At 44.5% G+C, this 107,770-nt stretch overlaps 2 protein-coding genes across 3 annotated transcripts; both read left to right on the top strand.

Annotated features, from left to right (window-relative positions):
* Nucleotides 1-5,975: 5,975 nt before the first annotated feature.
* CHFR (checkpoint with forkhead and ring finger domains) lies at nt 5,976-49,450 on the top strand. The gene is made up of 17 exons (XM_036760103.1): nt 5,976-6,354; nt 10,047-10,146; nt 14,834-14,943; nt 18,417-18,476; nt 18,622-18,834; nt 21,864-22,031; nt 26,545-26,704; nt 27,141-27,295; nt 27,418-27,580; nt 33,080-33,222; nt 38,441-38,563; nt 38,870-38,953; nt 39,997-40,067; nt 40,857-40,944; nt 44,481-44,588; nt 45,444-45,516; nt 46,715-49,450. Exons 1-17 carry the CDS (start codon nt 6,255-6,257, stop codon nt 46,755-46,757), a joined length of 1,962 nt encoding a protein of 653 aa, XP_036615998.1. The 5' UTR covers nt 5,976-6,254; the 3' UTR covers nt 46,758-49,450.
* A 5,340-nt stretch (nt 49,451-54,790) lies between these two features.
* GOLGA3 (golgin A3) lies at nt 54,791-98,056 on the top strand. Of its 2 annotated transcripts, none has more exons than XM_036753569.1 (24): nt 54,791-54,884; nt 59,012-59,323; nt 62,108-62,389; nt 64,332-64,444; nt 65,931-66,613; nt 68,931-69,042; nt 70,060-70,366; nt 70,893-71,095; nt 73,740-73,877; nt 76,116-76,277; nt 76,787-77,155; nt 79,959-80,036; nt 80,330-80,593; nt 81,000-81,094; nt 83,495-83,711; nt 84,443-84,586; nt 84,961-85,158; nt 86,060-86,176; nt 86,466-86,605; nt 87,451-87,583; nt 87,828-87,950; nt 88,926-89,090; nt 89,965-90,125; nt 94,046-98,056. In XM_036753569.1, exons 2-24 carry the CDS (start codon nt 59,194-59,196, stop codon nt 94,251-94,253), a joined length of 4,542 nt encoding a protein of 1,513 aa, XP_036609464.1. In that variant the 5' UTR covers nt 54,791-54,884; nt 59,012-59,193; the 3' UTR covers nt 94,254-98,056. The 2 variants fall into 2 exon arrangements, with proteins under 2 accessions (XP_036609464.1, XP_036609471.1); XM_036753576.1 differs by having other exon boundaries at nt 54,810-54,884; nt 62,108-62,266.
* The last annotated feature ends 9,714 nt before the right edge of the window (nt 98,057-107,770 follow it).

The raw sequence follows: 107,770 nt of genomic DNA on the forward strand, positions 1-107,770 counted from the left end.
GGCTCTCATGCCTTTGTGCATGTGAGCTCTACCCGATCAGGTGCCAAGTAGAACTCTGTGTGTATGTGTGTGTGTATAAATATATATTTATGTATATATGTATGTATATGTATGTATACGTATACATGTATACACATACATATATGTATATATACATATATACACAGAGGGGGGAGAGAGAGAGGGAGACAGAGGAGAGAGAGAGGGAAAAAGAGAGAGGGCGAGAGAGAGGGAGACAGAGGAGAGAGAGAGAGAGAGAGAGAGAGAGAGAGAGAGAGAGAGAGAGAGGGCAAGTGAGAAGAAAAACAAGCATGAAGAAGAAAAATGAGCGTGAAAAGAAAGTGAGTGTGAAGAAGAAAATGAGCATGAAGCATTGAGAGAACTAGAAGCAGCAGTAGCAGTAGGAACTCGATAAGCAGTGAGAACTTGTTTAGAGAAGAGGAGACCTCTGATAGCAGAGAAGAGATCTCTGATAGTGGGGAAGGAGAACTCTCATAGATGAAGAGTGAACCTGTGCTAGCAGCCTTCCTGTCAGCAGGATCTGCACAGAGCAAAAGAAAGTATGTGAGACTAGGATCGTTGTTTGTTGTTTCTCAAACATTGTGTTATTTTTGGTAGCTAAAGCTCCTATAGAGATAACAAAGGAACCAGGGGAGTAGTTTCTTTTGAACTCAGAGCCAAGGCCAGAGGCAGAGCTCAAGTTGTGTAGTTCCCCACCCTCACCTCTGAGGTGAGACATGGAGCAAGCAGGAACCAGGCAGGAGCCGGGAGTGGTCGACCTGCAGACTTGCAGCCAACTTTGCCGCCCAGCTGCCCCTCAGGATTTGGAAGCTGGGGCTGGAGCAGTGTTGGGACTTGGACTCTTTGGCTCATTCAAGCATGCATGCACCTGAGAATGTCAGGTGGGAACCTGCAACTGCAGTGTGGAAGAGAGGACACACCCCCAAGAGTTCTTTACTTGGACACTTTGTTTTTAATTGAGGGGATTGAGACTTAGCGTTGGAATATGTTGTGTTTTCTGCTACCCTTGAGGATGTGCTGTGTTAAGGGAAGACCCTGGCCTAGGATCCCCTGATTGTATAAACAATTATTTTGGGACAGTATGTTATATATTGAATGATATGTTTTGTTTAAGGCCATGTGGCCAAGCTGTTATGTTGTTAGGAATAGGGAATGCTTTAGTTTCTTGAATAAGGTTTAGTTTTGAGTAAATAGAGTGATGATTATACTGTGCGATTTGACCCTAAATAAATATATGTTCATAGCAGCAGCTCTCAATTGTGCTATGTTGAGTGGCCTTACAACAGGCAGCCCAGGCCATAGGGTTATCTTCTCACTGGAAACAGCAGCAGGGATTCAGCAACCCCATGAGTGTCTGAGCAGCCTTTTAAGGATCGCGCTGCTCACATCCTGGTGTGAGCAAGGAGCTGGAAAAAGTGCGGTAAAAATTATCTGCTTACCCAACTCTGGCCCACTCTGTAGTTGAAACAAAAAAGATGTGCAAAAACCTCTATAAAGATGATTCCATTCACCATCGGTACATGGAATGTGTGCACACTTATAGACAACACAAAATCCAGTACACCTGAAAGATGAATAGCTCCAATTGTGAGAGAACTCAGCAGATACCACATCCAAATAGTAACCCTTAGTGAAACAAGGCTGGCAAATGAAAGCCAGTTTACTGAAATCAGAGCTGGATACACATTTTTCTAGATTGGCCAGGTTTTGCAATCAAAACTAACCTAGTCAATAAGCTTGTATGTCCACCAAAAGGAGTGAATGACAGACTCATGACAAAGGAATTGCTGTTTGCAGGAAAACACCATGCCACCATCATCAGCGCCTATGCTCCCACCATGATGAGGTCAAAGAAAAATTTTATGAAAACTTGGAGACTCTTATCATCAATGTGCCAAAATAGGATAAGCTTATAATTCTGGGTGACTTTAATGCTAAAGTAGGCTCAGACTACTAGACATGGCAGGGAGTCCTTGGGAGGAATAGAGTTGGAAACAGCAATAGCAACGGTCACTTATGACTGAAGATCTGTGCATCTCATGACCTTCTCATCACCAACAGTGTCTTCCATTTACCTAAACACAATAAAACTTCATGGATGCACCCTCAAAGCAAACATTGGCATTTAATACATTATGTGATTGTAAGGAGAAGAGACAGACAGGATGTGAGAGTAACAAAGGCAATGTATGGCCAGAGTGCTGGACTGATCATAGACTTATCCTCTCCAAGCTAAATATTTGCATTCAACAAAAGCAGTGGCCCCAAAGCAAAATGACTACCAGAAGAATCAATGTCAACGGATTAGAGTGCTTCTCTGAGCTGGAACAGTTTATTGTTAACTTGGAGGTAAAGTTGAGCCAACACACAGCTGGCAACAGTGGAGCAGAAAAGGAGTGGCAGCTTTCAGAGATTTGGTGTGCAGCACTACATTTGTTCACCCGGGTCAGAACATTCACAAACATCAAGACTGGTTTAACAAAAATGATGGGAAATTCAGAAGCTGCTAAATGAAAAACAAGAACTCCACAGGGTTTACCAGCAGGATAGTTTATCCATCTCTAAGAAGGCAGCATTTAATTCCAACAAAAGTAAAGTACAAGTGAAGCTTAAAGACATGCAGGATTCTTGGCTCAGTAAGAAGGCAAATGAAATTCAGTTTTATGCTGATAGTAACAATCCAAAGTGCTTTTATGATGCCCTGAGGCTATTTATAGACCAAAGACCTATGGTGCATCTCAACTACTCAGTGCTGATGGAGCCACATTGATTATTGGAACATGATCCTAGAGAGATGAGCCGAATATTTCCATAGTGTTCTCTACAGACCATCATCAATCAGTGCTGAAGCCATAGATCATTTACCTCAGATTGAAGTCGATCCCTCCCTAGCTGAAGTTCCAACTGAAGAAGAGCCATTAGGCTCCTTTCACGTGGCAAAGCACCTCGTGCTGATTCTATTCCAGCTGAGATTTACAAGGTAGGAGGTCCATGCTCATATAAAAGCTAACTGAAATTTTTCAGGCTATATGGCAAGAGGACATTATCCCTCAGGAGTTCAAGGATGCCTCCATTGTCCACCTCTATAAAGGTAAAGGAAATATTGTCCTGTGACAGTCACAGGGGGAGTCTCTCTCTTAGTCACTGCTGGCAAGATTCTTGCTAGAGTCCTTCTTAATAGTCTGATCCTTCACCTGGAAGATGGCCATCTACCTGAGAACCAGTGTGGCTTCAGAAAGGGCTGAGGAACAGTCGATATGGTGTTTTCTGCCTTACAACTCCAGGAGAAATGCCAGGAGTGGAACAGAGATCCACACACAACATTTGTAGATCTGACCAAGGCCTTTGACTCTGTCACTTGCGAGGACTTATAGAAAGTTATGTTAAAAATTGGTTTCCCAGAGAAGTTCATCAGTATCATATATCAATTTCATTATGGCTTGCCCAGGTTCTTTCCCAGTCGCCAATGCAGTGAAACAAGGCTGTGTGCTTGCTCCCATGGCATGATGTTTTCAGTCATGTTGTCAAATGCTTTCAATAAGGATGAACACAACATTGGGGTCAGCTACTGCACTGATGGTAAATTCTTCAACTTGAAAAGGCTACAAGCTAAGACTAAAGTGGAGGGAGAGTTGGTGGGTGATTTTTTGTTTTCAGATGATTGTGCACTCAATGCAGCCTCTGAAGCTCAGATGCAACAAAGTATGGATCAAGTCTCTGCTGCTTGTGCTAATTTTGGCCTAACAATTAACACCAAGAAAACATAGGGGTGCTCCATCAGCCAGCACCACACCATCCATATGTGCAAGTATCAGTTACAGCAAATGGAGAAGTTTTGAATGCTGTGGATAAGTTCACTTACCTTGGCATTATACTTTCTAAGGATGTACACATTGATAATGAAGTTGACACACTCATTGCCAGAGCTAGCTCGGTGTTTGGGAGGTTCTGAAGGAAAGTGTGGGAGAGAAGACATTATTAGACCAATTACCAAACTGAAGGTCTACAGACCTGTGGTGCTGACCTCATTGCTGCATGCCTATGAAACCTGGACAGTATGCCAATGCCATGCCAGGAAACTGAATTGCTTCCATTTGAATTGTCTTAGGAAGATTCTGAAGATCACCTGCCAAGAAAAGATACCAGATGCTGAGGTCCTTCCTCCAACTAAACTGCCAAGCATTCAAACTCTATTGCAGAGAGCGCAGCTCCAAAGGGCTGGCCACAGTGTTCAAGTGTCGAATGCAAGCTTGCCAAAAAGACTATTTTATGGGGAACTCCTGCAAGGAAGGCGTTCACACGGTGGTCAGAAGAAGCAATACAAGGATACTCTTAACATCTCTCTTAGGAACTTTGGAATTAATTATGTAACATGGGAGACACTGGCACTGTACACGCCCAGCCATGCTGTGCCCTCATCAGAGAAGGTGCTGTGCTCTATGAGCAAAGCAGAATTGAAGTAGCTCAAAAAAAATGCAAGATGCACAGATTTAGAGAATCCACACCAAATGTTCACATGGACTATTTGTGCCCGACCTATGGTAGAGCATTCAGAGATCCTATTGGTCTGATCAGCCACAGTTGGATGCACTGTAACTTGACTCTAACATAAGTGATGTCATTTAGTCGTGTTTCAAGAATGAAGGACAACAACCAACCAAACAATCGGTTATTATTTATTATATGTAATTGTGCATGGATAATTATATATTTTGACATTTATCTTGATATTATTCATTATATAATTAATAATAGCACTATATTTATCATGTAGAATATAGTATTTTAGTTTTAATCATGCATTGTTTAGTATGTATAATCTGATCCATAATTACATATCTACACTTATATATAATTTGATATAATTATATATTATTATATTGATATATTTTATGAGATAATTATATATTATTATATTGATATATTATATATTGAGATAATTGTATATTATTATATTGACTTATATATTGATATAATTATATGTTATTATATTGCTGTATTATATATTGATGTAATTATATATTATTTACTGGTATAATTATATGTTGCTATTCCACATATAATTTATTATCATATGTAATTCTATTACCATAATAAGCTTGGAAAAGGAGGCTCCTGGACTTGTCTGGAGCTAGACTGTAGTGAGCTTTTCCTGTTAAACAGAGCCGTTTGTGGTTTGCTTCTGGGGCCTGGACTTGTGTACATTTGTCTCTTCGGACCCTCTGGAGGAGGGAGTGGCTAGAGGTAGGGCTGGAGAACCCTGAGGCTAGGGCCTGCGCCAGGGCGGTGATTATGGGAATGGAGAGACGAAGGGGACAGAGGTAAGAGATGTTCTGAAGGCGCTGGATTTGGAGGAGGAAGTTCTAGGTCTCAAATTCGGGTTCTGTTGCTCATTAGCTGTGTGACCTCAGGTCTCGCCATCTGTAAAATGAGAGGGTTGGCCTAGATCTCTGAGGTTCATCTCAGTCCTACGCTGTGTGATGATAGGATTCCTGCTCAGCTACTGCTTCGTGGGGTCCCACGTCCTTAAGATTCTCTGAGATTCTTCTCAAACTCCCTCTAGTCCCTGTTCTCTTCCCTCTGCCCCAATCCAAAATGGCCACCGTCACGGCTTCAGTGCAATGGACCAGAATGAACAAAGCAAGAAAGGCTCATGCCCAAAACAAAGATGGCTGCCCATGCTCTTCCTTCCGCCCCTACCCGACGCCGGCTTGGAGGGCTTTCTAGCATCCTCGCCGCTCATCTCTATGCCCATTTCCGAGCCCTTCTAGCCGCCGCTCTCGCTTCCGGCCTCCGGACGGCGGGGGCCCAATCGCAAGCGGTGTTTTCAGGATGGGCCCCGCCCCGGATAGGATCAGCTGATGGCTTGGCGATGTCTGTTGACAGCGGAGGTGGGCAGAGCCCAGGGCAGCCACAGAACAGGCACCGCAGCCCAGGCCCGAGCTGGAGCACAGCCTCGGGGGCCCGGGCTCGAGCCAGGGGCGCAGGCGCGGTGCCCAGCGCAGGCGCAGACACAGACACAGCCACCGACCCGACGCAGCCTCGCTGGACCGAGGCCGGGCCGGGCCGTGGGCGAGCGTCTGACCCCGAGCGGGAAAGGCCCCGGGGCTGGCGGAGCAGAGGCTGAGACGGGCCCGGGCCCGGAGCTGAGGCAGGGAGCCGGGGCGGGCCCCGGAGCGGCGTCTCTGAGGTGCCTCCCTCTTCTGGGCCGGGCGGGGCCGATGTGAGTCCGGATGGAGCAGCCGTGGGGGAGGCTGATCCGCCTGGGCGCCGCCGAGGGCGAGCCCCCGGTGCTGCTGCGGAGGAAGGAGTGCACCATCGGGCGCAGGAAAGGTGAGGAGGCCCCAGCCTGGGCCTCGACCCCTCCTCCCTCTCTGGCCCCTCAGCGAGTATTTATTCAGCGCCTAATGCGTACGGCGGGCCCGGGGCCTACAGGCAGAAGCAGAAAGGGCCCCTGCCCTCTCAGAGCTTCCATTCCAAAGAGGAAAGTGCACCCCTAAGGGGGAGCCGAGAAGCCGGGCGGGGGGAGGGGCTGTCCTCCTAGTCCACTGTTAAGACTGTAAGCGCCCTGGTTGGGGGCTCAGCAGATCAGAGAGCATCTATTAAGCGCTTACTGTGTGCCCCAGGACCTGGGCTAAGTCCTGAGGATACAAACAGAAAGATAGGCTCTGCCTTCCGGGAGTCTGCATTCTAAAAGAGAATGACCACCCATAAAGGGGACCTGAAAAGCAGGGGTGGGGGTGAAGGGACCCGCAGACTTGTAGGCACCTGCGCTCCTCCTGTTACACCCATTACACTGTAAGCTCCCTGAGATCAAGGACTCACTTTGTGAACCCAGAGCCTCACAGAGCGCCTTTTACATAGTGGGAGCTGTTGACTTACACTTAGCTAACTTCGCGTGTAATCATGAGCCAGTGACTTTTATTTCCTTTAGTCTCAAGTTTTCTCATCTACAGAATGAGGATTAATCGATTAATCCACAGACCCTTATCAAGCGTCTACTACTCTACAGGGTGTGTTCCAAAAGTCTTAGCCCAGTTTTAAGCTGTTAAAGCTTCTTGGCGACTGAAAAATATCATAGGGGTGTTATAATGGATGGATGGAAGGTCTGAATTCCACGCCTCTTAATTCCGGTGTCTTCCCTCTGTTAATTATTTCCCATTCTGTATGGAGCTTGCTTTGTCTATATTTGTTTGCATGTTGTCTCTCCTGTTAGATTGTAGCTCCTTGAGGTCGGGGACCGCCCTTTGCCTCTTTGTGTCTCCAGGCTTAGTACAGTGCCTGGCACATAGTAGGTGCTTGATAAGTGTTAATTGATCAATGCAAGTCCTACCTCTGAAATATGCTGCCCCAAATTATGCTGCCTCTCGGTGCTTGAGGCCCGTCCTCCCAGGGACCCTAAGTTTCAGAGAAGGTGCTAAATTGAATTGGTGGAGGGAGTTTCCTCACTGAAGTTACCTCTACCAGTGAAACTACCTACCCTGTCCCTAGTGGCTCTCTATGTGTTAAGAGTTGGTGATACCAGTATAAAGAATGAAATCATCCCTACCCTTCAGGAGTTTACATTCTAACAAGTACATATATAACTATGTAAAGAATGGATACAAGTTAATTTGTGCTTATCGAGTACTTCCAGACTATCAGAACCGGGAAGATTAGTGCACTGAGTCATGTGCCTCTTTTGAGTCCCTGTGTGTACATCAATAGGATGACTTTATTTTAGGAATAAGAGTCAACTTCTTACTTGTATGTGTTGTGGACTTTTTGTGTGTAAATGGGGCTGAAAAGAAAAAGGCATTTGACTGCAATCCATGCCTCCATGCCTCACACAACACATGGAAAACCTGTTTCATTGTTACAGTTGATATCTGTAGAAACTCTCACTCAGCTTTGGCTTCTAGAACTTGTGGTTGGCCTGAAGCCTTTGCTTAGATTTCCCCCTTCCTCTCTTCCTCATTATTAGTTAATTGTCAGGTCACAATGTGGCATGATTGTGGACCACCATCTTTTACTTGCCTTAAGAATTATAAGGCTCAGAAGAGGCGTATACCGGGGGAGAGGTGTAAAGGAGGAAGTTTTTCCTCTTAAACAGTCAGCCTAGTCAGCTAGTTTTTTGAAATCCAGTGCTTTGGATATCTTAATCAATAAAGCATAGGCCAGCTACAGGAGAATCATCATTCACCCAATCAAATATTTATTATGAAACAATCCCTACTTGCAAGAAACTTACATTCTAGCAGGGGAAACAAGTACACATAAGAACATGTATGGAGTAAACATAAAGTTAATAAAAACAAAATTAAATATAAAGTAATTAGGGAGAGCACTAGCAGTTGAGAGGATCAAGAAAGACCTCAAGCAGAACATGATGCTTGAGCTGCATCTTCAAAGAAGAGGGGGAGGCCTAGATAATAAGGATACCCAGGGCCAAAGTACATCAGTCAGAGATGGAGGATTGTGTGCTAGGAACAGAGAGACCAATATATCTGGATCTCAAGAGAACAGGAAGGGGAGGGATACCCAGGGAGACAGGAAAGATAGGTTGGGGCCAGGTTTGTATAGGCAGACAGTGTCAAACTCTCCCCCTGGGCCAACAGAACCAGATTAAAATGTACTTGGGAAAATGTTTAACAGAATAAATGAAAACACACTACAACATAGATAACGTGTATTCATGGTTTTCTAAGTCGATACTGTTTCTATTTGAGTTTGACACCACTGTTTTAGGGCTTCAGAAGTTCAGTGGAGGAGTTTATCCTAGAGGCAATAGGCCATTGCAGGTGATTGAGTAGGGGAGTAATGTGGTCACATCTGTGCTTAAGCAAAGTTTACTTTGGCACCTGAGTGGGGGGATAAACTGAAATAGGGAGAGATGATAGGTAGGGTGAGCAATTAGAAGCTTGGTGTAATAAGCTGGGTGACAGGTGAGAAGTCCTAAAGGCAGGTGGTGGTTGGATACTTGGAGAAAAGGAGTCTGATGAAAGAAACAGCAGCATTGGCCATCCATTAGATACATGCATAGGGTGAAAGAGAGTGAGGAGTCTGGGCTGAAGCCGAGCTTAGATAGGGAAGGATTTGGATGAGGGTTGGGTTTAATGGGAACAATGATTCACTTTCAACCACGTTGAATTTAAGGTGACTCATGGTTAATTGTTGTTAAAGTGCTACAGCCAATTACTAGATCTCAGCAGACCATACCAGAGATAGCTGGTTTATGATAAGGTCCTAAGTAACTTCTGAATACTTGTAGTCCTTTAGAGGTAATGAGCCACATTTCTTTTAAAGCTTCAGTGTGTCAAAAAACTGAAACCCAAAGGACCAGTGGAAGGGACAAGTTTTGAACTCCCAAGCCCAGTGCTCTTCCCACTATAGAACAAGCTGTCTAAAGATAGAGGAGGAGAAGGGTAGGAAGGTAGAGGTAGGAAGTAATTTGGACTTTGAGGATTCCATGATAGGTTCTCTTCATGAGATGATGTTTGTGGGCTGACTTAGGAAGGTGACTGATACAGTTTTGAGTTGTGTGGAACCATGTTTCAAACACTAAATTATTTCCAAATCAGTTTCACATTTTCTTTGATACTTGTCTTTTAGAAATAATCTAACTTTGCCTTAATATTTTAAAGGGGAAAAAATTGTTGAGTATTGATTAGCCCCAGGAAAGGTGAATTTTTATCATGGCTCTTAATTTTTTATTCATTAGCTTAATCTAGCTTGAATTTTGTATGATCATTTTGTTACAGCTGGATTTAATGGTGAGTTTTGATGTTTAGGATCTTAAATCAGAAGTAAAAAATTCAAGGCTAACTTAAAAAACTAAATAACACACTAAACCTTTTTACTTTTTTGTGACTATGAACTGTTTGGTGCTCTAATGTACTTGAATAAAAATGTTTTCCTACATACATTAAAGTAGGAGCTTGCCTTAGAATCACATACCTTGACTAAGAAATAGACATTTTATAATATAATTAATAGCAAATACTAATGACAGCTTTCCCTTGACCCCCTAAAAATTCTTATTTCAGGTTGTGACCTTTCATTCCCTGGCAACAAATTGGTGTCTGGAGATCACTGTAAAATAGTGGTGGATGAAAAATCTGGTCAGGTTTCTCTGGAGGATACCAGGTGAGCCTTTTTTTTTCTCCCCAGAACTCTTATCCTATCCTACTTGTGTAAGTTCTGGAGTGTAGTTTAAAATGGACATTAAGTGGACATTAAGAAAGGAAGGAGAATTCTGTATTTTCTCATTTTTAGGAATTTTTATTTATTTTTCTGGGAGATGAAATTTTTTGTCTTATCATATAATGTATATTTCGTGTCGTTTGCCAGGGTAATGGAGTGGATTTTCAGTGTGAGGGCAGCCAGTGAGGCTTTGAAGACTGGCAAGTGCTCTCTTATGTGCTTATGAATTAAAACAGAATTCTATCAGAAATATTGGTTGCAAGGGGTTGGTTTTTTGGATTCCAGTGGAGCTTTTTAAGGTCTGGCTATGTCACTGCTGCTCACGCCTTCAGAGATTCTCTTTTGCATAGAGGATAAAATACAAACTTCTTAACTTGGAATTTTAGTTCCTTCACAATTTGACTCCAACCCACCTTTCCTAACCTAATTTCGCATTATTCTCTTTACACACACCGTAGTGTTTGACTATATAGTCAGTCAAACCGAACCACGATCAGTTTCCAAAGCATGATGTTATATCTCTCTCAGTTCTCTTTACACAGCTGCCCACTGTGTCTCCACAAGTCTCTCCATGTCTCTGCCTCTCAAAGTCCTTATCTTTCTTTAAGGCTTAGCCCAGGTGCTATCTCCTCCATAAAGTGTTCCCTCCCCCAACCCCCCAGCCTAAAAGTGCCCTTTTCCTTCATATTTTCCCAGAGTACTTTGGAGCTCGCCTTTCTCCTGCCTCATTTTATTTTGTGTTATAATGTTCTATAACATGCAAACATCCTCCAGTAAGAGTGTAAGCTCCTTGCAGGCAGGAATTGTGTTTGCATTTTTCTATCTCCTGCACCCAGTGCAGTGCTTTCTATGTAGTAAACACTTAGTAACTGATTGTTCAATTGAATTTAATTGAGTTCTCTGGGCTTTGAGGCCTTCTAGGAAGGTCAGGTGCTGACAAGGAAGGAAGGAAACTAGCATTTATTAAGCATCAGGCACTGTGCTAATCCTTTACAAATATCCTCACAACGACTCTGAGCGATAGGTGCTGTTATTATCCCCATTTTAAGGTTGAAGAAACCAAAGCAGACAGGTTAAGGGATGTGTCTCGGGTCACACAGCTAGTAAGTGTCTGCGGCTAGATTTTTTTTAAATTTAATTTAATTTTCAGTTTCAAATTCTCTTTCTTCCCCTTTCCTGAACCCCTTGAGAAGGCAAGAAAAACAAAGCCCATTACAAATATGTATAGTGATGAAAAACAAATGCCCTCATTAGCCATGTTCACACACACGCGCGCGCACACACACACACACACACAAAATAAAAGAAAGAAAGAGAACAAAATATGCTTCAATCCGCACTCTGAGTGCATCACTTCTCTGTCATGAGGTGGTTAGCATGTTTCATCATAAGTTCTTTAGAATTGGGGTGGGGGGGTGTCATTATGTTGATCACTGAGTTACCAAGTGTTTCAAGTTATTTGTCTCTATAATATTGTTTTATACGTTGTTCTTCTGGCTCTGCTCTCCTCATTTTGCATCAGTTCATACAAGTTTTCCCAAGTTTTTCTGAAGCCATCTGCTTCATCATTTCTTACAGCACAATAGTGTGCCATCACATTCATACACCATAACTTGTTCAGCCTTTCCCCAATTGATGGGCATCCTCTTGGTTTCCAATTCTTTGTCACCACAAAAAGATGTACTCTAAATATTTTTGTATACACAAATTCTTTTTCTCTTTTTTTGATTTCTTTAGGGTATAGACCTAGTAGTGATATTACTGGGTCAAAGGGTATGCACAGTTTAATGGCTTTTTAGACACAGGTCCACATTGATTGGATCAGTTCACAGCTCCATCAACAGTGCAATAAATTACCTGTTTTCCCTCCAACATTTGTCATTTTCCGTTTTTTCATCTTAGCCAGTCTGATGGTGAGAGATGGTACCTCAGAGTGGTCTTAATTTGTATTTCTCTAATTATTAGTGATTTAGAGAATTTTTTCATATGGCTATTGGTTTGGTTTGGATTTCTTCTGAAAACAGCCTATTCATATCCTCTGACCATCTGTCAATTGGAGAATTGCCCATATCCTCGTAAATTTGACTCAGTTCCTAATATATCTTAAAAATGAGAGCTTTGTCAGAGAAACTTACTGCAAAGACCTTTTCCCAACTTCCTGCTTTTCTTCTAATTTTAACATTCATTATTTTTATTTTGAGTTTGAAATTTTCTCCCTCCAGTTCTTCCCACACCCATTGAGAAAATAATTCATTATACAAACCATTTTACATGTGAAGTCATGCAAAACGTATTTCTATATTAGCTCTTTTCTTCTAATTTTAGCGGAATTGGTTTTGTGAGAAAGCTTTTAAATTTTATGAAAATTTTCTATTTTACCTCCTGTGAACCTCTTTATCTCTTGTTTGGTCATTCATTTCCCCCCCTTCATAGAACTTGACAGGTAATTTCTTCCTTGCTCCATTAATTTGCTTTGTGATATCCCTCTTTATGTCTAAATCATGTACCTTTTTTAAGCATACTTTTTGAGCTTATGTGGTATGAGATATTGGTCCATACCTAGTTTCTGCCAGACTATTTCCAGTTTTCCCAGCAGTTTTTGTTGAATAGTGAGTTCTTGCCCCCAGTCTCTGGGATCTTTGGGTTTATCAAACACTAGGTTACTGTGTTCATTTGCTTCTGTATAATGTGTACTTAATCTGTTCTACTGACCAACCTCTCTTGTTTCTTATCTCATACCAGATTATTCTGATGATTATAGCTTTGTATATAACAATAGCTAACATTTATATAGCACCTGTCATGTTTTAGTCATTGTGCTAAGCAGTTTACAAATATTATCTTATTTGATCATCACAACAAACCTGTGAGGAAGGTGCTGTTGTTTGCCCCCATTTTATAGATGAGGAAACTGAGGTAAACAGAGGCTGTAAGTGATCTGCCCAGGGTCATACATCATACAAGTGCCTGAGCCTGGATTTGAACTTGTCTCCTTGACTTCAGGCCTAGCACTACCTGCTGTGCCTCCTGGTTGCCCCCCGTGTAATTTGAAATCTAGTTATGCTGTTCATGCCTCCCAGTCTTTTCTTTGATTCCCTTGATCTTCTTGACCTTTTGTTCCTCTAGGTGAATTTTATTACTATTTTTTCTAGCTTTATAAAGTAATCCTTTGATAGTTTTATTAGGGCACTGAATAAGTAATTAACTTAGGGAGTATTGTGAGTTTTATTCTATTGACTTAGCTCTGAAACTGGCTTTGAATTTAAGGTCTTCCCGACTTCAGGTCCGGTGCTCTATCCACTGCACCACCCATCTCCTGAGTTTGCCTCATGAGGAGCAGCATTTCACGTAAAGGGTGGTGGGCTGGAAGCACAGCCTAAGAAGAAAGGGAAAACTTAGTTTTCCTAATGAGTGGGAAAAGATTGCTGTCTCAGCTATTTGGTGACAGGATATCAGGCATCACTTTCTGCCCTCTGGCAGGGTAGGAATTGTGTGTGTGCCTGTTCCTCAGAGAAGCAGTGAGACACCACTCCTGATCGGTAGCTGACTGGCGCAGGAGAGTCAGGACCCAGCTCAGAGCAGGATACTGGCCTCTTCTCCTCACCAATCAGAGCACATGGATATGCCCTCAGCTTGGCTTTAGATGTTTACAGCGTCCTTGGAGAGAGCCCGAGGTCTGGTCCTCTGGAGAGCATCCCTATTTATGCTGTCCCCATTGTTCTCATCTAGACACTCTTTCTCCCCTGCATCCAGTTAGTGGTCAAGGCCTCGATTTTATCCACATGGCCTCTCTTGGCTGTTGAATCCCTTCTACTTCTGCAGCTCCCCCTCACCCAGGCCCATTTTATCTCAGCTGGATTTTTATTATCACTTCCTAAGTGGTCTCCCTGCTTCAAACCAGCCTGTCCCTGCTGCCAGGTCAGTCTTCCTACAGAAGACCATGGAGTGCAAAGAACGCTGAAGATGGCTGGCCGAGCCTGGCCACTGGTCCTACTCTGTGACCTGAGCAGGCAACATGAGCCCTCTGTACTTCAGCTTCCTCAGTGGATTTCTACACATCTATTCTTTATATAGAGCTTGTATGACTCTATATGTCCAGATTGTCTCTCCCATTAAAGTGTGAGCTCCTTGAGGGCAGGGACCCCAGCATTGATAATCTATCTCAAGGTTAGCTACCTCCGTTCAGAGGGACTTCTATGCTGAGCCTGCGGGAAGGAGGAGGAGGAGGATGGTTTTGCAAGGAGGGCCAAGTTCAAAAGGGGAAAAGGGCAAGCTGTTGATGGAAATTTCATCCCCAATGTCTCGTTATCAGCTATACAGGAAGAAAGATAGGGAAGGGCAGGAGTTTTGAGGAAGTAGAAATTTTGAATTGATGGGTTGATTATGGCTACAGGGAGTCAATAAGAGAGGAGTAGTAAAGTTATTTTTGCAAAAGAATAGTTAGGAAATACTTCATCTGGGGGTTTCTCTGGGTATTGATTTGTAACCTGTAAAACATTAATGTTGGTTTAATTTTCTAGTGTAACTAGGAATGCCAGTTAACAGCCTGTGCCACAAAATTTAGCACCCAGATGTATCCCTCATATTGGTTTTCGGTGATTCTCTAATTGTATTTTTGTTCTCTTGACAGCACTAATGGAACAGTAATTAATAAAGTGAGGGTCGTGAAGAAGCAGTCATATGCTTTACAGACTGGGGACGTCATCTACGTGGTTTACAGGAAGAGTGAGCCAGAGAACAGTAAGGGTATTGGGCTTCAGGGAAGCCTCAGAGCCGACGGGAAGGGGGAGTGGGGAGGCCCTGACCCTAAAGGGACTTGAAGGCAGCTGTGGTGCTGATCGCATTCCTTGCTATCAAACTGTGGCAGTGGCCAGGCATCCATAGTGTTTCTTAACCATGGCAGAGCTACTGAATTGCTTTGGCACCAGGGACCCCAGGATCGAGTCCTATCTCTGCTTTGGTGACCTTGGGCAACCTCTCTGGGCCTTGGTGTCTCCATCTGTAAAACTGGAGTAGCAGGCCTCTGAAAGGAGGGCAAGGAAAGGAACAAGCATTGATTAAGGGCCTTCTGTGTGCAGGGTACTGAGCAAGCACTTTACACACGTGTTCTTCTTTTGCTTGTGAAATCCCTTTGTAACTGTTAATGACTCTTGATAGAGCCCCTCCTTCCAGACGTCTTTCCCTTTTCCCAATGATGCCTTTCCTCTGTTGCTGATGTTGCTCATCTCTGCTTGTGCTGCTCCCATTTATCATAATTATCACTTCATTCTAACTAGTCCACCCTATTAGCATTTTCCGAACTAAAGAAAGAAAGACGTTATTAACACTTCATTCCTAGCAGCATGAGAGTTTCCAAAAGGCTTTTATGAGCAATTTCATGATAATGACATTGAAACCTTCCCTAATCATTCTAGCTGGAAGTGCCTTCTCCCATCAGGGGGCTTCATCCCACAGAGCCTGTCCTTTTATATACTGCGTGTATTCAGAAAGGGGCATTGCACTGATCTGGGCACATTTGATCAGCTGGCTCAAGGGGACAGGATTGAGTCCTCATTTGTCTTTGTCTCTAACCTTTGCAGATGAGACATTTTGTGATTCTGCCTCATCTCTCTGAAGTTAGGAAAGGTGATCTTGACTGGCCCATTAAAGGGGACATGGCAGGCTTGAGGTCTGGACCAAAAGGGAATTAACAGCAATTTGACTTTAATCTGGCAGGCCTATTAGGCGGTGTGCCCCACGACCAGTCCCATTGTAGTCACTATCGTGACTATCGCATTGGCTCCCTGGAGAACCCGATGGTCAGCTCGGTGAATTATACTGCATGATAACTAGCATTGATGGTACTCTCCAAAATAAGTCTAAAATATTAAAGTGACTTATTGGTTTGGGTAAATGGTTCCCCACAGTGGGCACAAGCACAAGATGTTACAACACCACCACATATTAAATGTGAAAGGACTAGATAGGCATGAGTCCAAAAGAAGATGATTGCAGGGATCCTAGTGGACCGCAAGCTGAATATGGTTAATAGTATTGAAATCCAAATGGTTCAGAGGCTCATTAAAGGGAACATGACCTACAAGGACCAAGAAATAACCCTTCCATTCTACCTCACTCAGATGTGGTGAAGTAGAAAGAGCTTTGGGTTTAGAGACAGAAGACCTTGGTTCAGACCCTTGCTCTGTCCCCAAATGACCTGAGGAGCTCATTTCTCTGTGCCCCATCTTCTCATGGCTCTGCCTGCCACAAGTCTCTCTACTCTGGTCAGTTCTGTCCTCCACTGCCAGCATGATCCTCCTAAAGCGCAGATCTGACTATTTCGCGCACACACACGTACACACACACACTCAGTAAACTCTAGTGACTCCCTCTCATCTCCAGGATCAAATAAAAAATCCTCTGTCATTCAATACCCTGATAACCTTTGTTGCCCCCTCTCCCCCTCACTGTAGAGACAGACACACACACACACACACACACACACACACACACACATATCTTTCTAGTCTTACTGTAAAGATCTTAACTTAGAAAGGCCATGCAGGGCCATCTCCAGCCATCCTGATTTTTATTGTGTCACTGGACCCAGACGGCTCCAGAGGAGAGAGTGAGGCTGGTGACTCTGGACACACTTGCCTCACTTAAATCCAATTCACTTGCATGTTATGGCCCCACCTTCCTGATGTCATGGCATTCTTCAAGAACAAAGGACGAACCACAGACAACACCCCCTCTTCCCTGCATACCCTGTGATCCTGTAATCTGGCCTCCTGGCTCTTCTACCACCTCTCAGCTCCAGGCATTTTCTCTGGCTGTCCCCCTCTCTCCCTCCTCATCTCCATCACATGGCTTCCTTCAAGTCTCAGCTAAAGACTCACCTTCAGCAAGCAGCCTTTCTCATCCTCCTTAACCTTAGTGCCTTCCTTCAGAGGTGATCTCCATTTTGTCCTATCTGTCTCTTGTTTGTCCATACGTGCCATCTCCCCCATTATACCGGGAGCTGCTTGAGGGTAGGGACTTCTTCTGCCTTTCTTTGTATACCAAGTGCTTAGCACAGTGCCTGGCACATAGTAGACCCCTAATAAATGTCCGTTGACTGACTAGCACTTACCATGTGCTAATAAGCACTGGGGATACAAATAAAAAATCAAACTCAAAAGAGCTCATATTCTAATTAGGGGAGAGAATGCACATGGGAGGTTTCAGCTTCAGGGTAGATGGGAAGGTTTAGCGAACCATAGGGTACAAAAGCAGGGCTGGTGGTGAGCTCAGGGCTCCTTAGGTGCACTCTTGGGAAGGCCATAGCCTGGTGGGATCTGGATAAGCAGGGTTCGGTAGGGGGGTGTGGGGGGTGATGTCCAGGGAACCCCTCGGGAAACAAATTGTAGTCAAGACATGGGAAAGTTTGCTAACCGCTGGCAGAGGAAACACGGAAATTGTTCCACAGCCCCTTTATTGTTCAGAAACTCTCCTTTTGCCACCAAGGCTTGCCATTGTGCAGCACTTTGGGTAGACTGGTAGCCGTGGGTGTTTTTAGTCTTGCCACTGCCCATCTTCTCCTATTCCAGTTCCAAACATACTGACCCCCTGGCTCATTCTTTGGGCTTGATATACCCTGAGGTGAATTGATATGTTTTGAGATGCTTGCTTCAAATCTTTTGAACTTTGTCAGAGGCAGAAAACTGGTTTGGAGTTAGTCTCTGAAAGTCTTTTTTTTTTGCAGGGGGGAAGGCAGGGCAATTGGGGTTAAGCGACTTGCCCAAGGTCACACAGCTAGTAAGTGTGTCAAGTGTCTGAGGCGAGATTTGAACTCAGGTCCTCCTGATTCCAGGGCCGGTGCTGTACTCACTGTGCCACCTAGCTGCCCCCTCAATTTTTTTTTGGAGGGGGAAGGCAAGGCAATTGGGGTTAAGCGACTTGCCCAAGGTCACACAACTAGTAAGTGTGTCAAGTGACTGAAGCCAGATTTGAACTCAGGTCCTCCTGACTCCAGGGCCAGTGCTGTATTCACTGCATCATCTACCTGCCCTGAAAGTTTTATTTCCTGGAAATTGAAGATTTTGCAATAAATATAGCGATTTACAACAACTCCTAGATAGATAGGAGATTTGGAACAGGTACAAAGCAGAGAGGAAGATGATTGCTTTTTCCCTCTAAAAAATTGTTTTTCCAGACTTTTGCCAATACTTTCTGATTGTTTCTTCTCCTTTTAGATGTTGCATATCTCTATGAATCTTTGAAAACAAAGCCAGGCATATACCCAGAACTCATTGGTAAGTAAAACTTGAAACAGAAGACTGGACAAAAAGCTAGGAACCCTCATCTTAGTAGAATTCTTTCAAATCTTCATTTCTCTGAAGTAGCGGCCTTTTCTGCCTCACCCCTGCACACATGCTTCTTCTGGTTCTTTGGTTGCAGAGGCTACTGGAGAAAATGTGTGCAACGTGACCAAAGATACCTCAGGTTTAGAAGGAAGCGATGATACCCAGGTCATGCCATCCTTGCCCAATGATCAGTCTTGCTTTGAGGAACCACAGCCATCTACATCTACATCAGACCTCTTTAATACGTCCTCTACCTCTCTCCTGGAGTCTGCTACTGCTGAGCGGGAGCATCCTTCTAGACCTGGTGGTGAGCTCTTGGTTTGGGGGGGGTGGATGATGCTCACGAGAGTGATAGAATTGGGGTCTCCTAACATCTCTGATGTCATGAAGACAGAGGAAGGGTTTTTCTGAGCGTTTGAAGGTATTGTTAAACATAATCCCATCCTCCCTCTTTTAAGATGTGTATTTTTTTTCTATCGGCAGTGAAATCCTGGAATTTAATTCAGGGACTCTGTCTATATACAGAATGTCCCAAAAAAGTTTTAATAGCTTACAGCTGCACCAAGACTATTGGGGTGCCCTTTATTTGTCAGAACCCTAGCTCCCAGAATAGTTATGCTGGCAATGGTAAGAATAGGCCCATTCTTCCTTTTAGGTGAGAGTTCAGGAGGGGAGACTGTGCATTGTTGTGTCTCCCAGATATTTCAGGTGAAAATAGACTGTCCTTGTCTGAAGAGCCCTGGCTGGCGCTCAGCACAGCCTCTCGGGTTTGTAACAGCCGGATCCCAGTTTCTCCTCTCAGCACCGAGGGACTCGTCACTTTGCACATTGCTAATGATTTTATGCTTTGCCTTTGATTTTAAGATTCTAGAAGGCAAGGAACATGTTTCTCTTGCGAGAGATGGTTATTTCTCTCCTATTTTAATAGCCAGTGATTGAATTAGTACTAAGGTTTTTCCCCTTCGTTTTCCTCATTTAGAAATCAACCTCTGCAGGCCATTCAGACAGCCTTTGAAGTGCAGGGCTGATAATGAGATGAAATAGTGGGCAAGGTGCACCCAACTGAGAAAGTTTAGATCTGATCAAAAGGTAAAGAAATTTTAGTTTAGGTGAATCGATGGATTCCAGCGCCTTGTATTTTTTTTTAAGTTTTTTTTTTTTGTATTTTTGGCAGGGCAATTGGGGTTAAGTGACTTGCCCAAGGTCACACAGCTAGTAATGTGCCAAGTGTCTGAGGCCAGATTCGAACTCAGGTCCTCCTGGCTTCAGGGCTGGTGCTTTACTCTATGTACCACCTAGCTGCCCCAAGCCCCTTGTATTTAAGTCAGATAAGTCTAGGTTACTCTGTGGTGATAGGGGTATATAGAAGCCTCTTTAACCAAAATTGGGTGAGCAGAGTCACATCCCCTCATTAGAATAAGCCCATCTCTCATTACAGCATTCATTCTCTCATTACTTACTAACCAGTCAGAGTTGATTCCACCCTCAGGCGCACTCCCTTTTCCAAAGACTAATTCATAAGTGTTAAAGATTCCACAGGTTAAGTCTCTGATCACTGAGAGGAGCAGATGAGCCCTTTTTGTTTGCTACTTGCTAGCTGTAGTCAATAGCATTCACTATAATTTACTCAGAAACTCTGTCTCACTTGCCACATCTTCTTTTATGTCCCAGCTCCATAGATCTTTTTGTGGTGTTGAACACATGGTACTTACTGGATGAATGACCCAAAAAGCCATTCTGTTAAATCCAGAATTGCTCAAAGAGAGCTTTTTGTTCCTTCTGATGTCTGTTGGCTTTTGACATTTGCTTGATCCATAATAGTAATAATAATAATAACTTTAAAAACATATAATGCTTCAAAGAGAGCATCACACATCTCTATAATTATAGATAGGAAGTGCTAATGTTAGCTGCATTGTAGATGGATGATACTGAGTTTGAACAATGCGCCCGTGATTAAGTGACAATCATTGTCTGAGATGAAATGGGACCCCAAGTTCTCTGACTCCAAGCCTGGGTGGCAGATTTCTGTAGCTGACTTGCTTTGATCCAGTGCAGTCTTGTGCTGAAGTAGAAAGGTAATGATTGCTTGTGCTCATATGGTACTTGGAGAGCCAAGGAACATTTTCCTCCTAACAGACCCCTGAGGTGGATAGTTCTGTTATTTCCATTTTACAGATAAAGAACTAGAAGTTAAGAGGAGTTAATTGTCTTGCTCAGGGTCACACGGTGAAAAAGAGCAGGGATTTTAACCCAGTCTTCTACCTTAGAGTTGAGTGCCCATAAGACACTATGCCAGCCACTTCATTGAGTTCAGTTTTGCAAATCATTCTGGTCTGTTAAAGCCAACAGTTATTGATAAGGTGTGACTATTTGAAAAATGTCACTGACCAAAACCTGAATTCACAGAATAAGATATGTAGCTAGCATCTAGTGGTGATTCCCCTGCCCACAGCACGCTCTCTCTCTCTCTCTCTCTCTCTCTCTCTCTCTCTCTCTCTCTCTCTCTCTCTCTCTCTCTCTCTTTCTCTCTTTCTCTCTCATACTCACATGTGTACACACGCACACAGCAGTCTACAATTTAGCAGACATTTAAGCGTTCATTATAGAGCACTGTGCTGGACACTGGAGGAGGGAAAAAAATAATTTGTCCAATAAGGTATGGTCTGTGGACTCATAGTTTACATCATAGCACTTGACATTGACCTTTGGTTTTGCATTGGGCTAATTTATGAGAATTGCTAGTACCTGTAGAAGCATATAGGATGTGATTTTGATAAAATAGATTTGGGGGCTTTTTTCTACCCTCTAGTCAGGTCTGTTAATGCATTGAAATCACTAAATCCAACATTTCCTCTATAATATGTGTAATAAATGAACCTATTAAGAAATTATTTTATCCAGCTGTTCTGGCTCTCTTTTAAATTTGAATAGAAAATAGAGATCCCACATTTCTCACTTGCTTTTAGATGGCTCTGGCAGAAGGTAGATGGCTTTCAGCTAAGGAGCATCCCATGTTTGTGTGTGTATGTGTGTGCTTGTGTGGACTACATTTGGTATTAATAACTACATATGGCATGCTACATATGTCAGCATAGCTTGTTTCCTTACCCTAGATTGGGCTAGACGATCCCTAAGGCTTTTTCCCAATCTCTGATCAGAGCGCCAGAAATAGCTGACTGCTGGCAGAGAAGGCTCCTTGTGGCCAGATTAGAACAGTCACATTTGGGCGCTTGGTCTGGAAGTGGGACTTGAGCTTAAAGAGGGGTGGAATAGTTCATATAAAACGATCCTTCCTGATGTCTTTTCTTTTGCTCTATTCTTCCTCTCTCACAGAAGCCAGGTATGTAAGCACATCACTTGAAGATCAGTATCAGTTTGCCCCACGTGATGACACCTCCAGCTTCTCATCAACTCCTCTGGACAAAGAGGGCACATCAGCTTTCCTGTCCAAACCTCAGGACTGGGAAGACTTGGGGCCTGCTAAAAAAAAAATGAAAGGAGGTTAGGCAATCACATTTCTTTTTTACGTTATTACAGACCCACTAATCAACAAACACATCCAGATGTGTGAACAAAGATAAAAAAATTGGACACGAAACTAAATGTTCATTAGTTCTTCATCTGCTTAAGCAGTTATTATGTTAAACAAGGTGGAAAAAAATCATGCTCCCTTATATGACTCCTTCTGAAATTTTTTTCTTTTATTTATTTTTTCTGGGTTTTGTTGTTAATATTTAATATTATCATCATTATTGTTTATAGAGCTGCAGTCTTTGTGTATAATATTGTTTTGGTTCTGTTTTCATTATTCTTAGTCACTTGACAGCAGTCTTCCCATATTTCCTTATATTCAATTCAGCAAGTACCTACTAAGGGCCAGGTACTGCAGTTCTTCTATTTTTCATATTAATCATTTCTTCTGGCATGATTACATCATTTCATATGTTTGTCTGTTCCCTAATCATTGCATACTTGGACTGTTTTCAGTTTTTTCTTGCTAGTGATAAAGGATTATTTTTATACAGAGAGGTCTTATTTTTCTTGTCAACATGATTGTTTTTTCATCTTTAATTCAGTTTTATTTATTTTCAGATCAGCATTCTTTTCCTCCAACCTCCCCCTTCACAGTGCTCCCCATTGAAAAAGCAAGAAAGATGCAACCTATTACAAACGTGCAGGCAAGCAAAACAAATTCCCATATTCACCATGTAAAAAACAAAATGAAATGTCTCTCTCTATTCTGAGGGCGCCCCCCCGCCCCCGCCCCAAGTCAGGTAGCATGCTTCATCCTGAATCCTCTAAAATTGTGGTTGTTCACTGTGCTGATCAGAATTCCTACATCTTTTGAAGTTATTTGTCTTTATTGTTATTGAAGAAATTGTTCTCCTAGGTCTGCTTATCATCCTGCAACAGTTCATGCAAATCTTCTCAGGTTTCTCGGGCACTATGCCCTTCATTATTTCTTACAGCCCAGTAGTATTCCATCACATCCATAACACATAACTTGTTCAGCCTTTCCCCAATCAATGGGCATCTCCTCAATTTCCAGTTCTTTGCCACCACAAAATGAACTGTTGTAAATATTTTCGTGTATGGAGGTCCTTTTCTTCCTTGTTTTATCTCTTTGGAATATACACCTAGTATTTCTAGGGCACAGTTTGGTGCATTTTGGAACATAGTTCCAAATTATTTTCCATAATGGCTGGACCAGTTCACAGTTCTACCAACAGTGCAACACATCGCTTCCCTTCCCTCTCCCCAGCATTTTCATTTTCTTTTCTTTTTTTTTTTGTCATCTTAGCTAATATGATGGGTGTGAGATGGTACCTCAGAGTTGTTGTAATGTGACTATTGATAGCTTGAATTTCTTCCTCTAAAAACTGCCTATTCATATCCTTTGACCATTTATTAATTGGAGAATAGTTCTTACTGTAAATTTGACTCAGTTCCCTAAATATCTTAAAAATGAGACTTTTTTCAGAGAAACTTGCCACAAAGCTTTTTCCCAGTTTCCTTCTTTTCTTCTAATTTTAGAGAAATTGGTTTTGCTTGTACACAAATGTTCTAATTTTATGTAATCAAAGTTGCCTATTTGTTCTCTTTTAAACTTCTCTATATCTTGTTTGGTCATGAACTCTTCCCTGTCCATGTATCTGACCAATGTTTTCTTCTATGCTCTTCTAATTTGTTTGTGATGTTATCCTTTATGTCTAAATCAGGTACTTAAAAATTTTGAGTTTGTCTTGGTATAAAGTATGAGATATTGGCATATGCCTAATTTCTGCCGGACTCATTTCCAGTTTTTCAGCAGTTTTTGTCAAATAGTGAGTTCTTGCCCTAATGGTTGGAATTTTTGAGTGTATCAAGTCTGGGGCTACCGTGTTCATTTGCTTCTTAAAACTGTGTACCTCATCTGGTCCACTGATCAACTTCTCTATGTCTTACCCAATGCCAAATTGTTTCAGTCATTATAGCTTTTTAGTTTAGTTTGAGATCTGGTATTGCGGGGCCCCTTTGCTTCTCTTTTTTTTTTTCATTGATTCTCTTGCTATTCTCGACCTTTTGTTCATCCAGATGAATTTTGTTATTTTTTCTAGCTCTATAAAGTAATCCTTTGGTAGTTTTATTGATATGTCACTGAATAAGCAAATTAATTTAGGTAGTATTGTAATTTTTATTTCACTGACTTAGCCTACCCCTGAGCAAATAATATTTCTCCAATTAATCAGTTAGTAAACATTTATTATGTACCAGGCACTGTGCTAAGTGCTGGGGAGACAAACATGAAAAAAGGCCGTCTCTGCCCTCAAGGACCTTACAGTCTAACGGGGGAGACAACATGCAAAAGGCGGCTGGAAGCTGTGGTGGTGGGGAGAGGGATCTATCTACCGGCGTGTGATGGGCAAGTCAGTCGGAGCAGTTCCACCAGAGGAGAAATGAAGAGAGGTCTGAGCTGAGTTCTCTCCTTAAATGGAGGATTGGAGGCCATGGCTCCAGTCTCTAACCAGAGCGGGAGAGGGGAATCATGAGTCCCAAAGCTGGTGAGGTTATTCTTTGGATGTCTTTATTTGTGGAAAGAGTTTTTTGTGTTGTGTACATATAGTCCTGCGTGTGTCTTACCAGTTCATATCTCATGTAATTATTTTATTTTTTTAAAGTTTCCATTGATATTTTCTGTTTCTTACATTCCCATATTATCCCATGTATCCTTCTCCCCATCCCAGAGAACCATCCTATATGATAAGGGGGGAAAATTCAACCCAACTGATCAATGTATGAGAAGGTCCCCAAGCACATTCATTGTGTGACCCTGTGCATGGCCCACTTCTACAAAGGGCTGGGTGGGGGACTCTCCTCATGTCTCTTCATTCTAGTCCTACTTAGTCTTTAACAGTTTTATTACATTTACTTTTTTCTGTCTGGATGTGTCCTTATTCTTTCCATTTCCATTGTATTTACTGTGTGCATAGTTTTCTTGGCTCTTCTTCCTTCTGCATCACTTCACACGTTGCACACATCGTTTCTTACAGCGCAGTAATGTTCCATTATATTCGTGTACCACAGTTTGTTTAGCCATTTCCCAATCAGTGGACATGTGTCTAAATATTTGGCATAAATGGGGCCGTTTTTACTCATCGGTGGCTTCCAGTAGTAGAGTCTCTTGTTCAAAGAGTAGAGACATTTTACTCACTTTATTTGCACAATTCCAAATTGCTTTCCAAAATGATTGTTTCATCTTATTTTGCAGTTCCACCAGCAATGTATTAGTGTACCTGTCTTCCCACAACCCCTCCAACACTGACTATATTGTCATTTTTTGACATTTTTGCCAATTTGCAGGATCTGAGGTGAAACCTTAGAGTTGTTTTGATGTGCAATCTCTTAGTCATTTGGAGCATTTTTTCATGTGTTTGTGAATCTTCATATTTCTTTTTTTGAGAACTTTTTATTCATTTCCTTTGACCATTTATGTCTTGGAGAATGGATGTTGATCTTGCAAATATTTACTAATTGTTTTTATATCTTAGGTACCAAGCCCTTATCAAAGAAATTTGATAAAAAGATATTTTCTCATTTCACCACTTCCCTCCTTATTCAAGTTGCATTAATATTATCTATGCTGAAGCTTTGCAGTTTCGAGTTCCCTCTTTTCCTATCAACAGCATATTAAGCTTCTTCAGTTACTTTACTTTCATCTTTTTTCAGAGGTGGCCCTGTTGCCACTGGATCTCTTTTCCTTATTTGTTACACCTTTCCCTTTAGGGTTTTCTTTATTAATTCCTTTTTCTCCCCTGCTTTTATCTGGTTGTACATTTATTCCCACTCTTTTTTTCCTCTCAGTCAGACAGATTCCCCTTGCCTCTCCTCTCCTTCAGCTCGTCCCATTCATTAGTTTTTACGGTTTTGTTTTTTTTTTTTTTTGCATCCCTTTCCCAAAAGGATTTCTCTCAGTCTCTTCATTCTCCATCTTCTTGTTCTGTTTCCACTAGATGCTCATTCTCCGATTCATGACCCCCATAACTATCTGGTCTCTCTCTTTTCTTCATGCTGTCATAGCTTCCCAGGTATCCACTGTAGGCTGTCTCTTCTAGGTCCTTTCTGCCACTGCCTTGTAGGGCTCACCCCATGGATTCCCCTTTTCCATTCTGCCTCACTCCCAGAATAGTGCCAGTTATTGTAGGGGTCAAAGGGGACACCACTCCATGGTAGAGCCATTCCCCCACCATGTCCTTAATTATGCAGCCCACCACTGATGTAGTTCCTTTCTTGTGCATCTTTTTTTTTTTAAACATTTTTCTTGAAACCTCCTCCCTGTGTCCATGCTCTCCCACTTCCCCGGGTACCAGTTCTCCCACCCTCAGGGCCCTGCCCTCAAACAGCTTATGTTCTCTGGACTTCTTAGATACCTGTGAGTTCATGATCAGGGCCCTTGGCTCCCTGTCCCCTTCATCAGGATTCATGCATCACCAGAAGAGACCAGGCATGTCCTCTCACTGCCCTTTTTCTTTTTCAGATGGGGACACTAATCTGAATCTTCAGCTGTTTGTCACAGACCAGTGTAAAAATAGCAGGGCCATTCCTGAGGAAGTGAAAGCAGGAAACATGAAACCAGACAAAATGGAAGAAACTCTCACTTGCATCATTTGTCAGGAGTTACTGCATGATTGTGTGAGGTGTGTTGTTGCTGTGGTGGCGGGATGGGAGTGGCCCCAGGCAGCTGGGACAAGATTGCAGTCATGGGGGGTTTTCTGAGGCATTTCTAATCCTTCCTTAACTGTAATACGAGTGTGCGTGTACTGGTGCCCACTTCTGTTGTGCTGTCTGGTTAGGTGCCCTTCCTTCCAGTGCTCTGAGAGACAGGAGGCTCCCAGGCTCAGAGCTGGGGAGCTCTTGCAGATAGGACAGTGCAGCCACCTTGTCTTATGGACTAGGGCATTGAAGCCACTGAGGTGAAAAGACTTGTCCAGTCACACATCTGGTATATAGGAGAACTGAGATTGAACTTGGGTCCCCACTGAAGCCAGTGCATGTGAGCAGCAGGTCCCAGCAGGCCCCCTTCCCGGGTGGCCAGCCCGCATGATGAATGAGCTCTGTTGTGTTTATGTTCAGTCTGCAGCCCTGCATGCACACCTTCTGTGCCGCTTGCTATTCAGGTTGGATGGAACGGTCCTCTCTGTGCCCCACGTGCCGCTGTCCAGTCGAACGGATATGCAAAAACCACATCCTGAACAACCTTGTCGAGGCCTACCTTATCCAGCACCCAGGCAAGTGCAAGGCAGGCCATCCTTAGGACCCAATAAAGTGCCTGAGTGGCTGGGGTCCTCAGCCTCTGGCCTGTTGGTTTGGGCCTCCTTCTGCTCTGAGGTGGTTTTCTCTTGACTCCTAGATAAGTGCCGTAATGAAGAGGATATGCGCAGCATGGATGCCAGGAATAAAATCACCCAGGACATGCTGCAGCCAAAAGTCAGAAGGTCCTTTTCAGATGAAGAGGGAAGTTCCGAGGACCTGTTGGAACTTTCTGATGTGGACAGTGAATCTTCAGATATCAGGTGACTCCCCAGCAGGGACATGGTAGGAGCTCAGCTCCTTGGCTCTCTCTGCGGACTTTGGGATCCTGCTTGGTGCTGGCCTGCAGTCATTGGCGGTTGTGGCTTTGTTTGACATACTGTTATTTTTTACAAAAAAATTCTTATTCCCTTTTTAGATTATTCACAAAATAATAGAATCAGAGTTGGAAGGAACCTTTGAGATTAGCTCTCCAGACCAACCTCCCACCTGTTGCAGGCACCCCTTCTCAGCAGCAGTCCCTGGCAGCTAGTCATCCTGTCTCTGTTAGAAACCTCCAGTGACAAAAAACCACTTTCCAAAGCAGAACATAAAACTGAAGCAAACAGTGGTAAAGTGACTTGTCCAGGGTCATATAACTAGTATGTGTCTGAGGCCAGATTTGAACTCAGATCATCCTCCCTCGAAGCTGGGCACTCTATCCGGTTCTTTCTTTTGTTTAGCCAAAATCTGCTCCTTGTAACTTCCATACACTGGTCTTTTTGGTCCTAGTTCTGTCCTCTCAAGCCAGCCCTTCAAGAAGCCCGTCAGAAGGCTGTTATTGTGTCTCATCTAAATTTTCTGCCCCTAGTTCTTTTAACTGTTTGTCACATCTGACTTTTTCACCTCCTAGTCCCCCCCTTTCATTTTGTCAGCATTACTCTTAAGGTACAGTATCCAGAACTAAACCTCGTCTGCAGACATTGGCAGATCCGTGTGGCATATGCGTCTGGTTTGGAACATTATGCTTTTTTGCCAATCCAGCCTAAGATTGTATTAACTTTTTAAAGAAGTCACATTACACACCTGACTCACTGAGCTTACAGAAAACTAAAACCTATTATTATTTTTCCTGTGAATTGCTATTAAATCCAATTCACCCCCATCTTGTACTTGGGCAGCTTACTTTTGGAACCTCAAAACTTTGCATTTATTTCAAGGTTATTGGGTTTTGTTGGTGCAGTACTTGGCCCAACTGGTGTAGATCTCAAGCCTTCTTCATTTCAGGAGTCTTTGAGAGTTGCTTTGGCTAAAAAAAAGCATTATTTGGAGTCTGACCTGGTGATGATCCATCCTGAATCTTGTTAGGCCACACCTTGTATAATAGGCCATACCATCACCATGATAGTGTACATTTATCCTTATTATATTTAAGCTTATTAGTTTGGGCTCCACTTTCTAGCCTGTTGACATCTTGTTGAGTCCTGATTCATTTATATAAAATACTACTTATTCCTTCCAGTTTTATATCGTCTACATATTTGTTAAGTGTATCATTTATGGTTTAATCTAGATCACTGATAAAAACATGTACTAGACTAACCCAGAATGCAGTTCTGTAGTGCTTCACGAGAGGACTCTCTCCATGTGGACATCGTTCAGCTCCCTGGGTGTTCTTGTTCATCCGCTCCAGAGCTTTCTAACAGTGCTGTTTATTATTGAGCCCACATTTCTCCATAGGAGATTTTGTCATGCCTTGCTGAAGTTAACAAGCAATAGAGTTGAGCATTTCTCTGATTTGCCAGCCTAGTAACCTAATTTTTAAAAGAAAATTGGGTCAGTTTGACTTAACTTCTTTGGGAATTTGTGCCAGTTACTATTGTATTGGATAATCATTTTGAGTATCTTAGCCCTAATTTGTTAAAGGAACTACATGTTGGAGATGAGGCAAGACAGTCTTACATTCTGTCGTATCCCTCCTGAGAATACAGTCTTCTTGAAGTAGAATACATTGATAACTTGGCACTTTCCTGAGTTGGTGGATGTGAGGAGTCCTCATTGCCCAGTATAGTATTCTGAGGTAGCCTGACCCAGATGTCTAGCGCCTAAATTCCATACGTGTTGGGCATCATCTGTATTGGCCATAAACCTTGTGAGCTCGATATTAATGAAATCTAAATCACTTCATGCCACCTTGCTGTGTTCTGTGGTGTGTCCGTGAGTGTGTATACGCACTGTGAATACAACTCTCAATTGGTACAGTTTGCCACCCACTCCCCACACATACCCTGGTGCTCACCCTGTGCACTTCCTGTCTATGTCTTCCCATGAATCTTTCCTAAAGGATTTGCCAACGTTCTAGAGAGGTCTTCCTAGTCTAGGTCTGTTGTCTCTGGGCTGGAATTTGGTTAGTTCATTTGGCTATTAACTGAAAGTTTGGTGGTTCTAGCCTGCCATCATGGGCGCTCTGCTTGTCCTCTGCTACCAGATGTGATTAGGAAGGAAAAAATTCTATAGAAAGCTTATACTGGTGCCCGTGAGAACCTTACAGTGAAACAGTGGAGGCAAAACAGATACAGTCCAGTAGCCTGCTCTGCTTAAGTCCTACTATAATGCCCCATTATGGCGGAGATGTGACCCTTACTTCTTCAAGCCCAAGCTGGTAGAAAACAACCTGGCAGCTCCCACCAGTCTGGAAAGGACTGGTGTTGGGCTTGTATGTCTCTTACTCCGGGACCAACCCAGTTAAATTCAGGGAGGCTCATTACCAGAATGGCTACAGGGGGTGATGAATTTTTCAGCCACAGCACTTCTGTCAAGCTAATAGAAGGGGTTGCAGTCGGTATTGGTAGAGGGAATGTGACCCACACCAAAGTAGCCATGGACTTTGGGGGCATTAAAGTTAGAGCCATACATGTGAGGAAAACAAGATACAAGAGTACAAAGAAAGAGAAGTGTGTTAGGAAGGTGCTTAGGGGCTAGGAGGTTCCTCAGGTGTGCACGGAATTGTGGAGGAGAGTGGAAAACTGTGGACTAGTGGGTGGTTTTGAAGGTCATGATCAGAAGTTAACTCAATGCAGCTGTGGTAGAGTGTCATTGGAGAAGCATGAGAGAGAGTGATTGGATGGAGATTAAATGCTGAGAGGTCGCAGGAAGGCATTTACAGCAAAATAGGCCTGCCGTGGAGTGACAACAAGGATAGGAACCAGGGTCTTAGACTTGGCGACAGCAAGGAGAGGGCAAATCGAACCAAAGTTGCAGAGGAGGAAGCAGGCAGGATTTTCAAGTTATCTCTCTGTAGGGGCAAAAGATGGGGAAGTGGTGTAGAAGTTGTTGTAAGCACCGGCCCTGGAGTCAGGAGGACCTGAGTTCAAATCCGGCCTCAGACACTTCACACATGTACTAGCTTTGTGACCTTGGGCAAGTCACTTAACCCCAATTGCCCTGCCAAAAAGCAAAAAAAAAAAAAAAAGAAGAAGAAGAAGTTGTTACAAGCTTTCTGTCATTCCAGCACTGAATTTCAAAGTACAGAAAATAATTTTTTTTTTGGTTACATTTTGAGTTCCGAGTGGTCTCTCTCTCCCTCCCTCCCTCCCAATTCCCCACTACAGAAGCCCAGCATTTGATATAGATATCTGTGTGGAACCGTACAATACCTCCTTCCATGCAGCAGTTCTTTCTGTGGAGGTGGAGAGCATCTTCCTTCATGGGTCCTTTGTACCTGATGTTAATTTTCCTTCAACTCCGAGTAGCTTAGTCTTGACAGCTTCTCTTCTCACAATATTGCTCTTACTGTATACAGCGTTCTCTTGGTTTTGCTCATTTCACTCTACATTATGTCATGCAAGGCTTTTACATGTTTTTCTAAAACCAACATGCTCATCATGGTAGTATTCCGTCATGATCATTGACCCTGACTTGTTCTGCCATTCCCCAGCTGATAGGCCAGAAAAGAAATCTTAACTTACGTTTATCCAGCTGAGGGTTCTGTTGATCACACACAGGCTAGGCTGTGTAAGATCCATGAAACCCTGACTGCCTCACTGTTATTCAAAGCCTCAGTATTGGTTGTCTTTTGAAGATAAAATATAGGATCAGACAACCACTCTTCTCAGAGCTTTTCAGGTTGGGTTTGTGTGGCCTGCATAGGTTTGGATCTGTAGAATTCTATACAAAGGTAGACAGTTGGATCATAGGACCATAGATGTAGAACTGGAAGGGTCCTCAGAAGCACCTACCATGTGCCAGGCATTCTGCAAAGTGCTGGAAACCCAAGGAAAAGCAAAAACAAGTTACTGCTCTGAAGGAATTCACAGTTTAATGAGGAGACAACATGAAAACAATTATGTAGAAACAAGATATAGACAGCATACACTGAAGATAATCTCACTAGGCAGGCACTAAGATTAAGAAGGGTTAGAAAAAGCTTCCTACAAAAGGTGAGACCTTAGCTGAGACCTGAAGGAAGCCAAGAAACAGAGATGAGGAGGGAGAGAATTCCTGGCATGAGAATGAGACAGCCAGTAAAATTCCCAGAGAAGGGGTGGGGTGGTGAGCGGAGCAGGTAGCGTGACTTGTTTAAGGGACAGCAAGGAGGCCCTTGTCACTGGATCATCAAGTATATCGAGGGGCAGTAGAAATGAGGGGTAAGGACACCAGAAAGGTAAGAAGGGACCAGTTAGGAAGGGATTTGGATGCCACACCTGATCATATCACAGGGAATCACTGGGGTTCATTTCGTAAGAGAGCGACATGGTCAGACCTGCATTTTAGGAAGATCACCTCGGCAGCCAAGTAGAGGATGGACTGGAGTGAGGAGAGACTCGAGGCAAGGAGACCAGCCCTTAGGCCATTGTCCAGGCAGGGGCTGATGAGGGTACCGGAGGAGAGAAAGGAGCATCTATGAGATGCCACAGAGGGAGAAGTGACAACACTAAGTAACTGATTGGATATTGAAGGTAAAGAAGAGCCAGTAGTTGAGGGCAACACCTAGCTGGTGATCCTGGATGACAGGGGTGATGGTGATGCCCTTAACAGTAATAGGGAAGTTAGGAAGAGGGTAGGAATTTTGTAGCAGAAAAATGATGAATTCAGTTGTTTAAGTTGTCTGTGGTGGGGCTTCTTAAACTTTCTCCGCTCGTGACCCCTTTAGTATTTCCTTAAACTGTGGGCCATGACTCAGAGTTTAAGAAGCTCTGGTCTATGGGACATCCACTTCTCGATGTCTTAACAGGTAAATTAGAGTTCAGGAGATAGGTTAGAACTGGACAGGTAGATCTGAAAATCCTCAGGCTAGAGATGGTCAATCCATCCATGGGAGCGGCTGAGGTCACCCAGTAAAGGAGTACAGAATGAGAAGAGAAGAGGGCCCAGCACAGAGCCTTGGGCAGGGATGGGGGGTTCACCCATGGTTAGTACATGTGACATGGATGAAGATCCAGCAAAGGAGACTGAGAATGAACAGTAGGAGAGGAGAAGCAGGAGAGAGCAGAGGCATCTAGTTCAGCCCCATTTTAGAGATGAGGAGGCTGAGGCCCATGGAGGTGAAGGAGATTTAGCCAAAGTCACAAAGGTGAAATTTGAACCTGTCTTCTGACTCTCAAGCCAGTGCTTCTCCACCATCCCACAGGAGCCCTTCACAAATGCTCCATCCTCAGTATAGCAGACCCATAAATGTTGATCATTGTAGGCATTTTTAACTATATATCTCCGCCCTTGTCATTGATTGTATACACTCTCCAATTAGGGAGCTCACGGTAGACTGAATGCTGTTTGTCTTTCAGCCAGCCATATGTTGTATGTCGACAGTGTCCTGGTTATAGAAGGCAGGGCGTGCAGTCTGTCCCCTGCCTGCTGCCTGGGAGTGAGGGAGGTGCCTTCGAGGCCCCTGGAGATGCCCCCTCCACATCTGCCAGCTTTCCTGCAGGTGAGTGGCATCAGAGTGGTCCCCTGAGGCTCAGGATGTGCTGCCACTGGTCTAGAGGCAGGAACACCCCATTTATGTGGTATCATGGAGAGGCGAGAAGAGGGCTGGAGTTGGAGTCACAGCACTTGGTTTGAGTCCCCCCTCGGTCATTTGTCAGCTGTGGGACCGTGGCCAAGTCATTTTGTCCTTTTGAGTTTCATTTTACTCATTGTAAAATGGGGATAATTATACTGGCACTGACGACCTTAGCGTTGTACAGAGAGCACTGTTGGGGTCAGGGAGTAAGGTGTTCCAAAGAAGTGAATTGTCAGATAAATGACGCTTTTCTTTTGAAGTTCTAATGCTTTTAGTATAACAGTTTTAACGGAAATTCTTCTAAAATATATTTTTTACTTCTTTGCCTTCATAAAGAAGGTATCCTAGCTCTAAATCCTATGATCTAATTCAACCAGCTCTTGATGACCTAGCCCAATTCTGTGGCTGCTCTTTCATGTTTCTGTTTCCTTCTGGTCATCAGCTGTCACCCCTCACTACCATCGTGTGGTGCCTCCCCATCCCTTCCATTTTTCCGTTTCTGATCTGCTTGGGCTTATAAATAAAAAAGCCAAGGCATCAAGAAGATGCTCACTGGCAACCACATCCAAGACCTGTGGTACTTTGTTTAATCTGTAAGCATCTCTTTGGGTAACTATGAGAGCAGTGAGGGATGACTGCCACCTGACCCATTGGGGCCCTTCTGGGACTCAAAAGAGTTATAGATCCTTCAGACGCAGTAAGAAGGAACACCCTCTTATTCCCTTCATTAGAGTCCCCTAAAAAAAGTGGGGTGATGGTAGCTTGTTCAGGGAAGGAGTACTCTGGTCATAAGGATAAATAGGGCTTATATGAATAGTTAATGAAACACACAAAGGAGTTTCTGAATAGCTCTCTTCAATTCTGAACTAATTTCTTTTACTTTTGGTAAAAGTCTGAGTTCCCTTTGAACCATTTATTGTCCAGTCTCTGCTCCTCTAACATGTGTCCTTTGGAAAGTGTAGAGGTGGAGGTGGAAGGAGGCCAAGAACACAAATCAGAATTCCATAAGTCAGCAAACACGTTAGTACCTCCTGTGTGCAGGGCACTGGGCACCAGGGGAGGGAGAGCATTAGACAAAATGTGGTTCCTGCCGGTACACTCTAACGGGGCATGTGACACCCCAGTAACTCTGTGGGACAAGCGTCTAGTGGAGGTGTGCAGAAAGGTAAGGAGAGGGGGGGCGCAGGGAGGAGAGGGAGTTCTGGGCGGCATTCCAGGCCGAGGAATCCATTTGACCAAAGGCACAGTGGTAGGAAAAGCCCAGGGCATGGATTAGTAATAACACCGATAACTAGCATTTATTACAGTAGTTTAAGGTTAACAGTTAACACGTTATCTCGTTTGATCCTCATGAGAGTCCTGTGAGGCAGCTACTACAGGTATTATTATCCCCATTTTACAGATGAGGAAACTGAGGCTCAGAGAGGTTAAATGACTTGCCCACAGTCATACAGCTAGTAAATATCAGAGGCGGGATTCGAGTCCAGGTCTCTGCTGACTCCAAGTCCAGCACTCTTCCCACTGTGCCGTTCTGTGCAGGGGCTGGTAAGTAGTCCAGTCTGGGCAGAGCTGAGATTGTGTCTAAGGGGAATCCCAGGAGATGAGATGAGTATGTGGAGGCCAACCTGATGCCACAGGTCCCAGGGAGCTGTCCGAGCTGGGGCAGAGGAGGAACAGGTGCATTAAGAACAGGAACCTGGCAGCTGGGGAGAAGTCCAGGGCAGCATGTACGTTGTGAGGCGGGTGGGAAGGACGGTGCGAAAGGAGGAGGTGGCTGGTGCTGGTGAAACTGAGGGCCTGAGTGTGGGCAGGGAGGAGTCAGGAAGAGGAAGAGAGAACACCAAGGTTTCGAAAATTAGGAAAACTGAGTCAATGTGATGCTAGTGATAAAAAACCCTGAAGAGGTGCCCTTTGGGGAGGTGGGCTGGGAGGATGGGGGGCGCCAAGATAATAAATCCATCTTTGGACAAGACAGCAGATCTGGCCTCGCTAGACAGGGTGGTTTTCTTGCTCCCTGGAGTCTTTCTCTACAGGTCAGGAAACCAAGTAGCCAGACTTGTGAAGAAATGTTTGTTACATAAGTGGGATCTGTGTCTAGCTGAAAGTCTAAGGACTTTTCCTGTGAGGCAACGTGTATTGTATTAATACTGTGGTTCTGTGATCGCTCTTAGCAGCTCTTTTGCCCCCTTGCCTTTCCTTGTCTAGATAGGTGTTCCATCTGAATTCTGGAATTTTGCAAGAAATCAGTCAGGATTTGTGTACCTCTTCTGATCTCCATGATCTTCACTGACAGTGGCCCAGCAATCATGCCTGCCTGTTCTTTCCATATACAGGGATACGTCGGCTCTAGAGTCACTTGGTGACTTGAACTCACCAAGGACATCAAGGCCTCACTTAGAATCTCCCTACTGATCTTGGGTATCATCCCCCTATTAGTCATCTCCTTTCTCTAAAGCAAAATACAGGTTAGGCAGTTTTCGCTTCCCTTCCTCTTCTGCATCCAGCCCTTCTTTGATGGTCTTTTCGCCCAGTGAAGTTTAAAAAAAATTCTTGCTATGGTTAGCTTTCCTCACCAGCCTTAGCTCATATGGAGCTCTAGGACATTCTTCCAGGATCTGTCTCACTCATATTCATCCTCTGTTACCTGCACTTACTACCATCTTTTACAAATGCATTTTTAAAATCGAAATCAGTTGATGGTTCCTTTTTTTCATGCATATAGGTCTCTTTAGACAACTCCCCTTCTCTTCCTCATGGAACTCTTTGTCTTTTCAAATTTTCAGAATTTCACTCTTTAGAGTTTTCCCATCCCTCCCAGGCCGACTTCCCCTTCAGAATTTTAGTCCACATTTTCTTCAGACCTTTTGAAATCTGCTTTACAAAAATCTAGGCTGTATGTCAGACTATGCTCAGTTTTTCTCAGCTTTTCTACTACAAATCCTCAGATAGAGTGGACATTATCTCCTTCCAAAAGTTCCCATCATTTCCATTTCAGCAATCATTTCTTGCTTCTTGTTGACAGTCAGATTAAGACTAAAACTTCTCACTGGTTCCTTCACATTTTTACCAGCCCTCATAAGGTGTGCTCCAGCCCTGGCCAAAGGCCTGTCATTTCTGCCCCTTAAGCTGTGGTCAGGTCAGTCATTTATCTGCTAAACCAACTGCTCCCTTCCCAAATGTGCTTGTCCTCTACTGGCAGCAGTCATGAAGACTCCACTTAGACACTTCAGGTCTTCCATTTCTCAGCCAAGACACATGGCCATCATTGGAGCCTTCCAGGGTCCTTCTGGCAGGACGGTCTTGTGATTGATGGACTCCCGCTGTTCTTTTTTTCTAAATCTTCCTGGGTGACTCCTCCCCTGAAGTAGCCCTTGTGATGAAGAAGTGAGGCAGCTCCCCCTCTCCATAGCATGTATTCTCAGCTGTGTATGTTCAGTTTGTAGTCCTCAGTCCTTTTCACTTCCCATATGTCTTCCACCCTCCATCTCCTGAGGCAGGTCAGGATGCCCTTCCCCCACCTCTTCAGATACTTTTTCCCTTGTTTTCACATTGAGGCCCTCTTTTGGGGGGGGACATAAAAGGAACACTTCCTTCTGCCTGTTAACTAGAGAGTGGATATGAGAAATAATCATGTTACCAAGAATTCCACTAACCTTTAACCCCTTGTGGAAAAGATTCCCCTAGTAGGCACAGGCACACTTCAAAACAATTACAAAGCCCTTTTATAACCCATCCTGATTCAAATTTCCCACATTGCATCCCCTTTGATCAGCAATTCAGGGTTCACAGCCTATCTGAAAACACCTAAACCCCATGCCCACGTGGGTCTACACCCCTGCTTACATCTCTTATTTCCACATTTCACTTCCCCCCTCCTGTTTTCATCCTCATTTAATAAATGCTTTTAGTCTCCTCCCAGTCTGTCTGCATCAGATGTTATGATTTCTGTAGCATGAGAAAGGAATTTTCTCAATTGCTAAGAGAATTGACAAAAGCTGTGAGTTGAAGATTGGGCCCAGGATATCCATGAGAAAGAGTCCTGTTATCTAAGATCTGGGTTAGTGGACCTCATCCTTGGTGAACCACACCTGGTCCAACAGTTTGTGATACACAGGAAAAAGGCCTTCTCAGAACAAAAGAAGAGGCGTCTGCTTTTAGATATGCTGATTAACAGGTGGCCAAAATCCCCCACTATTACAATTAGTTTTATCTCTTACATTATCCATCAGTATGACTTCAAAACATGTTTCATATTATTTCTAAGGAAACGAAATTCAGTCGCCCCTTACATGGTGAGGCATCCTTTGAGCCCCATTACCTTCTCCCCCAGGAGGGAGATTTGCCTGCACTTTGAGCACAGGTAAAAAATAATCTGGCCGTGGCAGAAGGACAAATATTTATGGAGGTCATTGAATGTTCTCAGTGTTCTATTGTCTGCTTTTGCATGCATAGCAGTGCCCCTAAGAATCTTTTAAGTGTAGCCACTAAGAAAGGGCTATGGGGTGTATAATCTGTGCCCAGATACTTGTAGAATGAGGTCAAGTTCTTTGATCCATTTGAAGGGGAAAAGTCTCTTGTACCTTGGCAGGAATAACCATACATGATTTGTTTTCTTAATTTGTAACTTAATTTTTGAGCTCATTTTTTTTTTATGTAGACCAGGAGAATAACTCCTATTATTTTGGTGATGAGAATCAGATTTCTGGACCCTCAGTTAAGTGAGCATTTGCCAATCAGCATTTGTGTAGAAGGGATGGTGGTAAGTGCTAGGGACAGACGAATAGGACATGGTTACCACTCTCCAGAAGCTTACAATCTGTGAGGAAAGTAAGCCAGCCATCAGTGTCTATAATGCAGTGTGCTGTGTGCTAAGTCCACAGGAGAAGTACGAGGTGTTACGAAAATTGTGGGGAAGGGAGAGAGCACTTCTGGTTGTGGAGGACATCAAGAAGCCCTGGCAATCACTGGTGCCTTGGAGGAGGAGAGGGATGTCCACAGTTGCACTCTGGGGGATTCAGGAGGAAGCTGATTGAGGGCAGAGTCAGGGAGGTGGGAAAAGGCAGGCAGAGGACAAGGACAGCACTGTATTGGGGGCTTCTGCAGTCTTACTTTGTACTCACCCTGACTCTGGTCTGTGATCCAGCTGCCCAGGACTATGTGTGTCCCTCCCAAGGAAGTCACGCCATATGCACTTGCTGTTTCCAGCCCATGCCAGACCGACGAGCCGAGCGGGAGCAGAACCCACATGTCGTTGCCCCACAGCAGTGTAAGTGAGGCTGCTTGCAGCCCCTCTCCAGACAGACTGTTGCTCTAGGGGAAGGGGCTTGGGAGGACGGACCTGAGCTTCTCCACAGCCTTTACCCAAAGTCCTGTGTACCATAAACTGCCTAGAGCCCAGTATGTCTTGGTTGGCCCAGCCTTCGGCCATCATGTGAACACTGTCTGGGGCCTCTGTGGGTGGGTTCAGTTTCTCTGGGCTGCTCAGGCCCAGGCCTGTCACTGGCTGCAGGGCCTGCACTGGACAGTGCTGACCTCATGGGCATCTGACACATCTTTCCTTTGTGTCCCACAGGTGCCGTGTGCTCACAGCCCTTCTGCCACCTGTACTGGGGCTGTACTCGGACAGGCTGCTCGGGCTGCCTGGCACCATTCTGCGGTAATGACAGCTGAGGAGTCCCTCCGTCGCCCAGGAATGGGCTTTTCCTTTATGTATTTTCTCTGTAAGCTTGAGGGTATCGTCAGTCAGTCCACACACATTTATTAAGCCCCAGCATATGTGCCAGGAAACTGGACTGAGTGCTGGGGCTATGAAGAAAGGTAAAAGACAGTCCCTGCCCTCAAGGAGCTCACAGTCTAACAGGAAGACTACATGCAGGATAAATCAGAGAGAATCAACAGAGGGAAAGCACTAGAATTGAGAGGGATAGGAAAGGCCTCCTCTAGATGGGGGATTGAAATGGACTGAAGCCAGGAGGGGACGAGGAGGGGGAGGGTTCCATGATGGCATCATAGAGGTCCAAGAAAAGAGGAAGTCTGCATTTATTGCCTGTCACCTATCATGCTGTCCCTACTAATGTCTTGCTTTGAAACCTCATTGTAGTGTGGTGATGAGCCTGGATTCTTGAAGGCCACATATCTGTCAAGCACAAGTGTGGGCAGATCCTTCCAAGGTGGAAAGCCTTCCTGAACCATCCCAGTGACAAGGGGCCCATCTATAGCTAGGTTCAGAGAGACCCATTGCCAGGTTTGAGGAATTTTGGGGTCACGGCAATTCTCCAAGATCATCTGCCGAGACCCCACTGACAAACTCAAAAACCCTGTCAGTACTGAAGTCATCTATTAGAATGACATTTGTCGGAAGTCAGGGCAGGGTCTATAATTTGGGAAGCCACCAAGTTCCTATTAAAATGGGGTTCCATTTGTTGCTAGAAAGACAGCACTAGAAGGGAACATAGATAGGTTATAATTTTCAGACCCTACACAGCCACAAAGGAGAATGTGAGAGAGGCCTCAGAGGGCTCACACTTTGGAGGGAGAGTGTCAGGGAAGCTGGGTTTGGGTTTTTTTTCATTACCCACTTGGCTCTGGTTTTATCCTGTGACCATTCTGTCCACAGTGGTTGGGAAATTGCTTGTCTTCTATCTTTGGTGAGCAGTAATTTTAAGATATTTTGTAATGTATCTTCTCCCTTCTCAACAGAGATAAATCTTGGTGAGAAATGTTTAGACGGCGTGCTGAACAACAACAACTACGAATCAGACATTCTGAAGGTATTGCTTTATTTTAAACGTAAAAGTGGCATGATACGGAAAGTAAAAGGTAGTGATTGCCGCCGGAGAAAAGCACAGAAAGCTGCTTTACGCCAACGAAGCTATATGTAGACCTGTCACTTCTTTGGCATCTACGGCCCTTCTCCACTTTGGTCGGCCAGAAGATTTTTAAATCACTGCCAGCCTGAAAATGTCTTTGCTAAATTTCTGACAACTTGTATTTACTAGTCAGTAAATAACATCAGTATCCAGACTTAATTTTGTGCCCCTTGGTCTTAAGAACAGTGGTACATTAGAATGTGTAGGTAGTTTCCCAGAAGGCCAATTCAGAGCTTTCATTCCCAGCTGAAATGTTGAATTTTAATATGACAATCTCAACTTCTAAAGAGTCATCATTATATTCTATAGGGGTCAAAAGCCCGCTTATCCTGCCAGACTCCTGTTAAAGGCAAAGAGCTTTCAGTCACTACTCAATAATATGACTTCGGGTTTTCCAAAGGAAGCATATTACTTGGAATGTTAATGGTAGATCTGATTGCTTTCTAATAAAGGATGTCACATAGCAGTTGAGTGTCTGAAGCAGGATTTACACCCAGGACTTCCTGACTTCAGGTCCGGCACTAATCACATGGGCTAGTGTAGAGAACTATTTGGCCCCTTTTTAACATGAGTGGTTCATTTGGCTAAACAAGAATACAAAATCTTCATCTGGGGCTGGGCTCCAGTGTCTATCCTGGGTTTTTTCTTTCTCTGTGTGCTGTATAACAGGCTTTTCCCATCTCCCCACAGAATTACCTATCATCCCGGAACTTGACATGGAAGAATGTGTTAAATGAAAGTCTGCTGGCTCTTCAGAGGGGACTGTTTCTCCTGTCAGGTGAGCTTCCTGTTCTTGTATCATCTCAGACACTTGATTTCCCATATTAGGAAGGATGGTGAGTATTCAGGGAATCCTGTGACTTCTGTGCTCATTCCCTTGTAAGAGGCAGTGGTAGCATTGTTAGGCATGCTGCTTCTCATGCTTTCTAAATTTTCAAAAATATCACCTTTACAGAGCAGGGTGAATTTTCATTGGGTAAGACTATCTCTAGGAATGTTTAAAAATCTTAAGTAAATTATTTTTCCAGCCCACATCAGAAACCTTCCTCACTGGCAGGGAAACACCTTGGGACATCAGAATGCAGACCAGAGTTACAGTGAGAGACAGTGAGAAGTGCAAGAAGAATTTTACCCCAGGACACTCTGCCCTTGAGGAAAAGAGGTTGCAGGAGAGGACGAGGGGCCAGCTTAGCTCTGTGAGGGCTCTGGCCATAAGGGCTGCATGCACAGAGCACATGCCAGAAGAGTCTGACCCTTGTTCCGCTGGGTCCCCAAGCGGGGCTGATGAAGCTAGCCACCAGTGTAGGTAACAAGGGTTGGCTACATGCACCATTACCCCTGATCAGTCAACATTTGGTTATTAAGTGCCCACTAGTGAGAGGCAGCCAGGTCAGACCTAATTCAAATCCAGCCTCAGGCTGTGTGCCCCTGGGCAAGTCACTCATCTCCTGTCTCCCTCAGTTCTCTCTTCGGTAAAATGGGGTTTAGTAGCTCCTCCCTCCCAGAGTTGTGGTGAGGATCAAACGAGATAATTGTAAAGCACAGCAGCACATCAGTGTTAGCTGTTACCACTATTATTACGTGCCAGCCATCGTGCCTGAAACGGTCCTGCCCTGAAGGAGCAACTCCTCTGTAGGAGGAGACTCATGTACACACCGAGGTATGCACACAAGGTGTACAAACCTGCTAACTGGGGGAGAGAGTGCTGACAGCTGGAGGCCTCCAGTGGGCTCCTACAGCAGGCAGGGCTTTGGTCAGAGAGCCTCCCAGGTGTGGAAGGCTGAGCAGGTGGAGCAGCATGCGTGCAGGCCAGTGAGGTAGAGGATGGAAGAGGCGGCTGGGGGGCTCTCAATGCCATACAGGAGTTTATGTTTGCTCTTAGAGCCGGGGACAGGGGGACCCGCTGAGGTTAGTAAGGAGCAGGTCAAATATGGCCACACCTGCTTGGAGATTGCAGAAGGGAGAGGCCAGAGGCAGGGAGGTCATTGAGGAAGCCACTGGTGAGAAGTGATGGGGCTGTGGAGAGTAGGATATGGGTGCAAAAAGGGATGTGGAGGTAGAGGTCAAGACGTGGCAGCTGACGCTCTGTGGAGTGATGAGGGCTTGAAGGTAATACTAAGACTGCAAGCCCCCGGGACAGGAAGAATGGTGGTGCCCTCCACAGTGATGGAGAAATTATAAGAAGGGAGCCTCAGGAGAGAAAAGTGAGTTGTGTTCAACACGATCTGTTTGCAATGACGTCCATTCTGCTGTGTCTAATAGGGAGATCATGATGCCTGCCCATCTCCTAACTCACCCCCACCCTCTTAACACTCTAGTCTCAGGCTTCCTTTTGTCCTCAGGCTTGTCAACCACCATCCCTTGCAACCCTTGGTCTCCTCTCTCCCCATTTCTGGGCTGCTATCAGTCTGTCTTAACCTCAGTCAACTAGGCCAGGAATGAAAGGAGATATCACCTTGGTTCCTCACTGCTCATTCCAGGCCAACCAGCCTTCTCCTGCCATTACTCCCTACTGACCCTTTGTCTTTGGAGGACCATGTAGTTGGTGGATACAAAGCTCCCACGTTCTCATCAGCTGCCATCTCCTGATCTCCTGACATCATTCTCCCAACTTTCTTAGTCATTTTAGTGTCTGGTCCATCATCTTCCTCTCAACTCAATCCCGTGCCAGCAGCATGTTGATGACCCCAACATGAGTCTGACCTCTCAATCCCTTAACCTCCTTAAACCACACTGGTCTCTTCCACCTCACCTGAGCACAGACCTCCATCAGACCTGCCCATCTCACTCAGCAGCCTGTCTTAAATGCCCACTGTGTGCAAGGCTCTCGGCTAGATTCAGTGGAGACAAACACTCTAAAGCGTCCCCCTATCTTTGTGACATCAAGGCTAGCTTGTAGTCCATGCTCCAGGCTGCTTCTCAAAGCTTATGTATCAAAATCAGCTCTGATAACTTGTACAAGAACTTTCTGGGTGGAGGGAGCGGAATAGGACTCTTCTCAGTGACAGTGTCTCAGCTAGGCTGCCCTCACCCTGGAGGAGGGCATGACCTCCAACACTCACAGCCCCCCACTCTAGTTCTCCTGTTCTTTATCACATTCTAAACCGATTCCTTGTCCTCATCATGACCTCCAACCAGCTGATCCATCTCCCCCAGGCCCTCCCAGCTGCTCAGATGGCCCTTTGTTCTCTGCCCTAAATGCTCCTTTTCTGCCACGCGCCTCCAGCCTAGGGTTCCCCTTATCGGCTCTCTCAATAAGGAGACCAGGAAGGTTACTTGAGCTCATCTTATGCAGTCTACCTTCTCGCTCCTTAAGGCTCAGCAAGCAGCGCCACCTCCTCCCTCCATCCATACGCATCACCAAAGCGAACCCTCTACCTACACCCTGGAGCCCATCTTCCCTGCCACCTCCTCCAGCACATCACTGTGGCCGCTCCTTTGGCTCCTTCCCATCTCCCTACAAACACGCTCAGGCCTCCTGTCTTAACCCCTCCATTGTTTAACTTTTACAAAGTGTGTCTCTTCCCTCTCTGTGTGGTCACCCTCCACTCTCTTCTCAGCCCCTTGTGTTGGTTTCTGCCTTTACTAAGTCCATTGAGATGGGTGGCACAGTGGATAGAGCACTGGGCCCGAGTCAGGAAGATGCGAGTTCAAATGTGGCCTCAAACGCTTGCTAGCTGTGTGACCCTGGACAAGTCATGTAACCTCTGCCTTAGTGTCCTCATATGTAGAGTAGGGAGAATAATAGCACCTACCCTCCTCCCAGGATTGTTGTGAGGACCAGATGAGATAATTGTAAAGCATTTAGCACTGTGCCTGGCGCACAGTAAGGACGATACAAATGTTAGCTATCCTTGTTATTATCATCATCACTAAAAACTGGTTTTTTTTTCCAAATAATAAAAACTGGGATTTATATAGAGCTTTAAAGTTTGCAAGGGCTTTACAAATATTGTCTCATTTGATCCTTACAAGAACCCTGGAGGGTAAATGCTACTATTGTCCCCATTTTAGAGATGGAGAAACAGGCCAGGGGGAGGTAAAGTCACTTGCTAGGGTCCTACAGCCAATCAGTACCTGAGGCTGGATTTGAACTTGGGTCTCCTGACTCCAAGCCTAGCGGTCACTGTAATGCCTGGCTGCATGGTAGTCTTGAGGCACAAGCTACCTTATAGTTTGGCTTTAGTGTATCACTGACCTTTTACTGTTGAATAAATACTGTTTGTGATTTGTCACTTAGCAAGATGGTTGGTGCTTTGTGAAACATCACATTATGTGAGGATTGTGTGACATGTATAAGGATTTCTTTTCTAGATTACAGAATTACTGGAAACACTGTGCTGTGTTATTGCTGTGGCCTACGTAACTTTAGAGAGCTGACATACCAGTACAGACAAAATATCCCTGCTTCAGAATTACCAGGTGAGGAAAATTGCCTCCATGCAGTAAAACTGGCTTGTTTGCTTTTTTAAGGGTTTCTCAGCCAAGTCTTCCATGAACTGATGCAAAGTGAAATGAGCAGAGCCAAGAATACATTGTATACAGTAACAGCAATATTGTACATTATTAACTGTACATAACTTAGCTATTCTCAGCAATATGAGGATCCAAGACAAGGATTTATGATGAAAAAGCTCCCCATCTTCAGAGAAAGAACTGATGGATTCTCAGTGCAGACTGAAACATACTTTTTATTGGGGGGGGGGGGGTGGGATTTGTCTGTGTTTTCTTTCACAACATTACTTACATGGAAATGTGTGTGACTGCACATGTATAACCTATATCAAATTGTTTACCTTTTCTCAATGAGGGGAGGGAGAGAATTTAGAACTCAAATTTTTTTTAAATGTTAAATGTTACATGTAATTGGGAGAATAAAATAAAATATTATTTTTAAAAGAATTCCTCAGCTACAGTTCCTGCTTTCTGGGCTGCAGTGAGGCTAGGACCAAGCCTGTTATAAGGAAAGGCTTGCAGCTCTGGGGATGGAGAATTGCCCTCCTGCTTTAATGGCAGCTCCATCCAAGAAGCATGTAAAATTATACAGACTTTCTCTGTATAATTACCAGTAAAAATGGTGTTTTTCAATAAAGACCCTGTTGGGAATGAGACAATTTCACTTCTTTTTTTGGTGCTTGGTGAAATGTTTTCCCAGCCATTTGGTAAAATTCCCTTGGAAGCCAGGACCCAAGTTGTCACTGATGCTAATGTTCTCCAGGAATTCCTACTCTGCTTTGTTTACAACTGCCATTAAGCAGAAACTTTGGCCTCTTTCAGGGACTGTAACATCTCGTCCTGATTGCTACTGGGGGCGCAACTGCCGGACTCAGGTTAAAGCACACCATGCCATGTGAGTGACAGAGTCCCTGGAATGTGGGTTCTAATGGAATGGGGGGGGGCATTTATTCTAAGGGCACAGGGTGCTGATGTTCAGAGACTGGTCAAGTTTTGTTTTCTAAAATAGAGTATTTGTGACCAAATCAATGGGATGTACCATTTATTAGAAAGAAAAACTGGGATGAAGAAAAACTTGAGTAAAAATAAGTGAAGAACAGTAGAAAAAGTATCTCATCCCTCCCTATCTAGAATTGCACTTACCTTTCCACATAGTTTCTGAAGAGGAAATATTTTTGGCAACAAACTTTCATATGTGACCATCTAATATTGAGGAATATGCTTCCCATTTGAAAGAAGCTGTCTAGACTGCTTACAGAAATTCACTATGATTGCCTACCTGCCTACCTTTGTCCCGTCTTAGTTTTAAAGTGGAGCTGAGCTCTCTTCATCTTTGACTGGCACCAAGCACAGGGTGGGAAGAGTAGGAACTTGCTGAAATGGATGACTGCCTTGGACTTTCATCTTGAAGCCAGCTGGGAGTGGCTTAGACACAGTGCTTCTTAAACTATAGTTGAAGGAGTCTCAAGTGGAAAAAGTTTAAGAAGCACTGGCCTGGAGGATCTCCTATTTTCTCAGCATTAAGTGGAAAGGGCAGGAATTAACTATTAGATTGCTGAAATTGTAGTAAAGGTCAATGGAACAAATATAATTTGCTTCTCAGATTTTATAATGGATATACAACAGTTTTAATGAATACATCTGTTTTACATTAATAGGGACATCTCTGTGCTGCTCAGGTTTTAAGTAGAGGTGAGCCACAGTTTTGAGTTGTCAGGTTGGTGATTTGAACGGAGAACAGGCCCCCATCCCTCCCACTGCACCCATCCCATCTGTATCATTACTGTCCTTTGTGTCTTCCTGGAAGGCAATGACAGAATTAGTTTGTCTTAATTCTTTAAGGGGCAAAAGCCAGAGGAGTGATTGCTGGAGAAGTCTGGTATAGTTACTGCCGCTCTCTGTCCACAGACACCACTAGAAGGCTTCTGGAGACTTGAACCTTCAGGTCCTCAGCTCTAGAAACCATAGGAAGAGAGGGTATGGTCAGACTTTACCCAGCCAGCTGTAGTTTGTGACATCTGTGGGCATTCAGAGTTCATCAGTTTTAATGGGTCTTGTCTTTTTGTGTAACTTTAAGATGTTTCTTTTTGCAGGAAATTCAATCATATTTGTGAACAAACACGCTTCAAGAACTAAGCCTTGAAGTACTGAAAATCTTGGATATTTGTATGTAAAACAAAAAAATTTTTAAAGACCTCAGATATGGAACATAAATGTTTTCAGGGCATTTTTTAAGTTCCCTCTTGGAGGGGAGTTGGATATCTCTGCATCAGGTACTGGTGTGATTTTTTTTTTTATTTTGTAGAGCTTTACACTTGAGTAAGACCTTTTTTACGTAACCTGAGGAGCACTTCATGGTGCCCATCAGGCATGCCATCCCTGCGGCAGCAGACCGGAAGAGGCACTCAGGACGGGCAGGAATGGCACCAAAGGTCATGAGATGTCCTGAGGCCGAGTGTTTGCTGTGCATGGGGCTGGGTGAAAACCATTATTGTCAAAGGAAAAAATTCGCCACCAGTCCCCCCCAATCTGTTTAGAGGAGAGCCTCGTTTTGTTTTTTCTACCTTCACCAAAATGGTTGTTAGATCAGGAATCCCTTTTTACCAAGAATTTCATATGGCAAAAAAAGGATAAAAAATTATCGAATACACTGTTTCCTTGTTGCTTAAGAAAAAGAAGCAAATGTTTACAGCCCGTAGGGCATGCCTAGTGCTTTGCTGTAGGAAAAAATTTGATTCATATACATGTGTGTGCGAGTGCGTTTGTTTTAGGTTAGTCAGTCTGGTGCTTTTCATTCCTTATTAGAATTAAATCTCACAAGCAGCACAAATAATATAATGTATCATTTATAAGCCAGTTAGAAGTTGGGAGACTGTCCTGCATATAGGGAATGTTCTGTGTGTGTCTGTAGACCTTCAAAAACATGAAGACCAAACAGTGTCACTGGCACAGATTCCCCTCATTAGCACACTATGACTCTCATACATGCCTCTTAGTGTTGCCACCTGAGGGAGGGACCACTTGGCAGTACATAGCTGCTTTATTACAAGAAACAAACGTTTGCCACAAGAGAGACGGCCTTCCACATTGTTTAGGCTTGTTTGACAGCCAAAAACAAGCTTCCTAATCTTTTCAGAAACATTTCTTTTCATTGGAGACAGGTGTTTCCCCAGCTGCATCATTCTCTCTGGAATTGACTTCAACAAATAGTTATTAAGTAGTGCCTATCTATTATGCCAGGCATTGGGCCCCATCCTGGGGGCACAAAGACAAAAATCAGAAACATCTCCCGCTGTTGAAGAGCTACAGGTGGCATCTGAACTTAGCTCCCTGGAGAGAAAGCGGAGAAGGGTATCAATTCCAGACCCCTCCTCAGCAATCCCAAATCATAGGATTTCACAGTGCCAGCTGGATAGCCTGACTCTGCTTGGACTCACTAGGAAATCAGCCAAACCAAGTTACCTCTCGAGTTCCTGTATTTAATTATGCTTCACGTTTTTAGCCAAATTAATACTTTAGTGAAAAGGGACACGGGACACACTACTCCAAGTCAGAGTTTAGAGAATGAAGGGGAGGGACAGAGAGGGTTCACATTCTATCCTGCTGCTTTTTAGCCATCCTCAAAGCATCCTGAATTGGGTGCTCCCTTATTCCCTTTAAAGCACTGACTACTGTAGAGTGCAATCCCAGCCCCAGAGGTCTGGGTTTTCCTGCTGGACTGTGTCCAAGTCATCGTCTCCCTATTCAAAAATCCCAGACAGTATCTCGTGCAAGTGTGCCCATTTACAGCTTCCTCCATACCAGTAGACAGCAGTCTTAGAGCAGCCTTTGTTTTCTACTTGCCCTGGTATCTTTTCTCCTGCATTAGAATTAAAATTTTATCTGGAATAATACTTGAACTATTGTTTTATGTAAAGCATATTTGTTTTCACTGCTTTGTTTTACATAACCAACTCCTGTTTTATCAGTAATCCTTCGCCTGAAAACCTGCAAGTTATTGTCTCTTCTCAGGAATATCATTTCCCGTTGTCTTTCTGGTGTAGCCTATGTCGATGGGAGGTAAATCCTTTCTGTTTTACTGCAGAAATGTACTTATTGTTTCCTTCTGTCTCCCTTTTATACCAATATGGTTTTGCAAAGAAACTTGTTGCTATACTGGGGATTTTGTGTGACCAGTTTGCTGAAGCTTCCACCACTGAAGACTGAATGTTGGCGTGCCACCTGAAGCCACTTTTGTCTCTGCTTCATTTTGTGTGGGGCTTTGCCTAGAAGTTGATCTTGGGTGCTGGGTCACTATCAACATGCCACCTGGTTCTCAGAGCTTCCTTAGGTCACACTCTCCCCACTTCTTCTTAGAAAATATAACTCTGCTTTTCTATGCATAAGGCTGAAGTGAGTACAGTGGGACAAAAGTTTTCCCGGTTGTGCTGGATCTGGAAACGCCAAGACAAAGGAGAACCCAGGACTTGAATTGTGACAATTTTTCTCTTAAGTGACTAAGAATACAGGGTGGGCAGTATGTGTTCTTGCCAAGACTCCTTCCTACGTGACTGTCCAGCAGTTGTCACTGAATGCGATTGTTTCAGTACAGCAGAAATACAACCTGTTTTCATCTGTCAAGTACAGTCAACTTTAGAACAGTACTGGGAACCTCGGATCCTGGCTAGGGCAAGTGTGCCCCACAAAAATCCAGCTCGTGGCTATGGATTTGATACGTGAGGGCTTTGCTCTATCAAGATGATGGTCTAATTCTTCCAACATGTTTGTGATCTCCCCTCAGGCTACAAGCCCTCCTTCCACCGAGGGGAAGAAAACTAACCTACCTTAAATATCATTGTGTCTGTGTCTTTGTTTCATGGGGTCTTTTTTCCCTTGCACTGATGGCTGGTGGAACATGATTGTACAGGAGCTGTTAGTGTTTCAGGCTTTGACGTCAACCTTATTCTGCAGGCCTTGCCAAACACCTGCTAAGCTCTCTCAGCTATTTGTTGGTCACTTGGGAAGCCAGTGTCTCACCAGCCACTTGTCAAGAGGATTTAGATCTGGAAAAGGACTTTAAAGATCAGGTAGCAAAACCCCCTCATTTTACAGACAAAAGTCCAGGAAGGGAGAGCTAGGGTCACACAGATAACACAGCTGGGGGTCACACACAGGTCCATGGTCTCTGAAACCATTGTTCTCTTCCTCACAATGAAATGACTTCCCCCAGTAAGACTATTAGAAATAGTGTCTCCTTAGCTGCATCACTTTCTCTGGAATTGACTTCAACAAATAGTTATGAAGTGGTGCCTACTGTCATGCCAGCCATTGGGCCTCATCCTGGGGGCACAGAGACAAAAATCTGCTGTTGAAGAGCTACAGGTGGCACCTGAACTTAGTTCCCTGCAGAGAAAGGTGAGACATCTGTTCTTCCAGGCACTTTCTCAACAAGCCATTATCTAGAGATGCTACCATTAGCATTGGATGGCATCTAGTCCAGGGCTTCTTAAACTTTTTCCACTGTGCTTTTCAGCAATGTTTGTTGGCCTTGCGTGGCATGAGGGCATGCTCAGGGCAAAGTATGCATGCTTTGTGCTCAGAACCAAGGCTGTAGGGAAGTTGAGGGCAAATGTTCCTGGGAACACCTCAGATTCATTACAAGTTTGATTTTGGATTAATTTTTGGTTGTTGCACATTCAGAAAACTTGCCAATTTTTCGCAACCCCACATGGGGTTGAGACCCACAGTTAAGAAGCACTGGTCTAGACCACCCCCTTTATTTTACAAGTGAGGAAACTGGCCCAAAGAGGGGAGTAACAGATTTATTTGATGATTTGAAGGTTTGCAAAGCACTTTCCTCACAACAACCTTGTGAGGTAGGCAGCAACAGCAAACATTATCTCCACTGTACAAGGGAAAGAACCAAGACTCTAAGATTTAAGGGCTATGTGGCATGTTAATTCCCTCTCAGGTTCCAGTTCTCTCAGATGTCAATTCAGTCTGCCCCTCTGGACCTACACTTTAGCCTAGGCTTCAGATTCATATTCTCTCTCTCTTTCACACTCAATCTGGGGCAGCCAGGTGGCGCAGTGATTAGAGCACCAGCCCTGAAGTCAGGAGGGCCTGAGTTCAAATCTGGCCTCAGATACTTGACATACTTCCCAGCTGTGTGACCTTGGGCAAGTCACTTAACCCCAATTGCCCTGCCGTCCCCCCCTAAAAAATTAAAAAAAAAGGAACTCAATTTAACAGGCCTTGATTGAACACTTACTATGTGCCAGGTTCTGGGGATACCAAGACAAAATGGAAAAAAATGGCCCCTTCCCAGGAGGACCTTTAACATGTCCACAATAAAACTACTACTTCCTCTCCTCCAAATTTCCCCATTTCTGCTGAGGGCAGGAGCATTGTCCCAGCTATTTGTGACTCTTCATTTTCCCTCATTCCCATATCCAATCAGTCACCAAGTTTCACTCATTCTATCTACACTCACAACCACCACAACCTGAGGCCTTTATCACCTCTTTGACTGTTGTGAAAACTTAACTGGCTTCCCTACACCATTCTCTCCCCATACAATTCATTTTTCACAAAGCTGCCAAGGTATTACTAAAGCACAAGAGTTCAATGGCTTCCTATTATAGCCTCTAAGATAAACTGTAGCTTTTTTAGCGTGGCATTTAGAGCCTTTTCCACAATCTGCCTCTGACATTTCCTAATACTCCTCTCCATTCACTCTCAGTTCCAACCTAATTAGCCTACTGTTCCCCAAACTCAGTATCCATCTACCTGTGTGTTTGCATGCCTGAAATACCCTTCTCACTCTACCTCCCCTTCAAGGTTCAACTTAAGTATTTTTTTTTCCCCTCTGGGAAACCTTCCAGATTCTCTTGGTTGTTAACCTTATAAACTCCTCAATTATCTCTGATTATCTACTATTGACTTCTCTATATGTGGTATTTCTCAAGCCACATTTCCTGTTTTTGTCTGTGTCTACAGCCTCTTGCACATGGTTAAGTACTTAATGCTTACCAAATTTAACCGAAGCTTAAACTCTCCACTTCTAGGGTCATCATCTCCCAGTTCCCTGATAGCAGTTTTCACTCTAGTTCCCCCTTCCCAATGGGACCTGTATCCCAAATTAATCCTACCTCATGCCCAAGATATGTGGCAGTCCTGCATGTTTATTCCTGGAATGTTTCCTGCTCTCAGAATCTTCCCCTAAAACCTGACACTTGAGAGCACAACTCTCTAATCAAGAATGTTATGACTAAAAAGTTCACAGCAGACTTTGCACAGACAGGAGTGAGCAGATGGGGCCAGGTTATCCACCTGTAGTCTACATCACAAGCAGGGCTTGTCAATCATCTGCCATGGGGCTGACAAGGCAGAGGGTCTGCTTCTATCCAGACTCTCTGGAATATCTAGTTCAAGGACACCTGAACACTGCAGAGGTTCTGAATCTCTAATAAAGTCAAGGCTTCAGCAGCAAGCAGGAGCTGCCAAAGGTACCTTAGCAGACATCAATAAGGGTAGAGCCTTGGAGTCGTGGGGAAGCTTTTAGAAAGGTCTGTATTAAAAGGTGTCTGTGGAGTCGGCTGTGAACTTTTTAATCAGAACATTCCTGATAAACATTCTTATTTCAGCCTCCTAAGGACCCTATGAGGCAGAAACCACAAGGATAACTCCATTTCACTGTTAAAATGAGGCCAAGAGAAGTGAAATCTCATGGATACCAATCATTAGATAAGCCCATCTTTCTGACTGCCAATGAGTGTGCCCACTGTTTACAAAGCAACCAAATAGATGCTGGGGATACAGACATAAAGCAAACAGCCCTGTCTTCCAGTAGCTTAAATTCCACTGGAGGAAAACATATGGCTGGGCCTGGAGTCAGAAAGACTGGAGTTCAAATTTGACCTCAGATACTTCCTACCTGTGTGACACTGAGCAAGTGACTTCACCTGTGTGCCTCAGTTTCCTCATCGTTAAAATGGGAATAATAATATCACCTCCCTCCCAGGGTTGCTGTGAGATGTGGAATATTTATAAAGAGCTTAGCAAGCGCCTGGCACATAGTAGCTACATAAATGTTTATTACTTGTTCATTCAGTTGTGTGACTGACCCCAACAGGTTTGGTTTTGTTTTTTTGCAAAGATACTGGAGTGGTTTGCCATTTCCTTCTGTAGCTCATTTTACAGATGACAGAACTGAGGCAAACAGGGTGAACTGACTTGCCCAGGTTCACCCAGCTATTGAGTGTCTGAAGCCACATTTGAACTCCAGTCTTCCTGACTCCAGGCCAGGTGCTCCACCCACTGTGCCCCATATGATGTAAATGTTGGCTATGACCATATACTCAAATGGGTAATTCCCTTCAATCCCAGTCAAAACCCGGACCGTCTTGTTTTTTGTAGAAAAGGGCTCAAGGTAACACAGGAATACCGGGCAGGACTTGACAATCTGTGTTCACCTCTCTCTACACTGTATCATGGTGTCTTCTAAGTCCATAATGAGGGATCCATGTGTGAGTTCTCCATAAAATCATCTTTTTGGTAAGTGTATGTTTTGCATTCTGCAGAAAGACTTTTATGGAGAACTCACACAGGGCAAGCTTTCATACGGTGGTCAGAAGAAGCAGTACAAGGGCACTCTCAAGGTCTCTCTTAAGAACTTTGGAATTAATTGTGTGACATAGGAGACACTGGTATAGGCCTGCTCAGCACACTGTGCCCACATCAGAGAAGGTGCTGTGCTCTATGAGCAAAGTAGAATTGAAACAGCTCAAAGGAAACGCAGGACGCGCAAATTTAGAGAATCCACCCCAAATGTTCATATGGCTGGACCTGTGGTAGAGCATTCTCAGCTTGTACTAATCTGATCAGCCAAGTCCAAGGCATTGAAACTTGACTCTAGCGCAGTGATGTCATTTTGGTCCTCTTCCAGAACAAAGGACAGCAACCAACCAACCAACCACAAGGGATCCACTCACTATGCTGGAAGTTTCTTATTTTTCCTGCTATCACATTCCATCCTTTGCTCTTTGTCAGCTAACCTGTCATCTTTCCTGCTCAGGTATTTCCCTGGTGACTTTCCCCCGCCACCCTCCTCTCCCATGACTTAGTATATTTTGTGTTTTAGGCAGACCACGGATCAAACACCAAAAGTACATCTAAAGGAATCTGGTGGGGAGAGGATCAGCACTGATACCTGCCACGGGAGGTTTCACTCCAATACGGATTCCCAAAGGCAGAGGCGAGAGAGCACTGCGGAGCTGGGTGCGGGCACCGAAGTCAGGGTCAGGGAGTGGGCCTGCCGGAGAGGTGCAGGGTAGGGCACTGAGCTCCGCTGGATCGGCTGAAGCCCGCCTGAGAAAGGCTTTAACTGCCTCTCCCCACCCCCCACCCAGCAAGCCAATCAACCAGCATTTATTAGGCACCGAGGATGCAGACAAAAGGTCCTGCTTCTCAGGGAAGGACCCACGACGTGCCTTCAGCACAGATACAGACTCAATGAAAATTAGTGAGGGGGAGGGGCATCAGCGCGGAGGGGCTGAGCAAGGGCGCCCTGAGGCGCTTGGGCCCGAGTCCTAAAAGGAGAGACTGGGAGGGGAGACTCACTCTACTCTCACTCCCCCCCCAACTCCCACCCCCCGCCACGGGAAGTCAACCTCCGGGAGCTATGACTTGGCCGGGGAAGCCTGGTCAGAGGTAGCCGGGGCCAGGCGAGGAGCCCCGAGGGGGAATGGAAGGGCCTTCACCACTCACAGCGCTGCCCCGGCCAGGGATCTGCCGGGGAAGCAGGACCCAGGGCAGTAAGTCAGCCTCGAATGGACCGGCCCGGAAGCTCGCTTCCAGCTCTTCCTGCTTCTGCCGGAAGTAGGACTGGCCAGCTTCTTCCTGTTTGGATTCCGGGGAGGGCGGATGCTCGGCTCTCAATTTGCCTCTAGAAGAGAGCGGAAGTCGTGCTCTTCCCTAGAGTTTCCCCCCAGGAAACACGCGCCGCTGCTCTCAGTGCCGCTGGTTCCCGGCCGTTACAGAGCCTCCGACTCCGGTACCTTTCACTCCCAGGGGAGGCGGGGATTGAAGCGGCTTCGGGGAGTGGCCGCAGCCTTTCCCTGAGGAAGCGCTTGCCCTGGAACTCCACAGCGGAGGAATGCTTCCGGGGGGACGCAGAAACTTGTTGCACCGGCCCGCCCCTCTCGCCCCGCCCGCGACAGAGCCACGTCTCGGCCAGAGGAGCCGCAGGAGCCGCAGGAGCCGCAGCTGCCGCCACTGCCAGGGGTGAGGAGAGCGCCGAGGCCCACTGACCCGCCGTGCGCCGCCCCCGTGGAGGGAGGAGAGCCCCTCGGCCCCCCGGGCCCGGCTCCTGCCGCTGCGGCCTCTGGCTCTGGGGCAGCCCCGGGGTTAGAGCTGAGGGACTGGGGGCCTCAGGCCACAGAGGGGGAAACTGAGGCCGGAGGGCCTGGCCGCGATAGCCGAGCCGAGGACTTGAACTCGGCGCCTCTAGGCTTCCGGCCCGCTTTCCGTCCCCGGGACTCTGTTTCCTTGCCTTGGGGGTGGGAACAACACCAATAGCTAGCCCTTACATAGCGCTTTAAGGTTTGCAAAGCGCTTTACAGAAGGATCTCGTTGGATCCTCACAACACCCTTGGAGGGGGAGGCTATGATGATCTCCATTTTGCAAACGAGGAAACTGAGGCAGGCAAAAGTCAAGTGACTTGCCCAAGGTCACACAGCCACCACTTTCCAGAGGCCGGATTTGAACTCTACTCCCCGCGCCACTAGACGCCGGGAGAAGAGAAACGACTCGGCCGGAGTGGCACAGATAGGCAGCGCCTGTGGCTGAATTTGAACTCGGGTCTTGCGCATTTGCTCCGGCTGCTGGGGCTGGGGGTGTCCTGGCCCGGCCCCCCCCCTTCCACCGACAGCGTTGTCAGTATCCCTTCCCCCTTTCCACGTAGTGTTTGTTTACACTGCTAGGAGAGTGTGACTAATGGTGCCCTTCCAGGCACAGGATTTCCTGCTCGTGAGTAGTCATGGAGCCTGGAAGCTGGTCCAGGAGCTTCATTCCCAGGACATCGGGGTCCTTCCCCGCCAGCCGCGCTCAGCAGCGATGGAAGGAGGGGGAGGCCTCTGAAGAGCTAGTTTTCTGCTAAGATCCTTCGTGCCAGCCTCGAAGGGTGGGGCAGTGATTTTATTTTTTTTAAATACTGTCATTTGTGGCCCTAGACTCAAGATTTCCCAAGGCTTAGGTTTCCATCCCATGTTGGCATTTTCCAGAAAGAGCCAGCTGGGCGTTTGAGTCACTGGGTTCCGAAAGTGAGAAAACTTCTTCCTCCTGTCTTGGAAAGAAGCCCCGCCCACCCCAGTCCCAGAATCATTGATGGAGTGTCTGCCCTGGGCCGGGCACCGTGCTGGAGGCTGGGGACCCTTGACCCCAAGGAGTGCCGCGTTCTTCTAGGGGTGACAGCTTCCAGCTAGGTGCGGTCTCGGTTATTGCTTTGTATTGGATCGCCATCAGATTTCTGGCTTTTGCCCGTTGCTCTTAAGAAGAGAGCCGTAAGATAAATCATATCCGTGTCCAAATCTTATCCATAGATAAATCATAATTTGTGCTTCCTACTGTTGGGCGGCCGCAGGTTAAGTAATCATGAAGGTGGTAGTGGTGTTTTTCAGCTTCGCCGCAGAGTAATGTTTATGCCTAATGAATGGACCTGCTTCACCAAACATTGGACTTTCTCAGGTTCGCCTTGTTCTTTCCATCTTGTGCAGATTGCCAACCGGAACTTGGCCGAGTAATGAATTAAATTTAAGTCAACGTTACCTGGAGCTCTGAACACAGAGACCGAATTTACATTGCGATTCTTCCAGACAAATAGATGAGGAAAAAATTTCCGGTTGCACTTGGCGCTTCTGCCTTTGAAAATGGTTCATTCCACCCCCACTGCCACTGTCACCAAGTATTTTCTGATGCAGGTGACAACTCTAAATTTGGTTTGTCCAAAGGTGGGGGGATAGGGTTAGAATGTAAGGCCAGTCAAGTGTGAACCCCTTATGGACCAGTCAGGTTTGCAGGGGAAAAAAAAGGTGTATTCTATTTTAATCTTGGCCATCCGTTTCTCAAATTATTAAAGTATATCAGAATATTAAAAGATAATGCTGTTACCTTTGCTGGAAAAGATCATTCAAAGTACTTGACCACTGTGGGAGCAATAAGATAATTGGGAAAGCACTTTGTAGCTTTAAAAAGCTGCATAAATTCAGTCTAACAACTTGATAAACATTTTAAAATGCACCTACTGTGTATTTGCTGTATTTCGGGGGATAGATTTTAGAAAAGACAAGTCCCTGTGCTTGCTGTGAAGCAAATAAATAAATAATACAAACAAAGAAACAGTCAATGCACGAGAAGCCCAAAGGATAAATACAGATGTCCTTACCGAGGGTTGATGGGGGGCTGGGGGAGATGCCCCAGAGGAGACTGACTGGAAGAAATGACGTTCGAATCAAAGGAGGAATTTCACAGGCTACATGTCAGTGTTGGGGGAAAGCTACGGGAGTCCAGTCCAGGCAAAGGGAGGCCGATAAGCCTGAAAGTGCAGGCCGTACGCAAGGGCCACTGAACAAGTCTGTTTGGCTAGAACAGAGTAGTAGTCTGAGACAAGACTGGGGAAGGGGGCCTGGAATATCAGGCAGGCCCTCCAGCAATAGGACGCCGTTGGGTGTATGAGGAAGGGAATGGTGCCTGGCAGTGAAAGCAGGAATGTTTTGGATTTGGGAAGACTTGCTAGGAAGCTGTTGCGGTAGTTTCCAGTCAGTGGTGATGCACATTTTTGCTGCACTTAGTCCTAGTGGGATAGAGAAGACGGTATGGATGCAAGAGATTTTACATCTTTAGAACTTGGTAACTAGATACTACCCCGGACAACTAGATAGCTCAGTGGATGAGCGCTGGGCCTGGAGTCAGGAAGACCTGAGTTCAAATTCGGCCTTAGACATTTACTAGCTGTGTGACCCTGGACAGGTCACTCAACCTCTTGCTTGTCTTAATCCACTGGAGAAAGAAATGGCAAATCACACCAGAATCTTTCCCCGGAAAACCCCACGGACAGTATGGTCCACAGGGTCAAGAAGAGTCAGACACAACTGAACAACAACTAGCCAGGAGAGATTGAGGAAGAGAGAGAAGGGTCAAAGAGACACCAAGATTTCGAATACAGAAAACTGAATGAATTATGGTGCCACTGGCATGTAATGTTTAAGTCAGGAGTAACAGGAGTTTGAGGAAAATAATCAGCTCGTTTTTAAATGTAGCCTCTTATTATCATTAATATAAAGGGTGTTGCTTATGGGCAAGTTAATAATTCCTATTTTCTGTTTCTATGTTCTTTGTGAAGTGGAAATGAAACTTATTTACAGGCTTAATATTAATGTTTTGTAGTAGGAAAAATAGTAAATGTAACATCCTTTTAATCTTTTGTCCTTTGCGAAGGAAGAAGGAAATTAATTAGAAAAGTTTAGTAATGTTCTGGCTGTCCCACTTCAAAAATAAAAATGCCGAGAAGCTTCTCTGTGTAGCTGAAGTTTGGCTCATCTCTGAGATGTAAAAAAATAAGAGACTTGAATTTCCAAGAAAGCTGCTCCTGCCCCCTTCTTTGGGGTCACGTGCATCTGTTTTCCACAGAAAAGTAGACCGAGGAGCCCCAAGTTATAGTGTGGAAAGTGTAATGCTCACCAGCCCTTTTGTTTACCTTAAGGGGCCCGGGCTTCAGGCCCTTCATCCCTGTTCCCACCGCACCCCTCTTCTTTCTCCTACATCCCTACACTGTCTCTCTCCACTTCTTCCACCCCATGGGCCCAGGTGAGGCAACTGATGCTCTCCTGTGACCTCATCTCTCTGCTGCCTAAAAATCTGCCGTGGCTCCCTTGTGTCTGCCCCAGCTTGAACTTCTCCCTGGTATTCAAGGCCCTGCCACACAGGACCTTGCCCAGCCTTAGCTCGTGGTCTTTCTCTGAACTCATTCTGTGTTCTCATTGGACTAGATTTGTCTCCATCCCCGCATTGTCTTTGTGACCTTGTGCAGGTCGCTTCAACTCAGAGCTTCAGTTTCCTCATCTGTAAGATGGGAATGTCTGTCCTAACTCCCTCCGAGGGCCAGCGGCCAGCGGGGGAGGATGGTAAAGTGCTTCATTACCTTGGGTTATATTATTTGTGTTTATGGTCTATCCCTTAGCCACTCTTAAGCCCCCCAAGGGCAGAAACTGTTTGCGTTTTTCATTTTTTGCCCAGCAGTGCCTCACACATACAAAAGGGCTTAGGTGTGTTCCTTGCATCACCAACATAGCTTGGAAATGCTAAATGTTTTCCCGAGAGTGAAGCAGTGCGATAACAGCATGTTTGGTTGCAGGCTGCCTCTGTCACTTCCTGGGCTCCCAGCTTCTGACCGACACCAGCTAGCAAATGGAAACCTTAGCACTGCGTCTCTGAGTGGGTTTTGACTATCGCTGATGGAGGGGGAAAAGCAGGACTGGCTAGTGGCTCACTTATAAGCTCCTGTCAGCATCACCACCAGCTGGGGTCAAAGCTGCCATGGACTCGTCCCTCGCTGAGCAAGGTGGCCTGCTGGAGAGCAGATCTAGCAATGGCATCCCCGACCACTCTGGGACCCTCGTGGATCACAAGGGCAAACTGAATCGGACCGATAGTGGGGAAATTCACTGTAAGTCCTTGGTGGCAAAGTGCCATCTGTATCAGCTAATGTTATCACCAAACTGTTTGGGTAATTGTTACATGCAGAGTTGTTTCTGGGGACAATAATATAGGCCTGTTGTTTTACATTAAGGCTTATCTCTGAAGAGGATGGAATTTTATTATTTATTGTAATGTTTTACTGTTATGAAAGCAAAAATTGAAATTCACATGAGTAAACATTCTGAGAATTATTTGGTTCTTTAAGTGGCGAAATCAGACGGTCACATTACTCTTGGTTGTTTATTTTAAAACTCCTCACTCAGGAGGTCTTAGGGGAGGAGTCCCTCTCACGTTAAAATTTCACAGTGTTTTCAGGAATCCTATCAGCCATCTTTCTTATTTGGTGCTGTATTTAAATATGTTATAATGCATATCAAGCAGAATATGAATCACCCAGAATTGGTAGCTCCTGGAGTACGAGTTCCAATTGCCATCCTGCAGGGTCGATGCCCCGGCCCTGTGGATGTGTATCTAGGAAAAGTAGAAATGCTGGGTGACCACATCGCAGCCGCAAAATTTTGATTTGTATCAGGCTAAAATTAGTTGGAAGTACTTTTGTTCATTAATTTGCCCTTGTGATTTTGTTAACTTGGCTACCAAATTCTTAATACCTTGGGACCACAGAAGAAAGATTAATCCTCTATTTTCAAATGACAAAATTTAATTGACCTGCCATTCTTTGTAGGATTTATCACAGAGGAGTATAACATTAATCCAGCTGAGGCATCCTCCATCCTTTTAGTCTATCTTTGGAGAATTGAAGTGTACTAACGTACCAAATGTAATAAAACAATGAACTAAGCTTCCTACCTCGGCCACTTAATCAGCTCTATGACCTCATCTGTAAAATGGGATAATAGTTAGACTAGTTGTGAAGAAAGGACTTTGCAAACCTGAAAGCTCAGTGTGAGTGTGAGTTCTTATTATCCCATCTTACCAAAACACACGTGCCTTTTCTGATTCTTTCAAGAAGGCATTTAAGCACTTTTAACTGTTTGGATAATTGTTTAAATGTAAAGCTGTTCTTGAAGACGATACATTGCTCTGAATGAAGGCTTTTCTTTAGAGATAACGAAGTGCTCTTGTTTATTGTATTGTTCTGCTAGATCACGAAAGCTCAGATTTTGAGTTATTTGGTTCCGTAAGAGATGAACTTCTCAAATTCTCTTCCCACAGAGGGTGAGATTTAACTCCCTTTTAGAACTCTGAGGCAAACACATCCTGGGGACCTGCTTCTCTAAAGATCAGCAAGACTAAAAGTGCAAAAAGAATAATGAACACTGTAAATTACTTAACTCGATTCTTTATACTTGCTTGACTTCTTAAAAAGATGGCTTTGGTCTCTGCAGAGGTTGATTTCTAAAACGAAGTGAAATTCACTTCACAGAAACTCAGGTATGGGCTCTCGTCCTCTCTTTCTAGTCTTTACACCACAGACTCATCTGTACATACAGGCACAGGCATGCTTGCCAGTGTCCATTTTTTGAAAGACATTTTTGCCATCCGACTTGGCTAAGACTTTCTCATGAATGATTAAATTTTTAAAAATTTCTCTTGTACTTTGCACCTGTTTCTGTATTTAAAGCAACATAAATTTTTATTTCAAAATCAAAACAGACCATTTAAGAAGTAGTACTTTAACATATTCTTGGCCACCCTAGTTGCTAGGTACAAAAATAGTAGTCTATAAGGTTGTTGTTTTGACTTAGGGTATGTGTTTTGGGAAAATTGTTTGACTTAGTGGTTCATCAGCTTGAGCCAGTGGACAGAAAACCCCCAGCTTTGCCCTGTGTCTGTCTGTGTCTGTCTGTGTGAGTGAGAGACAGAGATGTTGGGCAAATTATTTGACCCCTCACAGCTTCTGTTACCTCATCTATTAGCTGAGCACACCAACCTGCCAAGGTGTCTTCCAGCCCCAAATTTATGATTCTCAGGTCATTAGGAGCTAAGCCTCTGGTAGTCGCTCAGTATATATGGATTGATGGATTGATTCAGGGTATGTGTCAATATCTGTAAATCAAGGAGGTTGGTTGACAAATCTCCCTGGTCCTGGTCTCAGCTTTGCCAGTATTTCGTGGATTGTAGAATCTCTTTGCTAAAATGGGGATAAAACTCCTATTTTAAAAGTGAGTTGAATGGGTTGGTTTGTTTTGCTTGATTACATTTGGAGGAGGAGGTTGAGTAGCGACAGTCACCAAAAACCAAAAAAAAAAAAAAATCAAACATTTCACCAAGAATAAGAAGCCATCAGAGGCACACTGCACCTGTTTAAAGGCCAGTAGGCTCTAAGATTATGCATATATTTTTAGAGCTTCAGGAACTGATGATTTTGTTGGTTCGGGTTGACCCTCCAGTTGTAAAGGGTCAGGGGCTGACCTTCGACTGTCCTGGGGCCAGCTACGTGGGAGTGAGCCTCCCATGCCCAAGCTCTGAGGCCCTTCCTCAGGCACCAGACATACAGACTGGCACTGTGCCTGTTTTTAACCACTGTATTCTATATTTGCATTTGCTTTTATACAGCAGAGAAAATTTAGTAGGATTTCCAACTGGCCTTATTAAATGAATAGAACTTTTATTTTTAAAAAGCAAATTAGCAAAATGTGAACCTGCCTGTGTCCATCCAGCTTTGAATCAGCTCTTATCAACTTTTAAGTTGTATAATGTGGTCAAGAAATGGGGGTTGGCGGGGGAGTGGAGAATATTTCCCCACTGGAATCACACAGTATCCCAAAGCTGCTTCCTTTTTTTCCAGGTGCCAGTATTAATGTTAACCAAGTGTCAAATGAAGGAGGAAACATGGAGGAACCCAGCAAAGGGGACGTCTGTCAGAATGGACCCACAACCCATTTCCCTGATCCTCCATTGTCTCTTGATCCCACCACCAGACCATTTGGTCCTGATCCATCTCCAGGTGTGGCTGGTTTCCATGACAACCTAAGGAAGTCTCAGGGATCTAGTGCTGAGGGCGTAGTTCTTAGAAAAGAAGCTTTGCAGTCTCTCAAACTCAGTCTTCCTATGCAAGAAACTCATTTGTGTAAGCATCTGTTTACTGTAGTGCCCCTTCTCTCCTCTGCTGCATAAAGCTTTCACTCTTTTTAAAGACTTCACATGCTACCTGAGAAAGCATTTTAACTTTCATTAAGGTACCTGGGGGTGGGGGGTAACAATCTTCTTTTTTTTTAATACCATTTTTAATTGCCCCCAAGGGATCACATTTCTAAAATATTTGCTTATTGCTGATTGTGTGGGATTTTTGTGTTTGCTACATTATCCTGATTCTGTGGAAGGTAATGAATCTATTTGGGAAAAGAAGCCTCATACAACATATGTGATGTGGACAGTACTGCCTCAACTCCCCAGCTAAAGGAACCATGTTTTCTATTCGCATGAGTACTGTGGTCTTTGCTTCACCACAGAATTATTAGGAAATTGTTCTTTGGGCATCTTCATGCCTGTATTTGCAGGAAGCATTTAGTCTAATCCCAATAGAAGTATACCACTGAATTTACCTGTCATAGCTCCTATATAACCTGTCAAAGCTTACAGATGAATTCTGGGGGATCCTTGGTTATCAGGGATTGATTAAAATCTTCACTAGTATTACTTGAAGATTTCAAGGATCTGTGCTCTGGTTGATATGAATACTCCCTCCACCCACACAGATCAAAGATCTTTCAAGCCTTAGGAAACAGTCTGTGCATTGCTGGGGCTAATGATGAGCCTCGCTATACTTAACAAGGCTGGTCCTGGGATGACAGCCATAAAAGGTTTCTGTCCCTGAGCCCACACTTCTGCAGTCTTTAAAAAAAAAACAATATTCTCACAGTATCTGAAAATGGCACTTTATATTTCTTTAAAATGTAAGTTCTTTCCAGTATCACTTCTTTGACAGGGCTTTTCCTTGTCTTTCCCACCTGTGAGGACCCCTCTAATATGTTGCACAAAAATGAGTGCCACTGATTTTAAAATGAGAAGACAAGTCACAGGTTTGATTGCTATAATCAAATGTCCTTTGCACTTCCGCAGTATCTGGTACATTTTCTCACAAGAACAACAAAAGGCAGGTGTTTGTCTGAAGACTGTTGAGTCTGCAGACTAGTGCCGTCAGAGAATTGTTTCTCTTCCTTGTGCCATCCTAGGAGTTTTCATGACTGTGTTCCCAGGATTATTCACTGGCTATTAAGACAAGAACAGAATTTGTTCCTTCAGACCTTCTCTTACAGGCAGACACTGCCTTTTCTGTTGCCTGCATCTGGCTCTGAGTTGGTCAGTTTATAGCCCAACTACTTAAATATTTTGTGCCTCTGAAGGAGGTGCTTTTGTCCAGTTTATGCACAGAGTTTTTATGAGTGCTGATTGGATACCACATAAACCATCACATGACATGGCTTGTTACAGGGATTCAGATAAACCATTTGTCAAATAACATTCCCCAAGATGTATAAAGAAAAATATAAAAGTTAGACCATAAGTAATTCTTTCCATGTCTCAGCAGTAGCAGTAGAATTATGTGGTTCCACCATGCATTCTTGTGTTGCCTGCTGGGAGCCTGTAAGTAGCAGTCCTGAAGCAAAGATGACGAGGTGGTGATGACTCCCTTAAGATTCTCTTATGGGTCAGCCAATGTGCAGAAACAGGCCATGGGCAACAACTGTGGACTTTGAGCTTTATTTTATTTATTATTATTATTATTATTATTATTGTGAATAGTGTTTTAGTAACCTCATCATCACTGCTGTTACTGATTGAATACAGTAATTAATGTGCTGCCTGGGGCGGCTGTGGGCCCTCACCTGTCCCATGCCATGTGCTGTCTTGTGTATGATGCCCACTGTGGTCAGTGTCACTCTACATTTCCTCACTCATTCTCAGGTGATAACCGAAAGTGGAGGAATAAAGCTGCTCTCTCTGGCTCTCTTGCTCTCTGAATTTTAAGTGCTGCATTCATGGTTTAAAGAGACTTTTATGTACTCTAGGTTCAACTGAATCTTCACTTCCCTTGGAAAAAGAAGAACAGATCCGACTTCAAGCTCGAAGACGACTAGAAGAACAGCTCAAACAGTATCGAGTGAAAAGACATCAGGAGAGAGTAAGAATGTTGTCATCAGTGAGCCTTTCACAGCACAAGCTGATGAAAAGTGTGATTGTAACGGGCAAGAGCAAAAAGCTGCTGAAAACTTAAAAAGATTGAGGGACAGCCAGCTGCTTTCTAGACCTAGAGAGTCTCTGAGAGAGGAGGGCCCTCATGAACCGTCTGGCGCAGCCCATAGCTGAACATGATGCCCTTCACCCGGGGGCCAGATCCACAGCCTCAGGTCACAGGTCTTTGGGTAGCAACGCAAGCCCTCTAAAACCCCCAGATTTTTTCACATAAACTATGTCTTGCTGCCCCTTTGCTGGCTTGTGCTTGTGCTTGGTCGTTTGGCCCTGGAGAGAGGACTTTGATCTCTGTTACCTTTCATCTTACTGATGTCCTGTTCTCTCGGCCCATTGAGGCCTTTTTAAATCCCAGTCCTTTTACTCACCCCTTCCGTTAATGTTGCTGTCCAGTTTCATGTCATCTGCAGATTTGATAAATGTTCCTTCTGTTGATAAAATAGATGCCAAGTCATTGATAAACCTTGAAACAATACTGGGCCAGGGACTCCACATTCCAGAGACTTCCCTCCAAGCTGACAGTGACTCCCTATATGACTCCTCTTTGGTCATTTAGCTTAATCTTACTCCATCACCATGACCTCCCATCTGGCTCCATAGGCTGTCATGAAAGGACGTGCCTGATACTTGACTGAGATTGAGGCATCACCTGGCCTTGCAGTCACCTGCTGACTCTCAATGAGTCCCTCTTTTCCTTTCCAGGCACTCAGAAACACTCCTCTTACTGATGCTGTCTGTCCTGCTAGGAATCACACAGGCTCAGTGGCCTGTCTAGGTGTTGTAGGCCCCATCCTCTGACCTTTTTGGAAGAACTTTGTCTGGTTCTGAGATTCCCCTCCCAAGAAAATTGACAGCAGCATATGTTTGCCAGTTTGGTTTGTTGGGTTGATTTTTTTTTGCTAGTATCCTGGGAAGTTCATTCTGGACTGATAACCAGAAGTGCCCGAGGCCCACTTGGCGTGTCTTCCTTGTAGAAGCTGAGCTGCTCTTCCTTTTCTCCATCTTGTTCTCACTGCTCACCCCAGGCAGCCACACTGGCCCAACTTTGGCCTCCGCTTTGTCCCTTTTGTTGTCATTCTTCTCAGGCCCCTTTCTTGGCTTAGTCTGAGCTTTGGTTCTCTGTCCCCACCACTTTTGTCAAGTGCCCAGAGGCTGGCTACAGATGGTGAACCATTTTCAGCTACAGTAGCTCCTGAAGGAAGTCTGCTGAGGTTTGGGGCAGTGATGGGGTATGGTCTGTGATAGTGGGGAGAGGACCTTCTCTCCCCCTTCCTCCCCCCCCCCCCCCCCCCCACCATACACACAGGCAAAATCACAGCCCCTGATAGTATTGCTGCGTTGAAGATGAAGGAAGCAGGAAGAAAATCACAAGTTGTGGCTTTTAAACCTAAACATGCTGTTTGTTTTTGTCCTTTCAGTCTAATCAGCCTGCATCAAAAAACCGACCTACCAGTACCCTGGACCCTGAGCTCATGTTGAACCCAGAAATCTTACCGAGAGCCAGCCCAGTAGCAATGACAAAAGAATATTCCTTCCTCCGGACCAGTGTCCCTCGGGGACCTAAAGTAGGCAGTTTAGGACTTCCAGCACATACAAAGGAGAAAAAAAGTTCCAAATCAAGCAGAATCCGGTCTCTGGCAGATTACAGAACTGAAGATTCAGACTCTGGAATTTCTAGTGCAAACTTCCTGGCTCCCGACTCTGCCAGGGGCTCCCTGCATCAGAACAGAAGCAGTTTGACATCAGTGGTATCTGAGATCAGCCTGACTCCTGAAACAGATGACCGGCTGGAGAATTCTTCGGTGGCAGGAGACAGCGTCTCCGAACTGGACGGAAGTGAAGGGGGCATGAAGCTGGACGGCAATGATAGTGACAGCTCATCTTATAGCAGCATCTCTGGCAGAGGAGCATATGGAGTATTGGGTACGGCGGGCAAGCAGGCAGCTTCCTACCTGGTCAATGGCCAGGAGATCAGTTCCGATGCGATGGGGCAGTTTCCTTCCATTAGAGATGTCCTCCAGGCTGCCGCAGCCGAGCACCACACCCCAGAACCAGATGTCAATGGGGATGTGCAGAGTCGCAGAGATAGCATTTCCAGCAGGTAAGGCCTCATCGAGGTCCCAGCCCATGCAGGAACCTTACCCTCCCTGGAGGCTCTGTCCACTTCTTCGAGCCTGTGCCAGGCACCAGGGGGAACAAAGACAAAGGAGAGGCTCTCCACCATCAGAGGAGGGCTGACATTGGATTTTACAGAAGTCCCTCAGTAGACTGTCTCACTGCTTTGGGACTTTTTCAAAGGAATTGCAAACAAGCATTTTCCTAGAAAGATCGCAGGATCTAGAGCTTTAAAAGAGCATTAGAGATGATCTAGTCCAGGCCCCAGATTTTACAAAGGGGGACAGTGGGGTGCAGAGAGGTGTGTCATTGGGCAAAGTCCTACGGGTTGGAAGCTGAGGTAGGATTTGAACTTGGGTCCTTTGACACCCCAGTCAGTGTTCCTTCCCCTGAGCCCCTCCTGCCTCTCATACTGCTGCACTGACTGTCGTCAGTGTCTTCTGAAGCATTGGGTCTCCCCTTGTTTGTGCCGGCTCCTAATTGCCCTTGGAACCACGTTCAGATTCCCTGGCTGGTTGTTCAAGGCCTTACAGCCTGGCCTTGGTCACTTTGTTTTATGTGGTCCCAAGTAATGTTTTTTCTGTCTTCAACTCAACAACTTGCCACTTCCCAAACAAACCTTACTCTGTATTTTAAAAATGTTTAAACCTGTCTTCTATCCCTTATTAGACTGTAATCCCCTGGAGGGCAAGGCAAGGAAGGCTTCTCCCAGTTCTCTGTCTCCCCCAATACCAATAGTAATTCACATTCCTATAGTCGTATCTTGCAGAGTCTAAGGAAAAGAATTTATGATTTATGTAGCATTTTCCCCACAGGAGCCCGTGGAGCTAAGGGTCATAGTATTACTTCCATTTTACAGATTAAAAAAGTAAGACTCTAATAGGTGAGAAGGCTTGTGTAGGGTCACAGCTCAGATTAAAGCTGGCATCTGGCACGCTACGTGTATCATGCTTTTTGTGAAGGTTTCTTGGGTTAGGATGGTAGGGTGTAGACTGTCCACAGCCTGGAATGGGCCAGGGAGAGTTTGTCCAGCTCCTTCATGTGAGAGATGAGGAATCCCAGACCCAGAGAGTGAAGTGACAACTTGGCCACAGTCACACCACGGGTCAGTCACAAAGCGGTCCTCAGACTCAGATCCAAGCACAGCTCTGTTAGCCTCATCTCCTGGCTGAGTGGGATTGGACTGGATCTGGATCTCTTCTTTAACATTGGCATATTTACAGCTTAAGCAGCAGGTCAGTTACTTGGCAACAGTGGGGTCATTCTCACAGGTGTTTTAGTCTGTCCACTAGGATATGAAAGGCTCACAGAGGATCCAAGCAGAGGGAAAACAAAACCTCTTGCATAGACATAGGGCCTCCTTTGTCCCTTTAACTTGTTTTTCTGACCTTCAGACTCTTCCCCTTGGAATAGAGGGTTTGATAGAGGTTAATTCCAGAAGCCGTTGTTATGTCTCCTCTCTCATATTTTTTATAGCAGATCCTAGTGCAGAGAGAGAGAAATTATGTGTTCTCCAATGTGTAAATTAAATCCATCTTCAGATATAATTATTTCTTTAAATACATATTCACCTTTACGTGCCATCTCATTTCAGTAAGGGTGACCCACCCATCGAAGGGTCAGAGGCTTTATGCCAGTGTTGCTTCAGGGTAGAGGCAGGCAGCATTCCTGCCCCCCAGTATCTGCTGTGCAGCTCCACAGTACCTCATTAGATGCCAAGTCCTATCCTGCCTCCAGAATAGCTCCTCTTTGCCATTCCAGCAGCCACCACCCCAACAGGGCACCCCTCACCAGCCACAGAGATTATTGCAGGGACCTTTGAGCAGACCTCTGTTCTCTCCTGCTCCCAAGTCACGATTTGCCCTCTGCCATATTTATCTTCCTTTGTACAGATCAGGGCATGCCCCTCATTTGCCCAAAAACCTTTAATGGCTGTCTCTTGTCTGCTGAGTGAGGTGTGCCATTAACAGTCTCCTCCCCTGCTTTAAGGCCCAGCCACTCAAGTCTTTTGTTGCTAATGACCTACTGGACTCTAAGGTCCTTGAGGGCTTGTGTCACACCACCCCTAGATCTCACTGGGCCTTTTGTTGGCACTTAATTGTTTTGTATCCTAGTTATTTATGGAGACCTCATGTTCTCACATTGACCTCCAGGAGGCTGAGAACCAATGGGTTGTCTAAACTGGGTGTATAGCACAGAGCTAGGCACACAGTCGGTGCTTAATAACTGTATGTTGAGCTTGTCATTTAATAATATTGATGTTACTGAATTGCCTCCCTCTGAAAGCATGTCTTACCTTTCAGCATATCCATGGAGAGCTCTATTGCTGGAACTCATGATGAAATGCTGCAGGTTCTTAAAGAAAAAATGAGGCTTGAAGGGCAGCTGGAGGCCTTGTCTTTAGAGGCTAGTCAGGTAACCAGTTCCTAATGTTACAGTTACAACTCAACCAGAGCTTATTGGAAGAGTTACTTGTCAGTGGCTTAACTATCCACAAGGTTACCACCCTTTTCTTCTGCTGGTCTGTGCATAGAGCCAAGGTGAGTTAACAAGGTCTGGAGACAGAACTGCTTAGTAGCCTGAGGCTGTGTTTATACCATTTGCTGGCCTCTGATGACTTCTCTCAGGGCACTCAGGTAGTATTCCATCCTTCAGACATTAAGCATCTGCCAGTGGGACCTGGGGATACAAAGACCCCCCTCCCCCCTCCCCCAAAAAGATAATCTCTGCCTTCAAGGAGTTAAGGCCTCTTGGGATGCAGGAAGTACAGGTTAATTTTGAGGAGTGAGACAGTTGATACCTACTGAGTATCAAGGAGGAGAAGTAATGGTAGCAGTGCTATCCTTTTTGTTTTTATAGGGAAAAATGTGAACGCAATGCCTCTTTGGTCCAAGGAGGTGCAGTAGTTTGATGGACGGTAACAATGTGGTACATTTGGGCTCTTTTCTCATGTACTGGGAAGTGAGCTGCCTCAGGAGAACATGGGTTTCTCCTTGCTTCAAGGCAGAAAGACCACTCACTTCTTGCAGCCTTGGAGGGGGGTCTGTTTTTTGGCCATGGATTGGACAAGATGGCCTTCAAGACCTTCCTTCCATCTCTGAGATTCTGGGTTTCTGTAGTCTCATTCCACCCCCCTTCTACTGATTAGGAAACCCAAGGCCCAGCAAAGGCACATGATTTGCTGAAGGTAAAAAATTGAAAGGACCATTCAGAAGTCTTCAGAGTCCCAGGCAGTTTCTCCACAATCCACTCTTATCACTTAGACCTGTCATCCATAATTCCTAGTCACTTTGTGCTTATGTTATTTTACAGTACCGTTCACCTTGTTCACACCACATTCCTCAAGATGGCTATTGATTTAGATGTCCTGCTCGTGAGAAAGGGTCTCTTTTTCTGAAAAGGTAACATTTCATTGTTTGGGAAATGTTTCAGGCCCTTAAAGAGAAGACCGAGCTGCAAGCCCAGCTTGCAGCCTTGGACACCAAGCTTCAGGCCCAGATGGAGCAGAGCCGAAGCAGCCAGCAGAAACAGGACTCACTGAGTTCTGAAGTGGATACTTTGAAGCAGTCCTGCTGGGATCTGGAACGGGCCATGACTGACCTGCAGAACACCCTCGAGGCGAAAAACGCCAGTCTGGCTTCCTCCAACAACGACCTGCAGGTGGCTGAGGAACAGTACCAGAGGCTCATGGGAAAAGTGGAGGACATGCAGAAGAGCATCCTGAGCAAAGATAACACAGGTAGCTGTTGTGGGCCTGGCACTGAGGTGGCAAAGCTGCACAGAGGTCACACAGCTAGCTAAGAGTCTGAGGCAGAATTAGAACCTGGATCTTCCTGTCTCCCAGTCCAGCAGCATTCTATCCACTGGACCAGACTATCTCCAGTGCCTCTTGGTCTTGATGGGCATGCCTGTATAGGACAGTGCCCAGCCAGTCAGTAAATGGTGTTACCTTTCTAACGTGTTACCTAATTTCCCCTATTAGAGATTTAGAATGTGAGGAAGGCATTCAAACAAAGCCACAGTATAGCATGTGGACTTCCTGTGGAGGCACACAAGGCCACTGGGCAGGGTCCAGGGCCATCAGTTAGACCACAGACACAGGCAGAGGTTTGCCAGTGATCAGTGAATATTATTGGCCTGTTCAGACAGATGGGGGTGTCCCCTTCTGTATGTGTTCTCCTGATGGGAAGGAATACTTGTTATTAGAATTCTGACCCTTCAAGTGGGAAAGTTGATGTTGATGTTGGCGTGGCCTTTGTTTTTAGTGCATGACCTTCGGCAGCAGATGACGGCCTTACAGAGCCAACTACAGCAGGTTCAGCTGGAGCGCAGCACGCTGACAAGCAGGCTCCAGGCCTCCCAGACTGAGATCACGTCACTGCAGAAGGTCCGGCAGTGGTACCAGCAGCAGCTGGCCCTGGCCCAGGAGGCCCGGGTCAGGCTGCAGAGCGAAATGGCCCACATCCAGGTAGGCCTTGTGTTCACGGCGTCCATACGCACATCAGCATTTATGGCTCTGAACTGTTTCTGCCCTAGTACCTTAGCACACATTCACAGTTACATGTCTTGAAGTTAATGTCACATGGGGTAAGAATTAGCAAACTTATAAAGGGTTCTCAGGTTTACACTTTTTTCCCAAAGTAGGTTGGATTTTTATTACTTACTTAGATCTATTACTAAACCAAGCAATTTACGTTTTCTAATACTATTTTAATTTTCTGCCAGGGAATGACCTAAATTGCAATTCCTGAGTTTCCTTACTGTTGTTGGCCAGCCATGGTTTGTGTCTTTTAGACAACTGGTCTTTTTATTCACATATAAAATGTAGTCTTTGGTCTTGAAGGCTTGGTTCTTTGCTCAGCTGTGTCAGTGCTTGGTAAGCACAGTCCCTTTGTGGATCATAGCACCAGACTAAGAAGAGCTGTAACAATCCTGCTTTCTGCAGCGCTTTATGGGACTCAGATGCTTGTGTGTGCTTTATCATTGTCAATCCACAATTGGGACCAGAGCAGTCATTCTCAAACTGGAATCCATAAGCCTTGGGCCAGGACCACAAGGTTAGAGTTTTTCAGTATTGAAAGAAGGTGCCAAGCCTAGTGACACCAACCTGGAGTCCCTGCTGCTGGGGAGGCTAAGGCCAGGTATCGCTTGAGTCTGGGGGTTGTGATTGGCAGTTTGGCTTCTGCACTAAATATCACAGAAGTTGGGGACCCCCTGGGAGCAGGGGACATCTGGGCTGCCAGTGAGGCGCAAATGGTTCAGGCCAGAAATGGAGCAATTCACAGCTTCCATGGCAATCAGCTATGGGGGTGTGCTCAGGAGTGGCCCCTGCCCTTCCTGCCTGGGCCAGACATGGAGACTCAGTCTTTAAAAAGATTGAAGGAGAACTCAGAGGTTATCATTTTTCTAAATTCCCACACATTTATCACCTGGCCTCTGCTTAAACACTTCAGAAGGCAGTATGGCCTGGGAGGTGGGAGGACCACAGTTCAGATCCTTCCTCTAAACACTCCCTGGAGCAGGTGATTTTACCTCTCAGAGTTGGGGATAATAGTAGCATCTGTCTACCAGCTATTGTTAGCTTTAGATGAGGTAACAAAGGGTGTGTATGTGTGCGTGTGCACACATACATACATACACACATATATACATGTCCACATATATACAGGTGTTAAATAATAACACCTGACACAAATATACATATGTACATACATATTTGTGTCAGGTGTTATTATTTAACAAAGAAGTCCAATTCATTGTTTGGTAGCTCTGTTATTAACTTCTTCCATATATATTGAGTTGAAATCAAGCTCCCTGTGACTTCTACTCATTAGTCTTAGTTCTACTTTTTAAAGGCTTCTTTAGATAACAGCCCTTAAAATATTTGAAGGCAGCAGATGTATCCCCTTCCAAGGCTCTCCTTTTTTCCAGGATAATCACTCCAGCTCCTTCTTTCCTTCCTTCTCTGACATACTTTCCAGACACTTAACACCCTCATCACCTTCTTCTGTGAGTGCTCCAGTTTATGTAGGAACCCCTAAAACTGGACACAATACTACTAATGCAGAGTATGCTGAGACTGTTGGAGGCGCTGAAGCCTTCAGTGCATCAGAGTTTGGAAAGCCCCATTGTATTACTGGTGGAATTTTCAAGCAACAAAAACTACTGTTAAGCACCAAGTCTATTCCATCCTGTCCTTAATTTTTTTATATTAAATATAAAACTTTATAATTGTCCTCCTCTAATTTCATTTGGCGATTTTTAGTCTCTAAGAAGGTACTAACCTGCATCAGTAGAGGGAGTTCCCTCATCTGAGATTCCCCATTCTGATGAAATCACAAGTCCAGTGCCTGGTAATAGTTTGATTCTAATAGGATCTTTTAAAAATCTCAATTCTTTCATTCAATATAAAACTGCTCCCTCTTAGCTTTGTATCATTTACAGAGTTTTCTAAACATGCCACTTGTCTTCGATTTGTTAATAAAATGTGAGACAAAACAAGGTCTTCAGACAAGCCCCTGTCATCTCCCTCCAGATTTCCATCAATCTATCTCTTAAGAACACTAATAAAGATAATTGATACCCATAAAGCCCTTTACACCATACACAGCACTTCTTGTACATTCTCATTCAGTCCTTACAGCAACTCTGGAAGGAAGATAGGATGGTCTCCATTTTACAGGTAACAAAATAGGTCCCAAAGATTAAGTGAATGTCGCACAGCTAATAATAGGCAACCTCAAGATTCAAACCCAGGTCCTCTGACTCCCCAGCTCCAGAGATAGCTCTTTCTTCCACATCACAATCACCTCCAGATCAGCCGTCTTTGGCAAAGAGGGCACCTATTTACACTCCCACCATTTGGAAGCAGAAAGTCAGGATGAGTATAGGATGCGTTCTTCCTAAGCAGGCGAGATCACTCAGATGGTCCTTAGCTTGACTCCCACTGTTCTGGATTACTTAGAGCTAATTATATCTTAATAAGAACACTGGGTAGAAATGGTTACATGTAGGTATTGGAAATAAATTTAGCAAACCCCAAAGGAAGATGTCTCTTCCACTTATGAATCCAATAACTTTTGAACTTCAGATTCTCTCCTTTTTCTCCCAAGGTCGGGCAGATGACCCAGGCAGGCATTCTAGAGCACCTTAAACTTGAGAATGTGTCATTGTCCCATCAACTGACAGAGACTCAACAGAGGTCCATCAAGGAAAAGGAACGTATTGCTGTCCAGCTACAGAACATAGAGGTAAGAATCTGTCTCGTTTGGGGTTTCCATTATTGTTTAGTCGCAGACTCAAGGAAGATTTCTTCCTTCTAAGCAGGGATAGGTTGTTAACCCACCTGAATTCTGACTCTGACTATCACCATCACCACCTCTCTTCTCTTGCTGTTCTTTGTGGTTCCTGCCTCTTCCTCCTTAATCTGGGGTAGTGCTCAACCCCTTCTTCTGTCTCTCCCCATGTCAAGCTGCACCCCACCCCAACCCCCGGTGCTCCTTGTATAAAGAACGACGCTCTAAATCCCTCTAGGGCCTAGTTTAATTTTCAGCATAACTGCCAGCTGTCCTGTATACCTTACTATACTCCCACAGCTACTGCTTCCCCACTTCAGAAAGTACCTGATCATTATGTATTTCCTAATTTACCAAGCCCCTCTCTGTCCCGGCTGTGCCTGCTGTGATTCTGCAAGTTCCAAATCCCCTTAGTGCATCTGTTCTGTTATGTCTGTCTTGGATTACAGCCAAGAACTGCATGTGTCCCGCGTGTATTAAGAGTTTGGATACAGTTGTGATTTTGTGCATGGGAAGAATAATTATCATCATGTGTATCTTTCAACTTCTATCATTTCTGATCCACAGGATTCCCCACCCTGCCCTAGTTCATGCCCTCATCCCCTCTCCCCCAGACTGTGAGAATAACCTATAATGAGGGTTCCCGACTCATGTTGCTCTCTGTTCAAGCCATCCCTTTCACTGCTTCCTACGCTGGCCTCCACTGCACTGGCCAGAGATCCCCTCCACTAGCAGCTCCCTGACACATTCCTCATGCATACGAGGGGATAGTGGGGAGAGCTTGGGGCTCCCCATGTACAAAAGGGCTGGTCAGCTGACAGAGAAATGAGAACAGCCTCTACCCACCCCACACCCTGAGCAGGGGAAAAACTATCTTGAAAAAAAAGGAGACTTCCAATGAGTTCTAAATGTATCTTGCTTCTGTATGTACGTGTCTTACCCGTCTCACTAGACGTAAACTCCGGAGCAGAGACTGTGGTTGAGTTCGTCTTTTGTGTCCACAAGGCCTTCATGTAGTAGTTGCTTAACAAGTATTTGGTGATTTGGATTGAATGTCTTTCTGTTTCCAACACCTGTCTGGATGATCGCCAACATTCTATTGGGTTGAATCTTTAAGAAGTTTCTATTTCTTCCTACATTGACATCTGGTCACATCAGGACAGAGATGTCAGGATCATTTGCGTTTTGTATCTTTAAGAGCATTTATTGTCTTATCTATTTTCCACCTTTTTTGTTTTCCTGGCATTTGAGATCTCATGGAGATTCATCCTCACCAGCTTGGAATTTCACTACTTGGGATGATGTTAACTGCCAGATGTCATTTCCCGATCATCTGTAAAAATACCTAAGATTGACTGTGACACCAGTCGCTAGGGAAGCGTACTATTAGCTGCTTTTCATCCAGGAAATCATTCCACTGTTCATCTTTATTTCTGCCTCTCCGTAGTTCTTGTTGTCCATGGCAAAGCATTCCCTTAAGCAGGGGTTTGAGTTGTGGGTTGGTGATTTTTAAACAGCCTCTGGTGTAGAAATTGTCAGTCGTTCAAATGAGTATTTAAAGAGCCTCCACTGAGAGTCCATTGTTCAAAGGGAGATACAGGGAAAATCCTTGGTTCTAACCAATAAATTATGTCCTTTGGTACCCTTTTATCCATACACTCAAAAGAATTCAAGGAGATTAATTAGACTTGATTTCCCTATAAGGAAATCACGTTGACTTGTGCTTATACCCAAGTATGTTTATGGATCCAATTGTTCTGCCATTTTCTGTTGATTTGACTTGCCAGTTCTAAAGATGAATGAAATTCCCCCATCTGTAGTTCCCAAGACCGTTTCTTTATCTCGTCTTATGAATGGCCCTCCCATTGGCACAGTGACTTATTTGGCCCCCAGCTTTATCATCCTACCTCTAGGTGCCTGTGGCACTCTTGAATATATGATCTTTGGTCCCAGTGACACATCCTGAGGAAGTCTGCTGAGGTTTTGTTTTGGAGAGAAATACTTTTACGATCTTTTTTCATCACTCCCTCATTTTTCTGTTTTGAAAGGCAAAATGCCCTCCCTTGTTGTGGTACTTTCATGTCCTGATGTTTGTTCACCTTCAGAAAGACCCATTTCCGTGAGCTTTGGCCTGGTGAGGAGCGGAGGGATGTGTTGTCTCGTGTGTAACTGTCTCATGGCTTTCGTGTCTAGGCAGACATGCTGGACCAGGAAGCGGCATTTATTCAGATCCAAGAAGCCAAGTCCCTGGTGGAAGAAGACTTACAGAGGAAGCTGGAGGAGTTTGAGGATGAGAAGGAACATTTACAGAAAATGGCTGATTCTGCCACATCCTTGGAGCAACAGCTCCAGCAGGTGAGGGCGTTTCCAAAGCCTGGACCCCAGATAGGGACGCAGATACTTTTGTTCACTGGGCTAGTTTTTTTGTTTTGATTTAATTGTAAAATCACCGGGTTAATTGCCACTGTCTAATGTATACCTGTGCATAGAGGGGTGTGCACAGTGGGAAGAGGGCAGTCCTTTGGTCCAGAATACCTAGGTTCGAATCCTGCCTCCAGCACAGGCTCAGTAACCATGGACAGATTATTTAACCTCTGAGGGCCCCAGAAAATTCTATGATACAAGTTATCAGTGAGCTAGACTGAGCTCACACACATACCGTTCCCTTCACTGATAAGACCACAGGTCTGGTCTGAGAGAACCAAAAACTTAGGCATGAGGTATGTGCTCATGTGATATGATAGCCAGCACCCAAGTATTTGTTGTTGGTTTTTAAAACCTAGACAGCTGCCCACAAAAGGGATAAGTGAATACTGGAGGGGTGGTGCTGTATAGAGGTGGCTTACAGCATTGATTTCCCACAGGTAAAGCTGACTCTGCATCAGCGAGACTTGCAGCTGGATGCCCTGCAGCAGGAGCACCTGGACCTCATGAAGCAGCTCACCCTGAGTCAAGAGACTCTGCACACCCGCGAGCAGGCCCTCAGCGAGCTGCAGACCCGCCACGAGGAGCTGCAGGCCCGGCTGGAGGAGCTCCAGGGAGACGCGGCCACCAAAGACGACACGCTCCAGTCTCTGCAGAACGAGAAGATCGTCCTGGAGGTGGCTCTACAGGCGGCCCGGGCGGGCAAGGAGGAGTTTGACCGTGGTGCCCAGCAGCTCGAGGAGGATGCAGATGCCACCTCGGAGCTCTTGGAGCAGCTGAGGCAGGAGATAGCTGTCAAGTGCAGCCAGGTGAGGAAGCAGGCCGCTTGTTGGGTGACACATGCTGGGGTTAGAGAGAGGTGCTTACTTGGGAAAATGTTTTTTAAGTTTATATACGAGTTTTTCTTAGAGCTCCCAAGGGGCAGAGATTGGCTTGAGAGGAAGAGACAGAATCTAGGAAGACCAGTGCAGGGAGCCTTGTCTTCCAGGCCACCTTGGAAGCCACCGCGTCTCCTCCTTGAGCCACATGGCCTCTGGCACATGATCCAGCCATTAGCAGCTACTTCTTTTTAGTCATGGTAGTTTTCCTCTTACTACTGTTAGTAATATATGTAAAGTGTTATTAGTACGTATAGCTATGTATAGAGTCAGAGAAACATGCAGTTAAGTCGTACTACTTGCCTTTTGAAAGAATTATGCAGTTGTCATGTGCACCAGCAGTTTGAGGTGATTCACATGGCCTTATGAGAGGAACACCATACCTGGCTTTCATGTCTAACTTGTACTAGTACTGTGTGACATAGGGCAGATTCCTTCATACCTTGGAGCTTTAGTTTTGTCATCTGAAAATAATCAGTCAATAAACATTTATTAAGTGACTACTGCATGCCAGGCACTGTGCTGAACAAAGACAGGAAGGTCAGTAGGTGGAATGGAGGAGGAAGAGTGTTCCAGGTGTGGGGGGTGACCAGAGAAAATGCCCAGAGCTGAGAGGTGGAGGGTCTTGTTCATGGAACAGTCATAAGGTCAGTGTCACTGGATCAAAGAGTATATATTGGGGAATAAGATGCAAGAAGCCTGGAAAGTGAGGAGGGGGCCAGGTTATGAAGGCTTTGAACACCAAACGGAGCATTTTATATTTGATCCTGGAGGCGATAAGGAGCTTCAGGAGTTTGGGGACCAGAGGGTGAGGCACAAGGGGTGACATGATTGGACCTGAGCTTCAGGAAAAATCACTTTGGACTGAATAAAGGATGGATTGGCGGCACAACAGTCTGAGGTTGGTTTTAATGTATTTTGTTCACTTTGTCGCTATGGCCAGACTAAGTAGGGCCCACAGTCCATCTGACTCATCTCTCAAATGTCACTGGTGTACTTCAGAGAACAAAGGAAGGAAGCCTGCACTTGGTGCATTGGCAGAGTGTGACTGATTTCCTAAATCTTTGACTGCAGACTCTTCCCCAGGTCCTTCTGTACCTGCTGGAATTCGAGGAGCCTGATGATTAATAGTTCAAGACATTGTCCTCCCCCTTCTTAACAATAAATGTGTCAGTCTCACTGACACTTTGTTTTGACTTGATGATTGTACCTCAGTCCTATCCCAACTATCGGAGCATCTCTAGAAACATCTCTGGGTTAGGAAGCGGGGAAAGCATTCATTCAGTCTGTCTTCAGGGTTTGCAGCACTGTCAGGTATGACCGGGAGGGTTTATGTGGGGCTCAGTGGTAGAGATAGAAAAACAAAGGGAAATCCCACTCTTCTTGTGGGCTTGAAGTATCCAGCCTCCATGGGGAACAGGAAATGCTTCATGTATGTCATAGTCATACCAGACACTAGAATTGAACCTCAAAGGCTTCTAGGCAATCTAAGAGACAGAGAGAGAAGGAGGAATCCATTCCAGGCATGGGGTCATCCATAAAAAGGCACAAAAATGAAATACTGAATTTGAGGAGACAGCTAGTAGCAAGCAAAAATAAATGAAAGGATGATAAATAGCTTGGAGTAGCAAGTGAGAGGGAGACTGTGGAGAGTTTTGCATGCCAGGTAGTAGAATTTATTTATTTTTATTCTAGAAGCATGCAAATAATGCCCCCATTAAAGATGATTGAGCAAGAGAATGACATGACTATACCCGTGCCTTAGAAATAGGAATTTGGCAGCTCTTCCCAACCTTGGATGCAGTGACCCCACTGTCAGTCATGTACCCCAAGGCAGTCAAAGGCAGAAAAGGCATATATGTAACTATTCACAGGAGCACTTTTTGTGGTGGCCACAAAAACTGGAAACAAAGTGGATGCCCACCAATCAGGCAATGACCAAACAAAATGTGTTAATGTAATGGAGTAGTATTTGTCCTGTAAGAATAGGAAGTGTAGAAAGACTCCTATGAACTGATACAGAGCAAAGGAAGTAGAGTCAGGAGAACATAATACACAAGGACTCCACAATGTGGGTGAAAACAGTATTTAAAAAGCTTTTGAACTCAAGTCAAAAGTAATGACCTATATTGGTTCTAGAAGACAGCTAGTGAAACACTTCCTTCCAGTAGAGAAGTGGGGGACCACAGGTGTGGAACTTTGCCTATGCTCTCAGACATGCCCACTAGTTTGGCTGGTTTTATTTGACTATTTCTTTTTTACAAAGCAAAGTTCTCTGTCAATGGGTCATATGTTGGGAAATGACTAAAGACATCAATAAAACTTTATAGATGTCAGCTTTGTGGAAAATAGATTGGAGAAGGGGATGGCTGGAATCAGGGAAACCAATTAAAAGACTTATAAATAGTCTAGGTGAGAGGTGAGGAGGCCCCAAATAAGGTTAATGGCCTTGTGAGTGGAAAGAGGAAAGGGATTATAGAAGTCAAATGAACAGGAATTGTCTGCTGATTGAAGCCAGGGGTGAGGCAGAGGGTAGGGTAGGGCTAGGATGCCTCAAGGTTGTGAGGGAACATGGGATGCTGGAAGGATAAGACAACATAGATGGTCTTTGAGATTTTTTTTTTCATGCTTGGCTGCATAAAAACAGGCTCTTGGCTGGTGGTTCTTTGGACTGAATGTCTCCCTGGATCCCAGGGGCTGGTGTAACAGAGTGTGTCTGTTTTTCCTGTCCCAGGTGGAAAACCTGCAGCAAGAAAGCATCGCTCTGAAAAAACAGACTCAGAAAGTGAAGGAGCAGTTTCTTCAACAAAAGGTAGAGTGATGCTCCTCATTGGTTCCTCCAAATGAAAGTAACAAGTGAAGATTCATATTGATAGACTGTGCTCTGTAGATTGAAGCATTGCCTTTCAGTTGATCATGAGGACAGACTTTTAACCCTTGACTTGATTGGTTTTCTTAGTATAGATTTATCACAAGTTCCCCCTAAAAAAAGTTGTTCATAGAGCTTGAGCGTGGAAACTATTGAAATAAGGATTTTTCATTTAAAAAAGTCACCTTAGACAGCCTATCCTAAGAACGGCCTGTAATTCTAGCATGTCCTAGTAGGTGATGGTGGAAGCGTACCGGAGGGATGCAAGTTCCAAGGACCAGCTGATCAGCGAACTGAAAGCCACCAAAAAAAGGCTGGACTCAGAGATGAGAAATCTGAGGCAGGAATTAATCAAGCTTCAGGGTGAAAAGAAGTCAGTGGAAGTGGAGCATTCCAGGTTACAGAAGGAAGTGTCTCAAGTTCAGCAGCAAATGTCCGACCTCGAAGGACAGCTCCAGCTGGTGCAGAGAGAACGAGACGAAATGGAGACACAGTTACAGGTCTGGACAGTGCTGGCAGCGTCATCCATGGGGATTTCTAATTAGATCACTTCAGCTACCAGGAGCTCTTCCACAAGTGTTCAACTCTTTGGCTCCTCCAAAGTGCCTTATTTTAAGAATAGGTCTTTGGGGGTGGAGCTCTCCACGCAGCCAGTAGCAGGTATCCACAGAGGAAAAACTTGAACAGCTGAGACATCAGATAGCCCCCAAATAGTGCTTTGTTGGCTGTGTATATGTAGATGTTCACGCCGCCTCCAGTGTCCCTGGAGTCACAATGTTCACCCCAGTTAGCAGGCCCCTGTCAAAATGGCATCTCCTCCCATAAAGCAGGCCCGCACAGAGCAGACTGAAAGACGGCTCCTTCCCAAACCTCTCACATTGTTTGTCCTTCTCTTTCATTTTCAAGTCTTTGCAGTTTGATAGAGAACAAATGGCGTCTCTTACAGAGGTGAATGATGCATTGAAGCAACAAGTAGAACAGATGCAGCTAGAAGCCAGAAAGTAAGTACAGCCCAAGCTTGATGGCTTGGCCTGCGCGCCTGCTGCCTGGGTGATGCACACAGACGTTCAGAGAAACACGCGGCAGTCTTCATGTGGGGGTGGTTTTATCACAAGTAGTTTTTCCTAATTTAGGTACCTGTATATGGACTGATACCTTGTTTCAACAATCCGGCTAGCAACTTCTGTGGGGGTGTAAGATCCACCCACAGCCAGCACCCAGAAAGCTGCCAACAGCACAGGTTCTTTTGATCTGCTTAACTAAGGAAAGCAAAGTGAAGGGGTTGACAAGCTTACTTTAATTCAGCATACAAATATCATTCACTTAGTTCAGGGGAAAAGACCAGCACACTGAACTTCAGAGCAAATTACAAACAAATTGCAAACATCAACAGACAGACTAAATACAGACAGGCTAAATACAGATTCATAGTTACCAACATGTAGGTTCAGCCCGGGAGCTCAGAACAAGGGCTGGCCCAGAGTCACGCGTGCCACCACTGCTTCGGGAATGAGCTCCAAGGAAGTGGAGGCCAAACCCGGGTTTTATATCTTTTTCAGGATCGGGGTGAGTCACACATGCGACTCACCCATGTGACCTAAAATCACAAAGAGGCCTACTTAAACCCACTGTGGTCTAAAAGCCTCTGCTCTCCCAGACTTGTAAACTAGGCCCTCCCTGGAGTTAGCCACACCTTGGGGCCTACCTTAGTTGCCAATCCACACCCACTAAGGTTTTACACCTAATAGGGGTTTGGGCCTGGGGCTTAACACTTAGTAAGACTCGGTGAAATACACTGACTTACTCAAAGCAAACAAAAGCCAAACTATTCAAGGGTACTTGGGTGAACTAAGCGCTAAGGAGCCCATTTTGCTTACCAACACATACCTACATAGATATATAGGTGTGTATGTATAGTTATCTCCATATGAAAATGCAGACACACACATACACATGCTTCAGTGCTTTGAGGATTCTGTGATCTCCTGCATTATAAAATTCTTCTGTAAGTGTAAAATCTCATGCCGTACATACCTTCTTATCCTGTGTACTTGTTACTTCTCCTCATTTATGACAATCCATGAAAGAGGATATGTCCCTCTCTAGGTTTTAGTTTTTTAAACATTTGGTAGATACAACCCTTGGGCTTCTTACCTTTAATTGTGTATGCCTCAGGTTTGTTTTCGTGCTTGTTAAATATATACATGTGCTTGTGAACAAGGAGAAAAGTTTACAAGCCCACAAAACTTTTATTAGCCTGTTCTTCTGCCCAGAATAGCCCAAAGCCTAAAATGAAATTGGCGTTTTTATATTATTACACTCTGGTTTGATGCCTGTTTGTCAACAGGCAGTGTGGGCATAGTCCACCTTAAAAAAAAAAAAAAGCAACCAAGGTGGGATATGCCAGGTTGGCAGATTGGACAAACTGGGAATCTGTTACTTACATTGTGAAAGGTTCCACAGCCCTACACAAGGAATCAATTCAGAGTCCTTGTAAATGGGGAGCTTCCCTAGTACATTTAAAGTTGAGTTCATCTTGCAAAAATTCTGTTTGTGTCCTGTTTGGGGGTAGCCATTCTATTTCGCAAAATGGCAAACTCTAACCTGTAAGTAGAAGTGGCCCAGACATTACCTTTTAGATTTCGAATCACACTTTTTAATCAAAGAACTTCAGAGTCAGAAGTAGCCTTAGACTTCATCTCTCCAATCCTTCGTTTTTTAGTTGAGGACCAAAAAGGGCATTTGGCATACTATCTGTGAGGGATGCTTGGAATGGAATGGGAGGACCCCACCCCATATTTGTTCTTTCTTTCTTTAAATTGTTTCTTTCTTAAATAAGTTTTTTATTTTTTTTTATCATTCATATTTTTTTTAATTTTTGATTTCTGAATTCTCTCCCTACCACTTCTTCATCCATTGAACAGTCAAGAAATGTGATACTGCTTACACATGTGAAATCTCGCAAAACTTATTTCTATCTTGGATGTTACTCCCGTGATCTTTCAGTGACACCATACACACTCTCCAACTTGTCACAGAATATGAATTAATTTATTGTTATGATTCAGGGTGGGGAAAGTGAGTGATTTGTTTTTTAAGGAGAGAGAATTTTCCCCTCATTTCCTGGGACCCTTCCCAAGGAGCTCTGAGAAGAGGAAAATGCACATTGAAACCTTGGAAAACTATGCAGGTCTTATAATTGGTTTAATGAGTCACTCTCTGTCACTTCCTCCCTGGGACCTTGACCTGGATCATATTGGGACATGAGTTAGCCCTAGAGGCCTGCCGAGGTTCCTTCTAAGCTCTGAGATCATATGAAGTTACACATTTTATTTCGTTTCAGTATTTGATGGTTTTTAGGCTCAGATTTTTTTTCTTTTTTCTCTTTTACTGTGTTCCAGAGCCATTACAGAACAAAAGCAGAAGATGAAGCGATTGGGTTCAGATCTGACCAGCGCCCAGAAAGAGATGAAGGCCAAGCACAAAGCCTATGAGAACGCAGTGGGCATCCTGAGCCGCCGCCTCCAGGAAGCCCTCACTGCCAAAGAATCTTCAGAGGCAGAATTAACCAAACTCAGAGCCCAGGTCACAGATGGAGGAAACAACCAAGCTCTAAATGTAGGCAGATGTCACCTTCTCTCTCTGCCATGTGGAGGCATGGGTTCAAAGTGCAGGTGTAGGGGGAAGAGCATCAGTTGCAACCCCCTCCCCCCCTTCTGGGCCTCAGCATCCTCATTTGTAAAAAGGAGGGTAGTGGGTCCTTCCAGCTCTAATCTAATTTATTAGAAAGATGGTAATTTTTTTCCTTTAGAGAAGTTATTGGAGGATAAATTAGGGAATCAGACAAAAGGAGTCTTCAGTTGTGTGCATAGATTTTCTCTTTAATTGTTTATATATCATGGATTGTTAACTACCACTTAAATGTCCCATAGCCTTTATTACTTCGGATATACTTTGTTGGGCAGTTTCTGCTGCCCCATTGCTGTCACAGGACCCATGAGGGGGGCTTGTTTGTAACATACAGTATAGGCCCCTCCTGTGAAAGAAGTTGTCCTTTTCCTGATCTCAGAACTCTTCTGTAACTTTCACCAATCAAGTACAAAAATTGTGCCCCATGGTTTTGTTTTGTTACAGTATTAAAATGTACATGAAGTTAAACTCCTTCTAAACAAAGCTTCTAAGGAAATGTGTTAAAATATTTGTATTACATATGAAACTTATGTAAGTGACCAAAACCAGATCCTGCCCCTTAAAACTTCCCTCACTCAAAGGAAGCAGACATGTTGAGTGATTGTTGTCATGTGCCCTCGTAAAGCAGGAAGCACTGAACCTGCCCCCTCTGTCTTCAGGAACAAATCCAAGTCCTGGAGCTGGAGCTCCAGACCGTCGGTCATAGCAAGATGGTGCTGGAGAAGGAGCTCCAGGAAATCATCTCCCTGACCAGCCAGGAGTTGGAAGAGTACAGGGAAAAAGTCATCGAGCTGGAGGATGAGGTGGCTGTCTCTGCTTTCTCTTGGGTGGGAAGAGGTTAAGGGGCGCTGCAGGGCGGAGAATGGAAAATGGCAGGAAAGGTGGGAGGGGGTCTAGGTGCTGTAGTAATGTGTTGCCTAGTTATGGCAGGTTGTGATGGTTTAAGCTGCTTTCTCAGAGTCTTGAGCACCAGTCTCGTGTTTTGGTATTGCTGACTGCTGTCTGGCATTCTGTTGAGTAGAACTACGTTAATGCAACTTCTGTACATCTGGAACGTACTCTGTTGGCACAGTATTTCCTCAAACACTAGTCTGTGTGATAACTATTCATCAGAATACTCACTAAAGTGCACAACCGGCCCAGATCACAGTCAGCCTTTATTGTGATTTTTCCCCAGCTCCAAGAATCCAGAGGTTTTAGGAGGAAGATAAAACGTCTTGAAGAGTTAAATAAGAAGTTGGCTCTTGAATTAGAACACGAGCGGGGAAAACTGACGGGTCTGGGACAGTCCAACGCAGCCCTACGGGAGCACAACAGTATCCTAGAAACGGCGTTAGCCAAGAGGGAGGCAGATTTAGTGCAGCTGAACCTGCAGGTATTTGGAACCTTGTGCTAGTGGGTTGGTTAAAATCAAAACACATCTTTCTTTAAGAATAGTTAGGAGTGTTAAGGTGAAGGTATGTGTAGAACCTACATTGGATTACATGCAGTCTTGGGGGGCCGGGGGGAGGAGTGGGAGGGAGAGAAAATTTGGAACCCAGAAACTTGTGGAACTGAGTGTCATAAACTAAAAATAAAAAATAAATTAAAAAAAAAGAATAGGAGTGGAAGAATTTGCCAGCCAGCCACAAGCAGAATTACTGTTTCTTCCTATCTATCCTTATTGAGAGAGAATTTTCACAGTGGAAATGAAAACATTTATCCGTGTTTCATAAGGCTGTGGTTTAGTTGGTAATTTTACTCAAGATGTTTTCTTACGGCACAGCTTTATCCTCTAGGACCAAATCAACATGGCTGACGCATGGTTTGGTTTTTTTAATATTTGCTTAGAAAAGTGGAGATTGTTATTGTCTTGGTCGTTCCCGAGGGTTGTTCCTTAGCCTCTTCATCTGGAGGTTTCCTATGGTAAAAATCATACTTCACGTATCGGGGCCTTGGCCGGGGAGTCCAATAAGGACCACTCGTGTTTGAGAAGGCTAAGCAATAGTAGCAAAGTCTTTCCATCCTGCAAACTAAGTAGTCCATTTTTACATAGGTTCTCTGGGAAAGCATCTTAGTCTCTTCACAGAGACTAAAATTGTTGCGTCTTTAAGTAGCACATCAGAGTGTCCGGGGTCCTGCTGGGAGCTGGTGCCAAGGAGAGCATGCAGCCCCCACCCTAAGGTCTCCTGCCGTGGCGGCACCCACCCACCCATGGCCTGGAATTTTACACTGACTGTGATCCCCCAGACGCTTGAAAGGGCAGCACACCACCCTCCCTCCCTCCCGTGGTCTAGGTCCAGGCAGTTCTACAGCGCAAAGAGGAGGAAGATCAGCAGATGAAACAACTCGTTCAGACCTTACAGACGGCGCTGGAGAAGGAGAAGGCCAAAGTTCGAAGCCTCAAGGAGCAGGTACGTGTGTGCTCAGGTGTATGTGGGTGGCTGTGCCCGCTCCTGCTACCTCTGAGTCTCAGACCAGGCTCCACAGGACATTATGTGGGCTTGGCAGCTGCCACATCTAGAAATAAGTAATACAGAGGTGGAGTGGCCAAGCCATTTCTCAGCCTCCTTCAAGGAGTACGATTTAAAAGCCCTTTTGTCTACACGAGAAGTAAAAAGGTCTACTTAAATGCTTCTTTATTTCCCAGAAAATGCACCTTAATAGGCTTCTTGACCTGCCTCTTGCCTCCTCTTGCCATAGGTGGCTGCAGCTAAGGCTGATGCTGGACACAACCGCCGTCATTTCCGAGCTGCGGCCTTGGAGCTGTGCGAGGTGAAGAAGGAGCTGCAGGCCAAGGAACAGCTGGTCCAGAAGCTCCAAGCAGAAGCAGACAATCTGCAGTGAGTATTGCTAGCCGAGGCCAGGAAGACCTCAAGTTCAAATCTGTCCTCAGGCACTTACTGGGCAAAGCCTTCAGCCTCTGTCTGCCTCAGCTTTCTCAGCTATAAGGGGGATTATGATAGCACGTACTCCAACGGGGCCATTGTGAGGATCAAATGAGACAGTAATTGTAAAGCACTTGGCTCAGTACCTGGCACATAGTAGGCGCTTAACAAATGTTGGCCATTCAGGGTATTATTATTAATACATTTCAGTATCTCCTGAGGTCCAGACGCCAGGGGCACAGAGCTTAGTTTCTTGTCAAGTCTTGGTCATTAACAATGCAGACTTTCCTGGTTTGATCATGCTTACCATTGGACTTCTCCATCCAGCACTGGGCTGTTGGGTAAGATCAGGAGGAGTAGCCTAGTTTCAGTTTGGCCCACTTTCTAAGAGAACTCCAGAAAGCAGCTTTTAGCTGATGTAATGGAAAGGCAGAGTTTGTGCCAGCACACAAACGCCTTGGTGGCACACCTCAGGGTAACTAGCAGGCATGTAATAAATCCCCCTTAAAACACATCTGGTGACTGTGACCAGTGCAGACAGCACATGGTCAGGATCATCAGACAAGCCCATCCAAACATCTCATTATCAGACTTGTTTGCTTACCTGTTTCTTGGAGTCTGTGTGCTCATAAATCCCTGGTGCTCTGGGAACATCATTGTATGTCTTATATACACCACCATCACAAAGACCCAGACTGCAAGGACAGGTGCCATCGCTTCTAGACTGGACCCAGAGATTTTACAGCCAAAAAGAAGCATACAGCACAGAAATGTTATTCTTGCCCTTATGTCCATCCTAGGGCGCAGGAGGGAAAACACTGCCAGGAAGTGTCCCAGTTCCAGCAGGAGTTGGCAGAAGCTCGGGCTCAGCTGCAGCTTCTGCAGAAGCAGCTGGATGAACAACTGGACAAACAGCCTGTTGAAAACCAAGAGGTAAAAGCCTTAAAAGGCTACGTCATCAGAGAGCCAAAAGCAGCAGGCTGTTGATTTTGCTCATCTCGTTAGGCAGTTATTAAATGAATTAATACAACACTATTGAATTTTTCCAAATGGAATAAGGTGTCATTTACAGCACACAAATATAACACATTGCTTAAGAATATGTAACGTCTAATGGATTAACGAACTATTTTTCAACAGTGTTCTTTCTGGCTTGCTTCCTGTTCTCTTCCGTTAGGTTGAAGATCTCAAATGGGAGATAAGTCAGAAAGAGAGAGAAATCCAGACCCTGAAGCAGCAGCTGGATCTGAATGAGCAGCACAGTCAAAAGGAATTGGAAGCAATCCAGCTGGCGCTGCAGGTAGCTGAAGTCCCGATGGCCCTGAGGAAGGGGCCCTGGCTAGGGGCTCTTCAGGGTCGGCCGAGGAGAGCATGTTTTCTGGTTGGAAAACTGTAATGGTCCTGAGCAGTCTTAGACACATGCCTGACAAAGTTCAGTGTCAGAATTGTCCTCATCCTTTGCAATTAATCGGGATTGTCCCCGTGGAAGGGGAAAGGAATCTGCAACTGCTCACATTACTCACCTCTACATAAATGGCTTTTCTGGTGGGCAGAGGTAAAGTTAAACTTTTATTTCATGGGAATAGTCTAACTTCTGTTCGTAGCTGGCCCAAGAACGCAAAAACCAATCCAAATGAGGGGTACTGGCCTTGTGCTGTCTTCACTGGGACCATTTCCCTCCTTTTAAAATGAATATTGGGGAATTGTGTTAGGTTCGTTATTTCAGAGAGGTGGTGGCAGAGTGGCCTCATCAGAAGCCCCCGCCCCCTGCTGGCTTTTCCAGCTAGTGAGTCACTCAAACTCTGAGCTCTGGCAGCTTGCCAAGGCTTGCCTTTGTGGAGGAGCCACCCACCTGCCTGGATAAAGTGAGTGTAATCACATCAGCGTTCTCTACACAAATGAAATCACAGCTTCCATCCTTATCCTGCCCTTAGGAGTCCATCCCATCCACTGACCTGCAGAAGTGCTGCTTCTATGACAGGCAGCCCTCAGAAAGTTCTGACGAAGCCAAGCAGCGGCTGCAGGGGCATCCAGTGTGGGCAAAGCCCTCTTGCTTTTACTTTGGGCAGCCCCACGGCCTACTAAGCAGGGACCAGGACTGGAAATCCAGACTAGGACCAATGTCACCTCCCCTTGCTCAGCCCCAGGAAGCAGGGAGAGGCCTGTGGGAGAGAATACTCATACAGGGAAAGCCAGGCCTGCCTCAGCCATCGGGAAATCGTTCAGCTTCTGATTTTCCGCAGTAGCTGAAAAAACCTCTCACTTCTCTCTCCAGAATATCAAAACTGAGCTGGACATGGCACGGGAAGATCTTTCGATGACCCAGAAAGATAAATTCACCCTTCAGGCTAAGGTGACAGAGCTGAAGAACAGCATGAAGACTCTGCTCCAGCAAAACCAGCAACTGAAGTTGGACCTGAAGCATGGCAAAATGAAGAAGGTAGTGGACCCTGGCCTGAACTCCCACACAGGGCAGAAGTGCCCCCTTTCCCTCCCCAGGACTGGCCACGAAGTTAAGCCTCAGGGCCTTGGCCAGCAGAATCATGTCCCCTCTGTAGCCGCCAGTTTGTATTTAGTTAATGTCACATGTGGAAGAGGCTTTGTGATGGAAAAATCATTAGGGCCACACCAAGAGCATATACCTGTCAGCCCAGGGGCAGTAGGCACAACTACCTGATTCAGCCAGATGGCACATTCTGGGCCTCATCCTGCTCAGGAGAATAGGTTCGAGTGCTGCCCAACCTGAATAATTGGTCAGAGGCCATGGGTCCCGCTCATTGTTGGTTTAGGGCCACAGCATACCCGGGACCCACTTTGTATTGGCTTTTCCCGCTTTGTCTTTAGAGGAGTTTCATAAATTTGAGGTGAATTGCTGTAATTCATCCATCTGAAATAAGTGTACCAGTAAAATAATGGTGAAACCTGACAACCAAGTAGCATTTCCTTATGATGCCAAAAGTCCTTCATGGAAAACTCTTGTGTTCATATCTAATGGGTTTATGTTGAAGATCTCAAGTTTTGCAAATTAACATAATCCCTGACTTAGCATATGTAAAGTGCTTTGCAAACCTTAAAATGCTATATAAATGCAAGCTATTACTCGGGGGGCGTGAAAACATGGGCATTGTAATTGCTGAATTTGGGGGCCCTCCTGGCAATAACTGGGTAACATTATGCAGAATTAGGTAGCTTGGCTTTGCACATCTTTATCATCTTGGGTTTGCACATTTCCCCTCTCTCCCTTCCTCCCCCCTGCAGTCTCTCTCTGTCTCTCTCTGTAAAACGTAGGTGCTAATAATATGTTTGTTTTTCAGAGGAAGGAACTGAAGGGAGAGACCAATTCCAACCCTGTGACTCCCGTTAAAATTCCGGACTGCCCTGTCCCTGCCTCCCTCCTCGAGGAGCTGCTCAGGCCCCCACCAACTGTGAGCAAGGAGCCCCTCAAGAATCTGAACAGCTGTCTCCAGCAGCTGAAGTAGGACCTTTTTGTTTATCATTTAGTAAAGAAAATGAAATCTATTGGGAACATGCTTTCATGTCACTTTTGCCGAATATTCAACAAATGGGTGTGCCAGCCTAAACACCTCCTTCCCTGTGTCTCCATCCCATTGTGCTATGTCTCACAGGCGGCAGAGTTTCTGAATTGAACAGGTTCGCCCAAGGACTCTCTCTCTGCCAACCCACACCTGAACGAGACTCCTTTCGCACAACACGGGGTGAGCCTCTAACCCAGGCCTGCCCATCCTGTGGCCCGTGGGCCACTTGCTCGCCAGTGAAAAATGTTAGAGGAAAATATCCTTTGTATTAGAGGAAGTCCTTTGGCGCACTGCTTATGGCCCCAGTGCCACAGGTTGCACAGGCCTCCTCTAACCCTTGCCAGGAAACCTCCCCTCCCGGGATAGCCCTGACCATATTGGGACAGCTTGAATTGGTTTTGTTTTTTCCACTCATCCATTCTTTATTGAATACCTACTGTATGTGCACCCAGGATTCAGAACAGGGCATACTTACTACTTAGAAGACTCTCACAATGTAGTTTAGTACATCAAATACATACAATAGAGAAAGACAGGCATATTTAAGTTTTATAGGGATTCAAAAGAAGGGAGGCTGAGTTGGACCCTCCTCAAAGGAGTTTTGGATTCTACTTGGCAGAGATTGCAGGTGAGGGCTTCCAGGCAAGGGGAATAGCATGAGTGAAGGCAGGACCAAGCAGAGCCAAGCCACATGAGACCAGCTGCCTCTGCCTCAAGGAGAGAGGCTTTGTTCATCAGCACCCAGAGGTAGAGCCAGCTGGATCCCTCTCTCTTACCAGCTTGCCTTCTCCCTAGTACTGCTTTTTTCCGCTGTGGTTCAGGTCCATTTTAGGCCATGCGGTGAAGTAGCAAACCACCCCAGGAAACCCCAGATGGGTCATGAAGAGTCAGACATGACTGAATTACACAACTCTACATCATTTGGTCAATTCTTTGTTTTTGCCAATTTGGTAGATGCCTTTGTTTTAATTTGCATATCTTCGATTATGAGGGAGGTTGAACAGAAGAAAAAGCTTTTAGTTTTTAAAGCTTCTAAAAGGTTTTTAACTACAGAGGAAAAGAGGAAGACGAAACAAGGGTCAGGACTCCAGCTTCAGGTGGATAATCTAGTTGAGAGCCAAGAGGAAGGCCCTCTTACGTCAGTTTTGTTTCCTTTGCCAAGGAGAATTCTCTTTGGATGGAAATAGCTGGTTAAGAAGATGACACCTAAGTTAAGTGAGGTGCCTGATTGCCTTTGATGGCCTCAAGTCACCAGGGGCAGTTGACCTCTCAAGAAAAATAGAGGCAGATGTCACTCGTGAGGCCACAATCGGGGATCTGGGGAAAATCATGGAGCGCAGGAGGGGACTAAAGGAGGGCAAGTGTCCTGATCTTCAAAAAAAGGAAGAGAGGAAAGCCTGCAAATGGTAGAATGAGGAGCTCGACTTCTGTGGCTGAGAAATCATAGATCATATTGTTAAAGGGGTGGGTATCAAATGCTAGAAAAACAAGCGGTGGCCAGGAGGAGCAGCAGCTGGTGCTAGCATTCCCAAAGTCACACCTGGCTGATTTTATTTCCCTCCTTATCAGGGTTATTAGATGGCCCAGTCAGGGGAATGCTGCAGTTATTTACCTAGATTTTAGTAAATCATTTGACCAAGTTTCACATGCTGTCCTTTCTGAAAAAAAGAGCGATTCAGGCTAGAAGGTAGTATGTTCAGTTGGATTTAGAACAAGATAAAAGACTAAACTGAAAGAGTAGTCATTCGTCATTCAACATCAGTGTGGAAAGTGGTCTCTAGCAGAATGCGATAGGGGTCTGGACATGGCCTTGATCTAATGTTTTCATCAGTGACTTGGGTAAAGGCATAGATGGAATGCTTTTCAAAAACAGTTAACAATTATAATAGGATTCTAAAAGATCTTACTGGCTAAAACTATTAGGCCAAATCTAATAAGATGAATTTTTTTTCCTCTTATATTGTGAACTTGACAAGCATCAACAAATGTGACCAATCTGTCAACATTAGCCAAAAAAATATATAGAAAAGGAGAATTGTATTATGAAACCATGAATCTCTATCATGTGTAGTTTGAGTAATTTTAAAGTATATCTTTAATTTATGTGGCCAACATAGCCCTGTTTGTCTGTGTCCCCTTTCTGAACTTGGTTCTGTTCTTTTCTGGATATTTTTAAATGTTTTTTTTTTAACCCTTTTTTTTGCATCAGTATCTTCTCATTACCCTTCCCTCCCAAGAAGTCATCTCCTTCCCTTTATTCCTCCCCCAAGAAAATTAAATCTGCCCCTCTCCACCCTTGTAACAGACAAATATAATCGGGGGGGGGGGGGGGACCGGGAATCACACATTGGTCATCTCTAAAAATAGTTTGATTCTGCCCTTACAGTCCATCACCTCTCCACCAAGAGGATGGAGGCCTGCTTCATTACCAGTCTTCTGGAATTGGAACGGCATTGATCAGAGCTCTTAAGTCTTTACAACATGGTTGTCATTGTATATAAATTGTGCTTTACTGTCAGCTCATACATCGTCTAGATTTCTCTTAATCCCTTTTATAATTTTATACTGTGCAGTTATTCTTTCACATTCATATACCATAATTTTTTCAGCCCTTCTCCAGTTGATGGACATCCCCTCAGCCTCCAGTTCTTTGCTGTAGCAAAAAGTACTGCCGTAAATATTTTTGCACATATCAATCCTTCTTCTTTGGTCTCTCTGGAGTATGAAATTGTTTACTAGGTATAAAATTATTGCAAATCAAAAAACTCACCTTCATTAACAAAATAGAGGGGAAGGTATGAGTAGACAGTGATTTAGCTGAAAAAATCTGGTCTTTTAGCGCACTCCAAGCTCACGGTGAGTCAGTAGTGTAATATGGCAGCCAGGAAAGCTACAGGCCTAGGAAGGCGATCATCCCTCTGCGGTTTGTCCTAGTCAGTGTACATCCAAATGCCAGTATGAAGGTCATTGGAAAGTTGGAAAGTGCAGTCAGAGTGGTCAAGGGTCTGGAGGAGGAACAGGTCAAGAGGATATTTGTGGGGAATTATGGCTGTTTTCAAGTATTTGAAAGACTGTCACATCGAAGAGAGAGATGAGTCCCATGTGACAGAATCCCAAACGTGAGTGGAATTGGCAAAGTAATGACAACTAAAGCTGACCCAAAGGGGAATGGGTGGCCTTGAGAGGTGGTCAGTTCTCCATCCCAGCAGCCTTTAGGTAGAAGCTAGCTGACAGCTCCTGAGGGAATGTGTTTTTAGGGGGATTGTTCAAATGTGGGTTGGCATGTGTGGATGCTGAGGTTCTCACAACTCAGTTTCTGTGTGGTTTGCTGGCAATTATTTGTGATTTATGATTCATTTGTCGGTTGTCTGTTGATAGATCACCTTTGATCCCTTTGGGAATGAATGAGTATTTCCTTTGAATATTTGTATCAGTTTAAAATGTCACATTTCCGCATATAATGCTTTCTGCAGCTATTTTATCTCTGCTGTTTTTCTTTTTATCTTGGTTATTTGTGGAGGGGAGGGGTGTTATGGAGTTTTTTATGTATAATCATATTTTCCTCTTTTCAACAGATAAAAAATATTAATGTATTATTTCATTTTCATCTAACTTTGGGGTTTTTTTAAGTGCTTAATTGTATGGTCTGGCTCAAAATTATGTTAACATATAGTATGAGGTTGAGGATCCAAGTTTGTTTTCAGCCATATCCACTTCTCAAAGAGGGTTTTCTGTTTGCTTTGGAACCTAATATTTTAAATGTTGTGATAGAAAATTATTATACCTCTTTCTGATGTTCCTAGATTGCCTTCTTTTGACACAATATTTATTCCTTTGACATATTTCCTTTTCTTAAAAGGCAAGAAATGGATAGTCTTCAGCGCCAAATGGAAGAACACACGATCACAGTACATGAATCAATGTCTTCATGGACTCAGATGGAGGGCCACTTAATGGACCTCTCGGTTACCTGCCCTCCTGCTGCCTCTAGGGAACTCGAAAACTCCAGCATTGACCGAAAGGAACAGAGCCACCCTGCCCACACCCAGCAAGTATTGGAACAATGACCCCAAGCTGCCGCCTGGGTCTCTTCTTGTCTCTAAATGTGTGAAGGATTATTGTTTTATCACCCTTATTTATTTGACTGTGTACTTGATGTTTTCATATGAGTTGCCGTTTTGAGTTCTCCTTTTGCCTATGAGGGTACAAGAGAGTGATGGCAAAGGACCAGAGAAGTGACCTGTTCATGGGCCATGCTTAATTCACAATTCTGTGACTGATCCTGCTTCCTACCAAAGTAACTCAGTCTCAGATGGGGTCTTGTCTCTGATATTTCTGGATGGGAGTCTGGGTCGGTTTTGAGGAATGGTATGTCAGGACAGAATTCTGAGAGATCCTCTTGGTAACCCTGTCAAGGAGATTTCAGAATCATTGCCATCAGTGGACATCTGGCCTGGGGAGTTCTTGCTCCTTGTCTCACTTTCCTTCTCAGCTCAGTGGGAAGCTTTATTTCCCTGCAGAGAAGAAAACACTTATTTTGCACCTTTTACTTTATTTTTAAATAATACATCCTATAGTTGGATGTCTATAAATAGTAAAAAAAAAATCATATAATTGTTACAAAATACCCTTATATAATTTAAAAATTACTTGTATTGTCTTTTCTGTTCTTCTGTCTCGTTATCGTGTTTAAGTCTGCTGGTATAAAATCTTGTATATAGAGTACTTAGGGAAGCTGACCAGTACAGGTAAGGCTTTTAGAAAAATAATTATTTTATTTACTATACCTTTCAAACACAAAAATGCCTATATGAAAGGGTTTGGGGATTTTTTTTTCATCACCTTTCTTTCTTGGCTGTTTTTGCAAAGTGCACAGAGCTTCGCTTTCAGTGGGAGCAGCCTCCCTCACCCTGGCTGAAGCACTGCAATTCCTAAGTGGGGGTTGGGGGACCTGTCACCAGTGGGTCCAGAAGGACCTGAGGTCCCACCGAAGCAGAGGAAAAAGAGGGGAATTGGAAGGATGAGGGAGTGCGTAGGAGGGAGAGATGGAAAAAGATTGGTGATGGGTAGAGTTTGGCTAGCCTCTGGCTTAGGTTCCTGGATCCATCTGCCCCGGCAGGCCGGTCAGAGGTGGGGCTCTGACAGCCTGAGGATTAGACCTGAAACTGACATCAGGTGAGAGTCACCCCAGCCACCTGAAGCCAGTGTAGCCATTGAGAGAAGCACTCCCTGCAGACTGGACTTTACGAGCATGTTAGCTAGATTTACAAAAAAAAAAAAAAAAAAAGGTTCCCTTAGTCTCTTTCCTGCTCAGGAATCATTGTTTCTGATGCAGATGAGTGGAAAAAATTAAGACACCAGTATCAGCGCAGACTTCTGGTCGTCTTCTTTTTCCTGGGTGCTCTTGAAACCTAGAATACCTTGATTTACAAATCAGGCTCCCTGGATAGGCCATGCTTCAACTCCTCACATCATTCTACCCAAATTAAACACCATCAGAATGACGGATCAGGAGGCTCGCAGTTTGTGAACTTTGGGTTTTGTTTTGTTTAATTTGCAAAGAAAAATTTAGGAAAAAAAAAATCAGAGTAAGTAGTGGGAGATTTTTGTGTTTGTAAGCTTTAGGGGAGGGAGGGAATAATCCATGAATGGGGCTCACAAATGCCCATTCTGCAGAATAACTGGCCTGAAAATGATGTTATGAAGTGTTGCTGATCAGTCCAGGTATGCTTATGTTTGCTCTATATGTGACAGAAGCTTAATTATTCTCAGTAATGGAGAAAACAGTATGGTATTCTTAAGCTGTTCCTTGTGTTCTTAAAACCGCCTCTTAAACTACATTGCAAGAGGAAAGAAAAATACCCTATTGTTAGTTGATAAGGTTAAAATAACATTAATGTTAAATACACTTAGTGATGCTAAAAAAATACTCCCGTGAAGTGTTGCCGTTTCTAAAGAATCGTCATTTGTGCAGGGGCGATCCTTGCTGCCATACTGGAACATCATCCTCCCCAACAGGTGCAGGCACAGCGCCCCCCCTTGCTAGTCCTGTGCAATGCTGGGACGTGCCTCATCTTTTCACACTTGTCTCCCCCCAGCAGCGTGTGGGGCGCTCCCTAGCAAGGCACGTCCAGGGTTCACTTTTCCACAAAGGAAGAGAAGCTTGTTTAGTTGTCAGGTGAAGTTAGACTTCATTTGTTTTATTTCACCTTTTTCTTTTCTTTCCGTTCTTGGTTACTTCTCACATTCATTCCTTCTCTCACTCCCACTCCTGCCCTGAGAAACACAGTGATTTTTTGACTCCCTTTGCAACATGCTTGTCCCAAAGCCCCAGCCAGCCCCCCTCCCTTCTGGCTCAGAGAATTCACAGGATCAAGTGTTTTCGCTCTGAACGTGATTCTCTAGGCTTGGGGCCTGCTGTGGGTGGGTGGGGGGTGAGAGGTAAGGGTGGCTCAAGACTGTGCTTGGCTTCCCTTTCTTTCCTACCCTCCCAGCTGCTGGATGTCAGCCCCTTATTTTCCCCTTTCCCTTTCTCTCCCTGGTACCTAGGACGTCCTAGGCCAGGGAAATAAACCTGAGGCCTCTCAGTGTCCACATAGACACTGCCATTAGGCTTCCCCAAGAAGTCACTTTAAAGAGGAAAACCAGTGCCTCCATAACCTACAAGATAATCTCCAAGTTGCCTACTTTGGATTCGCCGAGGGTTTCTTTGCCTGCAAGGGACTCTGCTTCCTGTAGCTGTCTCACTGTCCTACCTCCCCCAGCCAGGGCCTAGTGAAGAAAGGGCTCATAATCTGCTGTTTCTTCAGAACCATAGTTTTGAAATTGACTCCTGAGTCAACACACGGAAAGAAAGCAGGGATGATTCCTTTATATAGCAGACTAGACTTGCACCACACTTGTAGATGTCAATAATGAACGTGGTGTTCAGTACTGAAGGGAAAGTTCATACTCCGTGAAGTCGTTACTTAGTCTTCCAGTTTGTTCCAAGGTGTTTTGTGCAACCTGGTTGTCATTCCTTCTTTGGTACACAACATCTCCAAGAAATACTGTGGATCTTATAGATTCATAAAGCCGTTCTTCCCTCTGGAGGGCGTGACAGCTGATTTTTATCTTGTCATAGGATGTGAGAGTGGCTGTTACTATGGTTGGTACAGATTTAGGTCCAAATTGTAAAGAGGTCCCCAAGAGAGATGCCCCAAGGTGCGTACTGATAGGTATAGCTGAGCAGTGCTTTGTGAACTTACCATGTTGTTCACCTGACAGTGTCCATTTTCCTTACAGGTGAAGTTTCCCTGTAAAAGCAATAGCAAATCAAATTATAGACCTATAGATCTTCCATGGATATATATGGACACTTTCATGAGTGCTAAAAAACGTCTTGAATAGATGTCATGGGATGAAACCATCCAGTTATTAAAAAGAGATGGCCTGGATGCTCACTTTAACCAGAGCCCGTGTGGCGTGGAATTGGGTGTAGACCCAAGGGTCTCATGCCTTCCTTACCCAAGACAGGTTTGTGAGTAGAGGTATCAGAAGCACTTTGTTATACCGTGGTCTCACCTCAACTGTGGTCCCTGTTGTATGGGCCCAAAGATACCAATGCAGGGAGGCTTTAGTACTCTGAATGGTTTTCAGTTATCTAATCAAATGTTCATTAGCTAATCAAAATAAGCTTCACATACATGCAAAAAAAATATTCATACAAATTTATTCAAATGTGTTCATCAGGTTGGGGCTCTTTTGGTGGAATAATTTGAGGAAAATGTGACACCATGTACAATGAATCTTATACAGCATGTTAATTAAAAAAAGGTTTAAGTGTGCATAGGAATTCCTAAGTTTTGTGCAATAAAATATTTTTGGTAAAGGGTTTCTTATTTATTTTGGGGGGATTCATTATAATATTTAAGTACAATTTATCTCTTTTATTGAGGTATGTATTTTCCCCCATTCATAAAAAGTGTTAAGTGCTCTGGAAATTCCTTGATTTCAGTAACAGTTTTGCTGTCATTCTGTCAGTTTTCAAAATGCTTTTAAGTCTAAATTTTTTCTGTTCCATTTAAATGGCTGAAGCAAAACAGTCTTGTTCTTATTTCTTCCGTCTGCAGCCCCTTTGACACACTTTCAACTGTATATGTAAAAAAAAAAAGCAAGATAGTAAGAATTTACAAGTATCCACTGAATTAGTTACCAGAAATATATCATTGAACACATCCAAGGTGACAGAACTAGGAGCAGCGGGTTGAAGTTGCCCGGAATCCTGTTGAGGATAGAACCATCCAGAAAGGGAATGAGTTCCCCTAAGAAACAACTGGCCCCTCGCCCCAGAGGCAGTCCAGTAGAGGTCGGATGACTCCCTGTTCCGGATGTTGTCAGGAGTTTAGACCAGGTGTCCTCAGAAGCTGCTTCCAACTCTTAGATTCCATGACTTTGCACCTAGGATTAAACTAGGTAAAGAGCTCGCTTTTCAGGCCTAGGCCCTCTAGCCTTCCTAATCAAGGCCATTCTTCCGTACCCCCATCTACACACAAAGTAATGGAAGGGGGCACACTAGCAACTGGGGGCATCAGGTAAGGTCGCCCTCTTGGGACGCCTCCCAATTGTTTCAACAGACTTTTCTCAGACATTGTCGGCTTCTGACGCTTTCACCACCCTCTCCCTCCTGCATTCTCCCTTCCTTGTGTTTTTTTAATAGGACCAGACCTATCCCCTATTTCTGTGTCTTCCTCTCACATTGCTCTTAGTTCCATGTCTTGAGGCAGCTGGTGGGACAGTGGAAAGAGCGCCGAGCCTGGAGTGAGGAAAACCTGAGTTCAAATCCGGCTTTAGACACTAGCCGTGTGACCCTGGACGAGTCACTTCACTTATTTGTCTCAGTTTCCTCCATTGTAAAATGAGTACACTTCTCAGGGTTGTTGTGAGGATCGAATGAGATAACATATTTAACAGTGCCAGTAGGTACTATATCGATGCTCATTGTTCCCCATGGCTTCTATGCAGACGATTCCAAAATCTATGGGATGCACCCAACCCTGAACTGACCAGAGGATATTAGGAAACAGAAAGGTAAGCTGCAAAGAAAACACAAGTCAGGAACCAGATTCAAATCCCGCTTCTGATCCTCCCTGGACCCCATTGGTGAATCATTGCATTTTCCTGGGGCTTGATGGCCCCTGAGGTCCCTCCTGGGATCCCGGGATCTGCCTGGATGTCCCATGAACATCAAAAACTCTAAAGAGATCTACAACTCCTCTTTCTCCCAAAACTCACCTCCCTTCTGAACTCCCCATTTTCACTAAAGCCTCTTTAATGCTTCCGTTTACCTGGACCCACAAATTTGACATCATCCTCTATTCTTTTCAACCATCCATATCCATTCAGTGGCTAAATCTTGACAGTTCTGCCTTTCAGACATCCTGCCTTCCTCACATCCATCCCATTCTCTCCACTACCTTCTCCCTTAGACTATAGTAACAATATCCTAACTGGTCTACCTTCCTTCGTGTCTCCTCTTGCCCTACCCATCCTTCACACAACTGTCAAATATTCCTGAAGTATGGCTCTGCCCCTGTCCCTACCCAGACCAACAAGCTCCCTCCAGCGGCCCTCCAAGACAAAACAAACTTATTTGAGTCTTCCGGTCCTCCGCACTCTACTTCCCGCTTATCCCCATGTTGTGGATTTGACTTCAGTCTTTTGTTCCTTTTGAACAAAATAGACTCTTCCATACCCTTACAATGTCATGGGTCCCATCCTATCAAGTTTCCATAGACTAGAAAGGTCGTGGCAGGTAAAACCTTGACCTGAAGCATACATTCTCTATAGAACCCTGCCACCAAGTGGCCGTTCAGTCCCATTGATACACGTTTTTCTGCCATCATGCTCTTACATTCCAACCAAGCTGGCTTACTTGTTCTCCTCCTTCTAATATTCCAAGTCAATTGAACAGGCATTTGTTAAATACCTACCACATACAAAATACTGTGCAAGGCACGGGAGATACAAACATTCCCAGCCCGCGAGCTCACAGTATAATGTGAGATCCAACACACAGCAACAATATGCGAACAATACAGGAAACATTGGACATCATCAACAGAACTAGAAGTAAGAAGCACTGAGAAAGCTCAGCTCCCTGTAGAAGATGGGATTTGGGCTGGGACCTGGAGAATGTCAGGGAAGCCAAGAAGGAGAAAATTTCAGACAGGAGAGTGCAAAAGGCACAGTGAAAATAGAACTAGGAGAAGGAGTGTGAGGAACAGCAAGGTGGCCTGCATCCAAATGTGAGGCGAAGAGGGCCTGCAACGGGCTGGGGACATTGTCAAAAAACGGAGTATATGAGAAATGTTACAAGGTTAAACCAACAGGTAACAGACTAGATGTGGGGACTGAGAGAGAGAGTGAGGAGTCTTGGTTGTGAACCTCAGAAACTGAGAGGATGGTGGTACCTTCCACAGTAAAAAGGAAGCTAGAAAGAGGTTGGGGGAGGGAAAAAGAAAACAAGTTCAGTATTGAATATGTTGATTTGGGGATGTCCCTCTTCCCCTTTACTTCTTGTAACTTGGGACCCGTAGTTTCCTTCAAGGCTCATCTCAAGTCCCACTTCCTTTAAGGCCATTCCTGATTTCCTCAGCTGTCACTGTATACTAATTTTGTGTATATGTGCTATACTTATTGTGGACATGGAAATGTAAATTCCTTGAGGGCAGAAACTACCTCACTTTGGTATCTGTATCCCCAGCTTCTACCACACAGGTGCTCAATGGATGCTTATTAGTTGATTGGCCAAAGGTTTTTGGTTTGGTTTTTGGTTTTTTGGTGGGGGAGCATGATTCCTCTTTAACTTTGAATATCTAGATGAGGGTCCAAGATACGATGAAAATATCGTGCCCCCCTACTGCAAAATTAGGTGCCCGGAGAAAAGACAACTAAGGGACAGAATTACAGATCAATGAAGAAAGATTAAGCGTCTGCACTCAGGGGCCACAGGACCAGTTGAGGAAAATTAAAGAGAGGCAGAATTTGACTTGATGTATGGGAAAACAACAGAGACAAAACAGAATTTCCTCATCCCTCTTCAAGAAAGGAAATGGGATTGAATGGCCGCTTGGTGGCAGGGTTCTATAGAGAATGTATTATTCAGGTCAAGGTTTTACTTGCCACGACCTTTCTAGTCTATGAAGTAGAGACTTGGTAGGATGGGACTCATGATATTATATGGGCATGGAAGAGTCTATTTTGTTCAAAAAGAGCAAAAGACTGAAGTCAAATCCATAAGCTCTTATTATTCAGCAAGCGTCATGTGCCAAGCCTTTTTAGGTCCTTGGGTGCGGCCTTTTGATTGAGCCTATGTTTTACAGAACAAATCATTTTATTGAGGGGATTTGTTCTGTGGAGTTTGGATTCAGTCAAAGGGCCACACTTGAGGATCTAGAAGGCCACATGTGGCCTCTAGGCCGCAGGTTCCCCACCCCTGCCCTATGTTAAGCCCTGGGAACACAAATGTAAGCCAAAAGTAATGCTCTCAAGAATCTTAAGAATCTAATTTGGAATGACAACATAAAAAGAGAAAGGGGGGTAGAGAAGGCAGCTCTTCCAGGGTGAGAAGTCCCCAGGAGAGGAGGGATCTTCCAGGCTAAGGAGGCAGCTGAGCCATGGTAGCAAAGTCCAGAGAGTAGGAGGGAGGTGAATGAGAGTGTGGAAGCAGGGCAGTGGAATGTGGCTAAACAATGGAAGGGACCTTAGGAGTCATCTAGTTTATCTTGATTTTTTACAGATGAAGGAACGTAGGTCCACAGAAGTGAATAATGACTTGCCCAAAGTCACAAAGATAATGACAGAAGCAAGATTAGAACCAAGATCCTCAGTGAGAGACAGAAGCAATAGTCATGCGATTATACTACAGACCACTTGGACAAAAGGAGGGGTTGTATGCTAACCCTCCTAGCTTCCTGTGCCTGGTAGATTTCACCCAAATCAGTGATGGAAATGTTAAATTTTAAAGCCAGGGTTCTTAACCATTGTTACTTTGGCCATCTTTGAACCCCTTCTCAGAATCATGGTTTTAAATGCATAAGATAAAATACAAAGGATTACAGAGGAAACCAATTATGTTGAAATACAGTTATAGGGGAGTGGAGCAAAGATGGCAGACAGAAAACAGGGACTTTCTTGAGCTCTCCCCCAAATACCTCCAAACACCTGTAAAAATGATTGTAAACAAATTCTAGAGCTACAGAACTCACGAAATAATAGAGTGAAACAAGTCTCCAGCCCACGATGGCCTGGATGGTTACTGGGCAGGGGTCTATCACACTGTGCTGGGAGGGGAGCATGCCAGGACAGACCAGGCTGGAGCAGACTGGGTGGAGCAGGCCTCAGGGCCCTGAATCATTAAGCTGTGGAGAATTCCAGACTTCTCAATCCACAAACACCAAAGACAACTTAGGTCAGTGGGAAAATTCTGTTGGACCTGGGTGAAAGAAGGGCACTATTGGGCCCCAGCCCCAGGGCAGCAGAGGTGGCAGCAGCGGCAGCTGCTTTCGGAGCTCCAGGCCCACAGACAGTGGAGGGAATCAAGCAGTTGATCAGAGAGGGATTGCAGGGATCTCTTTGCTGGCGCTAAGGCAGGATTCTCTTGCTTTGCCCTGCTTGGATCTGGGTCACAGTCCTGGTTGGTGGTCCTTGGGGGAGGAGGAAAGCTGGTGTGGCAGAGCTTGTGGTGGCTGTGGAGAAGGAGTCCTCCTGGTAGTTACACAGCAGAAAGGAGTGCTTGAGATCACTCACAGACTAGAACACAGGCCAGAGGAAGAGTAAACACCTCTCACTGGATCATACCACCTCAGAAGAACTGAAAATTTACAGGCACCTAGATGGTTTATTTGAAAAATCCTAAGAAATCAGCAAAGATACCAATTGAGATAATAGCTTCAGCAAAGTTTCAGGCTTCAAAATACTCAAAAATCAATAGCATTTCTATATTATAGTAACAAAACAAAAGAAGTAATAATAGAAAGAGAAATCCCATTCCAAATAACTATAAAGTTTATAAAATATCTGGTGACCAACCTACCAAAGTACACAAAAGGCTACAAAGTGTTCCTTAAAGAAATAAAAAACAACTTAAATACCTGGAAGAATATTCAGTGCTCATGGCTAGGCTGTGCCAATATATGTCCACAACAAAAATGTGACAATACTAATAAAACTAATTTACACTGTAATGCAATATCAATCAAATTACCAATGAGATACTTTATAGAACCTGATAAAATAATAACAAAATAATCCTAAATTCATTTGGAGTAAAAATAATCTAAAATATCAAGGGAAATGATTAAAAGAAGTAGGGGTGAAAGGAAATTACTATTTCTAGACCTCAAACAAAGCAGCAATCATCAAAGCTGTTGGGTGTTGGTTAAAGAATAGATAGATCAGTGAAAAAAACTAGATGAGGGAGATTCAGAAATAATAAATTTTGTTAATTCAATGTTAAATAAAATGGAAAACAGGAATCACATAGAAAAAACTCCTAATTTGATTTTTTTTAAAAACTGCTGGTAAAACTGGAAATTAATCTGACAGAAATTAGGCTTAGACCAACAGACCACATTAAATTCTAAATGGATATAGAACCTTAGTATTAAAGATTTTAATATAAAATTAGAATAGAAACAACTCATATACCTCTCACAGCTATGGGTAAGAGATGTGTTCTCAACCAAATAAAAAGAGATAGAGGTAATTACAAAAAATAAAACTAGATAGCTTTGATTACTTGAAAAGCTTTAGAAGGAAAATGATCAAATGAGAAAAAATCTTTTCATCAAATTTCTTTCATAAGGGTTTGGTATCCAAGATATACAAACTGTACACATGTATATATGTATATGTGTGTATATGCATATATATGCATATATGACTAACAGAAGGAAGAACTATATAACTAGATAAAAGCAGGAGAGAAAAAGGGACTAATAAACAAAACCCTAAAGGGAAAGATGTGATAAAAAAAGAAGAGGGAATCAGGGGTAACGAGAAGAGAGCCAGTTACCTTAAAAAAAAAAAGATTAAAGTAACTGAAGAAACATAATACTGTGTTTATAGCAAAAGATGGATTGAAAGTGAAAAGCTACTACATGGATAATTTTCATGCACCTAGGATAAGAAGGGAAGATGTTGAATGGGGAAAAAGTCTTATCAAATTTCTCTGATAAGAGTTTGGTATCCAACATATATAGACATAGATATGTGTATATATATGTGTGTGTGTGTGTACTATATAGATAAACATATATAATACACACATACATATATGTATATATGACTAACAGCCATTTCCTAATAGATAAATGGTTAAAAGATATGAACAAACAGTTCTAAAAAAAACTTGCAAAGTATTCACAACCACATTAAAAAATGCTCCAAATCACTAATAATAAGAGAAATAATAAAAGAAACAAATCAAAATATCCCTGAGATTTCACCTCATACTCTGCAAGTTGGCAAAAATTTCAAAAAATGGCAATGAGGTTGTGGAAAGGTAGGCACGCTAATACATTGTTGGTGGAGTTGTGAAATGGTACAACCGTTACAGAAAGCCATCTGGAATTTTGCAAATAAAGTGACTAAAATATCCATTCTCTCTTTGAACCAGAAATTACATTACTGGTGAGAGAAATAATTATTTCTTTCTTATATTAATAACCAATTATTAATTGAGATTGATTTTCCCTTCCTATTTCCTCCTTTTCTACTAGGTCACCTGGCTGATTGCATGTAAGTTCTTTATGGATGTTGTACTGCAATGCCTCATCATGGCATGGTAGTAATCCTGGTTTCTTTAAAACTATGCTAATGGAATACAAGCTGTGTTTGGTTCTACCATGCTGGAAAGGCTTTGAGTGTAGGCCCCATAATGGACCATATATGTTGTCCAAGGATCAAACTAGTGAAGTTTAGAGAGGTTCATTACCAGGCTATGTATAGAGTGTTTGTTGGAGGGCCATGCTCTGAAATAATGGAGAAAGCACAGATACTGATAAAATCATAGGTCTTTGATGTTACAGAGTTTGCCTGGGCATACACAGATTGCCCAACATATGAAGCCTCCCTAAGTTTTCTACTACATAGATGTTGAGACCCTCCTTTAGTTGACTGTGGAATTGGAAAGGCCGCATCTTTGAAACAAATGAGACTGTCTAGTCTCTCTCTTTCTGGCCTATTCCTTACTGCTTCCTCCAGAGGATGAAGATCCCAGTTCATGGATATCCTGAGCTGAACTGAACCAGGTAAGAGGTGGAAGGATTTCCATCCCCTGAGCTTCCTCTTTTATCTTGGCTTTATCCTCTCTCCCCACAAGAAATGGGTCTGGGGGTGTTTGTTTCTGTTTTGTGTCTTTTGTCCTCAGTTTCAGCTGCCAGTGGTAATCCCCACTGACTCAGGAGTTTGAGCCTTGGAAACTTGGGAGCCAAGATTATAGGCAGAGCCCAGCGCGAAAGCCCTGAGAAACCAGGGTCCCTGGGATTCCAATCCAAGGTGGGGTTTTCACTTGAAACTGAGGCTGTGTACTCTATGGAAGCTGAGGCTAAGCTATGAACTTAAAATCCCCTTCTTCTCCCCAGAGACAGAGGTGGTGAATGGGTACAGAGGAGAATTATGCCTCTCATGTGCTGTGATGCTTGTATATTTGTGAGTAGGCCTTTGAAATAAATATTCTTTTGTAAAAGGTAGCCCAACTGTTCGTAGTTAATTGGAGCTGGGGTACAGGGGACCCTATGCCCTACACTTAGAGAACACCATCAGTGGAAACTGGAGCCATTTGTAGAGAGTTTAGATCAGGGATGGGGAACCTGCAGCCTTGAGGTCGCATGTGGCCCTCTTGGTCCTCAAGTGTGGCCCTCGAGGCTGCAGGTTCCCCACCCCTGATTTAGACTCACACTCTCCCCCATCCTCTCAAGGGTATCAGGGAACCCTGAGTAGGGGTAAAAAAGTAATATACCGGGCTTTCAGAAAGTAGGGGCCAGGGTAATAAGTATTAATGTTGAAATAAGTATCATCCTTGTATCACTGGACCAAAAACAATAGATTTAGAGCCAGAGGGGACCTTAGAGCTAGTCTAAACCTCTCATTTTCTAGATGAAGAAACTGTGTTTGGTGGGGGACACAATTTCTCTTCTACCTCCCACCTTCTTAAACTATACAAATTACCATAATCTACTTCCTAAAACCCCTCTGAAAGGGAAAAGCGAGAAGCAGAGCCAGCTCTCACTGCAGAAGCCAGGACTGAAGGAGACTCGTAATTCCCACTACAAAAGCACTGGAGAAAGTTATTCCATGGGTACTAGGGACAGTCAGGCAATGCCTCTGATCTGTTGGACTCTGGGTGTCTCCCATGGAGCTTGGCATGTGGCTTTGGCTCAGTGGGAGGATCAATAGAGCCTATTGGAAGTTGTCCCATAACCAGGTCCACGGGGAGGTACTCCAGTTCAAAAATCAGGGGCTTATTCTGATCAACCCTACTATGCATTAAGTATAGTAGATAACGCAGGTTTTCCATTTAACTGTTTGAACCAGACTTCATCCTCCTGGGAGACACGTATATTTTTATGAGACTCGGTTCCCATCATGAAGGAAGTAAAAGGACTCGGCAATACCCTGGTATGACCACAATCCCAGACTCTAGTCCCACAGTTCAAATTGCGTGGCAAGAAGATCCAGCTTGATATAATGCTGTTACTAAAAACCAAACATGCCTAAAACTGCGTGGGACAGCAACTTCACCCAAAATTAAACTCAGAGGCTTCTCAAGTAGAAAGTAGAAATGAATTTTGTTACGATCCTGCAGGAAAGGGCTGTCTTGGAACTGATAGACAATTGAAGAATTTAGCTTTATACCCTAAAGCAAACAATCCCCACCCCACCACGGACCTTTTACTCTCTTTGGTGGAGTTCAGGCTCACAATCTAAGTGCAGAAATCTACTACCCCAGGTACAATTTAGCCAATGCCAACTCTTAAAAACACTTTTATCCTTATCTGGTGAGGCTTGTGCTGGGGCGGGGTTCAGGCTGCTTTAAGTTTCGGATTCCTACAGGTAGTAACTCGAAACTTAGGCCTAGCTGACAATCGGAAGCCCCAAGCCACGCTGAAAAGTCCCCACCCCCACTCATCCCACTCAACTCACAGAAAGGCCGAGATCCAGTTTCCATGAGAGGACTTCACCATCCTACTCAAAACGAAATTCATTTTCCCCACCTACTTCCACTTTCCTCCTTCCCCCAGGCACTCCCTTTAAAATCAACTCCTTCCCTTTTTCCTTTATGGTATAGCCATGTATCAGCCACAATAGCTGCTGGGAAGTACAGTTTTCCAGGAGAAAGAGAAGTCAAAGGATGGTTAGTTAGGTGCAGGAAGTATATGAGAACAACAGGTAGTGAAGAACATTGCTAACCCTGTTGACTATCATCTTGAGCAGCTGGAGCCCTGCTTGGCTTTCTGATCAGTGGTCAGACCACTTAAGGAGTGGACAGAACCTATTAGCCTGAAGGTGTCTGCCTCAAGGTGCTGCTGGGGCCTGGTGA

This window comes from Trichosurus vulpecula, chromosome 1 (assembly GCF_011100635.1).
Source record: "Trichosurus vulpecula isolate mTriVul1 chromosome 1, mTriVul1.pri, whole genome shotgun sequence".
NCBI lineage: Eukaryota > Metazoa > Chordata > Mammalia > Diprotodontia > Phalangeridae > Trichosurus > Trichosurus vulpecula.

Coding starts and splice junctions, on each gene's coding strand:
- GOLGA3 (XM_036753569.1), top strand. CDS start 59,194: ATGGACTCGTCCCTCGCTGAGCAAGGTGGCCTGCTGGAGAGCAGATCT. Junction 76,278..76,786: donor TGGAGCAACAGCTCCAGCAG/GTGAGGGCGTTT, acceptor GATTTCCCACAG/GTAAAGCTGACTCTGCATCA. Junction 86,177..86,465: donor TTCGAAGCCTCAAGGAGCAG/GTACGTGTGTGC, acceptor CTCTTGCCATAG/GTGGCTGCAGCTAAGGCTGA.
- CHFR (XM_036760103.1), top strand. CDS start 6,255: ATGGAGCAGCCGTGGGGGAGGCTGATCCGCCTGGGCGCCGCCGAGGGC. Junction 6,355..10,046: donor CACCATCGGGCGCAGGAAAG/GTGAGGAGGCCC, acceptor TTCTTATTTCAG/GTTGTGACCTTTCATTCCCT. Junction 44,589..45,443: donor CCCTGCTTCAGAATTACCAG/GTGAGGAAAATT, acceptor GGCCTCTTTCAG/GGACTGTAACATCTCGTCCT.